The sequence below is a fragment of the Mchenga conophoros genome, linkage group LG15, assembly GCF_057382185.1.
Source record: "Mchenga conophoros isolate Kocher_MC1m ecotype Shallow Benthic linkage group LG15, M_conophoros_male_GT1.1, whole genome shotgun sequence".
In the NCBI taxonomy this organism is placed as follows: domain Eukaryota; kingdom Metazoa; phylum Chordata; class Actinopteri; order Cichliformes; family Cichlidae; genus Mchenga; species Mchenga conophoros.
This window is the reverse complement of record NC_140540.1, coordinates 7,562,950-7,684,950: the sequence shown is the minus strand read 5'-3', so window position 1 is coordinate 7,684,950 and position 122,001 is coordinate 7,562,950. Positions and strand designations below refer to the sequence as shown.

At 42.0% G+C, this 122,001-nt stretch overlaps 2 protein-coding genes across 4 annotated transcripts; one reads left to right on the top strand and one right to left on the bottom strand.

Annotated features, from left to right (window-relative positions):
* Positions 1 to 14,031: 14,031 nt before the first annotated feature.
* vegfab (vascular endothelial growth factor Ab) lies at positions 14,032 to 30,243 on the bottom strand. 3 transcript variants are annotated; one of them, XM_085246354.1, is made up of 8 exons: positions 29,943 to 30,243; positions 27,500 to 27,542; positions 25,779 to 25,975; positions 25,265 to 25,341; positions 22,760 to 22,792; positions 18,600 to 18,674; positions 16,664 to 16,807; positions 14,032 to 15,777 (listed from the first exon to the last, which is right to left on the bottom strand). In XM_085246354.1, the coding sequence occupies exons 1-8, from the start codon at positions 29,991 to 29,993 to the stop codon at positions 15,756 to 15,758; spliced, it is 642 nt and encodes a 213-aa protein (XP_085102480.1). In that variant the 5' UTR covers positions 29,994 to 30,243; the 3' UTR covers positions 14,032 to 15,755. The 3 variants fall into 3 exon arrangements, with proteins under 3 accessions (XP_085102480.1, XP_085102479.1, XP_085102481.1); XM_085246353.1 differs by having other exon boundaries at positions 29,598 to 30,242; XM_085246355.1 differs by lacking the exon at positions 18,600 to 18,674 and having other exon boundaries at positions 29,598 to 30,240.
* Positions 30,244 to 66,143: 35,900 nt separating this feature from the next.
* Positions 66,144 to 97,596, top strand: LOC146557658 (uncharacterized). The gene is made up of 6 exons (XM_085247707.1): positions 66,144 to 67,393; positions 67,534 to 69,974; positions 70,247 to 70,383; positions 70,492 to 70,738; positions 96,619 to 96,799; positions 97,518 to 97,596. Exons 1-6 carry the CDS (start codon positions 66,144 to 66,146, stop codon positions 97,594 to 97,596), a joined length of 4,335 nt encoding a protein of 1,444 aa, XP_085103833.1.
* Positions 97,597 to 122,001: the final 24,405 nt, after the last annotated feature.

Below are 122,001 nucleotides of genomic sequence, written 5' to 3'. Positions count from 1 at the left end.
ATCCTTTGTCATTTTTTTTTTTTTTTTTTTTTTTTTTTTAAATAAATAGGACAGGGGGAATGAATGAGAGAAAGAGGGGGAGAGAAAGAAAGAAAACCAAAGGGGAGAAGAGACGGTGAGAAGGGGGGGGAAGAGAGAGAGAAAAAAAAAAAAGAACTCCTGGGTCACCTGTATGGAGAAAAAAAAAAAACAAACAAAAAAAACAAACAGAGGAGACAGCAAACAACAAAGAGCAACATAATAATAGAGAAAACAAAGCACCATCACAATAAACTAGCTAGTCATAGATATCAATATTTACTAAATAATAAACGATATTGTGCAGCACGCAAGATAGACAGCGCACAGTGTGCTTTGAGGCAGCAGCCAAGAAAGCTTTAGTCCACGTCTGTGAATACCCATGTGTGCATACCTGTGTGGATCAGCATGCTTGCATTCCAAAGGTTTCTCCATGTAATGATCTGCTAGGGAGTGTGGGGGGGCCACAGCCCCGTCCTCCAGGGTGTGAAGCGGGTATGGAGGAGATCAAAACTCCAGACATCCAGAGGCCCCCAGAACACAAGAGACCATGGAAGACCAACAGAGGGGCAGCCGCGCCACTGTTCCAGTAAGAGCTGAGGAGAGTCCCAGATGAGGGCTCGCCCAGCAGCCGCGGAGCAGAAGTCAGGGGGAGTTGCAGTGACGCGCCCGTGAGCTCCGCCGGCCCCCAGCTGTGCCTGAGTGACCGAGCCCCAGGCCGAGAGGCCGGGGGCACCCCACCTCCAAAGGGGCCCGAGCGAGCCCCAGGCCCCGACAAGACTCTGTTTCCTGCGTGCATGCTCTCTGTCATGTAATAACCTGGTGGTGTTTTTCTTTTGGGGGTGCAGCACATTACAGGGAGTGCAGAATTATTAGGCAAATGAGTATTTTGTCAACATCATCCTCTTCATGCATGTTGTCTTACTCCAAGCTGTATAGGCTCGAAAGCATACTACCAATGAAGCATATTACGTGATGTGCATCTCTGTAATGAGAAGGGGTGTGGTCTAATGACATCAACACCCTATATCAGGTGTGCATAATTATTAGGCAGCGTCCTCTCCTTTGGCAAAATGGGTCAAAAGAAGGACTTGACAGGCTCAGAAAAGTCAAAAATAGTGAGATATCTTGCAGAGGGATGCAGCAGTCTCAAAATTGCAAAGCTTCTGAAGCGTGATCATCGAACAATCAAGCGTTTCATTCAAAATAGTCAACAGGGTCGCAAGAAGCGTGTGGAAAAACCAAGGCGCAAAATAACTGCCCATGAACTGAGAAAAGTCAAGCGTGCAGCTGCCAAGATGCCACTTGCCACCAGTTTGGCCATATTTCAGAGCTGCAACATCACTGGAGTGCCCAAAAGCACAAGGTGTGCAATACTCAGAGACATGGCCAAGGTAAGAAAGGCTGAAAGACGACCACCACTGAACAAGACACGCAAGCTGAAACGTCAAGACTGGGCCAAGAAATATCTCAAGACTGGTTTTTCTAAGGTTTTATGGACTGATGAAATGAGAGTGAGTCTTGATGGGCCAGATGGATGGGCCCGTGGCTGGATTGGTAAAGGGCAGAGAGCTCCAGTCCGACTCAGACGCCAGCAAGGTGGAGGTGGAGTACTGGTTTGGGCTGGTATCATCAAAGATGAGCTTGTGGGGCCTTTTCGGGTTGAGGATGGAGTCAAGCTCAACTCCCAGTCCTACTGCCAGTTTCTGGAAGACACCTTCTTCAAGCAGTGGTACAGGAAGAAGTCTGCATCCTTCAAGAAAAACATGATTTTCATGCAGGACAATGCTCCATCACACGCGTCCAAGTACTCCACAGCGTGGCTGGCAAGAAAGGGTATAAAAGAAGAAAAACTAATGACATGGCCACCTTGTTCACCTGATCTGGACCCCATTGAGAACCTGTGGTCCATCATCAAATGTGAGATTTACAAGGAGGGAAAACAGTACACCTCTCTGAACAGTGTCTGGGAGGCTGTGGTTGCTGCTGCACGCAATGTTGATGGTGAACAGATCAAAACACTGACAGAATCCATGGATGGCAGGCTTTTGAGTGTTCTTGCAAAGAAAGGTGGCTATATTGGTCGCTGATTTGTTTTTGTTTTGTTTTTGAATGTCAGAAATGTATATTTGTGAATGTGGAGATGTTATATTGGTTTCACTGGTAAAAATAAATAATTGAAATGGGTATATATTTGTTTTTTGTTAAGTTGCCTAATAATTATGCACAGTAATAGTCACCTGCACACACAGATATCCCCCTAAAATAGCTAAAACTAAAAACTACTTCCAAAAACATTCAGCTTTGATATTAATGATTAATGATTAATTTTTTGGGTTCATTGAGAACATGGTTGTTGTTCAATAATAACATTATTCCTCAAAAATACAACTTGCCTAATAATTCTGCACTCCCTGTATTCTGTGATGAAGCAGAGGACCTTCTGAGGCTGAAGTAATCTTAAAAACCTAGCACAATGTTGAGTGATTGGATGATAGATTTCTTGGACAGAATTGTTAGTTGCTATCAATCCACGTATGCGAAAATCCTCAAATATGGCACAGTAAGCAGATTATACCTAATCCACTTAGGGTGTTAGATTATTTTATATGCTATACACTCTGTGATCACAACGTGAGACATAATGCGACAAGATTGCACACTATATGAGCTAAATATAAGACATGGGATTTGCTTGTGAACATCACACTTGTAATGGGTGTGAAGTATTAGCTGTGGTGTGACACATAGGCTTTAGAATACTGTGTAACGAGTCACACTAAAATAGAGAACTGCATCAGCTGTTACAATGTTAATGATAATGCCATCATTCCTTTTTTAGAGTGCAACCAGTTCTGGTTAAATGCCCCCACCGACCCACCCATTTACTTGCGGTTTGATTGGCAAGCCTAAGTAAAACAAAAGTAATCACATGTTAATGATTTAAGTGGTCAGAAATAGGCCGATTTCACAGAGAACACGCTGGGAATGTCTAAATCTCACCTTACACAGGCCCCTCTAAATGCTAATCTCTCTGAAATATCTGCTGCTCCAGGACACTGTGTTTCTGGGCGACGTGTTACCTACAATTAGCCACGGCTAATTAACGGCACCACCAGCCAGCGTGTACAATAAAGCAATGAGGCATGGCTCAGTAGCTTGGCTACTAGCTGTTAAACACAGCCAGGTGTCTCATATTTTTAAAAAGCCGTCGTTAATCAAGCTTAATTATTGTACCTGCGGATCATGTGTCTGAAAATGGAAAATTACTGTATTTGTCATCACCAGGTTGCAAATGCCTTTAAGGGTGTGTAGGTGTTTTACACCACATCACGGCACATAACTGGATATCCTCTTAGCTCCCATCCTTTTATATCTGACACAGCAACAACTCTGTGAGATGATCTGATCTTGTGTTTAGTGTTTAAAGTGAATGTTATTTAACTCTGTAAGTCAAAGTGGATATTTTCTCCATCCATATTTCATCCATTCATCTCCAACTGGCTGCTGGATACTTGGTTTTAAACCACTGTTGCCCAGTGAGAGTAGAACGAGGGACAGGAGTTTGGTTCAGTGTGGGAAAAGTCAGGGAGACACTACACAGCATGTTTATTGTCTTGGGCAGCTGATACCAGCAAAATGTTCTGGTCAAAGTTTGTTGTGGTCATCCAGAGGACGAAAATGGTCCAGTGTCTGCCCCGAGGGAGGAAGATGAGAAGTGAGTCATAGAGAAGAAAGAAGGAGGCTAAACAACTATAAAAGGAGGGTAAGGTTGACAGAAATGAGCAAATAACTTCCACTGAGTGACTGGTGCTCAGCTATGACAGTCTCTCAACCAGGTTTTCAAACATAAAACCAGCAAATACCTGCAGAATGACAGAACTTTTAATCTAGGTGGTCGGAGATGGAAGATGTGAAGGTCATGGTGACATGGGGGACCAGGTGAATAAGGCCATAGACCCTCGTTACACATTTTCAAGCTGGCAACTGTTTGTAGGCATCTTTGGCTAGCAACCAAATCACTAGGAGGTTTGTGGTGCAGCAGTTTTTTGTTTTTTTGCTGTTGATTTCACCTAACAAGAGCCAGCAACGTCCAGTTACCACTGACAACCAGGCAGGGAATGCACATTTTTCCATAGCATGTCCAATTTGGTGGATAACTCTCGAGGAGTGTGTACATGAAAAATGTGCAAAAACGGCACTTGTTTGTGAATTGTTGTTGCCACATGGCCCACATCAAATATTAACAGTACGTTGCTGTCTTTTTTCAGTATAATATTTAATTTTTTTTTTTCAAATGCAGCATTTTATTGGAATGTAAAGTTCAAATCATGATTTAAATGTCTTGTGGTTATTAGTACATTTACACTGTGTTCAGACTTGGATTGTTGTGAATGTGTGATGTGGTTTCTAGTGTCAGTTTGGCTGAGAACAGCGTTAAAGTTTAGCTAGCAAGGTGACAGAGAGTTCTGTAGTGATTAATAAGATCTAGCCAATGTTCATCTGCAGTAAAGTTGCTGATGGTATTGAAAACAGACAAAGCTGATATCTTGTAACAGTTCAAGGAAGAAGAAACATGCATTCAGGGTAGTCGTGCGGGGGCATATTTTACAGTTACAAATTGTTATGGAAATTGCACTGCTTTTGCCCACTTTATTATGTACACTTTGCTAGTACCAGGCTGGACCCTGTTTTGCTTTCAGAAGTGATTCAGGTGCTGGAAACAGTTCTCAGACATTGTGGTCCATATTGACATGATACCATCACACAGTTGCTGCAGATTTGTTGACTTCACAGCCATAATGTGAACGCATGTTCCCCAAGGTGCATTTGAGAAATCTGAGTGCAGTGAATTCATTGTCATCTAAGGAGCTTGGAAAGAAAAGCGCCTGGACTTTTTTAAGTTGCTTGAAGATGTTTCACCAACAACAAGGCACCAACTGTCTGCCATTTATAATCCAGTTTTGAGATCCCTTCCCAGATGCCTTAACGCCCACTCACATCCTGGGCCATTTGACCTCAGGAAATCACATGATAGGGTGGGGATAGGTTTCACAATGAGCTCACCTGAAACCTTGGCTGATTGTGACCTACACCCATTTTCACATCTGGGCTCGTGTGATAAGGTAGAGGATCATTAGGGTGTCCATTGTCCCTCTTGGGGGGACACTCCCACAGGGCTTAAATCTGGGACTCTCCACCATTTGACCCCAGACCTGAAGAAGCTTCTCGGATGAGAGGTGAAACATCTTCAAGCAACTTAAAGAAGTCCAGACGCTTTTCTTTCCAAGCTCCTTAGACTGTGATGACCTGAATGAACCTTCACAGACAAATCATTGTCATGTTCAAGAAACCAGTTTTAGATGACTTGAACTTTGTGAGAAAACAAATCCATTACACCACCAGCACCCTGGACCACTGATATAAAGGAGGATGGATCCATGCTGTCACATTGTGTCTGGCAAATTCTGATCATATCATCTGAATGAAGCAGCAGAAAGTGAGACTCAACAGGCTAGGCAACATTTTCCAATCATCTGTTGTCCAGTTTTGGTGAGCCCATGTGAACTGTAACCTCGGTTTCCTATTTCACGCTGTCAGGAGTGCCACTCCAATTTGGTTTTCTGCTGTTGTAGCGCATCTTCCTCAAGATTTAAAGTACTTTGAATTCAAAGATGTTCTTCTGCATACTTTGGGTGTAAAAACTGTTTATTTGAGTTACTGTTGCCTTTCTATCAGGTCAAAGCAGGCTTGCCTAGTTCTCCTCTGATCTCTGGCATCAACGAGGCATTTCCTCCCACAGAACTGCCGCTCACTGGATATTTTCTCTTTTTCGGATCATTCTCTGTAAACCCTAGAAACTGGGAAAATCCCAGGAGATCAACAGTTTCTGAAATACTCCGATTAGTCTTTTGACACCAACAACCATGCCATGTTCAAAGTAACTGGCATGGTCCCCATTCTGATGCTCAGTTTGAACATCAAGAAGTCATCTAGACCAAGTCTAGATGACTTCTTGACTTGACCAAGTCTAGATGACTAAATGTGTTTACTTAGGGTGGCTGATTCAATATTTGTGGTAAGCAATTGATTAGGTGTAACTAATAAATAACTAATAAAGTGTGTAACTAATAAAATGTGGGATCCCACATTTTGTTGTAGGCATAAAAATTGATGTTAATTCAGCTACAGACACACAAGCAGATGATAGATGTTACCTTTCATAAAGTTTTGAAAGGCCTTTTATATAACAATATAACAAAAACAAAAAACTGTTAGATAAGAAGTCAGACAGCATACATGCACACACTTGCACAGAAATGAAGCCAAAACTACTTTTTGGACTTTGGGATTACAAGAGTCAAGTTTCACTAGAGAGCCTCCTTATATCCATGTTCACCATAATCTTGCAGGTGTCACTGACGATTTAATCACTGATTTTCTTTTGGAGGAATGAGGGAGTAAATTAGTGTTGTTCTCTGCTGTAATCCTAAAATTTCATCCCTTCTAAAGTCGGCTTCCTCTACTGTTTTCTGAGTGATTTGCAGTTGATCGGGAGATGAATGGTTTGCCAAGTTTTAACACTGAGCCCTTGTGGATTCTCTAACAAGGCCAGGCCTGTCTAATACAAAACACTACACAAATCGAGCTCCTTTCTGCCTGATCTGCAGTAATTCCCCCAGCTCACATCACTTCCTCACTTGCAGATCTCGCAGTTATACAGCACACACTGTAATGCCAGCAAATTACTTTTCAAAACTGCTCAACTGCTAATTAGATAGCTTTGGTGCAGACGTGCTGGGTCAGTGACCCTCTGCCCTACAGAAGTGCTCTTAAGCAAGACAGAATCCCTCATTGTTCCTGAACTCGATTCTCCCTGAGCAGGGGCAAAGTTAAAAGAATGTTTCGATAAGAAGATTGATATAATAGTTTGAGACTGCTCTGGTATTGACTTAAGTGTTTCACAACAAAAATAAATAAATCTTGAAGCACCTAAGTTAAAGAGTTGTCCCAAAAATATCACATTTGATTTGATTAAAAACAGGCAGGAAGCACGGTTGCAGCACAGTCACGCACGATTTCATTTCGTGCAATTCAAAGTAGATCTGAATGTAGGGCACGGAAAAAGAGACAGAGAGAGAGAGAGAGCGGTGAGAGGAAGTAATCACTAAAGTGAATTGATCAATCGATGCATTTATTTTCTTGTACATGAAAACAAATACACGCACGCAGCACACACACGGGTATTTCTGGTGAATGGTAATGCTGTCATAATGAGGGTAAGCTGGACTACACCCATGTGAGAGATGAGTGGGTGCTCTGGAGCCAGGCTGGCAAAACCACAATTGACCAGTCTGCCCAGTCGAGTATACACTTCATAAATGTAACGCCATGATGTCAGTTTAAAACTCACAACCTTTGCCCAGTTCAGCCCAGTCCTCGTTTCTGTCAGTGAGCATATTACATTTGCTGAGTTCCCTCAGTTTCTCTTGTTCTTCTACATTCAAACACACCTACAGATGAATGAGGACACGGTGTGCTCCCCCCTCTGCACCACTCTCCCTTCCTTCACCTTATCCCTTCTCACACCTGCTCGCCTCCATTCCAACCTTATCCTCTTTTCTCACCCCTGCACCTCACCAACACTTCAGCTCAATTAGTCTCTTTTCCACTGCTCCTCTAGTCATCCTTAAACAGATTTAAGTCTTACTCTCATTCACTCCCTCCTTCCCTCTCCGGTTTCTGGCCTCATGCATCATGAAGGATATTTTCCAGTGTGACAGTCAGTTAGAAATGTGAATAAATATAGATCAGAAGCCTTAAAGACAACGTACGTGTAAGTGAGCACATATCAGGCCTAAACGCTGCAGACACGCCTCAGGGAGGGGTTTTGCCGAGTCATGATTTCTCTCGGTTTAAATCAGCAGCGTGGTGTGATTTACCTGCTTGCGAGCACGTCTCTTGTTTCAGGTCTTAAGGTTCGCAGGACTTTAATCTGACTAGCTTTCCTTGTTCTCCATTTTCGCTCTGTGGAAACCTGATCTCAACCTGAGTCATTTTCATATTCATCAATCTGTCATTATATATTTCAGGTAAAGAGGCAATGCTGTCATTTGTTGTATGCCTGGATTTGAAAATTGCACAAGAAATATAGCTTTCAATTGTGCATCGTTACTTCCCTCCCTTGGTCACACCACATACTATAATGACTCTCTGGGTGTGGTCAGGGAAATAACAGACTAACTCATATACATAACAGGTAAACTGTCCCATTTAATATTGCCTGCAGTGGAAAAATCCCTCAGTTCCCTTTGTAATTTTTGAAATGTTTACATCTGCTTTAATAAATAGTTAAACAATAACTTGATTGTCAGTATGTAATGAAATATCACCTGCAGTGACCACACCATAAAGATGATCTACCAACAGTTTTTCTTTTGACTTTATGGAAAACAGGTTTGCTGTTTTAGTCACATTTAGCTGTCTTCGACATAAAGCCACAAGAGGAAGATATTTTCGGGTAAAAGGTAAGGCGAACGCCTTACTATATGCTTTTCACACCTAACAAGGGAACCTAGTGGAATATTTAACTGTTAGATATTTCATGCTATTTTATGCCAAATATTCAAAATTTCTAAAGCTTCAAACCACCTAATTTTATTTTGCCTTTCTTGACAACCAGAAATCCACCTAACAGACACAGAAGAACTGTTGGATAAAGCTATTTATCGAGGACTAACTACCCCCGAAAATTCAGCATAAGAATTTGTTCACTCCAAAGTAGTGCATGTGTCTAGAATCAGAAAGAGATTGCACAAATCTGATTTGCAAGGTGGTCCAGTGATTAACACTTTTGCCTCACACCAAGAAAGGTCTAAGTTCAAACCTATAGTGGGTTAACCCTAACCCCTAATGTCCAAATATCCCCCCAAAAGGCCATGGGATGGCAAGGTCCCAAGTTGATCTGATAATCTTTTGCATTCTCCTGTGTCTTTGACTCGGATATTAATCGCAATGCTCAAAATCCAGCAAAGCACAAAGACCAGTCATGCTGATCATGACATGTTGCACCAGTTAAAAGTAAATAAAAGGAGCACCAGAGCAGTCTTCCGTTGAGTGTGATATTTTTCTTTCATTCTGCAATGGTGTGATTCGATTGCATCATCAGTATATGATGTGATATCGATAGATTTCACTGTTTTCACAAACACTCCTTACAGATAAAGTTCCCCATTCAGATTTACTTATCTTCCTTTTTGGGGAAACGTGAAAAGAAAGTTTGATTTGCCTGTTTTCCAACCACACACATGTACACACATGTCAGCTGCTTTTACACACCTTTTTTTTTTGCTTTCAGTTTACCTGACTGTTGTTTTTTGGTGTGGTTAGAGTAATCAGGACCAATAATTTTATTGAATTCTGTCCATACTGTATAGGAATGTTTCTTGTTTGTTAAGCTACTTTAAGACTGACCTATGAATCATTCAATAAGAAAAAGAAAATGAAAATGTGTTGCGTTTACCCACCACAGACCAATTTTAAATAGTTTTTTATGCACTTTGTTACCAGCAGCCTGTTGTAAAACCTGAATGTAGGAAAAATGCTAAATATAACAGCTTGGCAGGCATAAATGGTACCTTTGTTCCAACAAGTTGATTCTTAAACAGCAGAAATAGAAAAAAAAATCTAGCAAAGACCTGACACTGGACCTGAGAGATGCATCTGGCCCTTCAATCGATCCATCTGCTGTTCACTGAAGCCTCATCAGAAATCGCATCAGCGGAAGGGTGGCTGTCAAGAAGCCATTCCTAAGGGAAACAGGGAGAAAAGGATGAGATATACCAAACTACACAAGAACTGGAAAGAGAATAAGTGGCAACATCATTTGTCATCAATATGCATGGAGCAGATTGGAGGAGAAGTACAACAGTGAGTACAAGGCTTTGTAGTTGTTTGAGGCTGTTTTTCAGTCAATGGTGTTGGAGATCTTGTCAGAACTGATGGAATTATGAATGCAGAAAAGCATCTTCAGATTTTGATCCACCATTGGGAAAACATCTGATTGGCAACGATTCATGATTGCAAATACGCTGCTCATGGAGTAAACACTATTAGTCATGGATTGGCCTCCCCAGAGCCCGGACTTCAACATTATTGAAGCAGCGTGGGATTATCTCAACAGAGAACAGAATGAAAGCAGCCAACATCCAAAGAACAGCTTTAAATGTCGTCCAAGAAGCCTGGAGAATTATTCAATGACTAATGACATTCAAGCTTGTTAGAATTGCACAAACTCTTTTGCCTTGTATACTGTGTTTACATCTTTTCCCCACTTTTCTTGCAAAATATAAAGAAATGAGAGGTGACTTTTTTTGCACAGTACTGTATATTATCCATTTGTTGGTGAGATCATAGTTATAAACAACAAATTCCCCTCTGAGTCTTTTTATGAAACATATAAAAATCTGAAAAAGTTTAAATCATGTTAACATAATTCATCTGGACAATCTGGACAGGCAGCTAACTTGCTTGCTTCTTTCTGGGCTCATGTTAAATCACAGATTAGATGGTTTATGGCATTCTTGTGGGAGTTTTACCCAGTGAAGGGGGGCCCACAATTTACAGGGATTATATGGTGTGCTTTATATCTAGGTATGCACATAAAGAGCATGAGCCAGGGAGAGCAGAGCTTTTGCATGGCTGCATTAGCACCATGCAGGAGCTAATCCAGCAAGCAGCAAGCAATGGGGCTAAGTGGAACAGAGTTTTAAAACAAACACGTCCAAAGAGCCAAAAACTGCCACTTAATCTACATTCATAGGGGTTAGATTTGGTCCTAGAGATCAGCTGCTGCTGAAGGGTCACTGACTAATACATGCTCTTACAGCTAAACCTGCTCATTGTCCCCCCTTTTGGGTAAAAATTGAGACAAAATGGTTATTTGGAGAAGCTGAGCAAAAATAGACAGCCTACTTTTATTTGGAAGCTGCTGATATCAGGTTTGCTGTAAAACACATGCATAAAGTGTCAAAATACAAGCTGCATGTCCAAAAGTTCAAATTAAAAGGCAGAGTGGGGGAAAACAGGGTCTACAGGGGTAAACGGGAACTGTAGACCATGAGCCAAAAAAAAGGAAATCAGTTCCTAGGACTTTATTTCTAGGTAATGTTTTTGAGTTCCTAAAAAGGTCTTTCCAAGAAAAGTTGCTGTGGGGACTGTGGGGCCAATGAAAAGGTAGATCGATGATGCAGGTAAACAAGAATCTTTATTCCGTTCAATTTAACAAGTGGCAGCCAGTGATGTTGACTCAAGTAGATATCTGTGTAGCTGAAAGCTCACCTGCACCCCCCCCCCCCCCCCCCCCCCCCAATATAAAGACACAGTCAGATAATGATTGACTCCTTGTTTTGGAAGTATGGAAGTATTCCTTGTCGTCATTGAGGATTTGCTTGTTAATGCCTAACAGTTGCAGAGAGCTGAGCAGAAGGGATGCAGTGTTTCTTCGAATCAATGAAATATGATCCAGGAAGGCTGATTTACGTAATAGATTCATGCGTTTAAAGGTTTATCAGATGCCAAAGCACTACATCGTATAATAAAAAACGATTAGGAAGGATTTTACACGCTAACTTGAAAGTGATTATGGCAACAATCATTATACAGCAACCATAAAGCCCACTGCGTCAGCACATCTCCCCCATCAATACAGTGATTGGCGGTGGGTTGGCGGCTTTATTCAGTAGTCCAAATGTTGATGTAGTGAAATGAATGCGAAGCAATCGATGCGCTCCATGACTACGCCTGTAAAACAGTAAAATAAAAGTAAAAATCAGATCTGATTTAAGTTCGGCCAGGCTGAACCTCTGGATCGCTTCAAGCGTGGCTGCTATTTTTAGGTGGCTCTTTTTAAACTTGCAAGTGTGCATTTGCATGCACCTCCAGCTTGTGCAGATAGTGAACATAAACCTGATGTCATCTGACCTTCATGTCAGGGATGACAGCCCAGTATCTGACTATGACCTAAAAGCTAAACGGGGGGTCGGCTTTTGAGAAGGGGATATTTGGTGCAACGAATTGAACTGTGGGCATGTTCCACTCTTCTGTTGTATGCTGGCAGTCAGCAGATTTTGGTCCCTACCTGCTCTACTCACATGATTCATTTCACTATAACTCACTATGTCATTTTCTCCTAATTGAAATTCAAGTACGAGGTCACTGTTTCGACATGCTGGAGGAAATCCAGTGCACATCTGCAGGTGTGTGAGTGCAAGCAGCCAGAGCAGACTTCCGTGGAGTGATTTAAAAATAACAGCAGAGCTTAAAATGGTCCAGTGGTGCACCAACAGACAATCTTGAGTGGGACAGTGGCTAAATTTAAACAAGGTATGCATGATCACACCAACTACTGCAGAGTGAGTATAATGTATCCCAGATTTGTCTCACCATAACCTGCATAAAAAAGCACATTTATCTTGCCTTTACTGTTAATCACACAAATCAACACAAATTAAGTGTCATTCTCTTCTGCGCTCTGATAGACAGTTGGAGGAATGAATTATTTGATGTCCTGCAGAATTTGTACATTTGCTCACTTCAAAATAAATGAACAGTCTGCAATTTTTATGGTAGTTTCATTTTTAATGTAAAGAGACAGAATATCAACCAAAACCCCAGAAAAACACCTTACGTAAAACTCTCACACTGACTTGCATGTCACTGAGCGAGATAAGTATTTGGTCTCTGTAATCTCTTTAATCAGAGATTCAGACACGGCTTGGGAGAAAGTGTTGTGGTCAGGTGAAACATAAATGCAGCTCTTTGGCATCAACGACCTGCCGTGTCAGAAATGCAGAGTACGACCCAAAGAACACCATCCCCGCTGTCAAACACGGAGGTGGAAACATTATGGTTTGGGCTGTTTTTCCTGCTAAGGCTACAGGACAATTTTACTGCATTGAGGGTCCATCCATCTATCCATTTTCTTCCGCTTATCCAGGGCCAGGTCGCACGGGCAGCAGCCCAAGCAGAGAAGCCCAGACCTCCCTCTCCCCAGCCACCTCCTCCAGCTTATCCGGGGGAACACCAAGGCGTTCCCAGGCCATTCGAGAGACATAATCTCTCCAGCGTGTCCAGTGTGTCCTGGGCTTCCTCCCGGTGGGACATGCCCAGAAAACCTCGCCCAGGATGCATCCTCGTCAGATGCCCGAACCACCTCAACTGGCTCCTTTCGATGTGGAGGAGCAGCGGTTCTACACTGAGCCCCTCCTGAATGGCTGAACTTCTCACCCTATCTCTAAGGGAGAGGCCAGTCACCCTTAGGAAGAAACCCATTTCTGCTGCTTGTAATGGCGATCTCGTGCTTTCGGTCACTACCCACAGCTCGTGACCATAGGTGAGGGTAGTGGCGTAGATTGACCGGTAAATTGAGAGCTTCACTTCACTCAGCTCTCTCTTCACCACAACAGACCGGTACAGCGGCTGCAGTGGTGTGGACGCTGTACTGGCACCAATCCGTCTGTCGATCTCCCGCTCCCTTCTCCCATCACTCGTGAACAAGACCTCGAAATACTTAAACTCCTCCACTTGGGGCAGGGTCTCGTCCCTGACCCGGAGTGGGCCAATGGACCATAAATTATTGGATGAGAACCTTGTTCCTTTAGCTAGAACACTGAAGATGGGTCTGGAAGGGTCTTCCAGCAAAACAATAAAAAAACAAAACAAAAAAGTGGCCAAGAAGAAGCACATTAAAGTTGTGGAATGGCCCAGCCAGAAAAAAATGTGGTGGGAGCTGAAGCTTAGAGAGTTTCTGTAAAGAGGAGTGGGCCAACATCCCTCCTTAGACGTGTACAAACCTGGTGACCAACTACAAGAAACTCTCTCTACCATTAAATATTAGAGACTGTTCATTTCTTTGGAAGTGAGCACAACTTACAAATTCAGCAGTGAATTGAATAATTACTTCCCCACTGCAGCCGTCTATACTCAGATTTAACAAATGAAGATATTGCATGGTGCTTTAAGGTGGCATTTTATTCATTGAACTGAATATCGGTCTCTCATAAAAAATATATATATTTATGTGCAGGAGTTTCTTATTCGTCTCTTCGGCTTTCTTTCATTATTATTAGATGTGCGAATGTCACTTTGCCGCACAAAAACAGAAGAACACCGCTGCCCAATTAAATTTCCGAAAAACACAGCATTCACAACACAGCAACCCTTTTCTTATTTTTTATAAAACAATATGATTTGAAAATAAATATGCTTTACTGTTTACACAGACAAAGAAAACATGTTAATAGTGAAGAAGAGACAAAGGGATCTAATAATTAGGGCTCTAAGATTGATGGCAGAAAGATGCAGATTGTTATCCAGATTTGAAAACGGTGGTAGTGTTGTAGTATTGTATACTGAGCTGCGAGCAGTAGTTTTTTATATTTGCATCTTGGGCCGTGTACAAAACAAACGTCCGCTACTTACTTAAATACTTAAATACTTACTTCACACAGATGTATCCCATTCAATCACTCATACAGACATTAACTCTTACACACACACACACACACACACAAGTTGAAATTCTACAGAGTACCCACGCCCTTAGATGAGACGGGTTGAAAAGGAGGAGGTGTTATCAGTACAAATGATCTATTTGGGAATGTTAAAATCATTTATGATTTTTTTGTTGTTGCTTATTTTGCTTCGTAGAAACGAGAGTAGCCATCAGTGACCTTACACATGGGGAGATAGGACAGCCACAGGTACATAACACTGCATACATAAATAGACCAAATTAAATATGGGTAGACTGAATACTGAAAAATACTCTATAACATAAATTATCTAGAATGAACTATTAGAGAGAGATATTAACTATGTACAGGTTTAGAGAAGCTGTATAATCACTGGATTCTGTATTGAGTTCAACATTGAAGAAAACTACGTCGACAGTTGACAGACTCCTGAAACAATGCAAACAAAAATAATTTAAAAAGCAGTACTCTTTCGTGAGGCACAGTTTTCAAATGGAATCAATCATACAGTGGTTTTCTTGTAGGACATAGCAATACATACAAACTCTATATCGATGACCAGTATCCCTTTAAAAGTATATGGCACTTCAGAGTCTCCTCTGATCACAGACGTGACCCATGTAAGCACAGGTCAGTGCTGCAAAGTCTTCAGAGGGAAGGAAGTGATATCACGAGGAGAAAAAAGGCAAAACGTCGTCTGAGAAAGGTCCATCCATCGCTTAAAAAAAAAAAAAAGACACCCACGTCCTCTTCAGTCCTGCCTGCTGTTTTAGCAGTTAAATATATATTAGATTGAGAGGTTTCGCATGTTATGATTGAAACACAACCACAGTAGACTCGTATCCAGTGGAGTAATTGTACACAATGATCTGACGATAAGACTACACCTGCACTGCAAGCCTGCTAGAAATGCAAAACCACATAGCTCCTATTTTGCTTTTAGACGAATCATGGGCTTAGTTATTACAGTAGCAGCAACAATTCTGTATATTCTTTTTTTTCTCTCTTTAAATGTGGTCTATGTACACACAGATATACAGTGGGAGGAAATTTCAGTTCAGTCCTTCTTTTTGTTCTGTTTCGGTCCATGGGGAATGCTTTCCACAGAAAAGAAGAGCTTACAGTTCAAAGGTCAAAAAGTGCGTGCTGTGAAGTATCTCTAATATGTTCCTTCATCTTGTACATCTGGTGCCCCCACTTCTCTCATCTTCTTGGCTTGTCACATCTAAACAAGAAGAAAGAGAAATGATCATAAGCGCAATAAATGTTTATAGGGAACAGCAAAATCAGCCTATTTTTAATTCTTTTGTCTTGCTCACACAAATGCAGGCAAGGTGGCATTTATTTGGAGATAACTTATCTCATAAACTCCCCTTCCAGTTCTCCATCTATGCCCTACTGTACTATAAGCTGTTCCGATTCATTCACCTCTCAGTACTATCTGGGGATCTGTCTGGCCCAGTAGGCCTACCCCAAACCCCATATGCTGTCACATCTACATAAGGGTGTGGTCCCAGCTAGTGAATTAATAATTAAGTCAATTTGCCGCTTGGTCCTGGGCAAGCAGGGATGCAGCTTTTTGAAATAATCATAGTTTAAAACAATGAAAAGGGCATTGAAACAAATTTCTGCAGACTGCAGACTTTGCCAGTTCAACATATATTTATCCAGAAACTGCAGTTCCTCAAATGACCCAAAATTCCTCACTTGAACCTTCAAATTGGTAGTACGCAAACCGGTTACTGGCATCTCAGTTGCTATAAATGCAGTCTATGATTTTATGTACTGTTTTTGCATTTAAAAGACTGTAAGACTACAAGAAACAGCATACAATTTTGTATACAAACCATGTTCCAGTGCTAGTACATTAGATTACAGTAGTTTATAGTTGTACTAGAAGCTATAGTAGTCACGCGACTGAATATGAAGAGAACCTGCAAAAGCCTCCATAGTGGAGTCTAACAGGGATGTTGTGACTAGAGCCTGTTTGCTACCGATGTCATCTGACCGAACTATATTTGGATCTTAAGTTGGTTGCATTACTATAAATTCCACACAGGTTTTCCGTTTAGTCCAACAAATGGGTGAACCACTTTGCCGATGTTACTTACTTGCAGGTCCTCTCGTTGAGCTCTAGCTGGCGTTCTTTACAGTATTCGTCTGTGTGTTTGCAGGAGCACCGGCAGGTTGCAGGGTCCTGTACAAACAAACGCTTTCTCCTCTCTGAGCACTGATCACAACACGGCTCACAAACACTGGACAGACAACACAAGGAGATGGGGAGGAAGAAGGAAAGGCAGATTATCACAGTGCACCGTTATCACCCATAAGAAAGGTCACCCTTCGGTCAACCCTTTCATATGCTCCAGTTTGCTCCTCCGAGCCACTGCCAATTTGTGCATGTGACAGTTGTATAGTATTGCTCACAGGATCCCTCAGAGCAGGCAGAAAGTCAAGCAGTAGAAATAAACCTGCTCCCTACCCCCATCCTTGCCTAGCTGATTCGACCTCTCCTGAATGAACGATATGTGTTAGACATGCAGTTAGCGAAGCTCGAGACCAGTTCATGCATCACAAAGCAATATATGGCTTTAAAGTGCGGGTCAGTGACAGCGCACTTCTCACTGTCACTCTAAACTCGTGATAAAGAAGACTCGAGGGTCTGTTTGATGCACTGTTAGGAAAGATTTCATTTTATTGAAGGAAAGCCGAGGACTAGGTTTCCCACAGAGAGACATGAAATCAAAACAAAGGCTGAAAGTCATCTGAATTACAATTCTCAGCAGGTGTGAAGCCCCAGATACTTCATTGACATCTTAATATACAAATTACAAGTGAAAATACAGACAGGAATCTCTTCACAGTATGAACACTGAAGAAACATGATCTCGTTATATTACTTTTGAATAAAATATTAGTTTTTTATGGTTTCAGACACAAAAGCAGGCAAACAAAGAAATAAAAAAACAGTCCTTGCTAAACAATTTGCTGAAAAAAAAGCAATAGATAGCATCACTCATATCTTCACATAACATGAAAAGTACCAGCATTAACCACAGGACAGCAAAAAAACCAAACAAAAAACTGTTTGTAAAGATGAAAAGAACAAAGTGGGGAAAGGAGACGGGTACGAGACACAGCAAAGCAGCACAGACTCAACACTGAAGACGGGACTATGATTACAACCCTGGTGATCCCAGCACAGATACCAGAACAGTATGAGCCGGTTGGCAAAGCCATGCTGGTGGATCTGAGATCAGTGTCAGTAGACAGGAGGTTCATGTTACAGCTAGCAGCTGATCTAAGATCTGTTTATTTGAACTCCTTTAAACGTGGACATTATCAATAATAAAAAGAGCTATCTGACAAGAAGCCACAGCCAATTTGAACCCTAGGTTTTTGTCGGTTTTATGATACAATGCTGTATCTCGTCTCGAACATCAGTCAACCATTGCCTCGGTTATATTACTAGGAGATTAGTTGGAGATTTTGAGGTTAATGTTTATTCCTTGCAAGTTGGTATGTGGTCTGAAGTACCCCCTAGTTATCACTCAAAATTTAACTGAAGCTACCTTCGCAAAACACATCGGCAAACAGGGCATAGTCTAATATCCTGAACATAGACTGTAGATAAAAGGTGGACACAGCCAATAGGAATTACCCATTCGTTAGCAAAGACTTCTTTTTTGCCATCGCGGTTTGTTCAAACGAGCGAGGAACGGATCTGACTAAGAAGCTGGATAGCTAAAAATTCCCCTGCTGGCCAGAAGAAAGAATACAGGTTTGAAAAACTTCCACAGTGGAAGTTCCTGAAACCTAAAAACTGTGTATGTCTTTTATATACAGTCTAAGATTCTGAATATTTAGGACATGGATGACAAGACAAAGTTTGGACACCACACGGAAGCAACATGCTAATCGATAGGGCCGATAAGCAAATTAAATGGTACAAATTAAAAGGGGCAAAATAACTCCTCCCAGATTAGCTTAATTATAAGAAGCGCAACACTCAGGTGCAGGTAGGTGGAGAAGGCAGAGCTGACATACGCATCATGAATTGTATTTTCAGGGTTTTTCTTTCGTTTTCTCTTTTGGCCTTTATTCTTGCCTGTCCGGGATTTTCTGCAAGAGAGACAGGAGAACAAGGCAGAGAGATGCCTGAGAGACTGATGAGAGTGACGTGCTTAAATCTCTGAATGATAATTGCTTAAGCCAACATGAATTGATCGCAATGTTTTTGGTTTTTAAAAAAATATGTATATCATTTTATTAGCTAAGAGTTTTCATTTTTGTTACTGATTGGCTTATATGGGATTCTAACTTCACACAAGGCTCTCTGGACCCAATTAATACGATGAGATATGATGTGAAATGAATGAGCGTAGTGAGAAAGTAACTCCATCATGAGTTAAATGACCTACAAATAACGCTTTTAGAAAGCAAGACAACAACTTATATCCTCTTTCTCAAAAAACAGCCAGAGTAAAGCAGCTCACTGTGTGAATATGATTAATATCGCATATTCCGAGACTAAGTTCCTTCACTGCCCAAAACTGGGCTCAAAAGATATGTATATATGTTTAAATAATAAGTACAATGACTCTGCAGAGAGTGAAAGCATATTGTTCTTTGTAGGTTATGGTGGGTGGAAGTTTCCCAGATGATCTGAATACAAAAAAAATTGGACTTTACCAAAACCGCATCTTTTAGTCTATTCGGGCCAACTCTTTATCACTGACTCGACTTGTTACAAACTGCAGCACAATGAGAACAGGCCAGTGTGTGCTTACAAAGCATGCACCTGGTGTATAGGCTGGATTTCATATGCATTATTTATAACGAGCTGAGTCAGATATAATTCCGCTGCACAAGGTATATTTAATTATGCTGGAAACTTTTTGTTAGTTAGACGTAACAGCAAAAACATGATTACAAGTATCTATTGGTATTTATGGCTAGCATATATACAGTACATTAATTCTACTTTCTAAGTAAGAAAAAATACAAAATATTATAAATATTAGGAGGAATAAGAAATAAATAGAAGTGTTGCAATTGTATCATGCACAGAAGACGTGATACAACTGCAGTGTCAGACTCACAGTGATGTGAAAAAGAAAGTTTTAACAGGACTCTATGTAGTCCTGGTAAAAACTAAGTGCACCCCATGATACAAGAGCTTGTCGAACAATTTTTAGCAGCAATATCTTAAAGCGGTTATTTTCTGTAAGACTTTCAGTCTCACACATCGTTCTGGAGAAATTTTGGTCCACTTTTCTTCACAGCGATTCTCCAGTTCATCCATGTTTGCGGGAATTCATTTATGCACAGCTCCAATGCCCCTCCACAGGATTTCGATCAGGTTGAGGTCTGACTAGGCCATTGCAGCACCTTTCCTTTTAAAGCCATTCTGTTGGAGATTTGACTTGTTGTATGACCCAGTTAGGACCAAGCTTTGGTTGTCGGACAGATGGCCTCACACGGTCTCTAGAATACTTTGGTATATAGAGGTGTTCATGGCCGACTCAATGACTGCAAGGTGCCCAGGTCCTTTGGCTAGAAAACAAACCCAAATTATCATCCCTCTACCACTGTGGCTGATAGTCGATATAAGATGCTTTTGCCGATATGTTGTGCTTGTTTTCCCCAAATGTGGTGCTGTGCATTATGGCCAAACGTCTCCACTTTGGTCTCATCTGTCCAAAGGACATCGTTCCAGAAGTCTTGTGGTTTGTTCAGATGCAACTTTGCAGACCTAAGCCGTGCTGCCATTGTCTTTTTAGAGTGAAGATGCTTTTTCCTGGCAGCCTTCCAAACAAGCCATACATTTAACATGCTAACTGAGGCCTGTAGAGTCTGTAGTTTCTCTGAGCATTGCAGGGTCAGACCTTGGGTTGAGCTGACTCGGACGTCCACTCCTGGGAAGATTGTGGCATTGTGTTAACACACAGCTGAATGTTCCAGACCAGAAAACTGCCAAAACTTTACTTTTAAAGAGATATTAATTAATCGATTATCAATTAATTGATAATCAGCAAATGTACTCGATTAAATTATTAGCAGTTAACCAAGTACATTTCATTATCAGCGCTTGGCTGCTATTTACTCTTTTAATCATTGTGGAAGCAAAAAGGGTGTACTTAGTTTTTCACAGGACCGTATAAAGTCCCGTGAAAACTTCATTTTTCACAGAGCTGTATAGTCCTGTGACCTCAGGTCATATCAAAGCACATAACCTGATGTCACTCCATTATTCAGTCACATAGGTGCTTTTTTTAAACTTATGTTCAGTGGGTGACCTTAAAAATAAAGTTGCCCTCTTTTTAGTATGACAGATGTTTTTCTTGAAGGTTTTGCTGCTGTTGGTAGTGCAGTCTGTCAAAGAATTTTAGATTTTTAGACTATTATTAGAATTGGATTCTCATTTGACTGAATCTTTCCTTATTTTACACGTCTCTTTCCACATGTGTCCACTCTGCACTTGACACCTAGCTACCTTATTGATGGGCAAACCAAATTTCATTTTATGAAAATGACTGGGAAGGAAGGCTGCAGCCATGCTAGCAGCACATTTAGGTTTAACTTTAGCACAGCAGTGCTTTGAGCTAAATGCAACATCAGCATGGTAACTTGCTCACAATGACAATGCTAACATGTTGATGTGTAGCTAGGTAAAAGGCTATTTAGCCTTGGTTTAGTGTATTAGCATGATAACATTTGCCAATTAGCACTATGCCCAGCCGCGGCTGGTGGTGGTATGTTGTTAGTTTTGCAAATACGTATTCATAATCCAAAGCGGGTGATATTGATGGCGCTTTATGAATGATTGGAAGGGATCAAATTATTTTCTGCAGACCATCACCACTCAATGGATGTGTGCAACATTCAAGACTGTCCACCCACTAGTTGTTTTTTCCCCACCTAAACATGAATGTAATAGAGAACAAGTTGGGGGATAACCAAAGTCATGATTAATATTGAAACGATCACTGTTTTCTTGTACAAAATGCGCTAATAATTGTAGAGAATTTTTAGTTCAGGGAAAACTGCGGATGGACTGGCAAACTGAAAAGAATCTGTCATTGCTATCACTGTGAGCATGGCTAAAAATAACATTTTGATTCAGGGATGTATCTGGATCACAGACTGCAGAAGTCATAAATGGGGCTAACTAAGCCCCATTTAGGACTGATTGATAAATACAGCATCTAGGTCTGTGTAACAGAATGAAGCAGACGTGTTTCAAATGTAAAATCCACACAATTTCCGCAGAGACGTTGATAATTAACTAATTTCACAACCTCAACATAATGAGTCATCCTAACAGACTTTGAGACTCTTGCCTTAGAGAGGTTAGCCAACATGAATCAAAATATCAGAAACAAGAACATGAACTGTTACCCTAAAGTAACACCCCACCAAAGCCACACTTGCAAAAACAGTTAAAGCAAAGTTCAAGAAGATCACGCAGCTACCCCTTATCTATATGACAGACGACCTGACATAAAACCAAAACAACAACCCCACAATGGAAAAATATCAACGGCTACTCACAGAAAGAGGATTAAAGAGTTTAATGACCCTTAGCACACTGACTTCTGTAGTATTCAAAGGGAGGCCCTCTTAAGATAGGACTATAAACACAAAAGTTTAACAGATCTTCAAAAACACTGTTATCTATATCAGAGGAGTCAGAAACCAAAGTTGCAGAAGTCAAGTGGCATCTACACAGCAGAGACGAGGGAGACGAATGCAGATGAGATAGAAAAGGTGGGAAAGGTGTAAAGGACAGGTTTGCAAGTGCAATGAACTCATCAAGTGTCACTCATTGACCTGAGCGGGATTAGCTGGTATTCCCAATGTTTATTATCTGACAGCAGCATGTTAATTTGTGCTCACTATAGGACGATCTCATGTTGCTTGTTCACTGAGGTTTTGATGACATGTTATTGCTTTTGGCTTTTCTATCTGTGTTTTTGTCTTTCTTTTTTTATATTAAAGAAAGAAAAAAGGAGGAAGTGGGAGTGGGAAAATAACAGGCACATCATTTATGTTCAAAAGGGACTATAGTATAATTTGGGAAGGCTGAGAGTTGCAGACAAATGATTGTTTGTTGGCAAGGCAAAACCGGAAAAAGATCAAATCTCAAGTCCCTATTGTTTTCCACCCAAATCACAATCTCCATGCAGAAAGAGCGCTGTACTCACTTTTCTTTCTTTTCTGTCACTTCATTCTTTAACCTGAAAGGCAGAAACAAAACAACATGACATTAGATCACAGCATGCAACTGTATCCCGGTAAACAGATGCTTATCAAGATCATCAGGGACTCGGGGCTTATTATCATCATGGGTGGAATCACATGAATCTTTTCACATCACATTGCGTCACCGTCCTTTACCAGAACCTATGATAAATCTAGTTTCTTTTCAAGTATCTGGCATCTGCAACTGGCAAGTGAATTCAATTTATTGGGAAATTTTGCAGTTCTTGGATTATATTCATTGATGGATCCACACAAAACACATACACACAACTACAAACACATTTTGACAGGTTTGCTTCACTTCCCAGCCAATAACAGTGTGGAGTTGCTGGCATATCTGGAGGCAATAGTTATTCCAAAGTCTTAGGAAACAATGTTTCCTGCAAGGTAATAGACCACTTGCCAAGTTTCTGCTTTACATAGTAGTACAGCAAGTCTGCACAGGATGGAGAACGCATGACAGTATATGTGTTTACATATACTGTACATTAGGATACAAATTCTTTACTTCAAGTAGCAACACAGTAAAACTACCCAATTACAAGCTAAACGTCTAGTTTTAATTTAAAAGTTGAGTAGTTACAAGAACAAAACTGTACTAAAGCCAACCCTATACTGGAGGATAGACCCTTTAAATACTTACACTGGGTTATAGCTAGAGTTCATACTGCCATATAGCTAAAGTGTTTTAAGCACCAGTCACAAAAACACAAAGTATAGGACTGAGCAGCTTTTTTCCAGAGGGGTCTGCCTCTCCAAACCAGGGGCATGCTGATCAGGTTTTTAGAGTAGGTATGTCTGTACCTGTAGGTTATAAATATGCTGGCAAAGCTTTCTCATTTACATATGTCTGAATTCTACTGGTCAATCACATCAAATGCAGTCAGTCCAAGTGGTGAGCATTTGCTAAAATGTAGCGTCAGCACCATCAGCGATTGTTCAGTGACAATGTAGCTTTTGATGTGCAGTCATAAACAATGACCCACTGATGTAAAAAGAGATCTAGGTGCAGATGATTCCCAGAAGGGTTGTAAACTTAACAAAACCAAAAGCTATCAACCAACCCTTTAATGTACAATGTATATATATATATATATACATTGTACATTAAAGGGTTGGTTGATAGCTTTTGGTTAAGTTTACAACCCTTCTGGGAATTTCCCAGCAACTTAATAGCTATAAAGCAGTTCCTGTAATAGTTAAGTCATAATTTTAAAATAGGACTAAATGGATTCATAGCACCATCTAAATTTTTATAAAGGTGTCTTAAAGGTTTATAGCTTCAAGTAAATGGTGAACTAGGACGTCACTGCTGCAGACATGCAGAACTAATTCCCTGTGGATATTTTGCCCAAATTCGGAAGTTTGATGGACAAGTGGCTTCAACGTGAGATACAGTTTAAAAAAAAAGAAGAGCTATTCAACTCGGCCTTTGGCCAATACTCATACTTGCAATGTTTGCTTTATTGTCAGGGTTTCCTGAAACGTGGGAGGATTAGTAAACCTTGACGCTCTGTCAAGGTTTACTAATTCATGACACAGAGCTCAAATCTGCCATCATAATGTCACGAGTATGGAAAACTACACATGTCCAACAAGAAACAGCAAAAAAGGTGACAAGAAAAAGTGATTATATAGTGTTTGTTGATGCTAGGCCACAAGAGGGACATCATTTGATGTTGATAATGTTACTTGTTTCACCTATTTCTGCCAGTCAAAGCAAAACAGCAAACTGACTGGATCCGTGGTAATTTCAGTCACAGTTAACCTTGTCTCTGGGCAGTCTGTGAGAGGGTCCAGAGACAACTTGTGAACCATCAAACCTAAGACAAGGCCACATCTAAATATAACACTGAATAAAAGCCTCTGAATAGAAGCCATATATACCTAGTTTCCACTGATGCAGAGCCTTTGCATACATGGCAGAAGCTGGGGTAATTTGCACAGGGAAGGGTCTGAGATGGACAGAATCTGCAGTGCACATCGTTCGAACAATAATACAGTGCTGTTTTTGCAGCACCATATTGCCCCAGTAAAATGCAAAATGCCACTTTATAACACTTATCTCACAGACCTATATCTAAACTATGGACCGAGGAGCGACCTCCATGTCGCAATTGCAAACAATGCTTTAGAGGGCATTGTACTCGATGGAACCAAGATGAATGTAAGCAGCATTGTGAATGTCTGCTGTGATGTGTTCAAACCTGCTCGGGTCTTTTTAGAATCAGCGAAGTGAAAGAAGCAAAGATAAGATATGGATTTAGGTGATACACATCTGGTGAATGTGTCAGATGAAAACTTCAAACAATAACTTCACATGGCGTGCTTGGCCAACTTCCACTCTGCTCCACAAAGGCACGTTGATTTGCCTGCAGTGATGTTTGGCTGTGCTTTGTGTGGATGTGAGTATGTGTGTGTGTGTGTGTGTGTTCAGGGTTTCTTACCTACACTCGCATGCGCTGTGTTCTGTAAAACTCATGAAAATATCATTTTTTTGCCTCCTGGGATTAATTCTTTTAATCTGTAAAAGAAAGAGAAAAATAAGAAATACACGTTGGTGTGTCGTATTTCTAAATATCCAGTGTCCTTCATTGTTCCTCAAGTTAAAGTCAGGGTAGTAATATAATAGAAAAGGCAGATCCGAATGGATCCAAATGCACAGCTTTTGCATGCTACAATAGGGTTCAGTGCTCAAAGGTCACACCTAAGCAGCCTTTGAGCTATGTGCACTTGGACAGGCTGAAGGGGCTTTTTTATGCTAAGTACCATGAGGGCCCTGGGCTGGTCGGACAGACACTTGTAAAGCCTGTGCACCTTCTTAGCTTGACGTTTGGGCAAAAATAAACTGAATAAGTGTCCATATTTAGGATACAGACATATCCTTCTTTGGCATAACTGCCAAAGAAGAAAAAACAATATAAAAACACAAGTATTACTGCTCCAAATAACGTTGCTGACCTCCATTGTAACGTTATAAGTGGATGTCGGCGTGCACTGCAGCATCTCGTCGTTGCAGCAGCCGGCACAGCGTGTTAAAACGACGCATGACGGGATGAAGATGTGCTCCACCTCATCTGGATACTCCTGCAGAATTTCCACCAAAAGCTCCCGAGGTTGACACAAACTCTTGTTGTACACCTCCATCAGAGGGATCACTGGGAGACAGAGTAACAGTGCACACAGTTAGAAAATGGCAGAGGAGCCATAGTATAAGTGAGTCACTCCTGAACACACACACCTAAATGGAGATGTGAATAAAGAAAATTGGCAGGCTCACAACAAACACTATACACATAAACATGCACACACACGTTTTATGTTGTATTATTCCATCGAGTAGCGCTCGGTGTCTACCATCAAATACAGACTGGACTGACCTACTTTTACACACTTATGTAATTCCTCACTGAAATTAACAAGTACTCCTCTATGTTGTGTTTCCAACCCCTTTCACTTTTCACTTCAGGAGTGACGTTACCAACCCTCCAGCTTCACCAAAGGCCTCTCAGATAGACTCAAGAACCCCTTCATCAACACCAGCTCTTGTTTATTTGAGCTAATTAGATCCGGACTACTCTCAGCTTACCAATTAATCTGTGCAATTACTTTTAGCTTACCATTCATCGTTTAGAGAACAGTATCAACTTTTTTACCCATATTGGCTTACTTTTTCAGCTGTTCATTTGCCCATCTCACCTCTAAATCACAGTATTAACAGTTTATCTGTTACTTTATGTTAACAAACCCTATCCACATATGTGTGACCCTCAAATGTATTTACCACCCCTTCATATGTCAGTCAGCGATATCCTTCAGTCTCATTGGTAGTCTTTACCGCTATTGCCATCTACAGGTCAAACTTTTAGGTTATTATCTCAGCATCTTTCCAAATATCCATGTTAACTATAGAAGTATCCCCTAGGGTAGATGCACCCTGACTCGGAGTCACTGCTGTCTGACGTCATCACCTGCACTGAATATTCTCTGGTCTTGAATGTCACCCAATTTTTTGTATCCATATTGCCTAAAGCTGTAAACTAATAGCCTGTTGTGTGCTTTTCACCTTCAGTCTATTTCCCCCCCACACACCAACCTCCCGTCACTGAGTCTTTGCAGGAGTTCTGCTCTTGAGAAAGATGTTAGCACACAGACCAGCAATACCTCCAGAACATCACTCAGAGCATTGCTGGACCTAAAACAACCCCAGTCTGAGAACCCTCTGGGAAGCCAAACCAAACATGCTGGGCCTGAGCAACATCACGAAGTTCAGCTTCTGATTGTCCAATTTATGTTGGGCAATGCTGGGATTGTGCAAAACTAAACTTAAGGCCAAGAGGGTGACATTCCTTTCTATAAAAGACTCTGGTCTCTATAACATTTCACCAGCTTAACCTCAAACGAGGAGGAATGCTGTTCAACATGAACGTGTCCAACGGTAAGATTTAGAGATGAAACAGCTCATTTTCTTTAGCTTAAAAAAAAAAAAAAAAAAAAAAAAGGAGAGTCATGGTCCCGGATGACTCTCCATAGGGTCAAATGACAATTTTGTCCACTAGGAGGCAATAATTTGCCTTTAATGTCAAGGTGAAATTCAAACCAGCCCTTTGTTTTATTGGCTTTTAGCCAACCAGGGAGTCCAGCACAGACTGTATTCCCACGGTGCCCTGTAGGACACCTACCGTTATGTGGACCTCTTTCTGTTTCCCTCGGTATGTGGGCACTCTGCAAGAAAAAAGAAATAAAAAAAGCACGCCGTTAGTTACAGTAGATTGTGCAAGAACTTAGCATAACCCTCTCCATGCCCCTTACTTATCCACAGTTGTGCCAAAGACATATTTACATTATGACATCGCTGTTGAAACATGAAAACCACACAAACATGCCTCTTATCACAGGCCAACCTACACACGGTATAGACTGCAATCACATTTTAAGGGTTTAAATATTCATAAGCTTTTAACACTAATAACAATAAGGTTCTATAGAACATCAGCTGTTCATCCGAGGGGTAGCAGTTTTTCAAAATAAAACACCCGAAGATACAATTCCTTAATCAGCCTGCTCCTAGTCTAATTATAACTTATATGTATATGTGGTGAGGGAGGCCGTATATGGGCAAATGTTTGATCGGAGGCACAGCGTGTCAAACCATCTGACCTAAGTTCAGCCACATTAACGTGACCAAACTTCATAAACTTCAGGATTGGCTGTTTAGTTTCAGTTACTAGACCTTTATTGTTGTGCTGCTCCACTGCCTCCAGGCAGCACGGATTAATAACCGCTGCCATTAAAGCCGGCAAGAATTTCAGCCTGCTACTTTCCCCTCACAGGGGGGTAGCTGTCACCACACCAGTTGGGCCACAAAGGATTTTTTTTTTTGGCAACTTTCCATTCGTTCGTTACGCACAATGCCGTCTCGTCTTCACACACGCGCGCGCGCACAACCCTTCCCTCTCCCATTTTTTTTTCACATAGGAGCACGCGCAACTCACGCAATATCTCACCAATGTTGCATGAGATACGGCCTGTGCCGAGTGAGCCGGCATTTGGCGATAAGAAACTCTTTTCTGTTTCTTAATGAAAGGAGAAAGGAGGAGGAAAGAGGAGGAGGAGGGGGAAAAGAAAAGAAAGAAAGGAGAGGAAAAAAATGAAGAAGGTCGGTTTGTTAGCAGGCCCCACCCCCTTCTGGTGGCGTGAGAGGGTCCAACCTTGTGGGCTGAGAGACCCCAGCCCCCCCCAAAAAGCGCACTATACATTAATGTATGGGTGTCAAGCTGCCAGCACCGGCTCTTAAACCGAGTGATGATACATGCCGGCTTATAGACGAGCATTTTAGCCTTCACCCGCGTGCAGTCCAGTGTTGATTGAGAGGCCTAACTGTCATTAAGTGATCCAGTTAGTTCAATGAACACTTCACCGGACTCCAGCCTGCTAGTGCTTTTATTATGCTGGGGCTGAGATGCTCGCGAGAGGAGCTGTGTTGCCGCCGGAAACCAAAAGGAAGCAATGGGCTCTTTTGAAAGTGGTGTTACAAGAAAGTCCAATCATGTTACAGGAAAACGCGCAGCCTCCTACTGAGGTTGTATTTTTTTTTCACCTTGAAACCTTTGCTCAAAGCCATACCAGCAGTTGATTAATGATTATATAAAAACGATTTACAGTGGGCACTAAAGCGCCATTACAATCCCGCCGCTAGATCGGCTGATTAATCTCGGTTTGAGGGGGATGACTAACGTTCGGTCACTACTGGAATCAAGGGTTGAATTCCAGTTTGAGAACTGGAGCCGCTTCTTGTAGCAGAAAAAGCCAGAATGCCGGTAGTGAACCTGCTCACAAGTCCTAAATCAGAATGGAGCCACTGCGCCTTTAAAGCGTAATAATATCTCCAAGGTGGTTTTTTAGAGCAGGCCTGCAGTCAGCCAACGCCAAACTTAAGATGATTTTTCTGCGTTTTAATAAAAGAAATAAACACTTAGCGTAGATTTACAGGATAAAAAGAAGGCTCGCAACACCCGCCGAGTGTGTGTGGGTTATGTTTATACAACGCCACTTTTGCGTAATGGCTGTTTAAATCTCCTCAAAAAAAAAAAAAAAAAAAAAAAAAAAAAGCCACAAAACATTTGAGCTTGTTTAAACACGAGCGGTGACCTAGCTAGAGGAAAGACAAGGACAAGCTACACATTAATGAGCAGTCCCTACATGGCTCAATAGATGTGATCTTTTTTTTTCTTTTAAATTTGTTCTCTATGGGTCAGTTTGCTGTCCGGGGACACTCACCTTGACAGCTGACAGCGTCAAAAATAATAGTGTCAAACTGTCAATAAAGTTCATGGTGTTTGAAATCCAATCCAAGGGGGCAGACGATCTTTGTTTAGAAAAAAATAAAATCAGCAGGCCAAATGTGGCTTTTTGTTCTCAAGCATGAAGTTCACAAGTACGACAATATACAAGAGGACCGGCTAAAACTTCTCTGAAAGGGCAGGAGGTTGTAAAAGCAAATCCATGCTGGTCCCAAGGATACAATCCTTCGCGTGTTAACTACTTCTTCTTTTTGTCTCAACTGTTGCCAATTATTTTCAAGATATCCAGAAACACGAGAATCCAAGATGCACAACGTCTCACATTGTTCCGCAGCAGATCTTTATTTTCTTGCAAGGGAGTAGCAATCCACATTACAGAAATAATCCCATGCTTGTTGAGCCAGGCGTCTCCAAGTGTCTGTCCATTTGAAACTTGAAGCCGTGGACGAGGATGATATTCAGTGGAAAAGAAAACCGCGGTGTCAGTTTAATCGTGGCGAGAAACTTTTGTCTCTTTAGCTCTGGCTGATTTATCTTTAACCCGGTATCATCACTCGGCTCTTGTCTTAGTGCGTCCTCTTCTGTCTGTCGTATAGTGTGGAGAGATCGCGGTACGAAGGAAGTGAATGATCTGGTAGGTGTGTCCTATAGAGCTCTGCGCTAATAGGAGCCCAGAATGCCCCCACCAAAAAAGAAAAAAAGTGATCTTATACATGTGTAATATTGCATATAGGCAAATAGGCAAGATTTACAAAGGGGTTATATATAAAATAGACACATGGTCAGTTTTATATCATTATATCTGCGTTGTTGTATCTGTCCTCTGTTCTACATTATGACCAATCCATCCCTTAAAATATCGTTGTAGAACTGTTATGTGACATTTCATGAAACTTCGTTTCCCCTCTTGGCCACAGCTGCCTTGAAAAATATATTTTAAAGTCGGTAAAACGCCTTCCATGTAAAAAAAAAAAAAAAGAATATGTAAAAGTCACTTTGGAAAAACAAACAAACAAAAAACAAAAAAACAAAACAAAAAACCCTGAATGAAGCTCCTACTGTGTGCCAGGTATGCTCTCTCTGGCTCAGAATGACTCGATATCAGTTTAGAGATATGGTTGATAGCTTATATGCAACAAGTCATTTACAGCAGCTTAAACACCGCTAATCGTTTTTAAAAAATATATTTTATTTTTAGTCGATTTTTAAAAATCATTTTTAAGGCAAATACCAGACATCACGTTTTTTTTGCCACAACACCTGTCTATTTGTACCCCCCCCCCCCCCAAATTTGTATTTCTTTTACATGTGAATAAGAAGAAAGAAAACTCTTTGGATACAACAGTCGTATCACGGGGTCGTTACAGCGCAGATCTACGTAACAAATGAACTCCTTTTTGGGGCACCTTCCGAATCGTTTACTGCGAGGGAAATACCGGTGAACGCACACCGGCGCAATAATCTTGTGAGGTTTTAATTTTGTACTGGGGCTCTAATGCGGTACCGGGGTAAGTATTTTCCAGCCTTGTGACTAGACATGAGAGGGCACCCAACTTGTCGACGTAGTAGAGCGTGTGTGGCTGGACACGTAAGCCTTGTGCGTGCGTGCTCCGGTCAACGTTTTCCGCTTGTGATCCGCTGCGACGCATATATCAGGTGCGGTCTGCATCCCTGAGCTCGGCGGAAAAGAAGTATTTGCGTCGTGACTTCCTGGACAAAATATTCTTCGATGGACGTATTTTCTGTGCAGTTTCTCGTCACCTGCCCCCCATCCTGTTGGGGGGCAGGAGGGGGAGGAGGAAAGGGGAGACAAGATGAGAATATAGTTATGGAGCCGGTGAAGCAGCCCGATGGTGACGCCCTTGTGACGTTCACAATGATGCTAAGGACAATTAAAAAAAAAACAAAAACAAAAAAGCCCACAGTAAAGACAAAAAGGCTCAATCTGAGTAAGAATAACGAAGACAGCATGGCAGTTATTTAATTAAATAAAAGCCACACCTTCAAATAGTTAACAACAATGACTTATTAGCAGAAAATGGATTTTACAAGCAAAAATGGATATATTAAAGTAGCCTGCGTGGTATTTTAGAATATCCTAATAAATACACGTGGTTGAGTGAAATACTGAAGAAATGAATGATGCAAACATAGATGAAGCACATCAGTACCTCAAAAGAGGATTTGTTTAAATGTAAAGTGCCCTACAGTTAACCAGTGCTCACAGTCTGTTTCCCCCCTCTTATTTCTATTGAACTGGAAGAAAAAAAATGTCATATTTCTCTTTTTATTTTTAAGGTCTTCCTAATCTAAGACTTGCTTTGTGTGATTTCCATGTATTCTCTCTGATTTCCTGTGCCCTCTCCTGGCCATTGCAGGAAGAGCAGTTTTGTCTACCTCCATCTCAATGACAGATTGATAGACACCTAGGAAATGGAATGAGCTGATAAGTATGTAATGACATAACCTGGCAGCTATGTTCCGGCTTCAGTTCATACCTTATCGTGCCTTTAATGGTATGAGAGAGAGAAGGGGGAAAAAAAAAAGATCCCACAAACAATGAGACTTTACAGTGCAAAGAACTGAGGCATGATAAAGCAGAAAGCAGAGAAGCAGAGTGAATGACAGATAAGGAGAAAGACAGCTTTAAGGAGGAGAAGGCTGACATGTAATTGTAGCAGTCCTGAGAGGAGTTCCTTGGCTGGCTTCAGAGTTAAATTGAAGAATAACAGTTGGGTTCATTAGCGGTGTCACTAAGCTCCTGTTTCTGCTGACTCAGAGCGTGTGGATTCACCTGTGTGTGCTGGTGCAGTCTCTACAGTGGATACAGTTGGTCTGTGCACACTTTCTGCTGACTTGGTACAGGCATAGCTAAACACATGCACTTTTAATGAAACAGTGCTTTCCTAAAAGTACAAAAAACAGCCTCCCCTGCGTTGAACTGCACACTGACGCACATTTGCAAACGTCATCGTGTTAGCACAAAAGCAGGGTGATGCCTGTCGCCGCTGTGGGGACAGCGGCCTGGTGTAATACTCCAGCAAACACTCCATGAGCCGCGGCTTTATCAGTGATAGGACACAAGAGTAATTAGCTGTTTACAGTACAGCCAAAGTCACGTTGTTTTAAGCTGGTGAGTGTTTGGAGTTTTTCCATCCTGAGCAATCATGCCATGAGAACTGCAGTGTGAGTTCATGCAGCTGCATGAGTAGTTTTCCACACAAGTGCACGACACAGTAAAAAAAAACAAAAAACACACACACACACACACACACACACACACACACACACACACACACACACACGCTGGGTTAGAGAAGCCAGAGGTGTGCCTTTTACCTCGGTATTGCTTCATTGCTCTTTACAACCCTCTAAAATGAATCAATCTCTAATTACGCGTTCATCTTTCAAAAATAAGAGCCGTGAAAGCAGACTACTTAGAGAGAACCAGTAGACTCACATATGTGGTATAGCAAAAAGCTCACCAGGCTTTCCGAAGGTCTTCCAAAGTTTGACCGCTTTTACACTCATTGTCAGTCCAGTCCTTGTATCCGACCACTTTTAGATGGATAATTATTATTTGTTAAGCCACCTAACAGGGACCTGTGAATCATTCAAGCATAAAAAGGCTCTTAACTTAAGGGAAGAACCGGTGTTGTGTCTTTAAATTGCTCTGAGAGATGCATCTGGAACTTCAGTTGATCCATCTGCTGTTCCCTGAAGCCTCATCAGAAATGGTCTCAATAGAAGTATGGCTATCAAGAAGCCATTTTAAAGAAAGGAAAACAGGGACGAAAGGGTGAGGCATAGCAAATTACATAAGAACTGGACTGAAGATAAGTTGTAACAGGTTTTATGGAGTGATGAAATTTGAAGGTTTTAGTTTAAATTGTCAGTTTTCAGAGGAGGTCAGTACAGAGGTAAATCAGTGTCTGCAGACAATTGCGAAACATGGTGGAGGCTCTGTCATGGTTTGGTGCTCCATTTCAGCCAGTGGTTATGAGCATCTTGGCAAAACTGAGTGAATTATGAATGCAGAAAATACAGTCAGATTTTTTATACAGCACACAATACCACTTGGAAATCATCGCAAAAGGTTCATTTTTCAGCATAGTCCAGCGAGTTGCACTTTTAATTCCCAGTTCAAACCTATAGTAGGTTAACCCTAATCCCCAATGTCCAAATATCCCCCAAAAAGCCATGGGATGGAGAGGTCCCAAGTTGATCTGATAATCTGTTGCATTCTTCTGTGTCTTTTTTTATTAATCACACTGTTTAAAATCATGCAAAGCACAAGAACCAGCCATGTTAGACCAGTTTAAAGTAAATAAAAAGGAGCACCACAGCAGTTTTAAGTTGAGTGTTTTTTTTTTCATTCTGCAACGGTGTGGTATGATTGCATCATTAGTATATGATGCAATTCAACTGTTTTCACTTACACTTTTTTCAGATAAAGTTCTCCATTCAGATTTACTACAGTTCCTTTTTTTGGAAAACACAAAACAGAAGTTTGATTTGCTTGTTTCTTTAAACACACACACACACACACACACACACACACACACACACACACACACACACACACACACACACACACACACACACACACACACACACACACACACACTAATTATCGTTTTATTGTGCTTCTGAGGTTTCTTGTCACTTTGTGGTCTTTCAGTGTTTCTTAAGGAATTTCAAAGCTGCTTTTTAAGTTTTTTTTCAGTCCACTGCTTATACTTGACCATTTTTAGAGGCATGCTTTTTTATTTGTTAAGCCACTGACCTATGAATCATCCGAGCATAAAGAAGGCACCTAACTGAACCAGTTTTTTGTGTTTAAATTGGTCCTGACACAGGGAATGATAGATGCATCTAACCCTTCAGCTGAAACATCTGCTGTTCACTGAAGCCTCATCAGAAATGGTCTCAGTGGAAGGGTGACTGACAAGAAGCTATTCTTAAGGAAAGGAAACAGGGCTGAGGTGTACCAAATTACACAAGAACTGGACTGAAGATCAAACAGGTCCTGTAAGGCAGCGGTCCCCAACCCCCGGGCCATGGACCAGTACCGGTCCGTGAGTCATTTGGTACCGGGCCGTGAGTTAAGACTCGGGTGTGAAATATATGGCTTTCAGGGTTCTTAAAATCGGTTTTTAGCATTATGTTGTTATCATTTTTTTTCGTTTACTCGGTTTTCCTGGGTCTTTTCACGCGTGTTATGAATAGATCTTTTTTTCGGTACCGATACTGGTTTTATTTTGTTGTATTTATCCGTCACACCTTAAAGGCCGGTCCGTGAAAATATTGTCGGGCACAATCCGGTCCGTGGCGCAAAAAAGGTTGGAGACCACTGCCGTAAGGTGATGAATTCAAATATGAATATGTCATCAGTGTCTATGGAGGAGTCATGAAAGAGGTCCAACAGTCATGGTCTGTGCCCATCTGTAAAAAACGATGGAGGCTCGGTCATTGGTTTGGAGCTACATTTCAGCCAGTGATGTTTGGGATCTTGTCGAAAATGACTGAATTCTAAAACTTAGAAAAGTACCATCAGATTTTGTTTCACTTTGCTGTACCATCTGGCAACCATCAGATAGGCTTAAATTTTCAGCATGACAATGATCCCAAACACACTGCCAATGCAATAAAAGCATAGCTGGATAGAAAAACACAATGAAACACTATCAGTCATGGATTGACCTCACCCAACATTGCTGAAGCAATTTGGGATTGTCTTGACATAGAACAGAAAGAATGGCATCCAACAGCCAGAGAAGAGCTTTGAATGTCCCTCAAGAAGCCTGAAGAACTATTCCTGAAGATTATATTAAGAAATTAAAAGAAAGATTGCCTAAGAGAGTTCAAACTGCAGTGAAGAGTAAAGGTGGTCAAACCAAATATTGACTTTCAAGCCCATTAGAGTTATCTAAACTCTGTTTTCCCCCTGCATACTCTATTTCCTTGTTCAATAAATCATTGCGCCTATTTCGCATTTTCACAGCAAAATATGAAGTAATGGAAACTGGCTCAAGACTTTTGCTCATTACAGTAAAACAATTACAAAGTTTAAAGACATCCAAGTTAACAAATATAAATAAGCGGCACTGGTATGGGATGATCGGGCGATGGCTAATGATTTTGAGTGCGGCTAACAATGAACCGCACTCTTTAAATACATAAAGCAACAGAAGCTTTTCTTTACCTAAAGCCAAATGGCTGACTGCCAGGCTTTTATCACCTGTTGCTAAATTACACATTCTTCCTTTCTGTTGTCTTTCCTCCTTTCTGCCTTGCACACTCCCATTTGTTAGTAGTGAGTCTTTGCTTCTTGGCAATAAGCTCATGAGAGCTCAAGCTTCTCGTAAGGCCGTGGAAGGGAGTGATTGGCACGGCAAGGTGTGTCTGTCTGGATTATCATAGTTGACTTCTTAACCAATCTCTTATAAATTGTCCTTGAATTAACCCTTGTGCTTTCACCCGCTAATGCGCTCTGATAACATTCATCCCCCTGTGATTGAGCCGTATATGTGCGTGCACAGTTTCACATGGCTACATGGCTGACAGGAGAATGACTGCAGTACGTACAGATGAGAGTGTCTCTCAGATTACGGTTGAGGGGATAAAAAAAAAGGAACCTTGTTAAAACTTTCAGGAACATGGAAGTGTGTAATTTAATTTGCTTTCTGTTTCTTAGAAGTGTTGCAAACATGAAACTGTTTAACAGAATTCCCCACTATGCTTCCTGCACCACGACAATTAATCTTTGTGTCTTATCAAATGTCATTCCATTTCCTGAAAGAAAACATCTGATAGCCACTTGGATGTGACACTGAACAGATGACTTCCGTCAACTCTTAAAGCGACTTTATAAGTTATTATCAGCCTGTCAGTGTCATAACTGTTAACCCTGCCCAGCTGTAAGGAGCGTGCCACACAGAGGAGGCGCACGTCCAACACCCAGCCTCCGTTCCCCTTCTCACCTTCTCCATCCTGCTCTCTTTTTCGGATAGGCAGATAAATTGAAGCTCTAAGATCAAGTGAGAGCAAAAGTTCAAGTACTTGAAGAGGCAAAAAAACCCAACCCAGCAGTTCCTAACCCTTTCCCTCTCCCACATATTCATCTGCATATGTCTAACACTTTTCTTTATCTGTTCTCCGCAGTTTATCTCTCTTGGTCAGTTCCAGTAAGGAGCTGGTTTTTGCGTTCTCTGCAGACAAGCAGTTCAAAGAGTTCATGGGCCCAATTGGTCAGTGAAGAAGAAAAATGAAAGGAAAAAGAGAGATAGGAGAGACAGAGGAGGATATAGTGTACAGGCTAGCCCTGTCAGCATTGATCATATTCGAATATGCTCGGAGCAGCGCTGAAGGAACGCATATTGAGTAAGACACGGCAGAAACACACTAATCTGCTGCTGCCCTCAGTGTATTTTCTCATCCTCGAACTGAACTTGGCTGTGCGGACCAAGTCACTTTCTTGTTTGCTCAGTGGAAACTGAACAGAAAATGAGCAGTTCTTATGTTTTCTGGACAGTCTGAATGTTTAGTCTTTATAATTACTTCAAAAGCCCCAAATCCAACCTATTATCACATACAAAGAGGTTTATAGGCTTTTTGGAATTAAAGTTAGGTTAAAATGAACTCCTTTTGTAGAGTTTTACCCTTTTTGACATATGCAGAGGCTTATAATGACCTTGTTAAGTTAAAAGTACCAAACAATTAGAATCTAATACAAAAAACAGACACTGGAAAAACTGAACGTGATTTATTGCGAACAGAATTCAGTTAATAGGCTATTTGGACAGGAACCGCAGAGTCCAGTTGCTGGTAGTGGTGAAGATGAAGATGGAGATTTAGATGGCGCTCGGAGTGACCAGGGTGAAGCAGAGATGGGGAGGAAAGACAGAAGAGCATTGGGATTTAAAGCACTCAAAGCAGAGGCTGATTGGTTCGCAGAAGGCAGAGAAGAAAATGATTGGAGAAGAGTTATGATGTCAGAATTGAGTTTGACAGTATGCAAAAGATAAAGTGATATCAAGAATAGACTTGCAGCCTAAACTCCCATGAAAGAGGGCGGATGAGGGATAACAGATCTTCCTTATTGAACTTATGCATGAGAGTCATCAGAATTCAAATGGATTTCAAGTTCAGTGGAACACAGAAAAAGAAGTACACATTTAGTCCTACACATTTAAAAAAAAGGTCAAAGTTTCTACAAAGCATTAGCTACCTTTAAAATTAGAGTACTAAGAGATTTGAAAATGAGGTTACACAGTTTTCACAATATATGAGCCTAAACTTCAAAACCTTGACTATCCCATTCTTAATCCATAGGGTTTAATATGATGTCGGCCCAACCTTTGCAGCTATAACAGCTTCAGCTCTTCTGGAACTGCTTTCTACAAAGTTTAGAAGAAGTTTATGGGAAGTACGTTTGTGAGACACTGATTTTAGACGCAGTCTCCACTCTAATTCATCCCAAAAGGGTTTTCTCAGGACTCCATGCAGGCCAGTCAAGTTCTTCCAAACTCAATCATCCATGTCTTTATGGACCTTGCTTTGTGTACCTGTGCACAGTCATGTTGGAACAGGAAGGGGACATCCCTAAAATGTTCCCACAAAGTAAGGAGCATGAAATTGCTCCACCAAACTTTACGCTTGGCACGATGAAGTCAGACAAGTACCGTTTTCCTGGCAACTGGCAAACTCAGACTCGTGCATTGGATTGCCCGTTAGAGAGAAGATGTCTTCACTGCTCTAGGGTCCAGTGGCTGTGTGCGTTACAGCACTGAATGACTGGACTTGTTGCACAGGTGCCATCATATCACGGTACGACACTGGAAGTCACTGAGCTCCTGAGAGTGACCCATTCTTTCGCAAACATAAAACTGAAAAAAAGTCTTGTGGGTCATTATTTTTATTATTTTTTAGGTGCCTGCAATTCTTTAGATGTCATTCTGGATTCATTTGTGACTTGAATGAGTCATTGATAGGCTCTTGAAGTAATTTTGATAGACGAGCCTCTTCTGGATAGGTTCACCACTGTTGCAAGTATTCTCCATTGGTGGATAATGGCTGTCACTGTAGTTCCATGGAGTTCCAAAGCCTTAGAAATGGCTTTTTAACCCTTTCCAGACTGACAGATCTCAATGACTTTGTTCCTCAGCTGTGCCTTTAGATTGTGACATAATCTGCTTCATTTTGTCAAACAGATCCTAGTTTGACAAAGGACCTGTCAAATGTCCTTGTCCTGTTTAATGTCCCTGTCCTAGTGTAATGATTCCTTGAATCGCTACACTAGGACGGGGGCATTAATACGCAGGGACATTTATTTTGTTTGTCTCACTTATCAGCAGGTCTGACAGGCACACTTTAACCATTGTTACTGGTTGTCTCTGTACTTTGACGCTGATGGATCATCAGTGTCAAAGTACTAAGACAGAGACCTTTGGATCAAAGGTATCAACGCATCTAGCTACTCTTCTTCTTTATGACAACCTGACACTTACTTCACCCACAACGTATCTCAAACACAGCAGCTAAGTCTTTTTGAAATTTTTCCTTAAAAAGGAAAGTGGAAATGATTAATTTCCAACCAGACTGACTCAGATGATAAGTCATTTGGGGCAACTGGTCAAACTTCGCATGTACTGCTTTATCATTCATGTTTCAAGGGGAAAATATTTCGTCCAGGAAAGTAAGCAATATAAGACTATTTCCAGAGGATGAGGTAGTCAGATACTGGACTTTCACCCAGGAGGTTAGGGTTTTAGACCTTTACAAAATCTTGACTGACATATTTATGTTTTATTTTAGTTTAGTTTTCAGTTACAGTTTGTTTAGGTTTAGGCACCAAAAGTAGTTTAGGAAAATATCATGGTTTGGGTTTAAATACACCCTTTCATAACTTTAACAACATGTTAGAAGCTTAACTACTATTTTAATGGTAATCAGGACGAGTCCCACCCCATCTGATATATGACTGCTGCCTGAAGATGATCAGCAGAGGGAAAGTAAGAAAACCGGCGGCCAAGATAGGTTCATTTAAAGGTTACGTATGATGTCACAACAAGAGCAATTTTTCTTTTCAAATGTACTTAAGGATGCGGTTTATTTAAAATATTTTATATTCATAGTAGTACTGCAGTAACTTCCTCTCCAACACCCAAAATCACTCATTAGGCCCCTTTTAAAAGTATCATTTGGCGTTTTCCTGTAAACAAAGAAAAGTTAAGTTTACATTTAGTGTTACTCACCGAAGGGTTTATATAGTGTGCATATCCTGATTCTTCTTTCTTCCCCCCCTTTTTTTTTCGTCAGTGTCATCATGACACAGCCACAGAGCATCTGCATCTGCCATCACTGCCGGTATTGTGCTTTGGATCAGCTCTTGGCTCTTTAGATAGCAAATGTTCCTCTGTGTCCAAAGGTTACTTGATGACTTTACTAACGTGATGTGAAAGACACTAAAATGTTCCACAGATGCATTCGTCACTACATGCATATTCACTCACTTAACGCGCAATAGTTTTTTTTTTCCCCCATTGTAAGTGCTGACCAGAGAGTGCTATCATGGCCAAAGAAAACCAATGTTTACTGTTGGTAAGAAGCAGGAAGCGAACCTTCATCTCTGTTTGTTGAGCTAAACAAGAATAATCTCACTGTTTAACATGTCTTTAAACTACATCCATGACTTTGTCTCACTCTGTCTAAATAGTATCCTGAAGAGTGCAATTCCTCATAGAGAAAACAAAGCCAAATCTTATCCATTCCTGAATGTCAGGCTTTTAAATGAATGGTATTTGCTGTAGATTTCCCCCTCCCGAGCTTTTATCTCTTACAAGAACATCTCCCAGGTGTGTTTGGAAACTCTCAGTTTAAGTCACTTTCCTTACGCACACACTGGCTTATCTGTGTGTACCTTTCACTGTGGGCCTGCCACAACTCTCCTCATCCTGCCTGGCTGATGGCCACACAGGCATCCTCATAAGCACAAATACAAACACACACACCCATTTACTCATCCGAATGCTCCTATTCACACAAATACTGACCTGTGACCTCAGGCCGTGACCCCAGGTTAATTACTGCATTGTGAAGCAGAGCTAGATGCCCACTGATTTGAAACATACAAAAACTATATTGTCTTTAAATTTATTAGATGTTCATAGTCCCATGAATCTTGAACATGTTAGTGAGCACCACCAGCAAGTTGACATTAAAGAGGTCCTCTGAAGATAACCCATAAAAAACTTTATTCCACAGCTTTTATGGGAAAGAATGGAATAGAATTGTCCCATATTTAAGATTGTGACTCTAAAACGATATCTGCACATGACTATGCACAGTCTGTAAGCAAACCGAGAAGATTTTGTCACCAGAAACTGATTTCTGGTGACAAGATCTCTGTCAAAGGCTTGTACTGTGAGTTCTGTTGACCAGGCATGTTTAGGCATGCATTGTCTACAAAAGATTGTATTTTGCAGAAATGCAATCTTAAAAATATCCCCTATTCTCTAATGATTTATTTATTTTTAAAAAAAATCCACTGTTAATAATGACCAGTCCACAGAGCAGGAATAATTGTATCTGGTGGATAAAGCTCAGAAATATTGTTGGTTGGTCCAACAAGTTGCGTCAGCAGATTAGCTGATAAGTTCCTAGATTGGTGGTCAGTTAGCGGCAAATTCAAAGGCATACGCTGTTGAAACTCTGTTATCGCCTGGTTTACTGGGAGGCCGAAATCTCACATGCAAACACCTTAAAACCAATGCAAATAAAAGTCAAACTATTTATCAGACATTAGAGTGAAACTACATATTTGTAATAATCTTTTTAAATCCACAAAAAACACAAAGTCAAATCTAAACGTTTACCCTCTGGTTTGAACTAATATAAAGAAAAAATAGATAAAAAAAAAAAAAAAAAAAAGTTCACGTTTGCATGAATTCGCCTTTTTTCTGAGTGTTTCGTGGCAAGCCAAGCCAGCCGTTAGGATCTTACTTCAGGTGCAGATTCCTCTCACATTGTGATACTCACGGTTATTAAATATGCCATTACTGAAACCACATGATGGCTCATGTAACGCACGCTCTGAATGAACTCATTCCATAAGTATTTACTCCCGTGACATCAAAAGAGCCATACCCATAAAATGCAACACAAGTCGACAGTTGCATCATAAACATTTTGATTCATAAAGTGGCTCTGTAAACTTCTGTGTTTTGGCGCCACACCCCAAGCACTTTTCAAACGTTTTGATGACTGTCTGCCAGTTGCGGGATTAATTTATCGTTAATGTAGGATACTCTGAGTAGCAGTTGAATTTGCTGAGACATGTTTACACTCCACTTAAAAGGTGAGGCGGAACTCCAGCGAATCAAAGGAATGGAAACAAACCCGCGAGGGAAACGAGGCAGGTAAAATACACAATCACCCAACTCCTCCCCCTGGAGAAAGCTATTCACCACATTCCTGAGCATAAGAGTGTGAAACTAAAATACACACAAATTCAATGGTCACACACATTCACATGCACACCCATATGTAGATATCTAAATGGGGAAACAATAAAAAAAACAAAAAATAATAAACAAAGGACAGACAATAAGATAATAGACGTCAATTCTTAAATATATAAACGTTTACGTGAACTGACACACCAGCTATTTCTGCACATTGTGTTGCATTGTAATGATATACCACCTCTCCCTCTTTAACAAGAGGCTGAGCCTTCAGCTGTAATCACAGCAGGAACGCATCCTGCCGTTTGGACGGTTTGTAAGGGAGTACCCTGCAATAAACAAAGAATATGTCATCAGAAAACACTTTTTTTCCCTGTCGCATGTGATGAGTCATGCTGCGTGAGTTTGTTGGTGTTGTGAAGTAACGTTCAGTCTGATTGATGTGGGAAGATACTAATATTCGGTGACTGCTGTGGTGACTCTCCAGTCATGGGAGAATTCACACACACACACAAGTGTGCGCACAAACAAGCATATGAATTTTTAAAAATGATAATTTTTTTTAAAGGGCCTTACACTGAATGTGCTAGGACTCACTTTTATGAGAGGGTTTACATGAACAGGCAACAGTGTGCGAGCACTCAGACCCAAAATACAAAACAGAGACAAAGCAAGAGGCAAATTTACATAGCTTCTCCGCGGCCTGTAGCGCTATTTATCCATTTAGATCAGGGGTCACGGGGGTCTGGAGACACATGCGGCTCTTTTGTCCATCTCCAGTAGCTCCCTGTGGTTTTGTCCAAAAAAAAAAAAAAAAAAAACAGAAAAAAGAAACCTAGATGAATATGAAAACGATCCCTTTGCTGAACCTCAATTGTGATGGCTAATGTGGATGTTCACACAAATGGCTAGTCCCGAATCCTCCTAGCTATGACTGGATTTGTGCATTTACAACAACACGCACAAAACTTTATAGTTCCTTTTGTTTAAAAGAGAGCCCAAACTTGCTAATAGATAGTTTTCCCTTCACGTCACAATTTTCAGTGAATAAGAAGTAAAGAATTTTAGGTATTATAATTTTACAATGCCATAAAATCCAAAACAGTTAATTATAATCTAAGTGGAAAGTTATAAAGTACTAAATAATCATAAATAGCTCACTGCAGAATAGTGACATGTAGGGAAAGATTTGAATTCCAGGTATTAGTGCGGCTCATTTATACTTGATAGTCTTGATCACTTCCATCAAGGTAAGATAAGAAATCATTTGTTATAAAAGGTAACAATTAATTTAAAGTCACCCTTTACTGCTTCCATCGGAATTCGGAGGTGAAGTAGCAGTGAGCGGCTGCTAATCAAATGCACTTGTTTAACTGATCATCAGAAAGTCTGAGCACTTATATCTATACTTCTGGAGAATGTAAAGTGTGTTAACACATTGATACAATATTTGCAGGAGTGGATTTTCCGGCAAATTCAGCCTCTGGAAAGTGCAGAGATACTGCAAAAAAACCCCAAGAACTACAGCTCAGTCTCTACAGGCCTCAGTTAGCATGTTAAGGTTCATGACAGTAATATTAGAAAAAAAAAGACTGAACAAATATGGGTTGTTGGGAAGGGATACCAGGAGAAAATCTCTTCTTTGTAAAAAAGAACATGGCAGCACAGCGCAGGTTTGCAAAGCTCAACATATCACAAAAGCACGGTGGTGGAAGGGTGATGATTTGGGCTTATTTTGCAGCCACAAGACCTGGGCACTACAATCTCCTCTGTCTATCAAAGTATTCTAGTATTCAAATGTGAGTCCATCTCACATTTGACTCACGTGTCAATGACTCACATGTGAAGGAATTGTGAGCCATGCTGCATGACTCAGTTTCAAGCCTCTCGACATGGGTAGATGCATGCTTCCTTCCTGACACTGATAAGGCGTATGAGTCGTTAGGACGAGAATTAATAGTAAAATATGCAAATGTGAATTTGGATTTTATTTAACTCATATTGCATGTAACTTCCTTATTTCCTTTTACGTTTACAGTAAAAGGAAAATATGATGAAAGTTGTGTAGGACAAAAACTTATTGTCTTCTGTCTTTCTGTGGGTGTAGAAGTGGAAGTCCTCCAAAAAACACTGCCAAGTTGGTCCTTGTTTCTACATGTTCATATCTGTCAGTTACCAAAAAAACAAAAAAAACAAAAAAACAAAACAAAGAAATTTGCATTTTTACCGAACTTCCTTCAAACAGCATGTCGACTGGAAATATGACATAATTAAATGTTTTTTCCTCTTACACAATGGAGGCTTCAAGGCTGAATATTCACAGTGACACTGGAGGCTCTGTGGAGATAATTTAATTTCAATTTATCTCTTCTCTAATCAGTGTTTTCCATGAACCCCCACAAACCTTTGCATTATAGAAGCTTGTTCCTTCCACAGATGACAAGTTTTAGCCTTTGACCCTGGTGGGAATAATGTACCAGTCCAGGAGTGGGTCAATGAAAGGAATGACGCTGATGATGATTCTCAAGCTGGAGGCCTTCCTTCTTCAGCATCATTTTACTGCAACATCACTGGTGATGTTAAAAGCTTCTATTTCCTGGAAATTATTGCCTTTCACCTTGACATTATTAAATTCATACAAAAAAACAAACAAACAAACATCCCCTTAAGACATTTTAGTAATATTGTGTTCTGTAATCTAATTAAAAACTTATTTCATTGACTAAAAGCTCGGCATTTCCCCAGAACTGAGGTACTAATAAAGATAATCTACTAAATAATTGGTGGAAACGACATAAGCCACACGGTCAGTTACTTAAAGGCAAACAAGCTTAAGATTTAAAGTCAGAACAAACAATGGAGCCAAGAAAAGGATCCGATTTAACACTTTAACAGTTGGAAACGTCACATCATTATGATACAGTATTTCAACATATAGTGTGCACCAACAACAACAAAAAGTTTCGTTTTTAAGAAACCACCAATCAGTGTTTACATTTTTAATATACAAGCTGGTTATGATGGACAGAATGTAAAATAAATTACTGTGAATACGAGTCTCTGTATGTCATCGTGGTTTGATGTGCTCCTGCATGAGGACGCCTACTGTTGCCGGCTTCTGTTGGCCTATGCTGGCAGTGGGAACGGGAATCAAGAAGCAATTCCAAATAGTAAATTTCTGATTGGTACGCTTGAAAGCTTATCAGGACCTTTTATCAGCACTTGCATGATTTTCTGCCAACTTCAAAAAGAACAAAAAAAACAACACTTCTGTCAAATTCACTTCCAGACTCATACTTGAGTCATGTTCAGGTATTTTTTTCCTACTGGTTGTGTTCTGATTTCGAGAAGATAAAACAGGTGCATCAACACCGAAATCTTCCACCCTGTTTGGCTGTTGTTTCCGTGTCTGTCTGTGTGCTGACAGATGATGTGAATGCAACAGTGTCTGTATGTGAGATAAGTTTACAGGCATATACTTGAGAGGTCAGGAGTTGTCAGTCTAAATACAAGATATAAGACAGAAATAAAAATTTCTTAACTTGCCAGGTTCCAAAATAATTTTAAATATAAACCCAGACACAGGACATATTAGACTTTGGCATTATTATTGAACAAAAATGAAGCCAAAATGAGGAATCAGTGTGTGAAACGCTAAATGCACCCATGATTCAGTATCTTGTAGAACCACCTTTATCAACAGCATATTGAAGTAATGGTTTTCTGTGTAACATTATCAGTTTGTCAGCAATTTTGACTCACTCTTCTTTACAACATTGCCTCTTCTCATTGAGATTTGTGATGATTTATTCATGCACAGCTCTCTTGAGTTCCTGCCACAGCATTTCAATCAGGTTGATGTCTCGACTTTAACTGAGCCCCTGCAGCAGCTTGATTCTTTTTTTTCTGTTGCAGATTCAATTTCGATTGAATTTTGGCCAAGCTTCAGCTGTCAGACAGATGGTCTCATATTTGATTTCAGAATACTTTGGTATACAAACGTTTGTAGAGTTCGTAGTCGTCTCAATGACTGCGAGGTGCTCAGGTCCTGTGGCTGCAACAGAAGCCAAAATCGTCACACTTCCACCACCGTGCAAGACAGCTGGTCCAAGGTGTTTGTGCTGATTTACTGCGTTTGGTTTTCCCCAGAAATCAAACACTGGTGTGGTTCTGTGCATTATGGCCAAACATATCCACTTTAGTCTCATCTGTCCAAAGGACATTGTTTCAGGTGTCTGTTTGCGCAGCTCTGCAAACCTAAACCATGCTGCCAATTTTTAAATTCTTTTAGAGAGAGAAGATCCTCGCAGCCCTTCCAAATGAACCATAATTGTCATGGCTGTGTGAAGGCAGGCAGGAAAAGGTGGATCCAAGAGCAGGACTCGCGGAGGCACAGGTGAACTCAAAAACCCTCGGCTTTATTGTGGGATTACAGATAGAACAAAGAACTAACTAAACTGGAAAGCAACTAAACTGGCAGGCAAACAGAACACACAGGGAGGTATGAGGGTACGATGCGACAGAGAGCACAGGAAAACACAGGGCTTATAGACACAGAGGAGTAATCAGGGAATGAGAAACAGAAGGAAGATACAGCTGGGAGAGATCAGGGCTAACGAGACAAGGGAGGAGTAAAACGGAACACACCGACATCGCAAATGACCATGATCCTTCAATTTAAAAATAGGAAACAAAACACACTTTACTAAGACACGGACTAGACAGAGAAACACAGACTAGACAGTATCACTAACTAATCAGAACATAGGTCATAATCTAGAAAAGCACCAAAACATAAGAAACAGAAAAAGCTGGGTCAAAATGACCCAGAACCGTGACAATAATGGTTCTGTCTTAATCTAATTGCACTGTTTTCATAAACCTTAACATTTAACATGCTAACTGAGGCCTGTAGATGTAGGACTGCAATGTAGGTCTTGAATATTTTGCAATTTCTCTGAGCATTGCACAGTCTTACCTTGTGGTTGATTTGCTGGAACGTCCACTCCCTGGAAGATTGGCAACTGCCTTGAATGTTTTAGATTCGTGAATAATCTTTCTCACTGCAGAATAATGGACTTTAGATTGCTTGCAAATGGTGTTATAACCTTTCCCAGACTGACAAGCAGCAACATTTGCTTCTCTAAGATCATTGCTGCTGTCTTTCCTCCTTGTGTTCAAACACACCACAATGCTCCAGAACAGCAAACAACCCAAACTCCTGCTTTTTATGGAGGTGTTCACACTTGCTGATCAACAGTCAATCAGTTGCATTTGCTTAGAAGCAGCTGGCTGCCCTCTTTATTCATGGAGAAGCAGTAAGGGTGTGCTCAGTTTTTTACACACTGTTTCTCCATTTTTGGCTTAGTTTTTGCAGAATAAATACTGACATTATGCAATACTTCATGTGTTGTTGTTCATCTGAGGTTGTACTTAAATAACTTTTTCAACTTCTAAGGAGTGGGTGGTTTTTCAAGTGATAGATAAATCTTAGTGGGAAAGAAGATGTTGGTTCTTGTTTACAGGGCTGTTTTATGTCTGATGGCATAGATATCATACACACTACAGAGGTTTCTTGCAACCTGGAAGTATTTATAATAATCAGTAATCTCACTGATGAAATTACCCTACAATAACTGCACATTTCCAAGCTCCAGCTCAGTTATTATCAAAGACAGTTGACATAACAAAGCTCTGCTTGAATACACTCAGTTATACTGTGCAAAATTACAGGATGTATTTAGTCTTTCTTTAACACACAGTTGCAGAAAAAGAAACTTGTAGATAAAAAGGAGGGAGAGAAGTAGGTAAAATGGAATTGCGGGAAAAGATACAATTGGTTAAGGATTCCTGTAAAATGTGTAGAGGGCTCGGCTAACTGATAGTAAAACTGATACTTTACTTGTGACTGCTTGCTTGTCTCATCATGGTAAAATGTGGTACTGGTGATACCCCAGGTAGCCAGAACTACCATAAAGGCAGTTTTAAGTACTTATAAGTCTGTGGTTAAATTTTCTTCTATGCATACAGCCATTAACCTATCCAAGTAAAAACATTAAGACGGATTCAGTGACATTAACACTGATTTTATTAGAAAAAATATACCTTGTATCACATTTAGGTACAAGGTTAGAGCTGGGCACGTACACACTATGTTAAAGAAAGTATAAAATACAAATACATTTCCAAAATACAAGTATATTAACACAAGACCATATATGCAAATTCTAAAACCATGCATTCCTGCTGCACCAACAAAACCCAAACGTGTTGTGCATTTATGGGGTGGCTGTAGCTCAGGTGGCAGAGCAGGTCAGCCACTAATCAGAAGGCTGGTGGTTCGATCCCAGGCTGCATCCTGGCTGCATGCCAAATATCCTTGGGCAAGATACTAACCCCATGTTTGCCTACTGGTGGTGGTCAGAGGGCCCGGTGGCGCCTGTGTCCGGCAGCCTCGCCTCTGTCAGTGCGCTACAATGTAGCTTGCTATCGCCTGTGTGTGAATGGGTGAATGACTGAATGTAGTGTAAAGCGCTTTGGGGTCCTATGGACTAGAAAAGCGCTATACAAATGCAGGCCATCTATGAATACACATATGTTCATCCTTTTTAAAAACAGGGACGAATACATATGTCGAACGAACGAATGAACGAACATTAATTTGATTAATTTGTTTTGATTAATGTTTGGATAATGCCCCAGTCCCACATTTGTTTCCCATTTAAATTTTTTGTAACTTGTGTAAATTATTTGTAACTTCCCATATTATACTGCAGTATATATACTAAGCTTCCTGTACTGCTGGTGTGTGTGTGTGTGTGTGAGAGAGAGATCATTGAAAATGTTGGTAGCAGCCACATTAGCAGGTCTAAAAGAAGATTTTTGTCAACTCAAAATGCCGCCACGAAACTTCACATATGTGTATTTTGACTTTAAAAGATGGGTGTTGTCTCAGCTGATGCGACTGTGAGCCCATCATAACATGATCTCCAGACTGAATTTGCTAATGTTGTGACTTAACTTCAAATTGGCTGTAACGCCATGACCATAGCAGAAGCGGCCCATGCGTAATTTAGTACTTGTCAAGCCAGCATAAATAAACACAATTTTTTAGAAGCAAAGTTCTCAGCAACAGCCTCAAAGGCTGTCAACAGAACAATGTGATCCCTCTCTGTCTTCCCACTAGTGAACAAACACTCAGTTCAATCTTTTTGGGCAACTGGATAAACCGAAAGCAGCTGCAACTGTTTTTACATCTGTCCAACGCTGCTCCCCACCAACTCTGTCACTGAAGAGCTACTCCAATGCATACTTTAGGTTAAAATTACCACTACTTTTCAGATATATATTGAATTACTTGGAGTTAAGGGGAAGCAAACAGTGCCAGCATATTTTGGGTTAGGAGGAGGTGGAGGTGGTAGGTGTGCATGTCGTGTGCTGCTCATGGCTGCTTCAGCAGAGCAGATGCCTGCTGAGAGAGGAGACTGAAGAAACATGATCAACACTCACACCTGCTCTGATGGCCAGACCCTGAGGATGAAATATTGCTAAGGTTTCAGTTTTTCCCGAGAAGACTAAAAAAAGGGCCAAAGTGAATATTTAGTTTTCCACTGTCTGTTCTTCGGCCTCAGTTAATTTAGGATGATCACTGCCTTGGGTGTTTCTGTCCAGACGTTTCCAAATAAACAGCAAAATTCTAAAGAACTTATTTAAAATTGGCCATTAGTCTCCGAGTGCCAGTAAGCCTGAACAGGCCTCTTCTTGGGAAACTTTGTAAATATGTGACCATCATTTCTGTGACCATGCTTTCCTAATTATGATCAAATCCATGCAAGTTTACCACGAAACTTGTTTCCTCTCAAACATCGTTGATCAGACTAAGAACAGTGCCGACTTTAATCTACAGAAAACATTCCTGGAGAGAATATATATCCATACAGTTTGGACAGAGTACCTGTGATTGAAAGCAGAGGAACTTTGCAGTGTGTGCAGGCACAAATGTGTGTGTGTGTGTGTATCCCCTTTAGTTGACTAAATTGCCTTGTGTCTGTTAGTTCTGCATGCCTCACTCTGACTGGATTCACAGACTGGTAGTGAAACCCAACACTCACACAGGGGAGAAAAGCCTTTCCCAAAAGTCTGGCTTGATTTCTTTACGAGGTGCAGTGTCACACTAGGTGGGCCAGCACACAGGGGAGTCTGCAAAAACCTGACACTGAACACGCCAAAACGAGCCCGCGCCACTTAAATTTACTCGAAGAAATTAAGATGCTATGTTTTCACAGAGCAGGATGTCCTGGTTTTAATACGGGGAGGATGTAAATCAAAGAGAGAGAAAAGAGCAGAGGGGGCAAAAGTGGAGTGGATCAGAAAAGCTGACCTCTGCTCATGAGCGAAGGTTATTTATGTGAGCAAGGTGAAAGACCAGGCCAGGGTTATAGCAAGGCTGATTTCTGGTGTTGACAAGAAACTTTGACATTTTGCGTAAAACTAGATTTTGCTAATGACTCAGAGACAGAGTATTTCAGAAGGCTGTTCCTCCCCAAGTGTATCATTAGCTGCTCCATTGACGTGCTGAACCTGAGTAATGACGCAGGATATGGAACTTCACTATTGCAACAGGAGAACCACTTTAACACAGCACTTTGTGAACATGACATCTTGTTAGTGACATATTTTCCTCAAATTTTAAATCCCTTTTTCACATATCTGTAGTTCATTTTCTCATTACTCATTTCTTTCTCTCCATCATTTTCCTGCCCCGCCTAGCTTTTCAGTTTCAATTACAGTCTTTACAACCAACATCGGCGCTGTCCACCCTCCGTCTACACGCCCGTGTTTTCTTTTTATATCCTTTAAAATACCTAAATGTCCTCAGTTTGTTCATCTGGCTGCCAGACATGAAACAATATATGAACTCATTTTCTCTCTCAGCCCTCCTCTGCTTTGTCCTTGTGCTCCCGAGGCAGCGGCTATAAATCTCAACGGGCCACTAAGTGTCTTATCTGCTGTGCGTATTGGCTGTCTCTGGTTTGCCCAGGCAGAGTTTTAATGAGGACACCGACACCCTTGTTGCCTTTGTGTGGTCTGCTTGGAGTCTTAACAATATGACGCTGCATTCTATAAACCAAGGGAGGCCAGTGTGATCACCATGTTTGCAGAGGAAGCAGAGAAGATGCTAACTGGCTTGTGATCAGAGTCTGATAATTGCACAGAAACAAGCGAACCCGCTCTCATTACAAAGTTGGAAAAAGGAAAAAGTAATTTCCTGTATATGAAGTCACTGAGCCTGTGATGCAAACTGTCTGGAACGTGGTTTAAAGAGAGGTGAATTCAGTGGTTTAGGTCAGCTGATGTAAATACCTTTTCCCCCCCCCGTCACAGCTGACAGAGGGCCAACACCAATAGACAGAAGAGACGGCTTTCAGATGTAGAAGAAGCGTGGGCTCCAAACGCGTTTATGCAGAGAGGGTGAGAATTTATGACTCAAAATGTGGTTTTGTAAAAGCATATGATTTTGAATTACATCATCAGCTTTAGAAACAAACCAGTGTGAAATGTGTTCGTTCAAGTTTAGTCCCTGTGTGTTAGTGGAAGTGGTTGAATTCATTCACGTCGAGGAAAAACAAGTCCTCGGGTATGCAGGGTGGTGCAGTAATGCAAGAGGGTACAGCGTTTTACAGCAAATTAAATGCAATTTGTAGCACAGTCATTACATTCCTTGAAACCACTGATGCCAGCAGCCTTGATCTGTTATAAACTTTGTTATATTTTTCATTTTCACACTCTATTCAAAAAACTGTTTTTCCAACAGTAGTTCTTACCTTGGTCATGGATCTGCCAATTGACTAAGATGTTTCAGAAGCATTTTTGATTGAATCCTTTTATCAAGTTATATGCAAAAGCATCCTACATGGTTCACATTTCTGGAGGCTCAGCAGAGGAAAAAAGAGGACAGCAGTTGCATTGAATTTTTTAGTTACAAGTAGTTGCAATGACCATTTTCAACATCAAGGTGATTGCACAGATCACCTGGTAGGAGGCAACCTGTCTCCAAACAATCGTGGCACTCACAGAAATCGCTTTCAATTCAATTCAATTCAATTTTATTTATATAGCGCCAAATCACAACATAAGTCGCCTCAAGGCGCTTCATAGATACAGAGAAAAACCCAACAATCATATGACCCCCTATGAGCAAGCACTTTGGCAACAGTGGGAAGGAAAAACTCCCTTTTAACAGGAAGAAACCTCCGGCAGAACCAGGCTCAGGGAGGGGCGGCCATCTGCTGCGACCGGTTGGGGTGAGAGAAGGAAGACAGGATAAAAGACATGCTGTGAAAGAGAGACAGAGAATAATAACAGATATGGTTCAATGCAGAGAGGTCTGTTAATACATAGTGAGCGAGAAAGGTGACTGGAAAGGAAAAACTCAATACGTCATGGGAATCCCCCGGCAGCCAATGTCTATTGCAGCATAACTAAGGGAGGATTCAGGGTCACCTGGTCCAGCCCTAACTATACGCTTTCAGACAGACCTGCGAAAGTGTGAAAATAACTGGCAGCTAATTTATAAAAGTAGACAGATTGCCAACATGTTGCAATCCATCTCAGTAAGTCTGCACCAATGACTGCAGTTTGTCTACGATGTGTCTCTTTGCAGTAGGGGGACTTGATTCAACTGGTTGCATTTTGGGTGCATTCCTGTTAAATGTCCATCCTGCACTAATTATTTCACAATTTCTGGAGGTGTTTCTGAATTTTTAAGTGTGAGTGTAAGTTCATGTGAATTTCTGTGCATGTAGAGGCAAAACATTTGTGAGTTTTGTTGATTTATCACAGTTAATCACCAACTTTGACCTCATCCAAACCTCATACATACTGATAGCAGACTGATTCCATCTTATTACAGTTTTATCGCCTTCTTGATGCACCAACTTTGCCAAGTGCAAGTAGTTGCAGGCCTGGTCCCTGTTGTAGAAGCAACCATCCCATTTCTTGTGCTGCTTACTTTACAACGAGGAACTGGAAACACAGATGCTGTCAGTAGTGATATCTGCTCATAGTATCTTTTGCCAGCTCCGAGCACTGCTTCAGGTGTTTGTGATGCTTGAAGACACGTCTCAGAAAGAGGACGACTGAAGCACGACTGATTGGATTTGCACTAACCCACAGCTGCCCTGGTAATTGTAGTGATGCATGAGTTTGATGATGAGTAGATGCAAAGTAAACTTCAAACTGGCAGGAATGCTATGAATTGTAGGAGCTTGTTTTGGCCTTATGGTCAATACTGTCTTCTGTTTTTATGAGGGTACCTTTGTCATATGCGGAAATCCTGCTTAATTGCCCATTGATCTAGGCTGTATCTAGTACAAATGGAATTTCGTGTTCGCAGTGTTGTGTCAATAAGGTATGTGGAAAAATAAGAATAACTAAGACTCTCCTTGTGTCGAGTTCTGCTGGCGCCACTGACTTTGTGTGTGTGTGCGCGTGTGCGTGCGTGTGTGTGTGCATTTAATTAATGCATGCACTATTGATTTAAGTCCTGCCACTTGCTCATGTCTGTACTGGTCAATACTTTAAAACTTTCAGTGCTTATAAGATGTCTTTCTGATCAGGAGTTAGTTGTTAGAGTTAATAGAAATTTCTTGTCAGTGGAGTGATTTGAAACAGTTTTTCAGCACAGATGAAGAAACTGAAGGTAGATGACCAACACTGGCAAAAACATGGGGAACACACTTTCCTTCTGCTCCAGTGTTGAGTAATTACCTGTTTTGTTTGCGTGTTTTGTGTTCCAGCTTACGTACTTGCAGGGTACAGCTACATCTGGAAGGTGTTTGAAACCATAACATATATGTGTTTGCAGCACTATCCTCCATTGACGTAAGAATGCATATTCAATCTTGGCCGGGAGGTAAACACAAGCGCCTTAAGCTTCTCACAAATGTGGTCATCATGTGCTAAGAGGCAATTAAAATTCTTATTTACTAGCCTGTTAAATTCATTCATACATTCGGATGATGAGAAGCTGTATGCCGAAGAACCCACAGGTTGGAATAAGTGTCTTTTACTTAAAGGCTGTGAACACTAAATAGTGGTAACCTTGAAAGAAAACATGCAGGCATGAATTCATAGTCAAAACATAAGATCAGTGTTACGTAAAACAAAATAGGAAAAAAACCCATACACATAATTTTGTCTCCGTTACAGATTAGAAATGAACAAGTATTTTTTTGACTGCATTAACTGTTGAGACGTTATACACCTCAGCAGTTAATGCAGTACAATTATTCAGAGGTTTTGATGTAGTTAGGCAAATTGATGGAAACACAACAAAAAAAAAAGCTAATTTTTAATAATTTGTTGACAATCCCTTCAAGGGGAATGGCTGCGTGATGTCTCGAGCCCACAGACCAAACAATTCCTTTCAAACAAACAGCACACAACAATTCCTCCTTTGTGATGCTTTGTCAGGTCTGTGCCGCAGCTTCAGTTGTTGCTTGTTTGTGGTTCTTTGTGCTTTTAGCTTTGTTGACTTGATCGCTGCACAACATTTCACTTCAGTTGCGTAATTTCACATGAACTTTGCTGCGCTTAAATGAGCAGACAGTAGGACACGGGGATCTTCAAAAAGAGCTACCTCTGTCTCCAGCCATGCCACTTTTTAACATGAGTGATCAGATGCCAATGGAAAGCATGCACGCCCATGCATCACGCCGTCTCTGCTGTCCTTTCATTCTATTACATGTTGATTATTACTTTGACCCGTCCAAAGTGTGCTTTTCCTGAGCTGGTCTGACTTTCTTGGATGTTCTTGGATGTCTAATGTGACCTTTTTGTGCTCAAGGCTGACAAATTGTTTGCACCTTGTGGTGAATCCTCTGTGCTTGCTCCTTTGAAGTCGTCTCTTTAAAGTAAACTTGGACAATTATATCCCTACCTCCTGGAAAGTGTTCTGCACTTGGCTGGATATTGCAAAGGGCCTTGTCTTTACCATGACAAATTATCCTATGATCATTCACCGCTGCTGTCTTCAGTGGATGTCTGAGTTCACAAAGGTTCTTTTTGTTTCTCAGAATGAAACAAACTCTTGACTGGGTGCTTCCTAATGTTCTCATTATCTCCGATTGCGATTTGTTGTTGTACATTTTAAGGTTTCACTTGTATAAAGAGCATGTTGTGGGTTCACAGCCACAGCTAAATGCAAAGGGCAGAGTAGGATCTTGGAAAGATTCCACCTTTTTACTTCTTTAATTGGACAAAGAGTTGTCTAATTACATTTCATTCATTTAAATACCCTCTAACTAAAGGTGAGAGTCTGGAAATTAAGTTCAACAACTAAAATAACCCAAATTATAGTACTACATGAGTCTAACTAGCCTCTTTTTTGTGAGATACAAATCCCTGATAAAATGTTGTAGTTGTACACCAACGATCCTTTTCAGTATCAACTTCCCAAGTTATTTCCGACTGAAACTGGAGCTCACTGTACCGTGGATGCTGCCGAGGCTTTTCGTTGAAAGCTAATACTTTAGCTTCTTTGAAAGGACAAGTATTCAACACATGGCTGAGGACACAGCAGGAGAAAGGACTGCTTTCTGACCCTGCGCTACTTTGACCTCACGATGACCTCCACTGAAGTAAGGAAGAGATCCCCTTCACTGATCTCTGTCAAATAAAACACTGACCACTAATATATCAGTCAGCATTCGTCAGCCGTAATGGCGGTCCATCCTCAAATGCTCTATTAAAGACAGGTAGGGCACATATTGTTAAGCTTTTTAAATGTTTACTAATTAGGGCCAGCAGGATGATCTGGTCCTCATTCAGACACTTTGTGGCTCAGTTTTATTAAAACAAAACACCCTGTGGCTTAGCAATTTCCACCCCCATTGGATTAAAAACACTTCCCTCTGTGATTAGATCTTCCTGCCACGGAAAAAGAAAACAAATTTTGCCCAGGTAAACAATGCAGACAGAAATAGAGGTAATCTTGGCCTCAGACCTCAAATATTCAATCAAACCATCCATGGTTTAGGAAGTACTCATGCACAGCCTGATCAGCTTGGCGGATGCTCGTCCCTCTCCTGAGGAAGTTCACCACAGCAGGATGTTAACTCTACCACCTACTGCACATCCACACTTAGAAAAACACATGTTTGGCACCACTGTGGTAAACATCTAAGATAAGCAACAAAAGTTTCTCTCTTCTTGACCTCAAACATAACTACGCAAGTGTGTGCGAAATGCCAGGCGATCTTTTCACTCAATAAACAGCCAACCACAGTGAGAAAACCACTGGTTTACTGGTTATCTACGAGAAAACCAAAGCCAGTACAGATGATCCGGTAATTTCTAAATATACCCGATAAGCTACTCTGTCAGGATACCTGTGCTAATATGCTATATGCATTCACAGATTTCCAGACTAATAGACAGGCGTGCCTATACGATAGTGAAAGTGATAAATATCTGTTAGTGAGAAAGATGAGTCAGAGCTTGTAGTAACTGAGCGCTTCAGTGGTATATTGCAATGGTTACTTAGAAATTCACAGTAGAAACAGGGAATGGCACAGGAGTTTCCTTATAACTGTATGTAACTGATTTCCATTGCATGGTGAAGTTCTCAGGTTTGAGACCAAGATGAAAGGCAAACCCAATCTGTGAGACAAACTAGAGTGATCCTGGTCCAAAACCTGGATAAGTGGAAGGGTTACGTCACGAAGGGCATCCGGCGTAAAATTTTTGCCAAATCAACATGTGGATCCATCCACTGTGGTGACCCATTGGGAACATGGGAGCAGGCAAAAGCACATTCTGCAACACTTATATTGTAATGTAAAGACCCAATAATAAACCCTTGTATGCAAAGCGTGTGGCAAAGGGGGGGGGGGGGGGGGGGGGGGGGACTTGCTCTTAATGGAAAGAGACCTCTGGCAGAACCAGGTCGGGAAAGGTAGCCATGTGCTGTTTTAAATGTTAAAGAGAGGTGGATTTTCTATGAAAGCATAACTCAGGACAAGAAATCCCCTCTTAACTCGGGTATGGCGATAATAATCAAACATGCCCAACGATTACGTTTTATAGTGAAATTCTTGTTAACTGTATAACGATTTAGGTAGCATAAAGGATAAATTACATTAAAATGAGACATTTTTAAATGTTTTTTTGGTCAGAAGAGGCAAAAAAAAAAAAAGGAAAGGGAAGAACTTACAAGGCTGTTAGAGAGTGTGTGTGAATGTGTGGTTTTGCTTGCCTGCACCTCTAAACAGACTTGCTGGGGCCAGGTAAGGTAGTGAAGCACAGTTGTTGACACACAAGTCTGTGCTTTTTGTCACCTGGAGAAAGGCTGCATGCTAAAACTTGTATGCGATGCAGACAGATGACAGCCTTGACAACATTGCAAGAACATGGCCTGAGAATTTTTGCTCTGTGCTGCGGTGAAGTGGGCCTCAAGAGACAGATTTCTTGATTAGTTTTCTTTCTCAGGCTCTAACTCCTGCTATTTTTTCCCAGCAGTAAGACAACAACATTTATATTTTGAATTGTAGTCAAATTCTTGAGGTCTGTCTCTCTCCCCCCTACTTTAAATGTCCTCTTGGCAGTCTGTGCCTTTTTAAATGCGCACAGCCCTGCAGAAAGAAAGGCGATTTGAAAGAAATATAGTGCAGTTAGAGTAAATTTTACTTATCGATGTGCAGCGTACCTGCAGCCTTGTTTCTGTACACAGACAAATAGCAGCAGAAGGGTCTTCTGAAGGGAGGAAATGTCTAATTATGTTGACTTTGACAACATGCCAGTTTCACTATCATAAAGGCGAGGTGCGCTCAAACAAAAAGGCCAGCAGAAAAGCTCCGAGAACAAACTAACATTGCTCTCTCGCTCTCTCTGGCTCTTTCTCTTGCTCTCCCACCTTGCTGCTTTTCCAGAAAGTCAATATTGACCTTCAGTCATAAAGCAGGGTCTCAGATCTTATGTAATTTACTGCGTACAGTAAAATCCAGAGATGTGAGGGAGAGAGCCCCCGAGAGCAAGCAGACACACAAGGGGGTTATGTAGAAAGATTGCTCTTGGTTGTATTATGTTTCAGAAGAAAAAAGACTTACAACATGGAAAAGATGTGAGGGGAGTGAAAAGGGAAGGCAATAGACGAGGATGATGAAACAACAGAGGGGCCTGAAGGATGTGTTTAAGGCTGGTAGGTAAGGGGATTTAGTGGTGGGGATGGACAAAAGAAAGGCAAAAATCTTGGAAGTGGTGCTGGAGGGCAGTGAAGGGGAAGAAAGAGGCCAGACAGGAGGGGTGAGAAGAGGCTCAGGGTGGCAGTGAAGGCTACTGAAGCTCTGCAGGAGTTTGGGAACCAGTGAACCTTGCTCTACCCTCCCACCTCTTCTCTTCTCAGGCCCCTCTCCATCAATGTGAGGAAAGCCTCCTGTCGTGCTGGCAATATGTTTCCCATGAGCTTTAACATGTGGCCCATTAACCCTTCTCTGGAACATCTCATGCTGTTATTCTTACGTGTTTGGTGGAAGCTTTATGGAAAATAAAATAATATTTTGCTGAAAACACGATGACATCTCAGTGACCGCAAAGATGGAGATGAACCGGCAAGGGGTGGGGGGACAGGGGGATGATGAGGCAGTTTAATGACGATAATGGTGATATGATCACGAGGAACTCCAATGTCAGCAGTCTCTTTCACAAATTGTCATAGACACCATTATGTCACTTACTGCTCTGTGAAGATATGGGTCAGCATTTTGGCCTCTACCATGTTAATACTTAAAGTTTATACTTTAAGTTTATAGTTAATCCTCATTGGACCAACATATCTGTAGCTTGAAAACGAGTCAATAGATACTGCGAATTAGAAAATGTTGTTGATGTTACACCACTCCAGGACAACTTGGTGTAAACAGCAGAACCGAGTTTATTTGGGTACTTCAGAACCGTGGCTTTCACATACAGAGCCCAAAAATACACTCTTCTTCTTTTCCTTTTTCGAACATAGTTTTTTCTTTTTTCGTGACTGCCCCCTACTGGTGGAAAAACATGTAGCAGCCAAAAATCCAAACATATAGTTGAATAACACAAATACCAACAGATTTATGCAATGTTTTGGACATATTTTAGCTTTACACTTTACCAAGTGCTACATTCCTCCCCTGCTAAATAAATGTTGTCCCAACATTGAGGAAACATGACAATAAGAAACAAAAATAAACAACTATACTTCTCTTTTCCTTGTGACAACGTAGAGATGGCGTAAGTCGGAATAGGATTTAGCAGTGCTTTAAGATCACTTTCATGATGCACTATTGGACCTCAGGTGACAGAATCACATGTTACTCTCTTACCAGATAAGCATCGGCTTATAACAATGCTGAGTTGTTTCCAACAGTCCACATACAATTATTACCCTCTAAGACATTACTATCACTTTATCACGTGCTCCGGATCTTATCAACTTAGATAGTAACCATTTAATCACAATTAACCTCATCAAACATAACGATCCAATGTCTTACGCTACCATCCCAAAAGTATCAAATACTTGTGTCACCATATTGGTAAGGCCTTGTAAGTCCCCATACATTTTTGAAAAGTAACATCATTTAAATTCAAAAAAACTCTTTCACAGTTCAATAATAACTAACTGGCACATAAGCTGCATAGTAAGGCATCTGTAGAGCTGCCCAAGGTACTCCAAACTGGTCATAGAATGGCGGTGCTGCTGCACTGGCATACAATGGGTTAACACTGTGACCAATTGCTCTTTGAACTGGTTGGCCAAACGCATCATAAGTCAATATTTTCCGTGGACATCTCTCCCTCTGAGATCTTCTCGGCTGCGGTTCCGACAGTTCTGGGTTCATTTCACTGGGCTGACCTGGCGAAGCAACAGTGTCTGATGATGCTGAGGTGTCATGTTCAGCGTTACCTTGTCCATTCACCATTTCTACTTGAAACTCTTCAGCATCCACTCTAAGCTCCGTGCTCTTTCGCTGAAGGTCCTGGTCCAGTTCAGTAGCAGGTGCAGACACCATTAAATCCCCTTGAGGCTGACAGTGGTGGTGCCTCACTCTCTGAGACCAATACTGTTCTTCATCATCTGAGCTCTCTATATGGTTCGATGCGTCTTGTAGGTCTCTTTGTTTTTGTGTCTGTGTAGTGTGGCTTCGTTCAGTTCTTGTTATTGTGGGAAGCGGTAATGCATTACAGGGCATTAACATGTTGCGGTGGAGGATACGGCCTCGCCCAGCACCACGCTCCGGCTTAACCTCATAAACAGGGCTGTTTTCCCCCTTTTGAGAGATCACTATGTGAACTTGATCCTCCCAATAGGAGCGTAACTTTCCCGGGCCTCCCCTCTCTGACATGTTCCTGACAAGTACCCTGTCCCCAGGTGAGAGTACAGCACTTTGTCTCTTCAGGTCATAATGTGATTTCCCTCTTGCCAGAGTCTTTTTAATGTTTCTGGATGCAATGTCATATGCTTCTTTCATTTGTTGTTGCCATTTGTGAGCATAATCCTCATATGATTTGCATTTGTTCGTCTCACTCAGTCCAAAAATTACATCAATAGGGAGACGTGGATGTCTACCAAAGAGTAAATAAAAGGGCGAGTACCCTGTCGAGTCACTAGTTGTGCAATTATAGGCATGCACAACTTTGTTTACATAGTCACTCCAGTTTCCTTTCTTTTCCTCATCCAGGGTCCGGAGCATTGACAGCAAGGTACGATTAAACCTTTCCACTGGGTTCCCCTGTGGATGGTAGGGTGTGGTCTTTGAATTGGCTATTCCTGTGTACTTCTGCAGCTGTTTGAATAAATGGTTTTCAAATTCTCTGCCTTGATCGTGATGTAATTTATCAGGAAAACCAAATTTCAAGGAAAAGTCATTAAAAATTTTGTCTGCTGCTGTTTTGCCAGATTTGTTGCGTGTAGGGTAGGCTTGAGCAAACTTGGTGAAGTTGTCCTGTAACACTAAAATATACTCATACCCTCCCCTGCTCTTTTCGAGATGGACATAGTCTATTGAAACCATTTCAAAGGGTGCAGTAGCCGGCACGTGACACATGGGGGCCCTACACTGAACTGTAGGTTTTTTCTGAATATTACATTTGCACACCTGTGTGATGAAAAACTCAATATCTTTGTACATATTCGGCCAATAAAACCTACTCCTTGCCAAATTCATCACACGGTCCACCCCCAAGTGACCCATTTCGCAGTGAAGGTGTTTGTACACCAGTTCTTTGTGCGATTCCGGAATCACAATCTGAGTGTAAGTCACAGTCTTTCGTATCAGTAACCCGTCATCTGAGATAAACAGCTTTTTCCACTCGTGTAGTAGCTGTTTTCCTGTAGGGGTTTTGAGCGCTGATGTCTTGTCAAGACTCGCACCAGTACTCTTTAAGTTAAGAACATAAGCTATGGCAGGGTCCTGCTTTTGAGCTTGCAATAGCTCCTGCGTTGTGATCCTCACATCTGGCAGATTTTCTGTAAGTATTTTGTTTACTTCTGGATTGCATGTTATGGCTGATATCCAATCCAGTTGTTTGTCTTCCTGTGTTTCAATGGCATTCAGTACTGCGCTTAACACTTCAGGCGAACACAGCTCAGTACATTCTGACATGTATGAATCCATACTAGAAGGTGTTCTGGACAAAAAGTCTGCATCAACGTTACTTTTTCCGGGTCGGTATTTCAGTGTTATGTTAAAATCAGCCAGCTCGGAAACCCATCTGTGCCCTGTTGCATTCAGTTTAGCTGTGCCTAAAACATAGGTTAAAGGGTTGTTATCACTGTACACTGTCACTGAGGGAGCATAGAACAAATAGTCTCTAAAGCGCTCAGTCACAGCCCATTTTAGTGCCAAAAACTCAAGTTTCCCTGAGTGCCACCTGTAGTTCCTCTCAGCTTGTGTTAATGTTCTTGACCCATATCCAATGACTCTTAATTTACTGTCCTGCCTCTGATACAAAACTGCACCAAGGCCTTCTTCTGAAGCATCGATGTGCAGAATGAAGGGTTCCTCAAACTTAGGATAAGCCATCACAGGTGGATTAGTCAAAACATCCACCAAATAGTCTAGTGCTTTTTGGTGGCTGTCACTCCATATGATTTTTTGGGTGGGTGCAGCATGCCCCGCCTTGGCTGACCGCGCTGGTGTTTGGGTGTGGTCAACTGAGAGTAAATCATATAGGCACTTTGCATGTCTTGAAAAATCTTGTACATAGCTTCGGTAGTATCCTAAAAATCCTAAAAGCTTTCTCAGCTCTTTAATGTTTGTTGGTGGGTTGTCCTTCAAAGCTCGTACTGCTTGTACCTCTTTGTCATCCATTTTGTAGCCGTCTGCTGAAATGATTTTGCCCACATAGCGGACCTCATTTTTAAACAAGTCACATTTATCAGGTCTTAGTTTTACTCCCCAAGCCCGCTGACGTTTGAGAACTGATCTCAAATCTTCAATATGCTGTTCAAATGTTTGACTGTACACCAAAACATCATCTAAATATGGAGTGCATATTTTGTCCCTCAAGCCTTCCAAACTTTCCTCCATGCTCCGCTGGAAAGCTGCAGGTGCATTGGTGAGTCCAAATGGGATTCTATTCCATTCATACAGCCCCCAGGGTGTTGTGAAGGCGGTATATTTTTTTGAGTCTTCGCTGATTTCACCTTGATAGTACGCTTTGCCTTGGTCAAGCACACTAAACCACCTATTGCCGCCAAGTCCATCAAGGATTTCCTGTATTCGTGGAATAGGGTGTCTGTCTGGAATGGTCTTTTTATTGAGGCCCCTATAATCAACACACAGTCTCAGGCCTCCATCCCGCCTCCTCACACACACTATTGGAGAGGCATATGGTGAGGTTGATTTGTGAATAAAGTCTTTTTTTTAACAAGTCCTGAATGTGACTTTTTACTTCATCATAGAGAGCACGTGGGACCGCATTATAGGATTTGGCTACAGGAATCTGATCAGTGAGTTTGATATCCATTTTTAAATTTTTTATGTAACCAACTTCCTCTTTGTGTTTAGCAAATGCGCCTGACTCCTCCCTTAACATTTCCAAGACAACTGCCTGTTGTTCTGTGTTAAGGTGGCCCAAATTGACAGGTGGTTCCCAAGGCTCTTCTGCTGAGCTAGGTGGGTTCTGATTGTCTTTTTCTACAATCGAGCCTATCTGAGCTTCTTTGAGATTTACAGGATAACTATGTGTTACCCTCTCTATGTTACCTAGAAGGGTTTTAGGTGGCAGCACAATGTCATGTTTGGTAGCATTAGTAACATAGATATTGACTTTGCGGGTACTGCCTGATATAGACAGCAACTGGCAGTTAGATTTCAGACCCTCATCTAAAGACAAGTTTTCATCTGGCTCAAAAAGCATTTCACTTTTTACCTTTAGGTCTGTTTTGATGGAACAACTAACGCCGTACATTTGTCCACTCGGTACGACAATAGCTTTGCGTCCTGATCTGATAGGATAAGTAACCATCTCGCTACTGGTGGTGTGGATAAGGTTCAACAGTGCTTCTGCTTTGCTTGATCCTACTCTTAGAGAGTTTCTGAGTAAAGACAAGCTTTCACTGGACTGAGTAGTGTCTTTTTTTATCAGTTCCTCAATAGCATTAAACCCTATTATTGGTTTTTGCATCACATCCTGACTTACTAGGATTGGAACCCGAACCTCATTCTGAGCTACAGCTTTTCCTCTCGAATCACAAAGGCTAAGGCTAACTTCTACCCAACCCTGGAAAGGGACTTCAGATCCATTTACAGCTCTCAAGTCTAAAAGTTCATCCTTACTTAGTAAATCGCTGATGGGGTGAACTTCTAAGTGAGGTAAATTGTCTGATTTCCAGCATGCACTCATTATTGAAACTTGGGCTCCCGTGTCCCACAGTGCCTGTGTTTTGCAGTTATTCATTCTACACCATACTAGACACTTTCTGCCCACGAGCTGTGCTACTTTTCTTTTTTTGGTACTTAAATTTAACACGTTTGGGGGTTGGTTCCTAATTTTAGGATTTCCTGAGTCAGTTGGTGATGCTAGGGATAAGCTTTGGGCCTTGGGAATGTTATCACATTGGGACATTGGTGGTAAAGCTGTGGCTTGTCCCGCAGTCACAGCCCCGCCCAGTTTTCCTGCTTCTGAGCTCCCCTTACTTTACATCCCTTTGCCCAGTGAGAGTCACTGCCACATTTGAAACAATGGTCACAGTCCCTGTTTTCTTGTTGACATGCAGAGCATCGCCTTTTTGGTCTCTGAGCTGCCTTTCTGTACGCCCTGACTTGTCTACCACCATCACCACTTCTATCTCGTTGGACAGTTTGCACTAGTGAAGCTACCTGTCCTGTGAGTTCCCTAATTGCTGAGTTACTTTCCTCAATTTTTGCAAATAAGGAGTTATCTTTGAGGGTTTTAGCCGGTTTTGTGTCAGGCTGGCTTGTGCGGGGATCAGTAAGCGCTACATTCTGCTCAACTACATTTAGTCCTGTTCTAAATGACCTGTGGGCTTTTGCCTTTAACGCTCTCTCGCTTTCATTGTACTGGGCTGTTTGCATTTTCATTAATAAGAGTTCATCGCTACAGTTTTCATCCTGCAAATATGCTCTCATTTCTGCTCTGACATTGTCATTTAGAAGACCCGTTCTAATGGACTGAAAACATTGACTTTGAACAAGTTCTTTGTTATACTTTAGGCTAGACTGGGTGCGCTCAGATGCGAAAAGGATTTTTTGACGCAAATCCAGCACTCTAATCAGGAACTCAAGTGGTGTTTCATTTGCCCCCTGTGTAGCTTTGGTTAATTGCTGGTACAGTACTGTTGCATCCGTTTCTGCATAATGGGCTTTTAGAACTTGTCTCAGGCTGGTCAATGTGAGATCTTCTTTCCCTTCCAAATAGCTCCTTAGTTTTAACCCAGGACTGATGGCACGTATGACAGCCTCCACAATCTCAGCTTCAGAGTAGCCCGTTTTTAAGCCGCTTTCCATCTGGTGCTCTAAGCTACTGAAACTCAGCGTGTCTTTAGCTGTAGACTCACCCACATGTCCACTTATCCTGAAGTCTTTTCTGAATCCACCTGATGAAACATTACAGCAGCTGTTGCCAATACAGTCTCTCCCCTTGCGCTGTGTTTCGCCGTCCAGCGACGTCCTCATGGCCACCTGCTGCTCCGCTGATGTCCCTTGAGCCGCCTGATGCTCTAGCGATGTCATCGGCCCTGTCCGCTGCTCCGGAGGTGCCCGCGCCGCTGCCAGTTGCTCCTCGTGCACAGCCTCCACCGTCATCTCCGCTCTGTCTGAAGATGAAGACCGGACCACCGCTCCTGCGCCGACAGCCGCTGACCGCGCCTCCACCAGCAAAACCAGCACATCATTTAGCTCCAGAAGCACCGACATGCCTTCATCCTCTCGCTGTAAAAGCTCTTCTCGTTCACAAAACTGGCTAATAAGCTTAACGAGAGCTCTGCGAGATTTGCTTTGTATTTCTTTGCTGCCCTTTTCTGTAATATTACATAGTTCACATACTCAGAGCAGTTCTTCCAAAGAAAGTCCACATAACTTCTGCTCCAATTCCAACAAAAAATCTTCACGGTTCACAGACATGCTTGAAAGATAACTAAGACGAGTAAAACTCTCTCAGTGTATCCGACCGGAGAAAACACAGTTCCCTTTCAGTCGATTCACTCGGTACAACACATAAGTATGGGATATCACGCCCTCGCGTGTCCTGGCTGAAGAAACCTTTATTCACGCCTTTACGGCAGATGACGTGTGATGACACGCGCAAGGCCCCGCCCGCACATATAGCCGCTGCCATCACCGTCATCCCTCAGTTCTTACGCTCTTCACCTCGCTGAGAACACCTCTGCTGAGTTGGGCTAGCTAGCTACTGCTAGTTAGCTCCGTTGTCTGCCAACTTGAACCTAGCTTAACTGCCCCTGTTGGTGTTAGCCTCCACCGCCCAGCTGGTGCGTAGGCTGCCCGCGGAGCGCTATTTTCAAGTTTTTCTTGTGCAGCGTTTCGCTTTGCGTTTTGGGAATGGACTCCAAACTGAAGCGAGCAAAGCAGAAATCTTCTGTTCGCCCCTGTCCTCAGGGATGTGGTTTCTCTTTGCACGACAGCGACCAGCACGATGCCTGCCCTGTCTGCCTGGGGATCGTCCACGCTAGGAGAGCGTTGACGGAGCCCGAAGCTTGTGCATTTTGTCGCCAGCTCCGACGCTCGACCCTGGAAAGACGGGTGACGTTTGTGGAAAGAGTGCTGGGACGCTCGGCTGTCGCACGGCATGACCCTCTTCTTTCCGAGTCTGGAGCCCCGGCTTCGTCCGAGTCCGAAGACGAAAATTTTCAGGTCGATGTCCCCGCGATTAGCTGGGCTGACCACATGGAATACGTTGACGGGTTAGCCGATGACGGACCGGAACCATGCAGGAGCGCTGACGGGCTTCAGCCTGGGTTGAAGCCCGCCAGCGCTCCCCAGGAAGACGATGACGTGCTGGACATCGGCCTGGACATCCATGGTTTGTCGGAGGATGAGCAGGAGAGCTCATTGTCGACCCAATATGCCGCCGCTGCTGCGCCGGTCGGCCACGATGACACCTCTCTTTTCTCCCTGTTTCGCCGTGCCGCTGAGAAGCTGCAGGTGGACTGGCCCTCTCCTCCACCAGCTCGGAAGCCGTCGCGGTTTGCGGGTTTTTTCCTTCCACCGGAGCCCGCAACGGCCAAAAACTGCCTCCCCATGTTCCCAGACTTTCTCTGCGAGCTAACAGCGTCATGGGACAAACCTCTGTCTACCCGCGTCACTGTGCCCGGCTATGGACAGTACATGGAATTGGACGGCGCCGAGGGAGCTGGTTTAGCTAACCCACCCCCTATGGAGCCGTCTCTGGCTGCTTATCTGGCCCCGTCCCATAACCATGGTGTCGGTGGCCCCGCAACTCTGCCGTCCAAGCACTGCAGATTCTCGGCCTCGCAGCTGGAGAAGATTTATCGGGCTCAGGCCGGCACCGCTCGAGCCATGAGCTCCGTCACCATGCTCCAGACGTACCAAGCAATGTGCCTGGCGGAGCTTGGATCGCTGGTTCCGGAGGACAGCCCGCTGTCACCTCTTCTTAACGAGGTTAGAGTCACCACGGATTACATCCTCCGTGCGTCTCGCTGTGCAGTGCTCTCCCTGGGCAGAGGGATGGCTTCGACAGTGGTGGCGCAGAGGCACCTGTGGCTGACCCTCTCCGACGTCCCTGATAGAGACAGAGCTGTGTATCTGGACGCACCAGTGTCTGCGGCTGGGTTATTCGGACATTCACTTGAAGCCATTCAGGCTAGATTCGATCTGAGGAAGAAGCAGACGGAAGCTCTGCGCGACATCATCCCCAGACGCCAGCCCCAGCCCACTGCTAGCTCTCACAGGCCCGCCGCTCCTCTGACAGCTGGCAAGAGACCGGCGCCCACTGCTGGAGTGGGAGGGCCGCCGGCGAGAGCACGCACTCCGGCCCGAGCTCCACGCCAGTCGGCCTGGGGCAAAGGCCCTCCCCCGGGCCCCCGACGGGACCCGACGCCCAGGAGGAAGAAGCCTCAGCCCTCCTAGCTGTGATTGCGAGTGGGGAAGGGATCCGGCAGCAGGGAGACGCTGCTCTTACCCCTCTGTTGCCGCACAAGAGGTGCCGCTTAAGTTCTGTTCAGGTTGTCAGCCCCAGAAGGCGCTGCACTTCCCTATCGCGGTCTCCCAAGCACATAACCCCTGCACACGGTTCAGATGTGTTGAATGTTCAAGCGACCACATCGAGTGTTCCCGCTGTTTTTCATTGTTATGCCCCGGAAAAGGTGCACCCAACAAAATGTATAAATGTACATGTTCCCATGTTGCAATCAATAAAGAGTGTTGTTTACTCTCAAACAATCTCAAATGCTCAACCTGCAGGCGAAATGAGCCAGGTCAGGCAGGGGATGCAGTCCCCTGCAGACACACTGGGGGGCGACGGCGCCCCGCCGTCAGTGCTGCAGGCCAGCCGGCTGGCTGCTCACTTCCCTCAGTGGCGCGCTTGCGCCCCCTCTCCGTGGGTGCTGCAAACCGTTGCCATGGGTTACCGGTTGCAGTTCCGGGTCAAGCCGCCTCGTTTCCAAAGAGTCGTGAACACGATTGTCAACCCCGAGGCAGCCTTGGTACTCAGAGAGGAAATACAGGCGCTATTACAGAAGAGAGCAATACGGGTGGTCCCCGCTTCGGAGACGGACAAAGGTTGGTACAGCCGTTATTTTGTCATTCCGAAGAAAGGGGGAGGGCTTCGTCCCATCCTCGACCTGCGAGTCTTGAACACGTACCTGCGAACGTACAGGTTCAAGATGCTAACACTCAGACAGCTCCTGAGTGCAGTCGGCCCGGGAGATTGGTTTGCGACAATCGATCTAACAGATGCTTATTTTCATGTCGCTATACACCCGAAACACAGGCAGTTTCTGAGGTTTGCATTCGAGGGCGTAGCCTACGAATACCTAGTGCTGCCGTTCGGGCTGTCGCTCGCTCCCCGCACCTTTACGAAATGTGCCGAGGCAGCGCTAGCGCCCCTCAGGAAGAGGGGCATCCGCATCTTGGCCTACCTGGACGACTGGGCTCTCGTGGCTTGCTCCAGAGAACAGGCGGAGACGCAGCTGTCGCGGGTTCTGTCACACATTCAGACACTGGGGTTCTCTGTGAACTTTCAGAAGAGCTCGCTAATCCCAGGTCAACAGATCGCTTTTCTCGGTCTGGAAATATGCTCTCTTTCCAGCCGCGCACGGTTGTCAGAGCACAGAGTGGCCGCGTTTCATCGCTGCCTCGCTCAATTTCAGCTGGGACGCAGACTGCGTTTCCAGACGATATTGCGCTTGTTGGGCATGATGGCATCTATGATCGCCGTAGTGCCGCTTGGGCTGTTGAAAATGAGAGCGTTTCAACGCTGGACTCTCTCTCACCGTTTGTGTGCTTCGCGTCACCTCCGGAGGAGGCTGCCGGTAACTGCGTCTTGCATGCTAGCTCTCCGTCCTTGGAGGGAGCCCGGGCTACTGCACCAGGGCTCTCGGATTGGGAGGGTGTTGTTTCGCAAGGTGGTGTCCACAGATGCTTCCCTAAGTGGGTGGGGAGCGCTGTGCGAGGGTGCGTCAGTGAGAGGGATCTGGTCCGCGGCTCAGCGCCAGCTGCACATCAACCACTTAGAGCTGTTAGCAGTGTTCTTAGCTCTAAAGCGTTTCCGTCCAGTCCTGCAGGGCCAGCATGTCTTAGTCAGGACGGACAATTCAACAGTGGTGTCTTATATAAACAGGCAGGGAGGAACACGCTCTCTTCCCCTGTTGCAGCTGTCTCGCTCTCTGCTGTTATGGTGCAGTGTTCATTTTCTGACTCTAAGAGCCACCCATGTCCCGGGCCACCTGAACCTGGGGCCGGACCTTCTCTCCAGGGGGGGTCCTCTGGTGAGAGAATGGAGGTTACACCCTTCAATGGTGGCTCAGATTTGGGATCTATTTGGCGAGGCGCAAATGGATCTTTTTGCTTCCAGGGTGAATGCTCACTGCCCCCTGTACTTCTCCATAATCGACCACGATGCACCCTTGGGCTTGGACGCGCTAGCGCACCAATGGCCAGACGTGCTCCTGTATGCATTTCCCCCAGTGGAAATGATATCTCCAATTCTGGAGAGGGTGCGTCGGCATTCCCTCTCTCTGATCCTGGTGGCCCCTTGGTGGCCCGCGAAGTCGTGGTATGCAGAAATAATCAGCCTGCTTGCAGCAAGTCCTTGGCAGCTTCCTCTCCGCAGGGATCTCCTCTCTCAGGCGGGGGGGGAAGTGTTTCATCCGCGCCCGGATCTGTGGCACCTTCATGCTTACCTGCTGAGAGGTTAAACTTGGTTGCTAAGGGTCTGCCGCCTAGTGTGGTAGCGACGATTCAGAGCGCCAGGGCCTCGTCTACTAGAGGCTTGTACGCTTACAAATGGCGAGCCTTCGAGCGATGGTGCCAGGACCGCCACACTCTCCCATTTCAGTGCTCTATTGTGGATGTTTTGACATTCCTGCAGGAGCTGTTGGATAAAGGCCTTTCGTTTTCGACGATCAAGGTTTATTTAGCGGCTATATCTGCTTGTCATATCGGTTTTGACGGGGTGACACCAGGTGCGCATCCCCTCGCCGTGCGTTTTCTGAAAGGGGTTCGCCGGCTGAGGCCCGTGCTTAAGTCCAGTGTCCCGGCTTGGGACTTGTCTTTGGTGCTGGAGGCCCTTTGTGGCCCTCCGTTTGAACCCGTTGAGTCGGTAGATATGAAACTTCTTTCGTATAAGACCGCATTACTTCTCGCTTTGGCCTCGGCGAAGCGAGTGGGGGACCTTCATGCGCTTTCTGTGCATCCTGCCTGCACACAGTTTTCTCCTGATGGCCGCAAGGTCGTATTGCGTCCGAATGCCGCCTATCTTCCCAAGGTCATGCCTGCATCTTATAGTTCAATGGAGTTTGAGTTGCTGAGCTTTTGCTCCCCTCCTTTTGAATCTGAGGAGCAGAGGAGGGTGCATTCTCTTTGTCCGGTGCGTGCGCTACGCACCTACATTGAGCGCACTCGGGATGTGCGTTTGTGTGACCAGTTGTTTGTCTGCTTCGCTAATCCAAATAGAGGTAGAGCTCTGTCCAGACAGAGGCTGTCCCACTGGATTGTAGAGGCTATCTCGCTGGCATACAGCACCGGAGGTTTTGCGTTGCCCCACGGGGTGGGAGCTCATTCCACCAGGGGGATGGCGACCTCATGGGCTCTTTTTAGAGGGGTGCCTGTGGCTGATATTTGTGCAGCGGCTAATTGGGCGTCGCCGCACACTTTTGTGCGGTTTTATCGGTTGGACGTTACAGCCCCTTCGGTGGCTCATGCTGTCCTTTCTGCTGGGTCTACCACTCACTAAGGATGTGGTGGTCCCGTTCCGGTTCGGTGGCTGCTCTGCGGGGCGTGTATATAGGTCCCATACTTATGTGTTGTACCGAGTGAATCGACTGAAAGGGAACGATTAGTTATGTCTATAACTTCTGTTCCCTGAAGGAGAGGAACGAGGTACAACACAGGGTGGCCCCACTGAGCAGTTGGCTCGGTGAAGAGCGGCTATCGAACTGAGGGATGACGGTGATGGCAGCGGCTATATGTGCGGGCGGGGCCTTGCGCGTGTCATCACACGTCATCTGCCGTAAAGGCGTGAATAAAGGTTTCTTCAGCCAGGACACGCGAGGGCGTGATATCCCATACTTATGTGTTGTACCTCGTTCCTCTCCTTCAGGGAACAGAAGTTATAGACATAACTAATCGTTTCCGTGGCATTAGCTAGACTGTCGCAATCCGTTAGCATTAGCTCCTTTGCTCTGTCACGCTCCTTTACTGTGTTCCTCTGTGTGAAGTAGTCCCAAAAACTATCTCGGTGGGACCTCCAAAATGTTACACCACTCCAGGACAACTTGGTGTAAACAGCAGAACCGAGTTTATTTGGGTACTTCAGAACCGTGGCTTTCACATACAGAGCCCAAAAATACACTCTTCTTCTTTTCCTTTTTCGAACATAGTTTTTTCTTTTTTCGTGACTGCCCCCTACTGGTGGAAAAACATGTAGCAGCCAAAAATCCAAACATATAGTTGAATAACACAAATACCAACAGATTTATGCAATGTTTTGGACATATTTTAGCTTTACACTTTACCAAGTGCTACATTGATAATTAATTTGGATCCTCCTGTTTATCTGGAAGGAGATTCTCTGTTAAGATGAGCAAATTCTTCTTCTTTGCTTGTCTAACACGCTTGTCTAACTTGTGGGGTTCCACAAGGTTCAGTCTTGGGTCCTTTGTTATTTTCCTTTCATCCAACATCATTCAATGTTTTTCTAGCATTTCTTGTTATTCCTATGCTACAGCTGTATATGTATTTTAAGCCTCACTTCACCCCAGTTTACTGTTCTCCAATAATTACCTTGTTTTAAACTCCAACAAGACTGAGGCCTTACAGCATCTCTATACGTTCAAGACCTTACAGCATCTCTATACATTCAAGAATCAGTCAAGCAAAGACCAGTGTTAGCAATCTTGATGTAATTTTTGAGTCTTCTCTGGACTTTCACTCACATGTAAAATCTATCTCATGTTTCTTTCTTTCAAGGAACATTTCTAAATTGCAAGCCTTAGTCTCCCCTCTGAACTAGAGGAAATTGTTCAGGCATTTGTGTCATCGTGCACAGATTATTGTAACACCCTGTTTACTGGCTTAGACAAATCATGTTTGTCACGCCTCCAAGCAATACAAAATGCTCCAGCCAGATGCCTCACTCATGCTTGCAAGCAATCTGACATTATCCTTTTTATTCTCTTTACACTGGCTCCAACTGATTTTAACATTTCTTTTACAATTTCCAAACTTACATAAAGACCATAGAATAAAAAAACTCCAGACTATTTATCTGAACTTCTTGTTAAACACATTGCTGCTCGCCGTTTTCACTCACAAACTCAAAATCTATTAGCTGTCCCTCATACGAGACTGAAGACTGGGGCCTTCAATTTAATCAGGCCTTCTGCTGATACTCTTTTTAAAAAATTTTTTTATTCTGTCTGCGTGGATGGATCTCTTTTGATGTATAATGTTTGAATTGTTGTACCTCTCTTTGGGACTTTTATGTCGTGAAAACTGCTAAATACATGAACTTACTCACATAATTAGGACTAAGCAGTGCTGAAATAAAATACTAGAGTTTCACTCACCAAAACTTGAGCACAGGCTTTTTGGACTTGCTTTCAGTGCAGTTAACCACACAGCAAGCCATATTATTTGCCAGATAAAAATACTCCAAAAAACACAGTCACAGACATGGTCACAAGGTTCACTTCAGTCAGCCCAGCAGACCAGCTTCTTGTGTTGGCATCCACCTGGCTACACTGGTAACTGTAAACTATGACGTTTTAAAATTAGAAAAAAGTTAGTTACAGCCCTGGAAGTCGCCACTCAGTCTCATCGCTCTGTCAGTGGCACGCTATTGTCACTTTTAACTCTTAGATTTAGTGCATCGTCCATCATCCAGCACTATCAAAATTTGCATTTGCTCAGAAGTGTTTTATGAGGAAATATAGGTTAGGTTAGCTATGGACACTCGCCACCTGTCAGTGGCCAGCAGGAATCAACTGAGAAAGTGAGAACAATAGAAAAGAAACGAGAGGTTAAAGGTGACAATCTGTAATCCTGGTATTTATTCTGTTATTGTCAAAATGTATTAATCTACATGCTCTCTTTGATCTTCTGTTTTTTTTTCTTTTCAATCAAGACCCAATTGGGATTCACATTTTAATAGGACAGCGAGTTTTAGCAGGTGGATAGTCGCAAGTCTGACATTTCATATCCTTAAACGACATGTCACCATGGTCCAAACTTATTATTAAAAATTCTTGAAATGTTTAAAAATGTCACATAGTTAATCAACCTCAGGGCTTCCCCATGTGTTTGTTTAAGTGTGTTTATGTGTGAATGTGTGTGTTCAGGCATAGGCAGTGATTAGATTGAACAGAAAAGCCCCTATATCACACACAGCCAATAAAGAAGACAGACAGCTTTGAGCTAATCCTGCAGAATTTCAAAGCCTCATGAGATAGATAAAGGGAGGGACCATGGAAAGAAAAGATAGAAGGAGAGATGTTAGGAAACAGGCAGGGAGTTCAAAGATGGAGAAAAAGAAAAGGAAAAAGGCAGGGTCCAGGAGAGTTCAGTTGAAAAATTGTGAGAATAAGACCCTTTTGTAACCGCTGGTTAGTGCAGTGCTTGCCAGATCTCTGAAATTAGTTACCACCACAGGAGCTGTTTTTAAGACTTCCACAGTGTCTTTGTAATATTAAAAGTTGTCAGTGACTCAACCATTTTCCAAATAATTCATGCTGCTGGGAAAAATGAGTATCCAGCAGCAGTTACAATCATGTGCATTGCCAAATTTGCAACTGGAAATATTTTGTTATGCCAAACATTAACCGTTTATTGCAATTTCACATTGACATTTCTTAAGTATACCGAGCACTACTCTTTAAGGAAGCCAATGCAGAGTGTGTTTTGTCTGAACTGGCTGCCTTATCAGCCTCCTCTTGTCCTGTTGCCCCTGGCGACACATCCCACCTGGAGCGAGGCCAGCACCCCATTAAAGAGATCAAAGCTGGGTAAAGTGGATGAAGCGCTCTCTGTCTTTGTGTGTGTGTGTCTGTCACGTGTTTATACCTGGCATGCCTCCCCTCCTGCTCTGCATTTCAGGAAAAAAAAAGTCTGCAAGAGCTTTTAATGGAGGGAAATACAGTATTGGGAATAATATGGGATGCAATTGACTCAGGAAAATTTGAACATTCTGTGTAGACACTTAGAGCAGTTAAGGAATCATTATCAGTGACAGATTACAGATGTGGTTGGCTACGCTGCCAGTGAGGCCTCCCACGCCGTCAGCTTAATGTTTCCAGAGAGCTTTACAAAAAAAACCCTGAACCAGGCCTATTTTTCTCTTGTTTCCTCCTGGGGGCATAGGTTAATTACTCCTAACTGTCAGCACTTGCTTAGTGGGCAAAGATAAAGTCATGTTCCTGTTCCAGAGAAGCAGACACCACCAACCCTTCATATTTAGCACTGTTTGTTTACACGGACCAAAAAGAATCCTGGTGCATGTTTATGTGAGTTTTAAATATGACACAAAAAATAAAGCATTGACAAAGTCATCTACTGGAGGCGATGACTTGGTAAAACAAACAGAGTCGACAGCAGTCTCTCTCCTTTCACTGTTTGCTGTGCTTTTAGCAGTGAAAATGTGAGGCTGGCTTGACACCCTCCTCTCCTTCTCACTCTGCAAGACAGAAAAAAGGAAGCTGACTGAAAGGAGGCCAACTTTAGGAAACAAGTGTGAAAATTTGTTTGTTTTTTTTCCTCTCTGAAGTAGCTCCATTACAACAAGTGGCATAGTGTGGTAAAATGAATAAAAATAGTGTGGTAAAATGAATAAAAAGTGACTTGTAATTCCAGCATTTGTTTTCATAGCTATGGGAGGACAACAGGGAGGGAAGTTGGCCTTTTATAAATTACATCATTGCTGCTTTCCATTTTCCTTAAAAAAAAGAAAAGAAAAAAGAAGCAAATTAACATCACTTAAGTACGGTGGCCCTGGAAAGTCAAACGCACGTCAACTTATAAAAACACCAGCAAATAGCAAAATGCAGCAAAAGCACATAAAAAAACGTTGAATGAAATACAATGGAAATACATAAAACTATGCAAAAGCTCACAGAAGAACTGTGCTAACATGCTAACAGCAAACGACTAATGGCAAGCATATACCTATAGCAGTGGCATTCCATCGGGACAAGCAAGGCTAGCAGTGCTTGCTTTGTCAAATCTAAACATAGAGATAAATTAAAATGTGCCGAAGTAAAGTGAGCTCTCTCCTTTCATCTCAGACTGTGCTGTCATAAAGCTCCTCGCCTGTGAATTACTAAGTGCATCCAGCCTTAATGTTACTGCCAACTTGCTGTTGGCAATTGTCGCTGATTTCTACCTCATAGCGAAGTGTAGTCACGTCTGCCACTAAGGGTGTGTCCATCTCCTGTTAACAATGACTCAAACTGGGTAAGCTGAGATGCCAGCATCTTATTTCTAGTGTGCACTGGAGATAAACCACTGGTCTGTGACACTAAAATGATGGGAGACCAGAGTACGAGGCAAGCTGCCACTGGTCTGATACAATGCTGATATTACAGTATTATATTAATCATCAGTTCACGCACACCTGCATCTTTTTCTCACTCAGATCACATGCGCTACTTTTAAGCATGTCTTTTTCAAGCATGTCTCAATGCAACCCTTTACATGTTTTGGTTTCTGTCCCTTCTGCAGCTGTTCCATCATGTTATTGTCTCACTATGCAAAATTTTCTTTAATTCACTTTCTTTTGGTTTTTGTTCTGATTTTTCAGCATTTTTCTTTTTGCTGGTGATTGTTTAGGTTGCAGTGCATTTGACCTTTCAGGGCCACCGTACGTAAAAGCAACAATGCCTTGACATTTGATTCCAGCAGGCCGCAGCAATTGATGTTTTTGTGCTTGCGTAAAGACCATGGGTAATTCCTGCATGTCTCTGACAGCTCCGTCAAATAATAAAATGCTGACATCTGACCACCTGTTGTATGTATTAAACACTCAGAGACACGACACATGTGTTACATCTATAAATATTCTTGTTTTGATTCGGGCAATCGTCCAGCTGTTGTCCTTTAGAAAGGGTAACCACTGGACATAGCATGACCTTAGGAAATGTTTTAGTCAGTGTTGTATTTGTCTGCCACTTACTTTGTGTCCTTAAGCACACACTTTGGCAGCCTCCTCCAGGAGCGGAGCATAACTGAGAGGACCCACGAAGTCAAGCTCAGCCACAATCCCATCAGATCAGCTGATCTCAATGCCAGCCAACATCTACACTGTCCATTAGCACAGTCCATAGGTCACACTATTTAACTAGCTCTAGCCTTTCTACATTTGATGCAAATCTTCAAGCTGCTTTAAGGAATCTCTGTTCTGTGTAATTCCTAGGAGGTCCCAGAACTGAGCTATTCTGCCAAATATAAATTGATACAGATTGAAATCTCTTCTTTCGACTGTAGCACTCCTGAACAGCTTCAGATGTTCCTTAGAGTTCTGACTGGACCGGGCCACAAGTGCTCAAGGTCAAACCTTTGAAAAGGCATGGGAAAGACTGGTTGTCGTTATCAAATGACGTGCGTGAAACAATTTTACAAATGTATTCCAGTAAGCTGTATCACTGCAGCAACTTTCTTCCTAAAAAGACGTATCAATGCATCTTTGGAGTAAATCGACCTGTGAAGGAAATACTGGAGCTACACAAGTCACCTAAATGACTCATGGAGTACACAACAGTACTGTAAATGTTTACATTTGTGTATTTGGTTTTAGTCTAAACACATGTAATGGAAGTGAAACAACATTTAATGTGTTAAGGTTTTTGGCTTCTAATATATACATTTTTAAAGATTTTTTTTCTGTTTACTTTAAAGACCAAAGAGCTTTTTGGTGTTCCTCCATTAGCCTCCTGTAGCAGTTAGAAAAGCCCTTTAGAGGGGAAACATGCTAAAGCCAAAAATAACATAAACATTATAAAAGTGCCAGTGCTGTGTAAAGACAGAAACAATGAACCAGAAAAACAAAATTAAATGTAAAACCAGTATTTGTTACATGACTGAAAAAGACATCTCCCCCCCAAAAAAACAAAGTCATGCAAGAAGAACTGTGGTTGTTCGTGCATGTAGCAAGCATACAAGCAGCTGTGCTCAAGTTACTGTTTATACCCATAATTCTTACACAAAATATGTTCCAGAAAATATAAAGATTGCAGTAAATAACCCAGTGATTAAATCTTTGCAATCTTTGCGACCATACTGTGGCCATGTGAGCTTGGGTCATGCATTTTACACGGTTATAAATTTTGGGATATATGCTGATAGTGCACGTATGCAAATCCCAGTGGAACTTGACAGCATAGAAAATTTACATTACCCATTACCCAGCGGCCCTCTTGTGGGTGTGTTAATATTATCTGCTAAAATATATATTTACTGTAGAAACTGAACAGCTGTGTTGCAAGGTGAGCACTGGTGTGTGCACGTTTTCTGAAATGTCACCATGATAGCAATCATTTTATCCCCTTTTCTGAATTAGAGAATTGTAGCATGCACATGTTATCAGCCACTGCACTGCAGTCATTGTGACTGTGCTGATATGTAGGTCTGAACACGACTCAGGAATTTTGACTTTTTGCTAAATTTCTCCCTCCAAGAAGGGCCTTGGATGGTTTCCCATTTAAAAAAGGATAAGAATCACCAGCCCTCATCTTCATTCCATTCAGCGAGGTTTAATTTTATGGAATTCAAGAAACTTTCTCCAACTCTATGTAGAGGAAGGTTTCAGATAAGCTGCTTGTATACTTTAACCTGGATGAGGATCTGAGGAGAATAACTTGTAAAAACAGGTCAGCGGGAATCACTACAAACAGTTCAAAGAACCCCCCACAACCCCCGTAGGAGGCAGTAGAGATAATATTTCTAAACAGCAGTGCAGGGCATCCTGAACAGCCAGTGGAGCACGTCACTGCACGTATAAACACAGGGAAATGAATGAATGTGACTGTTTATTGTGGAATCTGCCTCTTCACCTTTCCTCTCAAATTGACATGGGAACTTCCTGTGTGGCTTCCCATCACCAGTCTTTAGACGGCACCATTACATAAGCACTAAAATCAAATAATGGGAGATATCAGTTTTGGGATATTTAATCAGTTTCCATGGTAAGCGTATAAATAGTGCTCCTGTAGAGGGAATGACTCTGTTGGCTGCAGTTACTGGCAGGTCCTCGGGAAACGCTAGCAAAAGCCATTTTCCAATTACAGTAAATCTTGTCATCGCTCTTCTCAAGTACCCATGTGGCACTGGCTACAAGCCACCGTGCTACTTGGATAGGAGGCAACCACAGGGGAACAGAAATAAAATTTCGATCTCTCTGGTCAGACAAAGTTGTTACAGTTTCAGACTGTGTGCTCACATTATTAACCTAGAATAGGATTCAGCCAAGAGAATTTATTTTGGGCATGAAATATTTAGTCTGGCTCATTTAAAAATTCATACTTTCAAGCAATTATCTAATTTTAAAGTGGTGGGAAAAGGCCTGTGAAATGGGTCAGCCTGACGGGGCGACCAAAGGATTTAATGCAGAGAATATGTAACATTATTCCTGGTTTAACTGAGGACATTTGCTCAGTCTGTCTGGAAAACATCACTAAAAAAATATGTTAAAACGAAACCAGGAATACAGAGTACACAGCCACATTTCTGACATGGGTGCCACTAAGTCTTGAGCTAAATGCTACTGTCAGCATCCCAGCTTGCTAAATTTGGACTAATGTGCCCGTGGTCATCATGGAAACATCCATTAATGCCATAAGCAGCAAACACAAAGAACAGCTGCCACTATAATTTGCGTTTTTTGGTGGGAAAAAAGATTGATGTATTTCATATTGTAATATTTGTTCATCTGCAAAGTGTTAAACACGTAGACCAGATGAAATCGGTGGTACATGTGGTACAAGTATAAACTAGTGCAAGTTAAGGGCGGGGAAACATAAAAATACTGCACGTGATACAGGGGCGTAATTTCCAGAGGGGTTAGGGGGGTTATGACCCCCCCAATAATCAGACCCAATCAATATAACCCTCCCAATAAAATTATGAATTATCTTGCATAAATAGGCTGTTGATTTCTTTACTCATTTCAGGTATTACCAGCAAAATAGTTGCATGTGTAATCATCTACACCGATGATGTGATAACATGATAACAGTAGCATTACAATACAGCATTTCTACAATACACGATACAGTATGTAGCAGGACAATCATTTACAATATATCATAACTGTAAAAAAAGGTGTGGTGTAAGGACCTTTATGGAGGTATTTCTAGTGTTAGGTATTACATGAAGATTTTGACTATACATTTTATGGTACTCAATACTTTCAACATCATACTGTATTATGCTGAAACACATCACATTCATCTGTCACAGGCTCTCCCTAAGTTTCCTTATGGTTGGTGTTTAGACATGCTTGAGGAATCCTTTCCCGTTATACCTGAGCCTCACTGCCAGGTCCAAGAACAACCTCACTGCTCTGTGAAGACAGTCCATTTTCCATTCTGTATTTTCCACAGGCAAGAAGCCCACAGTGTGTCTGTGAGTTCTTTCTTTCTTACCTTCATTTACACAGGGAGGCTATGCTTACGTGTCCATTAGGGGCGAGTGGTTGCAATGAATACCTATGCTGTAAAAATGACTCTTCCTTCAAGGACAACTTACTACAAGCTTTTTTCTAACAAGCCTTGCCAACAACTCAGAGGGTTTGAAATAAATCTGTAAGAATCCTACAATCTTCTGATTCCTAATTACTGCAGTGTGTCTTTCAGAATATTAATCATCCTGTGGTTAGGAGGAACATCTCTGCACCACCTGCTTTCTGTCAGAATAGTCCAAATAACAGACCTGGCAGATTGTTTAAAGTCAGCTGATATGTTTAAATTGCTGATATGATATGAGTGAGAGTTTAACTAGGAGAATGGTGGAGATTATACAAGAGAAATAAGCTGAGTATAGACATAAATTGCAAAGAGCACTTAAGCCAGAATGGCGACAGCTGATAAGTTAAATCTGTTGTGAATATTTTGTACACTGTTAGGCTCTAGTCACACAAGCCTAAAGACCGATCGGCGACCACCTGGTAAGCTCCGGTAGCAAGTGAAAAACGGTAGTTGCAGGAGGTTCACTGCATAAAAACTGCCTCAAAGAGAGTGCTGCACCAAAAATTGCTGGCTGCAGCAGCCACCCATAGTTTTCACAGAAGACAAACTGTCTGCAAACTTGAAAAACTCAGACTCAAACCGAATGTTAATAATGTTAGTCTTCAAAAGTTGTGGCTGGCTGGCTGATGAAACCAACACGTTTCAAGAGGTGATCATTCACCATTTGCTGTTTGTATTGCACTTTTTTACTGTTTTAAAACCACTTGGCAAGTAGTTGTAAAGTGTTTGCTGACACGTTGACGTCTTTCGTGGAAACTATAGATAACCTTGGCAGTCAAAGCAGTAAAAGCAACCACAAGCAGAGTTTCAGTGCTGCAGTAAAAACCAATTTCATCAACCAATCAAGTGATGCTCATTTTTCCCGAGAGACCTTTAGTTGCCAGATGTTTGCAGCTGTCTATAGGCTTGTGTGACTGGGAAATAAGAAAGAAAAGAAAACCAATTTGTTATTGGTCAAGTCTCAAATTATACTGCCCAGGGATATTTGGCATGCAGACTGGAGCAGCCAGGGATCAAACCACCAACCTTCTGATTGTCCTCTATCTCCTGAGCTACAGCCCCCCCCCCCCCCCCATATAAAAACATATCCAAAAACGGTGCATCTTGTTATTATTCATAGTTTGCCTTCATAGGCTGAGAGGCACATGGATATGCCAGTTTTAAAGTAAATATGACACAAAAATATGAGTCATAAATATCCCCATTATTCAAATGATATGTAGGACTCTGATACTGATAAGCCATGACAGTCATGTCATTAAACTTGCAATGTCAGCAAATAATAAAGAATAAAATCCTTAACCTGACATGAACAGATTTTGCTTCCACTTGAGAAACCGCAGGAACAAAACTGTGTACATAAAACATCATCACCTTGTAAGATGATATTACGAACTTGTTAGCATGCAGTTTTGTTTTTATATGTCCAGCGGACTGACCGGCATTCAGTCGGTGTCATGTTACGTGTCCACTTGATGAATGCTGGTTATAATCTCCACCACCTCCTTTGGGAAATATGTGGCTCTTTACCAGCTCAGTGTTCCACCATGCTCCACCATCAGCTAGTTGCTAAGTTGTCATTTGTCGCTTGGTAAGTAGTAAACGGTAGGTTTATTGCAGCTTTTTGCACTACTGCTGCTACTACTGCTGGAAGTGATCCTGACGAGAACAGTGTGTGTAAATCAAAACTCTAAAGCTATGAGCCATGAAATCCAAGCCGTTAGGTGAAAAGCTAAACCTTAGCCTTTAGCTAGTTTCCACCTGCTAAGCGTCCAGCAGCGTCAACTGTAACTGTACCCCCCAGGCCAAAGGAAGATCTAAAAAAAAAGAAGTAAATATGACCCTTTAACTATTCCTATTCAAAATGTTAATAGATAAACAGATAACCCTGGAATCCTAGAAATCCATCTGCTAGTCTGTTGGCTAAGCCTCTGGGGGCAAAGGCCAATTTTAATGTGTTGCCAGGATATCTTGGAATGCCAAGATACGACTGATATCAGGTTCAAGATATCGTCTTCCGGCTGTCTGTCAATGTTTAAAAATGTAGATACATTTTAATGAGACGCAAATAGGCTAAAATACCATTTGATTGTCAGAAAATGCAATCCCACTTTTGCTCGTCTACAGGTGAGGAGAAGCCAAAATCAGACACAACCTAAAAACCCCAATGGGATTTGTGTCCACCCCAGATTAATCCAGTGAATCTTTGCTTTTTTAGGTGAAAATGTAAACCACTTCACTATAGAGTCACTTTTTCTTTGTCAAATGGCCAGAAAAGTGCCTAGATTTCTGTCAAATTAGGTAACAGGTGCATTGATTTTAATTTTTAGAAGAGTGATCACCCTTTACATGTTATCATCCTCTAAGACATCTATTGTCAGCTAAGGAAAACTGTGTACAATCCTCACAATGATGAAGTCGACACTAATGTCTTTGAACCTGTTTTAAAACTTTTTAATACTTGCAGCACTAACAAATGTTATGCAACTGATATGTTGCTATCTGTTTAAGTTCTAATAGTCCTAGGATGAGATGAAGCTGTTGTAATGACTGACCTTGAGTGAAAAGCCACAAAGAATGGTGTCAGGGTCAGTGCAGTTAAGGCAAAGAGACGTGGAAAGAAATGTCAAGTGTCAAACTGGAATGGTGACAACAGTCAATCCGGAGGTTGAACAAGATCTGATCCTTGATATCCATCTACTTGAAGATCAAGCTCTGTGCCAGTGAAACCTGGAACTATCAGCTAGAGGCCTGATGGTTTTCAGCTTGATACAATGATCACATGACCAGCACAGGATTCTATAAAAAATGGCTTGTGCAAACAACATCATGCAGATGACTTCAACTGGTTGACCACATCCTTTAAATGGCAATGGCATGGTTACCGCCATACACCAAGCACCAACAGGATGGCTGTTGGGGCTTTCTGTAAAAAACATCAGCTGGGATAAATACAAGACCTTGATGCTTGCATAGCAGAGTGCTTGTAACATCAGAGTATCAAAGTCTCGTTTGTGAATGTGACACATTATGCAACGTTTGAGTATTGGAGCTTATATCCTTATAACAGACACAGCCTGGTTCAGATATGGGGTTTTACATCTCTGAAGAAGATAAAAAATGTAAGATTATGTGACTGCTCATTTCAGCAATGCTGCTTTGTTTCAAGCTGGCATCAGCTACTTTAGAGAACATGATGACGTCAGAAGTAATAAAAAGTTGTGGCCAAAGAATAACTTTAATGCTTTTGTGAGTTTAAGCTAACACGACCAAGATGAAACATTTAGTTTTGTTACAATCCAGTATTTCTGGTGAAGTAATTATTTTACCCCCAGGCCTTAAAGACATCAAAACCCCTCACACTGAGCAAATGAGAAACTTGTGCTAACTCTGATTGGAGGTTAAAAAATCCAAGAGAGGAGGAGAGCAATGTCAGACGGAGAAGGGGCAGTTCGGTAGTCATGCTTACTTTACTCAGTAGGTTAATTACCACACTGACAGACTGATTACTGAGAGTGACAGAGGAGGGGGATCTAGCAGAAGCTGCACTCCTTCAAAAATGTGTGTGTGTTTGTGTCAGTGTTTGTAAGAGACAGCGAGATTCCAAAAGATAACTAGAGATTTGTATCAATGGTAACTTTATTGTGTGTATAATAAAATGATATAAAGATTAAGGACATAAATCTATTCAGAGCTTAGTGGGTGTAAATTATTAAAGAACTGCTTTTTCTCTGTGTGTGTGTGTGTGGGCATGCGTGCACTGGACACCTGGAGTTTGAATAAAATGTTACAGATGTTTGTGTCTGTATGCGCTTTAGTTCCAGGGTCATTGCAAAGGTCCTTCATGTCACTGGAGTTGGAAAACAAACATCAACAGACACACGATAATTTCCTTGTCAGCAGGTTCTGGCATTGGTCACATGATTGCGATAGTTATCAGAGCACTCTGTGTGTGCTGTGGCAGTTACAAACAAAAGTTAAGTGATTGTAAAGACTGTGCCCAGACAAAGGCAGAGTCTAAACAGTGATAACACACTTAAATTCAAATGTGCTTTCTCTGATATTTATCACAGCAAAGACAAATTAATTAAACAAGCTGCCTGATTTCCTTCACTGAGCCCGACGGTCATATGTAAGTACTTTCAACACAGCTGTTTCTTATTTAGTCTAAAGGCTAATTTAGTACACAGACTTTGGAAACACGTTGAGTGTCGGACTACTGCAGGGGGATTCTCTTGCTTGATGTTTATGCAGACATGCGTGCGTGTTCATTATTTTTAACAGTCTTAACAAATAAGATAAGTGCGGCTGTGTCGTGAAAAGTTTGTCAGATCGGTCGTTCACATCTGCAGCGTGCTATCTGTTGGGGCCTTGCCCTGCACAACCTCAGTGACCCCTTCCTCTGACACATGTTTGGGGGTAGTGAGGCGAGGGATGAGCCAAGAGATGAAGAAGGAAGTGAAAGAACAAGGAGGCTGTCTAAGTAGCTTAAGTGTTTTTTGTCTTCATCTGCTGGGGATCAAAGCTGGCTCCTGCTATAAGAGCTCTCTCTATCTCCCTCATAAGAAGGATTAGTATGAAACAAATGCAGCCCTGGCTTGGCCTTTGCTGTCCCTCACAGAAATGAGGAGGAGGGGTAGATTCCCATGCCAGCACAGGTGGGCCGCTTACAAGCACAAGGAGGTTAAACGACACCTCATTTGGACAATATCCTGAAAAGTATTTTGGAAAGCCCTCTGTAAAGGATTATGATATCCCCACACAAGAGCTCACATACAAACCTTTCTTTTGATGCAGGGATGAGTCAGCATGTTCGAGGGAAGCCCGTGTTCACATGAGTTCAGCAGCTGACTGTCAGGCCAATAAACCAGTAGGTGTAAGATGAAGGACTGGAGAGTTGAATGAGTACACCGTGGCCTGTATGTTTGTGTGTGCTACCTATCCTATTGGGTTGCTAAATATCAAAAAGCTATTCTTCATTGTGAGTCCTTGCAGAGAAGCTGAAGTAGCAGACCCTGTTTTCATGCCTTATTAGGTTGTTCTATTTAATATCAAACTGAAATAGATCCTGGCAGCTGTCTGCTCCACCTGGCCAGGACCCTCACCACGCAGGTGACTCTGTAGTCAACACCATAACACAAACTGTAACTGAGAACGGTTTTTGTACAGTGTTTCTGTGAGTGTGTGTATGTGTGTGCACCTGTGTGCATGATGTGTTCCTGTGAGGAATGAGAGACGGAGGTGACTGGCGGATGCCACAAGTACTTTTCACGAGTAGTGCTGTTAAGGCATTGTGACATTTCAGTGGACTGTGCGACATGTGTCTGCCAAAACCAGCAGGGTCGCACAGTTCTAACCTTGTCAGACCATGACCAACACCACTGGGCCGATAATTATCACAACAAACGTCAGGGATGTGTGATCAAAAGATGTGTCATGGGACTGGCCCCTGCAAGGTGATAGGATGGTTCTGCTGGTGCTAAATGAGCTGCGTGTTTATGTATCCATGGTGCCGTGACATGGCTGGAACAGGTTGCTGGAAATGCAGCTGAATGGTCACCCAAGGACATCCAGCCAGACTGGGTCATTTGACTTTAACAACATGGGTCCAGGAGGGTGGTGTTTATAGGACAGTGACATATATCATGTTGTTAAACACAGAAAAATACACATGCTGACTTCAAACATACAAAAACATATGAAATCTGTTCAATTTTCTTCAGTTTCACATTTTCTACAAGTAAAAAAGAGAGCTGACCATGAAGGTGAAGTTGTCTATTCAATGGTCTAACAACATACATACACTTTTCTGTATGTGATGACCAAGAGATTGCACACAAAAACACCAGAAATTAGCGCTCTATGAAGAATATCGAGGCGACTTTAGAAATAAGTTAACCTTTGTCGTTCAGGAGGGACTCACAGTAGAGCTGATGCTCCTCCACACTGAAAATAGCCCGTTGAGGTGGTTTAGGCATTTGACCTGGATGCCTCCTGGATGCCTTACTTGGGGAGGTGTTTCAGGCATGTCCAACCAGCAGGAGACACTGGGGGAGACCGTAGACTGTATATAAGACAGATATAGCTAACATCTGACATCACCTGCTAGTTAGTGAAGTTCCACAGTTAAACCTCAAGGTGGGTGACTTTGCTGTCACCATATTGCTGTCAAACTGAATATAAAGAACGAGGGGGTTTCTTTGCTTGCTTGGAACATCTCAGTATCTTTCTGGATGAGGTCTGGGGAAGCTGCAGGTTTGTTATCCAGATATATGTGTTATTGGGTGTTTGTGCTGATTTACACATTCACCTAACAACTGAAAGATTCTCAGTTTGATCCAAGGAGTGAACATAAATCCCCAATTACAAACATGCAGAGATGCCCACTATGCTAACCTCTTTGTGAATAAGGGACAGGCTGATTTATATTTAACTCTTGGCCTCTGTGGCTGTTGATATATTATCTTTGTCCAAAATGAGAATAGCAAAAATGAAACTGTTATTAAGAGGCTAACACAATGCTAATAAATGATAAAGAACTGAAGACTGGACTTAAGATTAAGAAAAGATTTAAAAAGAGTTATTAAGTTATGGTACTTTCAATAGTAATAAAATTGAAATTACACATATTTAGTTTTTTAGAAATGTGTGTATGACTTATTGAATATTGTCAATGTTTTTTTTATTAGCATCAACACTGTAGTACAAAGATATACATGGAGCAAGGCCACAATGCTCCTTTTTATATATTTACCCCACCCCAAAAACATATTGGGCACCGATCCAGAGGGGAAAAAATTAAAATAAATAAATGAATAAAGTGAATTTAAATGAGGTACAAGGAAATTCACCATATTTGAAGATGTGCACTTAAAGGGCAATAGTTTGCACAAAGTTAATCACAATCACACAGAAAAAGGATGTACGGCAGCTGTCAAGCATCTATTAGGTGGGTATCGTTCTAATTTTCTCAAAGTGTTTTAGCAATGTATCCCAAACGGCAAAAAATCTCTCCTTCGACCCCTTTATTTTTTCCAACTGTATAAATTGTGTCAGGTCACTAAATCACAAAGACGCTTTGGGTGGCTTTTTTGACTTCCAGTGCAATAATATCCTTGCTGCGTGCAAGCAGTGTAGTAAAAGTAAAAATATTGTCATTGGTTTTAATTTCCTTATTTTATCAAGTCTTAACTCACTATACAGGCAGAAACTTGTGTGTTTATTTCCTGGTTTCTTTTGATAGTTAGTGTCTTGTTTGACTTCCTTCCTGTCTGATTGTCTTGATTTTCTGCACCTGTTTCTAGTTACCCTCCTTGTGTCTAATCCCCAATGAATTCCTTGTGTATAAATAGTCCAGTCCTTCTCTTTGTCTTTGATCTGTCACATTCTTTTGTCTGCTAAGTTCAGGATATGTTCTTGTTGTGTCCTTGTGCTAATGCTCTTTGAACTTTGTTTAATTGTGTTTCAGCATTAAAGTTCACTATTTATTTGTGAACTGTACCTCCTGTATTAATCTTCCCTTTACACCTCTACAATCCACACAACAGTAAGTTGTGACATTCATTTCCCTTTTAACGGTTTTAACTGTTGTAGTACTGTTTCAATGGTTGCATTTGGCCTTCAACTTTGTGACTCTTTCACTTGTAAAACAAGAAAACGAAAGAAATATAAAAGTGTGTGCAACACTTTATTGCTCACAACCTAATCGTGATAAGTTGGTGATAAACCGGTACATGAACTGATGAAGATAACGATAAGGAGAAAGATGAAGGGGGATTCCAGCAGCTGGTGGGCCAAAACACTAGACATGAAGATAGCTGAAGCTGGGCTTATCAAAGCTCCAAGAAAAGGCCAAGGAAAGCCTGCAGAGGGGTGTACTACAAAGCAAATTCAACATATCTGAGCTGATTAGCTGGATTTAAAAAACTAAAAGCACAGCCAGAGTTAATCTTCTGCATAAATTGAACCAACCTCTACCAGCTATAGTTGCATCAGGTTATTCATAGAATATGAATGATGAGTATAAGAAATAAAAATATTGAAAAATGGCTTCTTTTAAAATTTATATCTTCACATTACAGCTTTTAAACTTTGTTAAAATTTGTTTTATAATTAATTTTGCTTAAAACATAAACTATATTAAGACTGTTTGATGTCACACTGTTGTCAGGTGGTAAACTACAATGCTGTGAAAAACTTACTTTTCCCCTTCCTGACTTTTACATTTTTTTCCACGTGTCACACACTTTCATCAAACAAATATTAAACAAATATTAATAAACAAAGATAATGTAAATAGGATAAAGTAAATAAAAAATAATGTTTTAAAATGGTGATTTTACTTATTAAGGCAGTAAATTATCCACAAGTACCTGGGCCCTGTGTGTAAAAGTAACTGAATTCAGTTTTACTAGCCACACCCAGTCCTGATTACTGCTAGACCTGCTGAATCAAGAAATCACTTAGACAGAACCTGTCTGACAAAATGAAGAAAGCTAAAAGCTCTCAAAAAGCAACACATAATGCCACAATCTAAAGAGACAGATGAGAAACAAAGTCATTGATATCTATCACACTGTAAAGGGTTACAAATCAATGTCTAAGGCCCTTGGGAATCCAGCGAACCACAATGAGAGTTTGAGTTGAACCTTTGAAGACTGCGAAGACTTATTCAGGAGGTCATGAAAGAATCCAAAACAGCATCTAATGAATTCCAGGCCTCACATTTGCCAAAGAAATCTTGATGATCCCCAAGGCGTTTGGGAAAATAGTCTGCAGACCGAGGAGTGATAAGTTTAACTTTTTGGAAGGTTTGAGTCCTGTGACATCTTGTGTAAAACTAACACAGTAGTTCACAAAGAGGAAATCATACCAACAGTCAAACATGGTGGTAGTAGTGTGATGGTCTGAAACTGCTTTGCTGCTTCCTGGATGACTTGTTGTAATTGACGAAACCAGAAATTCTGCTCTTTACCGGAAAGTTAAAGTTCATGCCCTGAAGTGCACTCAGCTTATGCAGCAGGACAATAATCCTAAAGTCCATCTCTGAATGGCTCAGAAGCTTTGATAGAATTATTGCCAGTTATCGCAAATGCTTGTTTGCAGTTTTTGCTGCCAAGAGTTGCACAACCAGTTATTAGGTTTAGGGAGCAATATTTTTTTTCTACACTGAACAAGGCGAGTTTGGATAGTTTGCTTTTTCTTAAAAAAATCATCATTTAAAAACTAGTTTTTGTATTTATTCCAATTAATTTGTCTTCGTTTGATTTAAGTGTGAGAAAATGAAGAAAATGAAGAAATCAGGAAGGGGGCAAATACTTTTTGATGGCAAAGTGGGTTTCCAGAGGTTCTTTTATTTACTGCTATTTAAATAAACACAATATAAATGAAGTAAGACCTGGATTTAAGTACAAAAAACTAGCAACTGGTTAAAATTTGAAAGATTGTCGGTCGCTGTTTTTCTAGTTTGTGTATGTAATTTTAGACCTGAGAGACTCCAGGATCAAATTTAATTTGGAAACTGACTCTGTTTACCTGATTTTTTGTTATTTTTATTTAAAACAATGCATTCATGCAAACAAACCTTAGTCCGAGGAGACCAAATTACGTGAACACGCAAACCTCAGCACACTAGAACAGTGTTGTTTGGCGGTACCAGGCTTGTAGTTGTCTGTGCCGGGTCAATGCACATTTCTTTCTGAGGTGACAAGCAGAGGGGCTGACAAGTTCAGAGCTGTTTCACTTTGTTTCCTTTTTATACACAAACAACGTCCCACTGTCATCACTCCATCCTTCAAATGCCAAAGGGCCCCCTTTAGTGTGGTCCCAGAGCTGGCCTCTTGTCAGGCCCCATGATTTCTCTCCTGGAAAGCACGTCCCCAGAGAGGGAGCTTTTACTGAGTGCAAGTTCAGACCTTTTCTTCTCTGCCTCACATCCACAATAATAGAAATACTGGAAGACAGACAAAGATATTTGGTGAATGGAACTGAGCACATATTGCAAATCTTCCTGCCTTTGCTACATCTCACACAGACCATTTTTTTCTTCTTTTAAGGAAAATCTCCAGAGGGTCACTGCCCACTTTCCTCTTGTACCTAGTGACATAAGGATTGCCTTACTCTGACTGACACAGCATTGCCCCCTTCCTGATAGTGTTTTACAACTGGTAGTCAATCTCTCACCTTGTAAACCTGCCGGCCTGTGTTAGTATGTGTTATTGGGAGTTTTCTCACAGGTTCTCACTCTCACAGCTGCTTTTTCTTGTACTCTAGCTGTAATTTAAGCTACTCTGCAATGATAATGGATTTAACAGGTACTTTATTTTATCACAGCTCTCACCAGATGTGCTCGGCAGCCTCAGGTTAGATCGCTAAGCATCGTGACTTTATTTCCTCTTAGGTGGTCCCCTGTTTTTACCCAGGTAAAGCTTACCTGGAGGTCCAGGATACACCTCTTAATTACCCATAACTTTCCAGTCCTGTACCTCACCTGACATACAGCCTCTTGCCTTTCCTCACAGCTTTTCCACCCTTAAAACTTGGAACCCAAAAGCACACAGATGTGCCGATAAGGTAATTTTTTGATGACTTAGATTTCACAGTTCTTTAAAGTGTAAACTAAAACCAGTGCTTCAAACCTCAGGTATCAAGTTTAGTTGTGGCAATATCTGCAGCCAAGGATTTATATATTTCCCATGAAATTCCGGGAATATAGTTTGACAAGTGGGGAATATGTGGTTATGTACTGCCTTCCAAGATTGAGGTGGCTTTTCTTGTCTTTAAATATTAGCATGCAGCCAAGGCATGCTTAGCTTAACTTGCACCCAAAACTAAAATTGGCAAACGGCTAAACTCATTAATCATTATATTAAATCAAAAACATGAACAGGCAACATGCCTTTAGACGTTTGTCTTGGCAGATCTTTCTCTTATCTTTGACCTACCTGTCCTCCCAGCTGTGATGGTGACTTATTGGCCAGAGCTCCATATTTAAAGAACAGACATAAGAATGACACCAATCTTCTCATGTGACTCTCGGAAAGAACGCAAATAGCCACTTTTCCCAACTTGCCAAACTATTTTTTTTAAGTCTCTGCAGGCTTCAAAATAAATCCTCAGATTTTTAAACAGTGCATGTAACTTGGAGGGCCTGCCCCTGACTACACAGAGTAATACTAAAAACACTATTGTCTTCAAACAAACAGTTCTGACTCACAAACTACAATCCAGCCTGGCCAAAACTTCAAAACTTGAGGCTCTAACTATATATTCTATTACTGCAGTGTGTCTCCAACAGCTTCCTTATAGTTCCTGACCTGATGGTCACGCTTCATTAAGCCTTTAAGAACTCACAAATGTGGCCATTTTTAACTGGTTAATGGTAAGGATTACAAGACAAATTGGCTTGACTTCTCCGCAAGACTCCTGTGATAAGTTAAGTTCTGGCTCCGGTGGAGCTGAAACAGACATTTTTCTGAGGCTAATGGATCCTCCTGTGTCTAGAAAAAAATTCTGGCATTGGCTTTACAAAGCATCGCAACCTAAATGGCAGCAAACACCAACATTTCTACATGCTTAACCTTTCCTAGATGTGTGAATTAGCAGAGGGAAAAGGGTGTGGATGAAGGAGGTGCGGCAAACACATGGGGGTTGTGGTGGGTGATGAAAAGAAGAGAAGGAGAATATAGTCGGGTGAGTAAGGAGGGGAAAGAGGCTGTCCCTGTCTCTGAGGTTGAGCAGGGGGGGGGTAGAGGTGAAAGAAATGGTGGTCTATGCTGTCTGGGTGGTGGGACCCCAGGGAATGGCAGAATTATTAGGAGGCGCATCTGACAGGAGATAAATACAACGTGGGTAGTATCGCCACCAGGCAGGCAGGCAGACATAGTTGAAAACTACAATAAACTTTGCTATGTATGGGTTAAGAAAACTTTTCATGGAGTGCTGCACTGGAGGATTCATGACCTCTTCTGCTCAGACTTAAAGTAAATAATTTATCTTTTCCAGAAGGCATATACAAATATTCCCATCTTGAGATATCCTCATAGGTTTCTTCATTTCATTTATTTCTGTCCATATGACAAAACCTGTTAATTAGAGACCGTTCTCTTTGTAAATAACTCAATTATATCATTCTGGTCTTGTGTGTTGAGGTTCTTGGGATGTCACTATGTGGGTTATGCTCCATCTTGTTGGGTATGCATGTGCATGTGTTGATTAACAGATGGAGCACAGAAAACCACCGGGTACCCTCAGAAGCTCCAGTGGGTTTGGGTCATCTATCCGCTGTGTCATTTGTTAAAGGACATTTGAGATGACAAAGGGAAAAAAACATAGAGGCTGCGACGAGCCAAAATAAACAGGACAGCAGTGACTTTGATGAATCTTCCTTTTATGTGTCATTGTCAGGAGTTTTCAGCTTAAGTGTCCTTGGGATCCCTAAGCAACACAAACAAACAGCTGGAACGTGTCACAGCACTGCGCCTGACACAGTCGAAACATAACACGAAAGAGCATTTTTCTCATTCTGCTGGGGACGTGATGTTGGGGCGCTTTTTTGTCCACGCAGTTTTGGCTTTCCTGCCATTCTTCTGTGTAACACGTAACAAAAAGAAGGCCAAAATACAATTACAGAAAAATGTCTAATTAGCTTCAGACAGGGAAACCGAATCATTATCTGGCTGCCTTCACAATTTTACTGGCTTAAACGTCTGGACGTGAAATCTGCAATCTCTTTGTAGCTTCGTACTGAAGACGCATTGATGTGGTTTTGTCATTCAGTGACTCTTCCATAATGAGAGCAAATGACCGTGCTAATGCTTCCTGGCCTGCGGATCAAGGCATCAGTCATACAAATTGTAATGCTTCCTGTCCTGCTTCCAAACACACAGACAGCAGAGCTGTTTGTGAAAAGGAAATCAAGATAAATGGATAAATTGAGGGAAATTGTTTCATTTAATTCACAGTATGAGTAAGTTTTACACAAATGCAGCACATTTGTGTGTCGAAATGACGATAAAGATTAAGGTTTTAAGGAACCAGAATCTTCTTGCTTGCCTCCTTCCCAGAAGGTTTCACTGCAGCTGGTTTGATGTCTGGCAAATCCAAATCACGTGGTCGTTGTTTTGATTGAAGACCTTTCACTGTTTATCTAAATGCTTGTCTGGTTCCATCCATCCAAACCTCTACCCCATGCTTTTAACTTTTTTTCTGCATTTCAAACAGATCTGGTGTATTGCTCCCTGACAGAGACATAATGACAGGGGTTACAAGAGACATTATTGTCTCTTTGTCAGAGAGTTTATCTTCTGGAGACTGTGACTAATTATGTTTAACATCGCGCCAGTTATCAATATGTCAACCGCATAGAGACCTTAAGATTGTTATCATCAGTAACACCCAATCGTCAAAACTGACATTTCAAACAAAACCGAAACAGAACAGAAAACATCATCGATAGCTATTTTTATTTCATTTTATCTTTTACCCGGCAATTAGTGGATAAGTCTTGTTAATTCACTGTCTTTCACACAGAAGTGATCTCCTGTCGGTGCCTGAGGAGGGTCAGGTAATTGACTTTCAAATTTCAAGAAAATCCTATGCACGGTACTGTGCAAAAGTCACGAGTCACCACCCATTTCTTTGTCTTACTAAAAAAATTGGAAATAGGTGCTTTGATTTATTGAAATATACAACAATAAATAGAAATAGATTTGATAAGACAAAACAGTTTGTACAATTCTAATGATCACCTTTACTTTTCAACCCAGTCTGTACTCTCTTATACAACTTTCTTGTAATTTCAGTGGTCTTCAGAAATAGTTCTCCAGGCTTCTCGAAGGACATTCAAAGCTGTTCTTTGGATGTTGGCTGCCTTTTGTTTCATTCTCTGTCAAGATGATCCCACACTCATTCGTTGATGTTGAGCCCTCCAGTGAGGCCAATCCATGACCGTGTTTCATTGTGTGTTTATCTATCCAGACATCATTTTACCGCACTGGCAGTGTGCTTGGTATCATTATCATGATGAAAAATGAAGCCTTTGGCAATCAGATGTTTTTCAGATAGTATAGGATGTCATACTTCCAAACTTTTGATAAGATTCCCAACACCAGTGGCTGATATGCAGTCCAAACCACGACAGAGCCTCCACCGTGTTTTAACAATGGTTGTAGACGTTCTCTGTTGTGCCTTTCTTCTGACCTCCTCTGTAAATATTGATGACAGTTTGAGCCAGAAATATCGATTCATCACTCCCAGTGTTGGATGCAAATTTACTTTACAAATTTACTTGAGATATGGATATTATATGTATTTTTATTGTGCAAAAGAATCGATAAAGACAAGCTGCTAACATAAAATGAGCTAAGATCCTAGAATGATGTTAAAGCTGAGTGAACGATGCCCCAGCCCAGCAGCCAGAGTGTGAACTTCTTTTTTTTTTTTTTTTTTTTTTTCTCGCCTGTCCCATTTGGTTCTTTAGCCATCAGAATTGTTGTCTGAAGACCAACAAGGATACCCAATGGATTTACTTTGCCAAATGGATCATCGTGGCATTGCCGTATTGGTCCATTTGGTCGATCTTTGTTTTTATTATTTATTATATTTTATTTTCAGATGTTACAGACGGGACAGACATGATAGGATAGGAAAGGGAGAAAGAAAGAGGAAGGAAAGGAAAAACAGAAGGGGAGAGGGACAGTGAGAAAGGGGGGGAGAAAAAAAAATAAAAATCTCCTGGATCACCTGTTGAGAGAAGAATAGAAAACAAGCAAAAAAAGACAAAAAAAAAACAAAGCAACATACTAAACACAACACCATCGCATTAATCTAGCTAAGTGTAAACAGCAGTAAATACTAAATATTCAATGTTGTTGTGCAGCACGCAGGACAGATGTGCTTCGAAGTAGCAGCCAAGAAAGGTGTAATTTGGGTCTACGAGCAGTGAACACCCGTGTGCATACCTGTGTGGATCAGCGCGCTTGTATTCCAAAGGTTTCTCCATGTAACGATCTGCTAGGGAGTGTGGGGGGGCCACAGCCCCGTCCTCCAGGGTGTGAAGCAGGTATGGAGGAGATCAAAACTCCAGACATCCAGAGGCCCCCAGAACACAAGAGACCATGGAAGACCAACAGAGGGGCAGCCGCGCCACTGTTCCAGTAAGAGCTGAGGAGAGTCCCAGATGAGGGCTCACTCAGCAGCCGCGGAGCAGAAGCCAGGGGGGCACCCCACCCCCGAAGGGGCCCGAGTGAGCCCCAGGCTCCAGGCCCCGATAAGCGGCCGCCAAGGAGTGAGCCGGTGTGTACCTGGACGCCCACCCCCAGACACAAAGAACCACCAACGCACCGACACCTGAGGGAGTCCGCCACCGGCAGGGGAAGTGGTGGTAGGTGGAGATAGGCCTCCAAACCTTGGAGGGCCTGAGGTGTCCCCAGAGAGGTGGCGTCTGATACCCAGCCTGACATATAGGCACAGACATACAGGCACACACAGACACAAACATCCATTCCCCCCCTCATGCTCTCATATGCACTCACTCCACACTCAACCAACGTGGAGACAGACATAAAGAGACGCTGTACACACGATCACACTCCCCAAGCGTACTCTACAAACCGGGTCTAGGTACCCTTGCCCCTGGAGGGGGGAACTGCACCCAGACCCAGGTGGTGTTACCCTTTTCCCTGCGGTGGGGAGAGGCAGACCACCCCGACTCCGTAGCAGCAGGGAGGCCCCACACCCCAGACCAGAGTGTGAACTTCAATGGGCAAAGTGATGAGCTGTCAGCATTGTAGACTAGCCTCCCTTTCCACCTGTATATGTTTCTATAGTAGAATCACTGTGGGTGTGTTTTATATGTATAAACTAAAAGAAAGATTGCATGGATTATGCGTGGAGCCTAACGTTCATATTTTTAATCGGTTTTTATGAGACAATGTTTTTTTTGTTGTTGTTGAAGTTTTATTTTTAGATTTTCCAGGTAGAAAATAATGTAAAAATAGTGTAACGAGTTACTTTGTCCAGGAAGTCATTAAGTAACTTATTGCATTACTTATCAGAAAGGCAATGAATAATGCGTCGTACATTACTGTTTTGAGTATCCACTCCAACAGTGATCACTCCATGAGAACTGTTACCATTGATTTTGAGTGCAGTTCTTGTGTAATTTGGTATACCTCAGCCTTTTCTCCCTGTTTTCCTTCCTTAATAATGGCTTCTTGACAGCCATCCTTTAACTGAGACCATTTCTGATGCAGCTCCAATGAACAGTAGTTGAATCAACTGATGTGTCAGGTCCTATGTCAGGTCTTTGTGGTCATTTTTTCTTCATATTTCTTAAGAACATGACTTTTTGATTCTGTTCATTCTGTTCAATCCACTGCCGAAATCTACTGGGGGAGGCTGGTGGAAGAAGGCATTTTGAGACATTATCAGCTGTGGAAACCCTGGATAATGAGCCTGGCCGTCTATTCCCCCGCGAGATCCTTTCCACGTTACACTCTTTTATGATAGGGAAGATAACGATATCTATCGGGAACAGTTCCAGTCTGATCTTGAGGGACAGACGTGGAATGTGCGAACACATAACATTTATGTTGGACCAGAAGGTGTGGCCGCGGCTGTGAAATTTACTGATGAACAACTGCCTTGGTACAATGTGGGAGAGGATTCAGCCCCTCACATTACATTGGCGGTCCACGAGGGTCATGGGCCAAGAGATCTGGGACCGATGGTCAAGCGGGCGCTGGACAACGCCAGCTGGCAAAGCACCCAAATTCCAAATGTCTGGTATGCACCAAAATGTAAAATATATCGCATAACTTGTTTGTCCAACGATGCAGTGATCTTAGAACATAAAGAAATCTCCAGAATACATGGCAGGGAAAGAATGGATCATCCTGATGCAGTAGCTGAGCTCTCAAAATTGCCTGATACTTTGTGGTCCGCAGGGCCCACAGATGTAGGTTTAGCTAACTGTTCGCCTGTCCTGTTCCAGCTGAAGTCTGACACACCAATTAACAGACCACAATATAAGCACAAAACTGAAGCAGAAGAAGGTATAGCTGAAACCATTGAAGGGCTGTGGAAGGTAGGAGTGCTTGAGCCCTCATGGTCATTTTGGAACACACCTATTTTGCCAGTGGAAAAACATGGGACAGGGAAGTACCGTATGGCACATGATTTGAGAGCAATAAATGCCATACTGAGGACTGACACTGTGTCTGTACCAAATCCCTACACAGCTCTGACCGAAATTACTGGGGACCAAAAGTGGTTCACATGTATTGACCTAGCGAATGCATTTTTTGTCTCCCACTGCACGAGTCACTCAGAGACATTTTCTCTTTCACATACAGAGGCCGGAAATTTAGGTACACACGCCTACCACAAGGCTTTGCACTCTCACCAGGAATTTTCAATCAGGTGTTGAAAGAGGCATTGTCCCCATGTCAACTGCCAGAGGGCTGTACATTAATACAGTATGTTGATGATCTTCTTATTGCAGCCCCGTCAGCAGCGGCCTGTACGGCAGCATCGCTCGTGGTGTTGAACAGATTGGCGGAGTGTGGCTTCAAAGTGAGTAAAGAAAAACTGCAGTTGGTCCGGCCAGAGGTAACATTCCTGGGCCGGGTGATCGCACACAGATCAGTGGGGTTAATGAACACACACAGAGACCAAATTCTGACACATCCAAAACCAAGAACTGTGAAGGAGTTGCTTTCCTTTCTTGGCTTGACAGGTTACAGCAGGCAGTTCATTCCGAACTATGCGGGTAAAACTGCCCCTTTAAGGGACCTGATCAAGAAAGTTGGTGTTCGAAATCTGAAGGCTGAATTGCCTTGGACGCCGGACACAGAGACAGCGTTCATTTTGCTAAAACAGGATTTGTCAAGAGCCACAGATCTGGCCACACCTAACTATGATGAGGCATTTTATCTTGATGTTTCAGAAACAAAGGGAGTTGTGAATGGTGTGTTGTTTCAGAAAAAAGGGGGAGGTAGGGATGTACTTATGTATGTCAGCATAAGATTAAATTCAACAGAAGCAAGGCATCCCACATGCATACAACACGCAGCAGGAGTAGCAAAGATAATTCAGAAAACAGCACACATAGTGAGGGAACACCCACTGAAAGTGCTTACCACACACAGTGTAGTGGCCTATGTGAACTCACAGGTATTCACAATGACTCCACTGACGCAACAAAGGTTGAGCAAAATTTTAGAGGCGCCAAATTTGATATTCACACATGAAGGAATAAATATGGCAGACCTAATGGGGTCAGGAGAACCACATGACTGTATTAAGAAAGCCCAAGTTGAAGGAAAAATCAGGGAAGACCTGAAGGCAGAGCCCATATATGGAGCTGAGGATTGGTTCACAGATGGATGCTGCCACAGAGATGAAGAAGGATTAAAAGCCGGCTATGCAGTAGTCTGCAGAGTAGGAACTGAGTTTCAGGTGAAAGAAGCAGGAAAAATTGAGGGACAACAGTCGGCCCAGAGAGCTGAAGTGATAGCCCTAACTCGAGCCCTGAGGTTGGCTAAAAACATGAGAGTGAACATCTACACTGACTCAGCATATGCGTTTGGAGCAGCTCATGTGGAACTGGCTCAGTGGAAGAGAGCCGGGTTCAGAACGGCCACTAATGCACCCATCTGTCACAAAAAGGAAATGGAGGAACTGGAAAAGGCCCTGGAGGACCCAGACGAGGTAAGTATTATAAAATGCAAAGGCCACTCACAAGCAGACAGTATGGTGGCAAAAGGAAATCAGAAAGCTGATGAAGCCGCAAAGGAAGCAGCGGGCTACAAAGGACAGAGACAAATGGTGCAGGTAACCCCAGAAGAGGAGGTTAGCACTAACAGCATGGAAGAAGTTAGACAGGCTCAGGAGGAGACATCCCCAGAGGAAAAGGGGGTGTGGGAAAACAAAGGAGCCTGGCAAGATGGCGGTTTGTGGAGGGGGCCAGATGGGCGTCCCGCTTTAACGGCCAAAATGGCGGAACAAAAGGTGAATGAGGCTCACGGGCTTGGTCACGTGGGAGTGAAACAGATGGAGAGAAATTTGTGCCGATGGTGGCATCCTGATTTGAGAAGGATGATACTAGAAAAGGCCAGAACGTGCCTAATTTGTGGGGCACACAACCCAAAGCCAGCAGTAAAACCTGAAGCTGGTAAGTTTCTCATGCCAGAAAGGCCAGGGGAAGAGGTCGTGATTGATTATACCGACATGACTGATACAGGCCCAGGTGGGGTGAGGTATTTGTTAGGTGTGTGTGGATGTTCTGACTGGATGGCCCGAAGCATGGGCGACCAAACGTGAAGACGCGAAAAGCGTGATTAAGTGCTTAATCAATCATTACATTCCAAGGCATGGGTTTCCCAAGAGAATTAGATCAGACAATGGTACTCACTCCAAGAACAAAGATTTGCAAGAGGTAGAGAGGATGTTGGGAGTGCAACACAAGTTCGGGATGGTCTATCATCCTCAATCTCAAGGAAAGGTAGAGAGGATGAACCTAAATTTGAAAAACAAGTTGGCTAAAATCTGTGCGCAGACAGGGCTAAATTGGGTCGCAGCCCTGCCCATTGCTTTGAGGACCATAAGATGTTCTGTTAACCAATCCACAGGTTTCACCCCTTATGAGCTGCTGACTGGGAGACAGTTTCCAGCACCCTGGACAGTGGTCCCGGTGGAGCAGCCCAGGACAAGCAACAGGTCTCATGCAGAATATTTTAATGAGTTGAAAGCTCTTGTGTCCAGCTTTACAAAACAGGTCACTTGTGAGAGACCCACGGGGAACGGAGAGGTACCGGACGCAAAGGCAGTATGGCTAAAGGTCATTAAGCGAAAGTGGAAGGAGCCCCGCTGGACTGGTCCGTATGAGGTGACCGTCCGGACGGCTACAGCAGTCCAGCTGAAAGGGAAAGGCGACACCTGGTACCACTGGTCGCAGTGTGCACCCGCACACGAGAGCTTGGTGGAGGAAAATTCGTCTTCAAAGAACGCAGGTGTCAAGGAACAGAGGCAGAATAAACCTCTTCACCTGTGCAACGGGCCGACCAGTAGTCCACCTGGAAGGCCGAAGAAAGAAGAGCAGCCTAGGAGGAAATCGCCGCGCCTACAGAAAGGAGTGGTAACAAATTGAGAGTTTGAAAAGGGGTGGTTTAAATAAAAAGAGTAAAAAAGGGAAAGTGGAAGGGGCTTGCTCTGTCAATTATGTTGTCTCTATCTGTATTGGTGGGTATTTTGGTGACCTGTGGTTGTTGTCTCATTCCTTGTGCCCGAAGGTTGGTAGAGAAGGTGATTGTAAAGGCAGTGGACCCTGGGGCGGTGGCCCCTATGTCCATGATGCCGATGATGGATCTGGAGGTAGTCGAGTGGACTGAGGAGTGAACAACAACCTATGTATCGACCTCTGGTGTGCCAGAGGTCGAAAGGGGGATTGTGGGGATGAACAAAAAGTATTTGACCAGCATAATATAATCTGCAGTATGATCATTGCTTTAACAATGTAACAGATAGCTTTAAGATGGCCTTAAGATGTTATGCATACAGTTATTATGTTGACCTTGTATTTCAGGTGCAGTTATGACTATTTTATACACAATGCATATCTGTGCTTATTAAAGAGTTGGAGCTCGGTCAATTAATTGGGGGTTGGAAGCTTTGTTCGGCGCGATGTCCGGACAATCTATTGTGCAAGTGACTTGGAGCCATAGAAGGAATTGCAATACATGCTTACAAAACACTTATATATCAGATCATTTTATATTAAGGTTTTAGTAGAGGTTCTTGGTTAAAACATTTATTTAGTAGAAGACATACACATAGTCTCAGTGAGCTTCTGGTCTAGTGAAAGGTCAGAAGTGCAACAGGTGAATTGAGAAAGAGCATGTGAGGTCAACACATACACACACATTAGTTAGATTTATTTAGAGGAGAGATTAGTTATGTCTCGACAAGAAAGAGGAACAATTCACTTTAAGACAAGAACGGAAAGTACCAGCCATGAAAATAGAAGATGATCTTCTGGGTTAAAAGTCATTGTGGTGTTGATCTGATCTATGTATAAAATGTACCTGTGACGCATGAAGGGGCGTCAGTAAACAAACCCTGATGTTATAAAATAATTGTTTGTGCTTTAGTAAGTCGGAGATCACTTGCTGTCGGCGTACAGAGTGTTCTTCCCGCACGTGTGTATTCATTAAAATCATTGTTTGACCAAGACCTTCTGGACCAAGGGTGGTTTGTACTCTCCCTCCTCAATTGTGAACCTTAACAATCTGCTGTAGTTAGTTCTTTAGGCGTGCCTCATCTTGTCTTTTGGGGTTTTTTTTGTCCGTCACAATGCCAGTACTCTCCAGTTTTGTAAGGATACACTGCACACTATTGTGGGATAGTTTTCAGCTAATAACTTTTGATTCAGCTAAATGAATGGGATAAAATCATATGCTTTACATTTAAAGTTACAATTTAAAACTGGTTCTTTGGTAAGTTGTCTATTTTATTTTGTTATGTCTGGACACACACATTTTGACAGTTAATGATTCACAGGTCATTGTTAAGTTACTTAACAAGAAAAAACAAATTCCTCTGAAAACAGTTACATACGAGTCAACTTCCAAAGAAGAACGCTGAAGTGGTCTTGCTCAAGACCACTTTATCAGATTTACAAAAAAATGGTCTCTTGTGTTCTGGGGGCCTCTGGATGTCTGGAGTTTTGATCTCCTCCATACCCACTTCACACCCTGGAGGACGGGGCTGTGGCCCCCCCACACTCCCTAGCAGATCATTACATGGAGAAACCTTTGGAATGCAAGCATGCTGATCCACACAGGTATGCACACATGGGTATTCACAGACGCGGACTAAAGCTTTCTTGGCTGCTGCCTCAAAGCACACTGTGCGCTGTCTATCTTGCGTGCTGCACAATATCGTTTATTATTTAGTAAATATTGATATCTATGACTAGCTAGTTTATTGTGATGGTGCTTTGTTTTCTCTATTATTATGTTGCTCTTTGTTGTTTGCTGTCTCCTCTGTTTGTTTTTTTTGTTTGTTTTTTTTTTTTTCTCCATACAGGTGACCCAGGAGTTCTTTTTTTTTTCTCTCTCTTCCCCCCCCTTCTCACCGTCTCTTCTCCCCTTTGGTTTTCTTTCTTTCTCTCCCCCTCTTTCTCTCATTCATTCCCCCTGTCCTATTTATTAAATAAAAAAAAAAAAAAAAAAAAAAAATGACAAAGGATGAACTGAAGCTCTGCCATCACGTAATGTCGCATACTGCTGTTTCTGATGTCATTTAAAAGAAAAAAAAAAAAAAAAAAAAAAAGATTTACAAAAAAAGAGAGAGAGGTGGCTCAAAACTTTTGCACCGTGTTGTAATCTAATTGAAGATTGATGTTGTCACCATATTTAAAGTCTCATCCACACGGAGGAAAATTGATTATATGACAGGATTCATTAGGATCCACCACAAATGTTTGAACCAAATTTCTTGACAATCCATGATTGTTTGAAGTGTTTCAGCATGATCCAGAATGGTAGACTGACAGACGGACTGAAGCGTATTCCTACTGTAGCTCAAAACACATAAATTATATCAAAGATTTTCCCAAGCAACAAAGCAGTGTTTTGGTTTCCAAACTGCCAAAATCAGCATTGACAATGCATGTTAAGACCCACATGCTACAAACTTGATGCATGACTGCACATTTATTATACAGTACATGTGTTCAAGGAAAAGACAGACTCCTGTGATTTAAAGGGGTCAAACGGGCACCGCTATGCAACAGGCACGAACTTATAGCAATAGCCGTGAAAATCTATGTTCTCTTCCATACCATGCAGACAAAATGTCCGCGTGATATGTTTCAGTAAGCATGTAACGTGAACTACGACAGCCACAGCGAGCATGTCTATTAATCAGCATTATCGCTGGCTTTCAGAAAAGTAATATTATTCTTACAGTTTTTTTTAAAGCAACCAACATGCCCCTCTCCAAAAGAGGTAATTTAATTTCCAGCAGGGCCCCAGTCCACAGAGGCGCACTCTGCTCGGAGCGAGGATCCCCCATCTGCATGAAAAGATCACAGACCTATGCAGGGTCCATGTTTAAAGGCTAATTGTGAAGGCTGAGCCCCTAGACACAGGCCCTGTGAGGTCCCTCTAAACTTTTACTACGTCCCAAACTGATTCAATGATACTGACTTAATACAACATAAACATTCTTGCATGCATGTCTTAATAAGTCAGTAGGGATAAGGGATATTGTGAGTTTCATTATCCCTTAGTTCACTGCTGGGAATCAGCCGTGGCTTGTGGATGAGGTAAGAAAATCATAACCCTGTGTGGGCCAAAAGATAACTGAGGTTGTACTGCTGCTAACAGGCTGTTGTATGCGGGATTCAGTATAAACATATTACAAGGATTTTTGGCTATTGTAAAGCTTTAGTATGATAAAGTAAGCAGTTCTGTTTAAAGTGTGTCTCTGAAGAAAATGTATTTAAAAACACAAAAATATCTAGCAAACAGTTCTCTCAAAGGACAGACTCCCAGGTTCTTGCATTTGACTGACAGTAAAGGTGATTGCAGTCTGGCTGAAATCCCAGGGCATTGTTCAGACCCCAGTTTTATATGCTTTATATAGTCTGGAGGCTGTCTGAGGTGTCTTCAGCGAACAAAAAAACCTCACTGACTGACAGTTTTCTGTTGAATTATCTGCAAAACTATTTGGAAACATTGAATGTAGCCTGTCAGATATCATAGCGGGACTAAATGTGACCTAAAACAGAGCACCCATACCAGATGTTTTATTTCTGAGCTCATTTTCATTAACACTTCTCACTGGAGGAGGACAGGTGGGCCATTTCAAGTGTTTATTGAACTGAACTGAATTTATTGACCAGCGGTGAACTGAACTGGATTTATAGACCAATATGTCTGCTTCACAAGCCAAGTCAAAAAAGGCAAAAGGGAAAACACACAAACAGAGACACATATACAGATTTTTGATTGGAGTTTTTTATTTTTTTTTATTTTTGAAAGATACTGAAAAGATACAGAAGAGCCTTCATTTATTTGGTTGTGGCTCCGGAGCTTGATGGTTCATTCCCAACTCCTGTCCTTGGGTAAGGTACTGAAGCCTCAGTTTGGCCCTGATGGTTGTCCAGTGTCTGTTTGTAGATAAAATGCTTTAAGCACATAGAATAAACTGCCGTATATGCGTCAATAACCATACCCAGTATAACTATAAACATATTATATATTACATGTTAGTCTATATACCTGCAACTATTTTCACCAAATAAATTTTTGATGATGCTATTATTAATGGCATGGGAGGCCTATGGTAGCACATACATTGTTGCCTCAGGCAAAGCAGATATTACATTGGGGGAAAAAAATCTCCTTCGACTAGCAGGTAATACTCTCCCAGTGTCCTCGGAGACTAATGTCTGCTGTCCGGGTTTGAACAGCAGCATTCACAGCCCAGAGCACATAAGTTAAACATGATTTTCTAGTTGATGACAACGGTATGTCTTCCTTGTAAGTTACATTAGACATATAGTAGAGCTGTTTCACATTATGCTCTGCCTCCCGAGGTTTACACTCCAACTCATTTCGGGCCAATGATGAGAGCCACATTTCTGCTGCAGGGAGGCAGCGTTTTGGGAGTTCCTTTGGACTGGGATATATATGAGGTCCATGTAGTAATCATACTGTCAAACTGCAGTGGACAAATCCAAGTACATGCAATAACAAATACGCTTGACTTATAAAAGCTCTGTAGTTGTTCCAGCAAGAACAGATTGACATTTTGAAAGAATACACGTTGGCTGTGTTGCTGGGAAATGAGTAGCTCAAAGCCTCTCTAATGTCTGTAATAAGTAGCTGGAGACAGCTGGTTAGTCTGACTTAGCATAAAGATCAGTTCCTGTTCCTAGGCTATTTCTATCCAAACCTCCAAGTCTCACTAGAAACAACCTGTAAAAGTGACAGTTTGAAGGGTAAACTCGTTTTATTCAGGGTCTGCTAACTCAGATCTTAACTAAGAATGGAAATGTCCCAGAGAATCAATATACTTATATATAGTAAGCTTTAGATGGATGGGTGTAGATCACTTTTTTCAGGACATTCTGCTAAACTATTTTAACTTGCAATTAAAAGATGCATCACATTTACTCACTCTTCTTTTTATCATTGATGTATTTTAATTTTTTCGTAGTTTTGATATGGTAGTTTTCCTTCACATTGGTAATCATCTGCTTTAGTTTACTACATGTAAACTTACCTAAGGCTCCAAAAGGATTTTACATTTTTTTTAAAAAGCAAAAAACAAAAACAAAAACAAAAAAACTATGCTTGGGGTGCATTGTTGATTGGCAGGTATCTAGGATGGAGGCTTTGACAGTCTTATCCCTATCTGCGTATGGATTTGGGGACATGGAATTCCACCTCACTCATGAAGAAATCGCCCAAGCTAGGGAGCTTGCATGAGCTTGAGAAATGCTGGCTAGATATAGTTGGTCTCGCTTCAGTGCACATCATGGGCTCTTGAACCAGTCTCCTGGATAGGGGCTGAATTTTATTCCACTCTAGAGTTGTCCTCAGTGAGAGTTGTTGACAGAGCCAAAGGATGAGGAGGAGAACTGACGCAGCTCTGTGGCTGAGGTCACTGAGGTAGTCAAAACTCTTTGGTGGTCGGGTCCTGGGGGTGGATTCTTCCCTGAGTTCCTTTGACAAGCTGGGGTCATGGTCCCTCTTTTCAAGAAAAGGGGACCAGAGGGTGTGTTCCATCTTCAAAATTAGATTTCTCTCCCCAGCCTGCCCGGGAACATCTATGCCAGGGTGTTGGAGAAAAGAGTCTGCCCATTAGTCGAAGTTATTGAGGAAGAACAATGCTGTCTTCGTCTTGGCCGTGGAATGCTGGACCAGCTCTTTTACCCTCCTGAGGATACTCAAGGGGGCGTGGGAGTTTGGCTCGTATGTGCTTTGTGGACTCGGGGAAGGTATTCGACCGTGTCCCTCACATGTCCTGTGGGGGTGTCCTCTGGGGGTGTCCTGCAAGGTTGTGTCAGGGGTGTGGGGTATCAGGTGTACAACTGCAGCAGCAGCTTAGCAGCAATAAGTCAGATTTGTTCCCTTTGGGAATTGGACTTTTATGAACAGAATTTCTAGGTGAAGAAAAAGGAGCTGAGGGTGTCACCTTTGGTCTGCGTTTTGAGGATGATGTGGTTCTGTTCATGTCATCAAGTGGTGACCTCCAGCTCACACTAGAAGTTCTGCCCTAAGTGGAGGAGTTCAAATTTTTTAGGACTAAGTGAGGGGAGATGGAGGGATGGATTGTGGCAGCATCTGCAGTGATTTATGGTGATTGGAAAGTTGAGCAGTAAGCCAAAGCTCTCCATTTGCTGGTCGACCTGGTCCTACCCCCACCCATGACAAGTATAGAATAGTGACTGAAAGAAAAATATGGTGGATACAAGTGGTGAAAATGAGTTTTCTTCATTAAAGAGGATGAGGAATGTGGACATTCAGGAGTTACTCATAGTACAAATGAGAAAGTTGCCTGACCATGATGCTTACTTGGAGTTGTTTTGGGCATGTCAAACTTGGAGAAGATCTCAGACCTAAGACACACTGGAGAATCTCTCTGCTGGTCTGGGAACACTTTGGTACCCCCACAGAGGAAGTGACTGCGTAGAGCGAGGTCTGGGTATTTGTGCTTCGACTGCTGCAACCACTAACCTGGATATGGATAAGCAGCAGAAAATGGATGGTACGGATAATTTTTCTAATTATTGTACAAATAATTATAATCACAGGCCCACTGTCAAGGAAGTCCACATGGATGTAAATTTGATATAAATTAGTGACATGTGTTTTATGTGGCTTTCATTTGAAGCTTGGCTCTGTGTGGAGTAGTTCTTCTTGGTCTTTTAAAGAGATATTCCCCTGATCAAATATCTTTCAGATTTCCTGTGGTTCCGCAGCAGACGAACTCTGACACTTAAGCCAACAGATACATTTCCTTAACATGTAACAGGTAGAGTGATTGATGGAAAACTAACTCATCATGGTAAATGTGCAGCAGATATAGATATTATCCAGTGACAAGCTTTGTTATTTAGGGACTGTTCTAAACTTTAAAGTCTAAACTTATTTGAACTAATGTGAGGAGGTTCATTAAATAGAAATAATTATTTTGGGAACATGGAGTTAACATGGAGTGATTGTAATTTTTTAATGTGGACATTCAGATCAGAAAAAGCACGATTCATCCTCACTTCATTTCTGGTATCACCCTTGTTTTCATACGGTAATTGTGTTATTATCCATGGACACTCAGAACATATTATTACTGGACAGTGAAAAAGACCCCGCCGATTATCCTCACTTTAAAAAGCCCAACAGACTGTCTCCCATCTCTCCAACAGCTGTAGGGTCAAAGACATAAAAGAGCAGATGAAACACAAATGTTTGGTACATGTGGGTTCTGGTTCTTTGATGCTTGTGTGTTATTTTCTTTCTTATGTACGAGTATATGGGGAGAACCTGACAACAGGGTGTTCATCAGATATAAAGAGACTTAAATCAGCCGAGACTACTTTGTTTGTTCTTGCACTTTACTGTTTCTCTTTAATCCTTTTCTTTCAGTCCTCCATGTAGGTCCCTTGTGCGCTCCCGGTGCTTGGGAGAATGCTTACCACAACAAAGAGACAACATCCCGCATTTGAAAATGGGTTCCTGCCAGTTGGACGGGTTTTTTAAACAAGCATTTCAGTGGGGAAAAAAAAGTCCGCTGTTGTGAATGTCAGCAACATTAATTGAGGACAAAATGTGTGATCCAGTCAAATCTAATTAGATTTACACAACTCACACCTTCTTTTAAGCTCTGTGCTTATTTACCGATGTTGAAACATGTGCAAGATTAGGACAAGTTCTTTCATCATCGCTGTGATTTTTGTAAGCTGTGGGGGATTTATTAATCATAACATTGACTTGTTCCTGTTCCAGGATCTTCCCTCGGACAGTAACGCGTTGTCTGCCTTTCCGTTGTGGGAATTATTGTGTTATTTCTAAGTCAGGCGGATGTTTAAGCCTATTTGAAGGGCCATATAAATTCAAAAATGACCAAAAAAAAGTATAAAGAAACAGAAAATGTGCTAACGGCATCTAGAATTATAAGAGACTATGAAATACATAGAGCAGCTCTGCACTCCAGAGGTCACTGACACATTTGCTATTAGTCAAATGGATTATAAAGGAACTGAGGTGCTGCATGTGGAGGTGTTAGGGATGAAGAGCTGGTGTCTGCAAAAGAACCCATTCCAAAACTAACCATAAATATCATGCATGTGGTTAAATGTGGAGATTCATTTCATGTATTCGAACCATCTGGAGGACGCCTCGGAAACTTGTGATCCGAACTCATCTGGAGTACCTCATGATGTGGTTGTTATGACTAAAAGAGTGGGCAATGGAAAATGAGTGAGCTAAAAGAGGATGACAGAAAGAAATGTTCACCACCTCGGTGCAGTCCAAAGGGCACTCGGTTCTTCTGAAATCCTGTCTATTAGTTTGCAATATCGTGTAAAATGAAGAGCAAACTTGCGACACGTACACACACTGCAATGCTAAAACTGTTGTGTAACTGTGTTGTGTAACTGAGACCTAATGTCTCTTTGCTGCATCTCCTGTTGGTTTGTATGATTTAGGACTGAACAGATAAATAATTCAAGGGTTGTATCACAGGATCAAGACTCCGGCACTGTTGCTACAAAACATGTCATACTACAACAGAGCCTTCAGCATATATTATCATATTTCAAGGAAAACTATTCGTCCAACACCAGACCTCTGAGTGCCAAGAACATCAGCATAATGGCTCATCTTGCTAATGATCCATCAAAAATCAACAGGTTATTGTAATGTGTGAAGAAAGGGGGAGGAAGTGAGGTCACCTTGTCAGTGGCTGAGTGCATTGCTCAAACTGATCAGAATTAAAATTCAAAGAGAAGTCAAACATGCATGTCACTACAAACATTCGGGGGGCATTATGACTGGTTGGTTGGTTGGTTGGTTGTCAGAATGATGATGGTTGCAAGTGGCACACTGGTTACGGCTTTCTTTCAACATGATAAAAGTTATAAAAGTCCTGAGTCCAGTATTCTTACTGTAAATGACAAATGCGGAAAACCACATTGTCATCAAATGTGGTCTTACATATTTCTTTCTAACACTGCAGTGGTTAGAACTGTTCGCCTATTCAGCACCGCAAATTCCTCTTGTGTGTTTCTGACTAGTTTTTCACCAAAGATTTTGAATTAATCACTAAGAGAATAACAATCATTGCCTCATTATAAAGAGTAATAATCATAGCATCAAAATAAAGACTTCACAAATTCCAACAAATTCTTGGAAAGCATTGGAATGGATGTGAGGGAATGTACAAAGAAGTGGAAAAACTAGAGGCACAAATATGTTTCCACCCCCCCAAAATAAACTGGCCACAACAAAGGGTGAGGTTCCATAAGGGAAAAAACATTGGGACATGATCATGTGTTAATAATAACACGTAATACACCCAACACAGTGTAATAGCAGTCTGGTGAGGAAGGAGCGGCTACCAGGTCCAGTGGGCATGTGATGTGGAGGTTAGCCAGATAACTCTAGGCCAGTTACTTAAATCGAAACAGACCTTTTTTTGACGTTAGCAACATAAAACCATACAAGTCAGGTCTCCACAGCTTTACTCTGTCCGTACATACATGCGCATAGATGGGTAGGCGCCGGTGCCAGCCCTTTACAATGGTGAGGTCTCTCTCGGAACAGACATGAACAGCATGTAATGGCTGCCAGACTATACTCACACACCCACTAGGAGACTCCCTCAACTACAATAATATGGCAACCCCCTCTAGTGGTGCTATAAAACAATAAGGGGTTGTTACAACAGACCAACAAAGGTCGGCGACAATTTTGGACACTATGTCATCGGCTCTACATAGGTTCCCTGCAGATGTTTAAAACAGGCCACACTGGAGACATCCAGGATGTACCCTGAATGTGGCAGCTGGAGAAAGAAAGTGACTGGATAGGTCAGTTGTCATCAGGACCTTTAAAAGCATGTAAATATATGAACACATCAGTGTGCCGTAGTATTTGCCATATTACTGATGTTGGTACAATGGTGAGCTTTTGGTATAATTTTGAGCTATCAAATTACTAGGAATTAAATGAAGTTCTTTCTTTATCATTTTCTGCATGCAAGCTGTATTAGCACTGAGAATCTTGTGTTAACGACTCTGCTAAATGAGCTGAATTAAATAGTATTCAGCTGTTGGTGAAGGTTATGCTGTGTATGGAAAAGTGCCTGTAAAATAGAAAATAAGATGCTGAGCATAGTTTGGATGAAGATTCATGTGTTTTAGTGTTAGTAAAATCAGGGAAGATGGAAAACAGATGCCATGGCATCAGCTCATTGGGCCAGATGAGCTAAAAAAAAATGAATGTAAGAATCTCATCCAGATTCGTTCAGAGTCTATCTATAGATAAAGAAGAGAGCTGGGATGATGATCTTCTCTCTTACTAAGTCGTTAAGTCAGGTTGCTTTTTGTTTATGTTTTTAAATGAGCCGACTTTGTGAATTTGGGGTTAATAAAGGGTCTTTTGGTGTGTGGTCATCCTATTAATGACCACTTGTCAGCTCAAAGTGCACAAAAGTTACATACACTAACAAAATAAAAGCCAGTCAGTGATGAGGTATCCAATTATAGATGAGAACTGAACAAAAATGTATTAGAATGATACTTCCTGTGAAAAAAATGTGACTGTGAATCATACAGGAAAACACGCACACATTCAGTGTAATTCTCTCTTTAATCTTATCATTTGATATAAATGGAAATAATTAAACATGTGAGTGTCTTTCCGCTTGACGACAAAGCGGCACTCGGAAAGAAATAGCTCTTCCTCTGTGACTTTTCATAGTCCAGTGTTTACCAGTGATGGAATTTTACTGGAGAGTTTGCCTTGTGTTGGACAGCCCAGCCCTCATACATACTTGTGAATGGCAGATGGAAGGACTTCAGATTTGCCTTCTTTTCAACGTCCAGTCTTTTGTGGCATCATGTCTCTTTGTTTGACTGAATGTGCCCTCATTAAGCCCAGTCCATAAAGACTGGAGGAACCCTTGACTCTTTGCAGTTCACTGTATGACTTCTTGTCACTGTGGCAAGACAGACTGAACGCGCGCGCACACACACACGCACACACACGCACACGCACACACACGCACACACACACACACACACACACGAATGGTTTTGGCGTTCTCACAGGATAACATAGATTTGGAGATGGTGTTAAAATTGCAACAAAGAAGAGTGGCAGTAAAGACAGGGAAAAAAGGAAAAAAAGAAGTCAGTCTCAAGTTGTTTTTTTTGTTTTTTGTTTTTTTTTTTAAATGACCCCCAACTGGGAAAGGACAAGAAAACAAAACAGCAGCCTTGGTCCTCATCAAGGAGCCCACGTAACCTTTCTCTTTGGTAGAAATGGGCTGAAAACATATTTGAAGGTAAATCATTATGACAGTTTATACATTTATACAGTTAACATCAACAACCCATTACTGTCTTCTCTTTTAACCCTTTACAGCCGATCGGAGCGGGCACGCTCTGTTTTGCTTAACTATTTTTAAATCCCGGTAGCTCTGCAACCAAGTAAGCTAGCGCAATAATTTTTTTTTGCATATGAAACTGGAGGAGTTGTACTTACATCTTATGCCATCAGCTTGTCCTAGGTCACAGTTTCCTTCCACATATAGCTTTGCAAAAACTGCATAAAAATCACTTGCAGCAACAAAAACATGATATTCCAGAAACACGCTTCGCCGATCCATCAGCTGTTTGTAACACTTCCTACGTCCATCAGCGCGAACTATCACATGACCGCATGACCTGCCCGAAACCGGAAGTGACGTCATTTTGCGGAAATGTAGTTTTTTATGATCGGGGCCTTATGAGCTTGTGTTTTACTTGTTATGTGTTTTAAAAAGTTATGTTTGACTTTATGACTTTCTGTGTCGTTTCTGGGATGCTTAAGACTCATATTGCACTGCTGGAAATAGTTTATTTTGATGCATATGCTGTTATTTTGCAAATTTGCACTATAATATTTATTTTCGTTTTTCCTGCAGTATATAAAAATTGGTGTATTTCAAAAATAAAACTATGAAGACACTCAAAATAAATTTCCTGTGGTGGGAAACTAGTTTGTGTAACTTTTTTGTATTTACAGTTTTGAGGGATAAGCCTCTTAAATTTCTCTAACTAGAAATATATGTTAAAAAAACAAAAACGATTTTCAATTTTTTTGTAGTTTATTGCACTTTTTTGCAATTTATGTAATTACTATGCACCTAATGCAGACATATTATTAAAGTTTGGGCTATAATGGTTGTATTGATGTATAGCAACTTGAAATGCTCCCAAAAATGGCTCCACAGCATGTAAAAATATAATATAAGCTCTGGCGAACTTGGTTCTATGGTAGGTCTTAAAGGGTTAAGAAATAGTTTGTTTAAAAAAAATAGTAGGTTGGCGAGTAGGTTTTGTAAACTGTGTCAATACCCCCATAACAACCACCACGTCTTTCATTTATTTATTTAGCCTCTTATTTAACCCTTGTGTGGTGTTCGTATTTTTGTTACTCAGCCAGTGTTCATGGGTCTGGTGGACCCGCTAGAGTTTTGGCTTTCCAAATTAACACTATCAAACAATTTTATGTTAAATTACTCAACAGATGTTTACTTCATCCCAATTACAAGACATATGAACAGCAAACATGGTTAATTTTTTCCCTTTACCTTTGTTAGATCACATTTATGAATTAATGTGCTTCTCGTTTTTCTTTTATATAAAATGTTATAAATAAATCAGTTATAATCAAGTGGAGTGAGTGGAAAGACACAACACATTTACACGTGAAAAAAAAATTAATTGTTTAATTTTTCTTTTGAAAAAAACTGAACACGGGTCTCACAGACCCGAACACCATACAAGGGTTAATCCTCAAGGTTTCTCTTACAGCTTCTCTGTACTGCTGAACATCAGGTGAGGATGCAGTCTCAGCAGTGCAAAGCTTTACCTGACAATCACCACTGCCCCCTGCTGGGGAATGGTGATAGTCAGGTGACTCCTGTCCACAATGAAGTCTGCTTTTTTTTTCTCCTTTTTTGTTCCATAGTATTAAACACATTCACTTACAGAAACTGCGACTGACTAATGAGGGATTTAAAGGAAGGCTGCACTGACCTTGTGTCACAGTCAGTTTATTTACAAGCCAGGTGTGGCTCACATAATGGAGGGCTACAGCCGGCACAGCTCCAGTAAAATGTATGCTTTTAAATGCTACAAATCCCATTGTATTTTGCGGTTGAGAGGGAATGCAAGCAGTGCTGGTAAGCCAATTCATGCTTTGTTGAAATAAGATGTGATGTCAGGTTATGTGTTTGCTGATAAGTGCAGAGACGTTACATCAAAATGTCTGCTTTCACAATAGAGCTTGACCCGAATTTCCCACCTTTTACAAAGAGTGAAAGAAGGACACGTGTTGAAGGCACTCTGAAGTAACAACGTCTGTGATGAAATATGCAGTTTTGACACAAGTGCAAGACTTTGCAAAGTCTAATATAGGGCTGACAAAACCTTATTCTCTGGAGACCAACCTTGTCTGAAGAAGTCAGGGTCAACATCACCCAAGAAGTTTGTTTAAGCACAGGCAACCATAGCAACACACCTTAGAAATAGCAATGGTTTACGAAGGAGAGGGAAGCTACAGAGCCAAATCTGTCACAGGCGTGCAGATGCAGCTTTTTAAAGCCCACATTCATTGTTTTGGTTTTTGCAGCTACCTTCAGTTTTGAAGCAGCAAAAATCCCTTTGGCGGTGCCAAGAACTAGCTGGTGAACACAATTTAACCTTAAAGCATTTACAAAGCCACAATAGTACACCAGAGATGGTATTGTTTCCCCCTCTTGATTCTGTTGGTCTATATGTGTATATCATCATGACGAAATTTGGTCACAGCTATGCCGACTGTGCCAGGAACTACCACAAAGGCTGTTTTGATGACTTTGTCAGGTGTTTATAGGTCTGTGGACAGAGTTTTTAAAGCCATGCAATCACTGAAAATACAATCAAGCGCTTTACAGACAGACGAGTGTTTGATATCGAAATGAAGACCAACTTCTAAGATTGGCAACGCGGTTGGTATGTTACCATCACAGGAATGTCTCTGGCTCTTCTAAGCAGTGTTTCTTAGATTGTGAGGCATGACACTCTGCAAGCGACAGAGCCACTGTCGCAAGGAGGTGAATAACCAGGGGAAATATACAGGGTAGCTACACTACAAAAAACACTATGCACTCATAAATATGAACCAATAATAATGAGTAAAATGCAACTGAAATACATAAAATATCTAAATTTTATTTGTTGAAATACGTAATCATGAAGAAAAATATCCGCGGTATAAAGTAACTTTGACCATTTGACCAGATTCCATTGAATGCAATTGTTACACTGCTGAAATGATGGGCCAACTCATCTCCGTGCAACATATTTATTTTTACAGGAAACAGGAAAGTTCTATTTGGCGCGTGGGCTGTACGATGCCTCTTCACCACTGACACTGCTTCTTCTAGTGTAGCTAATATTACTTTATACAAGTAACTTATACAGTTTCATATTCACATACACCACTTTTATAAACTGCTTAAATCACAAAAATACATTTTACTATACACATGAATAACATAGTGAACTCTCATTACAGTTTTATCTTGTTTTTACTACCGTTTTAGTCTATTTATGAACCTGTCATTAACTGTATTTATTAAAGTAGATTTCTTCTAAATAAAAGGCTTTTCTTAACATATTTCTATAGCATTCACTCTTCATGAACTAAACATACAGCAGTTTACATTTTTTCTTATTGTGCAAACATATTAAGTGTGGCTTTAACCCAAAAAATACCTGCAATGAACTCACAGACTTTCGGTACAGCCTAACAACTGGATGAGCAAAAATACCTGCAATGAACTCACAGACTTTTGGTACAGCCTAACAACTGGATGAGCACGTGTGGCTTTAACCCAAAAAATACCTGCAATGAACTCACAGACATTCGGTACAGTCACAACTGGACGAGCACAGGCTAACATGAGACACATCAAGACCCTGCTGCCCCCCTCACTGGACCCAATGCAATTTGCATACCGCCATAACCGCTCAACGGACGACGCCATCTCCACTGCACTCCATCTTGCCCTGACACACTTGGACAAGAAGGACTCACACGTCCGAATGCTGTACATAGATTTCAGCTCAGCATTTAACACGATCATCCCCCAACAACTGATCGGAAAGCTGAACCTGTTAGGCCTGAACACCTCCCTCTGCAACTGGATCCTGGACTTTCTGACCGGAAGGCCTCAGTCAGTACGGATCGGGAACTGCACCTCCAGCACCACCACACTGAGCACTGGGGCCCCACAAGGCTGTGTGCTCAGTCCTCTGCTGTTCACACTGCTGACTCATGACTGTGTAGCAACACACAGTTCAAATCACATCATTAAATTCGCTGATGACACGACCGTGGTGGGTCTCATTAGCAAGAACGACGAGTCAGCGTACAGAGAGGAAGTGCAGAGACTAACGGACTGGTGTAAGGACAACAACCTGTCTCTGAATGTTGACAAGACAAAAGAGATGGTTGTTGACTTTAGGAGGACACGAGGCGACCACTCACCGCTGAGCATCAACGGCTCCTCTGTGGAGATCGTTGACAGCACCAAATTCCTGGGCGTACACCTGGAGAAGGACCTCGGCTGGTCCCTCAACACCAGCTCCCTGCACAAGAAAGCCCAACAGCGTCTCTTCTTTCTGAGAAGACTGAGAAAGGCCCGGCTTCCACCACCGATCCTGACCACCTTCTATAGAGGAACTATTGAGAGCATCCTGAGCGGCTGCATCACTGTCTGGTTTGGGAGCTGTGCCATATCAGACCGCAAGACCCTACAGCGGATAGTGGGAACAGCAGAGAAGATCATCGGGGTCTCTCTACCCTCTATTGAGGACATCTACACCACACGCTGCATTCGCAAAGCCACCAGCATTGTGGCTGATCGGACACACCCCTCTCACACACTCTTTACACTCCTGCCATCTGGAAAAAGGTACCGAAGCATTCGGGCACGCACATCCAGACTGTGCAACAGCTTTTTTCCACAAGCCATCCGTCTCCTCAGCAAAAAGGGACTGACTGATAAACACGCACACACACACATACACTAACATTATCACTCAGCTTAACTCAAATACCTCAAAACATTGAGACTGGACTGACTAACCAACACAAGCGCAAACACACTGACCTACACCACCAAACCATCGCACACACCAACCTGTAAATGCTCTTTTGCACAATATTATTACTAGATATATTATATATTATTTTTTTTTTTGCACTAACTTGTCTTGTAGCACCTTGGTTCCTGGAGGAACGTTGTTTCGCCTCACTGTGTATTTTTAAACTGTATATGGTTGAAGTGACAATAAAGTTGAACTTGAACTTGAACAACTGGACCAATCACTGTCTATCACTTTTATAACATCTGTTTTATATTATCAACCACCCAGCTTACCTGTAAAGACAGAAAAATACCACAATCAGTTCTTTTTGGCGCGAGGCCCATATGCTGCCTCTTCACCACTGACACTACTTCTTCTAGTGTAGCGTCAGCTACGAGACTGGGCGCCCTCTTCTAGTGAAACTTATACAACAGTAAAATTAACATTACAGTGGAATGAAAGTCTTTGAGTATAAAATAAAATGGGGGGCTACTATTTTCATGTCTCTATCCTTAACATAGTGGCACACAATGTTTTAAACTGTACAATGTAGTACATAGATAATTCACATTTGATTACCGTATTTCCCGGACTACAAAGCGCACGTGAATATTAGCCGCACAAGCTAAAATCAGGGTTAAATCCTGTTTTGTACATACATTAGCCGCACCTGACTAAAAGCCGCAGGTGTTTCAATGTTGACTTATCATATGTAAGAGAATATGCACAAAGGGAACTGTCAGGAAAGAGATGGCTGTTTGGAGACACATCACTTTTATTAATATTTTGAAAAACAAGTTATGGGTACATATTTGCATAACTTTTTAGGTATATGTACAAGTACTGGTAATTACAAGTACGAAACATGTACTGTGCTTCATAAACGAGTAACAAATGTAGTACATAACAATAACCTACAGCACACCAGAAAAATAGATTCAGCCTACCTTTTAGGCTCAGGTGCAGTGACACGGCTTTAACAAGAAGAAAAGTCAGTCATTCACCATCTTTCTGTTCTTCCTGCGCACTAAAACCACCAAAGTCCTCTTCTCCAGTGTCGGAAACGAACAGGCTCAGGGTGGCCTCGTCATCCACTCTCAGCTTCTTTCCTTCGTTGTCACTTTCAAAACCAAAGAAATCCTCGTTGTCAGTGCCAGAGTTGAACACCCTCAGAAGGGCCGTGGCGGTGTCCTCCTTTCCATCATGCAGCAGTCCAGCCCTTCGAAATCCGTCGGTGATCGTGGTGGTATTTCACACTTTTCCACGCTGTCAGATTCCACCTGTGGAGTTGAGCATAACTTGCTTTTCGCAAGTTTATTGCAGCTCGTCATTCACGCCTTCCGCTGAACGCGTAGCGCTACTTTGAAGTTTGTTTTTCGCGCTACTTGTACGGCACTATGTTGCCTGGCGGATGGACATGTGACCAACACACCACTCTTGAACCCCGATACTGTGTGTCTGATCACATGCCCTTCCGCCAGGCAACGTAGTGCCGTACAACAGCGGCACAAACAAAACAAATCGTCTTACGATATGACAAAAATCACGGACAATCCATAGAAAAGCTGCACCTGACAGGGTTCAAAGCTTGTGCAAAAAGTAACGGCTTATAGCCCGACAATTACGGTATATTACTTAAAATATTTTTATTTCAGGAACTAGAAGGTTTTCCATTTGGGTGTTCATTCTGGTGAAAATTCTATGAAAAGGGGTGTAACTTCACCAGACTCTACCCCCTGATGCTTAGATGGGTCACTATTGCCAGAGTCAGCAGTCAGGCGCCATGGCAACTCATCTTATAAATGACAATGGTTTATAAAGCAAAGGAAAGCTATTGGGCCAAAGTTATCACAGGTTTGGGATAACTTTGGCCCGAGGTTTAATGAGCTGGTCTAATGAGCTGCTACAGGCTAAAACGGCGTAAAAAGAACATTGAGTTTGATCTATGTTCACAGTGTGGACACAAACATGGCTTCAAATGCAAATGCTCTTCCCTCCAAGTCTGATTGATGTGAAAATATGTCACTAAATGTTTGCTTCAAATGCCATACCAACTTTATGACAAAAAAAAGTATATAATGAAGGCAAAGCTAAATACTCCAGCAAACTAATGAAAGGAAATTTGGCTGCACATGTAATGGTACTGCTTACCTCATTTGTTACGTGACAACGTGTGGACAACCTTCTTAGCAAAAACCTCAGACGTTGATTGGAAACCATGCGAGAATGCCGCTGCAGGTGTCATAGCAACAGACACCAGTAGGAGGAAGTTAAAGGCAGCGACAGCCATGGTGGGAATCCAATTTGGGTAGTGCTGCACAAATCAGCACAGCATGAGATGACCCCGTATCACATTAGAACATCCTTCAGAGGTTCAATAAATCACTGGTTTACTTTTTTGTTGTTGTTCTTGCTCCTACAGGTGTAAAATCCTGCTTTTATTTAAAACAAATGGTGTAACAGGGATTCCAGGGCTGGGCTCTGTTTAATGTTGGGCATCGATCCTGATGGAAAACACGTTTATTGTTTCTTTATTCTACTAATCCTTCTCCCCATTCTCTTAACTGACTTTCTTATTAATAGCCACCATGGGCGAACCCTTTAAAAAGTCAAACGCATCTCATCCAGAGGAAACTTGGCTTCAGAAGGTGCAGGACCAGTTCTAAACTAAAACAAAAACTCTGCATCCCAGCAGGAAGATGAATGCAAAGGAGGAGAGTGCCGAAACTGTTTTTAAACAGTTCAAGAGGATCCCTAAGGAGTCGAGGAGCTGGGGTAACACCGGCATTGCAAAATGCATCAAAAGCCAAGAAGACCACAGGTTTTTCATAGAGTGTGTATGCTCGAATGAGAAAGACAGATGCACACTCAAGCGTGTGATTGTGTTTGAGCGTGCATGTGTATTTATGGATAGTTTGACTATGTGTGTGTGAGAGAGAGGGGGATAGAAGCCAGCTCTTGCATTTGGCCAAGTGTCAGAATGGGAAAAAGAGCCTCTTCAACGAGCGTGGAATTTGTTGAAGAATCTTGTGCTGTTTAGCACGTACACCCGGATAGACACGGGGGGTGGGGGTGGGGGGTGTTTCGATTTGAAGAGGTAACATTGCTGAGAGCGGGTTGTTGCTGCTTGGATGGGCAGAGATTCGTGTAACTTGCACGAAACCTTTACATAGCATCAGAAAGAAACCAATCCAATCTTTGATCTCCGCTCCCTAGTTGATAAAGCCTATATTTCTGTTTCCAGTTGCCTGCTCTAGTTGCTTTCTTTTCTCTTTACCTTATTTTAGAGCTGCAGAGACCTTACCAAACTCATTTCCTCGAAACGGTCTGATTGTGTTCAGTTGACTTCCTTGGATGCAACAGGCCTTACAAGTTAATCATCCAGGAAAGCCTCTTAGTGACAGCTATGCCTTAATTGCATACCAGACTGAGCCCATCAATTTGGACGCAGCAAATCCAAAATCCACAAATTCCATCTGCATGGGAATGAGTTATTCTGTCAAAACCCCTTGGTTCTCACTGAGAGAAATATACACAGAGCAGTATGAAACATGAGAAAGTCTTACTGGTCAGATTTGTATTAAAGGTGCCACCTCAAATTCTACTGTTCAGATCCCACGGTATCGCTAATACGACCCTCTTTGAGGTCTCCTTTTGTTTAGACTCTTCGGCAGAAGCTATCACCAGGGGCTTTCCAGCATTAAAAGCAAAACAAACAGTCCAGTGTGACAGTAAAAGGGGAAAGCATTGGACTGGGTTGGATTTATTTTTGCGAGAAGTGACCGTACCACTCTTCCTCATTCTGGTTTCATCTCGTTTGCTTATTCCATGCTGTGTTTTAGCAGTTTATCCAGGAAAGCTGGGCTGAAAACACTAACCTTTTCCACACAGCAATAACTTCCCACCATGACATCGAACCAACATTGCTTCAGGGTCCCTAAGCGCTTGCTGTGAAAATGTCAGACAAGCTCTTTTCATGTGAGGGAAATCCTATCTGATTTACTCCCCCTTCTTCCTCAGCTAAGGCGCCTATTTGTACAGGGCCATGTTTCATTTGAATATCAAAGCCGGTGAGGAGCTGGTCAGACACTTTAAATGACATTTTTTGGGCTTCTCTTGAGGAATGTGATTGCTTAAGTGCCCTCGACGGAGGGACCTGATCACAGACACAATGCATCCTTTGTGCCGTCAGTGTGACCGTAATCTCTATTTATCTACACTCTGAGCTCTGTGGATGAGATGAGCACAGAAGTCTATTTGCATCGCAGAGTGCGGCTTTTTTAAGCCTCACAGTTTAGATGGCATTTGAGAAATTGTTCACATTTTTGTCTATGAAACGGTGGCGCCACGATGGCGTACATGCTTCCGACATGACCTACTTGTCTTCACCATGCTTCATTCACCATTGATCACAAACCCAACTGTTGAGGAAATGCACAAGAGAGGCCCTGCTGAGATCTCTATTGCACTTCAAACTTGCTTATATTCAGCGCTAGATTCTCCCAAAGTCTAACAAACATGCTAAATTCATTAGCTTCTCATAAAACATTTACAGGGCTTACGTCTTCTGTGTCTCGTTGTGTGATTTGTGCGTGTGTGTGTATGGGTGACTGCACCTGCTTTGAATATGCGAAGAAAAAGGTAGACATTTTTGAAAGCTAACCTCATAACATTCACAAACACAATACTGGTAGAGTGAAACGCCTCCATATCTACTTTAAAGTGGTCCCAATGGTCCCAAATCACAATCCTCTACAAAAAAAAAAGTTAGTTTGCTACTCAGTTTTTTTGCAAACACATTAAAAACAAGCACGTAAGCTTGTTTTTAATGTGTTTGTTCTGAAAACAAACTACTAGACTCAATTCACTTAATTTTTTTGTATTGATATATGATGGTAAATCACAACAACAGTCACTTTACAGACAGAAAGACCCCAAATTACTAGACAGAAAACCCCCCAATAATTAGATGATGCCCAATGAACAAGTGCTTGTCGACAGTGGGAATGAAAGGGAAGAAACCTCTATCAGAACCAGGGTGAGGGAGGGGCAACCATCCGCCATGAGCAGTTGGGAGTGAAGGGAGCGAGACAAAACAAAAGACAAGTTGTGATAACTAATGATTAAATACAAGGTGGTGTGTAAGCACACAGGGAGTGAGAAAAGGTGAGTGAAGAAGAAACACTTATTGAATCAATGGATGCCCCCAGCAGCCTAGGCCTAATGCAGCACAATTAAGGAATGGTTCAGGGTCACCTGATCCAGACCTAACTATATGCTTTATCAAAAAGGAAAGTTTTAAAAGTCGAGAGGATGTCTGTCTCCTGAATCCAAACTGGGAGCTGGTTCCGTAGAAGAGACCACTTAAAGGTGAATGCTCAGCCTCCCATTCTAATTTTAATAAGAACCACAAGCACTTGCGTTTCTGCTTGTCCTGCACGTCCAATGACATTGAAAGTTATGACAAAAAGTTCTTCATCTAATATCTTAATATTTCTCAAAAACTTGAGGCAACCTTGAGTTTCCATTGAGTGTTCCTGATCAAAATGCTGTAAGTATTTAGCCCCAA

Excerpts from the sequence above, each read along its gene's own strand:
- vegfab (XM_085246353.1), bottom strand. The coding sequence starts at position 29,651 with ATGAACTTTATTGACAGTTTGACACTATTATTTTTGACGCTGTCAGCT. Across the intron at positions 27,543-29,597 it reads TGACGCTGTCAGCTGTCAAG|AGTGCCCACATACCGAGGGA; the intron begins GTGAGTGTCCCC and ends TTTTTCTTGCAG. Across the intron at positions 22,793-25,264 it reads CACAGCGCATGCGAGTGTAG|GTTAAAGAATGAAGTGACAG; the intron begins GTAAGAAACCCT and ends TCTGCCTTTCAG.
- LOC146557658 (XM_085247707.1), top strand. The coding sequence starts at position 66,144 with ATGGACTCCAAACTGAAGCGAGCAAAGCAGAAATCTTCTGTTCGCCCC. Across the intron at positions 67,394-67,533 it reads GCACCAGTGTCTGCGGCTGG|CTGGCAAGAGACCGGCGCCC; the intron begins GTTATTCGGACA and ends CTCCTCTGACAG. Across the intron at positions 96,800-97,517 it reads ACCCAAATTCCAAATGTCTG|CCCCGTCAGCAGCGGCCTGT; the intron begins GTATGCACCAAA and ends TTCTTATTGCAG.